This window comes from Lemur catta, chromosome 9, assembly GCF_020740605.2.
Source record: "Lemur catta isolate mLemCat1 chromosome 9, mLemCat1.pri, whole genome shotgun sequence".
NCBI classification, from domain to species: Eukaryota; Metazoa; Chordata; class Mammalia; order Primates; family Lemuridae; genus Lemur; species Lemur catta.
The window spans coordinates 50225751-50347646 of NC_059136.1; the positions used below are offsets into that span (position 1 = coordinate 50225751).

General features: G+C 38.5%; 2 protein-coding genes across 11 annotated transcripts; one reads left to right on the forward strand and one right to left on the reverse strand.

The window, feature by feature from the left end:
- The first annotated feature begins 16921 nt into the window (after positions 1–16921).
- Positions 16922–82892, forward strand: SYBU (syntabulin). 8 transcript variants are annotated; one of them, XM_045560421.1, is made up of 7 exons: positions 16922–17126; positions 18837–19038; positions 39305–39502; positions 71455–71557; positions 77103–77306; positions 79046–79195; positions 81069–82892. In XM_045560421.1, the coding sequence occupies exons 1-7, from the start codon at positions 17103–17105 to the stop codon at positions 82168–82170; spliced, it is 1983 nt and encodes a 660-aa protein (XP_045416377.1). In that variant the 5' UTR covers positions 16922–17102; the 3' UTR covers positions 82171–82892. The 8 variants fall into 8 exon arrangements, with proteins under 8 accessions (XP_045416377.1, XP_045416376.1, XP_045416380.1 ...); XM_045560420.1 differs by having other exon boundaries at positions 16940–17126; positions 18834–19038; XM_045560422.1 differs by having other exon boundaries at positions 17014–17126; positions 18840–19038.
- A 9529-nt stretch (positions 82893–92421) lies between these two features.
- On the reverse strand, positions 92422–115918 carry EBAG9 (estrogen receptor binding site associated antigen 9). Of its 3 annotated transcripts, none has more exons than XM_045560835.1 (7): positions 115641–115918; positions 106240–106337; positions 103386–103464; positions 102455–102613; positions 100686–100793; positions 96697–96788; positions 92422–93153 (listed from the first exon to the last, which is right to left on the reverse strand). In XM_045560835.1, the coding sequence occupies exons 1-7, from the start codon at positions 115773–115775 to the stop codon at positions 93033–93035; spliced, it is 792 nt and encodes a 263-aa protein (XP_045416791.1). In that variant the 5' UTR covers positions 115776–115918; the 3' UTR covers positions 92422–93032. The 3 variants fall into 3 exon arrangements, with proteins under 3 accessions (XP_045416791.1, XP_045416793.1, XP_045416792.1); XM_045560837.1 differs by lacking the exon at positions 115641–115918 and adding an exon at positions 114822–114998; XM_045560836.1 differs by lacking the exon at positions 115641–115918 and adding an exon at positions 106939–106955.
- Positions 115919–121896: the final 5978 nt, after the last annotated feature.

A 121896-nucleotide genomic window follows, 5' to 3' on the forward strand; every position in this document is an offset into this window, starting at 1 on the left:
GTGAGATGGTCAAAAATGACCCTACAGTTTTGAGCACAAATAAAAAAATAATAATAGCTACTGATTTTGAGCATTTGCTCTGTGCCAAACAGTGTTTTGTGCACTTTTACTGGATTTTCCCAAGTTTCATGATATGTTTATTGATATAAGTACTAAGAATTGCCCCACTTTATAAATGAGAAAACTGACCTTCATAGGGGAAATGTACGCTGTCCCACATCACAGCTGAGCAGAAATTTTAGTTCAGGCAGCCTAGAGCCAATGTTCTTAACTTCTATGCTATATTCTGTGTCACTGCCTAAACAAATGATGGTGACATTGATAAATTTGGGATGAGGAACTAATTGGGGAAAAATAAGAAATAATGGCCTATATTTGAAATATAGTTTAAGTTTGGGACAACAGTATTTTCAAGTGGACATATCCAGGTGCTGTTTGGAGATAAAAGACCTCAGCTTGGACAAGCTCAAGATTTAAATGGCACGGTAAGCATCAGAGAGAAATGAAAAGTGCTCAAGAAAAGAGAACACAGCAGAGATATCAAAGATCACAGTTTTTCAATAGATATCACTTCTTGGAGGTAATAAACTTAGTAAGCATACAGATTGATAGTTCATGTTGTGTGACCCTATTCCAGTGCTCTACAAACTTCTTTAATAACACATCTCTATTATAACAGAATTGTTGAGCATATACCCTTAGTATATGTAATTTGTTCTCCATTGTTTTCACTTGATAATGCAGCCAATGAGGAGTTCATAGTGGGAGAAAAGGCAGTGCTACCACTTTCTGGTTTGTTTCTCTTTGCACTGTTAGCATTAACTTCAATCTGCATTTTCTTTGCAGAGCACTTTTTAAAGCCATTTCTCTATTTTGTTGAGTTAAAACTATTCTGTGTTATCCAAGCACTTGAAAACTGCACTGTTACAATACCCTGTAAATGCAAGGACGCCACTGTCTAAGCCTGCATCATGGATCTCTCATTCTCATTGCATTTACATAGATGGCACCAGACATCCAATTTAGGAGCTAAATGAGGGTACTGGTATCTTCCATATGTTAAGTATCATTTTTTTTTTTTTTACTTACGAATTGCCACTCTAGGATTTCCTTTTCACACCCAATAGTTTTTTTAGCTGCCCCCCATCCTGACAGGGGGCTTCTCTGCACTTTGGAGACCACTGACTTTGTCTTAATCTTCTCAAGGGTCAGAAGGCGCTTCCTCAGACTCAAAGCCCAGCATTTGCTGGTGGGCAGGTCTGGGATCACGGTATCTACGCACTGTGTAGCGTGCACACTTCAATCTAAAATCCACTCAGCCTTTCCCCCTCTAGATTCAAATCCTTATAGTTTTGGTCTTCTCGGGCAACATCCTCACTCTTTTTTCACCATTTTAGTTTCCCTATTTTAAACGAAATCTTCTATTTTCATTTTTATTCTCCCAAAATTATTTTTATCTGGCTCAATTTTTTTTCTAGGTAAATTGTACAATTATAATTGGATTCATCTAGAAGTTTTTCTGGTTCCTATCAAATTCTTTACTTTTAATTTTAATTTTTAATTATTATGGTGCATAATAGTTGTATATATTTATGGGGTACATGCGATGTTTTGATAAGGCAGACAGTGTGTAATAATCAAATCAGGGTAATTGGGGTATCCATCACCTGAAGTATTTATTTTTTCTTTGCATTAGGAACATTCCAATTCCACTCTTTTAGTTTTGCTTTTAATCAGTGTAGCCTCAGGCTTCTCCTGTTGCATCTTATAATTCTTGGACGCGATATTGAGAATTTTATAGTTTGTCCAGAGTAAGCCATTACAGATTTGTGGGGGAACAGATCCATGCTCTCTGTGTGTTTCCAGAATCTTCTTGATAATACTCAGCAATTCAGGTCTTTTCTTGCTCCGCTCACTGTGGAATACAGACCTCCCTTTTATTTGTCGTAAGTAAAAGTAGTACCAGACTCAGAATAAATACTCAATAAACATTTGCTTAGTGAGAAATAACGTGGACATTAATGTCAAATAGTAATGTCAAAAATATTTGTTAATCCTGTCAAGTGAGTAGAAAACATTATTAGTTAATAGATGTGTTTGTTTTTATTTACATATTGCTTTTTAACTTATTTTTAGTTTCTGTATTTTCTTGTTAATCACTTTGTTGTTTGCTTTAGATTTAAATTTAATATTTTCCTATATGTGAATAGATAATAATCTTATAAATAGTTAGACAGGCTACTCACACTATACTTGGAAATATATCCTCCTGTGAGCCATAGAAAATAAACCTTAGCATTAAAAAATGGCCAGTGTGAGTATTAAGATATCAGACAACAACCATGAACCCCAATTGGATTATCTGAGATGACAAAATACTAACATAGTTAAGTACATAGTTCAAAAAGTTTGTGATATACTTACCTCTCCAATATATGTAAATAATGAAATAAATTTTAAAATAACTTGTAACTTCTCAACATAGTACTGATGGAATCCTTTTATTAAAACTGTAAGGCAAAGAATTTAAAGAACTTATAAATAACTGTGGAACAACTTCCTTCGTGGCTAACAAGAAAAAGGGCTTTTACTTTTTGATTTCCAGTCAAAAAATATCGTTCTGGTTTTATTTTAAATTTTAAATTAATGTGGAAAGATGTATTTTTATGGATTTCTTTTTCTTTTTTTTTTTTAATTTCAGCTCTTCATGGGGGTACAAAAGCTCAGGTTATATACATTGTCTGTGTCCCGCCCATTCCCCTGAGTCAGAGCCTCAAGCGTGTCCGTTCCCCAAACAGTGCGCCTGGCACTCACCATGTAGTCATACCTCCATCCCCTCCCCCCCCAACCTCCCCGAGTCAGCATTTCTTATTAAAATAAACCAAGCCAAATGTATACTGTCAGAAGTTGGCTCAGCATTAGGTACAGTTTAGAGTCATTTCATCAGAGCTGTTTAGCTAATTGCTGCTTGAATCATAAACATTAAGGTTGATAAAAACCAAATTTTTTGTCCTTTTCCATGCAATATTTATATTTTCACATGACAAATTTACTTAAGATCTTATCAATATATTTTTTTAAAAAACTGACTTGAGCCATAATTTTATAAAAATACCCAACTCTATTTCTAAAACTAACTAATAATGGTTAAATATATATTTCTTCCCTTCTCATCCTGACAGTTCACTAGATGGCACCTATTTACAGGGAACTGCAAAAGAGCTATTCTATTTGGAAAAAGAAAAAAAAACTTAAGTGGAAAAATAGGAGCAGAAGGGAACAATTGAAGGGTTCTTGGTGTGGGGAGAGTTTTAAATGACAAGCAGAATTGAAGAGCTCCTTTGAATGCGATGATGGGACTGTGGAGAGTAAAATGTTCTCCACGTACAAAAGAAAAAATTCAAATTGGGCCAACATGAAATATAATGCTGCTTTTGTCAATAGCATCACGGGCTCCTCAGTGAAAAGGGACAATGTAAATAGACAGTGAAATGCAACAAAGAGGCATCAGCTTTGAAAAATCTCTAGCCCTGCAACACTGGAGAGCTTCAATTTGGTAATCATAAATAGATTATCAAACTGTAATCTATTGGTAGGTGCTGAGGCAAACAAGAGGCAGCAGATTGTCAAGTTTTTTGTTGTTGCCTACGTAATGGCTAAGTTGGCAACTCCCTTTGCTAATTTTCTCACATTACCACAATAGAAGCCCATCACGGAGTGGATGTGGGGCTAGACTACCTTTCTGAGAATAAATGTAAGCTCAGCCACGTGACTGGAAAAGTCATCACACATGATCTAAGGGTCATTTTTCAGCAAGCCCAGTCCTTTTCTATCCTTGTTGGAAAACCCAAGTGTCTTAAAACACAAGTGCTATCCAAGCAGGTGAATGCAGAAAGTTTTAAGAATATAATTCTTAATATAATCTCAGAGTTTGGGGTGATTGTAAATAACAAACATATTGATTTGATGGGTGAGACCATTGGCTCTAATATCCAAATGCAAAGAGAAATTTTTGACCCACTCAAGCAAAAAATGTCCTCCCTAATTTCAATACCTTGCTTTAATCATCCTTTAGAGAGCTAGACACTATGAAGACATTTAAAGCACTTTGTTGACATTTTTTGCCTCGCTTATTTCTCTTTATAACTTAACTTAAATACCCCCTGCTTATCTTTGTGAATTGAAAACCTTAGAGTTTGCAGAAGAGGCTTTATGAACATAAAAGAAAGCAGATAGCATGCATTCATTGCAGCATAAAAACAGGGCAGGCAAAGCCCTTCTTCATATATTTCCTGAGTTAGTGCCTCAGCTTAAAAGCATGCTCAGTGAGAAAATCATAAAAGGCCTAAATATAAGAATCCAGAGCCACCTGAGGCTGCTAACTAGCCTAAAATTTGTCCTACACATTCTACTCCTCATTAGGACATTAGATCTACTCTCCAAAAGGTATTGTCTTCCAGAACAATAGTGTGACTGGCTTTTAGCCACATCACTTCTTGAGAAGTGCTATAGTACCCTCAAGGGTATCAAAAAAGGGACCTTTCATGGTCCATTCAGTGGTTTACTGGTGAATGAAGAAAGAAATACACAGGAAGCATCTTTCAGTGGATCCAACTAACCAAGGGATAGCATTGTGATAAAGAAATTTAGGGAAAGAGTCTTCATTTATACCAATGCTATTCAAAACTATGTGCATCACATTTGGGGCTCTTCATAAGAAGATGCATCCCAGTGTTTAAAATTATTGGATGTAAATAAATGACGAACAAATAAGCAGCCTTAGAAAAATATGGAGTCAAAGAATTTGAAATGTCTATTAATCCTTTTGAAAGGCTGCTACAATTAAATCCTGTGGCTGCTTCCCAGTTGGCTATTGAAGGGGATTGCTCAAAGGTTTCAGATTGAAAAGCGTCATGCGGCTCTCTAGGCAAGAAGTTTGGCAGTGGTGCTGAAAAACTACAAAGACAAATTCCCAAATATTTATCATATGATTTATATTCTGCAGTCACTTCCAGTTTCAACGGCAACAGTGGAAAGGAAAGGATGAAGTCAGGTTTCAGGAATAGAATGCTTGAGAAATGACTTGAATATCTAATGCACATTTCTACCAAAGGCCCAATGCCAGGAGCATATAACTACAGACCTGCTGTCAGCCTTTTCTTATTACAGCTCTCTAGAACAAACAAATTCCCTTTAGGCAAAAGACCAGCAGAAAACTGTAGTTTTGAAGGAGAACTATATTCTTCCTGGTTTAAAAAAAAATTAGAATTTTCTGTTCAAGCCACCTCTGTAAATTATCTCACTGTAGTTTTAAATTATGGAGAAGTGACTGATCTATAGTAAAGTGTAATAATAGAGCTACTATGGCAAAATTAAGTGAAGAAATGAGTACATTTTCTACCATTAAGGAATTGTTGTATATCCACTTAATTTTTAATGTCTATAAAAATAGCAGTGCTCTGTGGAAAAGGAATTCAAGGGATTTATTTAGCCAAGGGGGCAAAGAGATGCTTAATTTTCATTTGACCACATTTCTTAATTATAAAGAAAAAAATACATTTGTTCTTTATTAATAAATAGGATTCTTTTGTCATGTTTTATGTGTTTTTATGTTTAGTGTATCTTAAAATATAGTTTACACTAGAAAGAGTATGTCTATATTAATATTAAAGTCGTGCACTAATCTTATGTGTTAAAATAATCATATTTTACTTTATTATTTAAAAATTGTCCAGAATGATGCAGTATGGCTTAGTATTTTGATACAGTTTATCATTCTACCTTTATTCTCCATGGCCATTATAAAAATCCAAAAACTGCTTAGTCCAAAATAAGATATCACACCTATCTGTACTACCAAGGCAAACTACTTAAATCTCTCGCAACATTTACTGGAGTGCTGGGGACATAGCAAGGGCTCAATTAATATTTGTTAAATAAATAAAATCACTTATTTATAAGAAGTCTTAAATTCAAGAGATAGGATTTGCAGTCAGTAAAAAGTACAACTCTGTAAACCAATTCTTAGGTGAGCATTAGGGAAACTGACCAATTATTGTTTGCTTCATCTCCATCGTGTTTTGCAATGAATAATCTTCATATCTTAAGATAATATTTTTGAGATATACATTTTGCATAATTAAAAGCCAGAAATGAAGAACAGAAGATTCTTAATTCTATATTTATTCCCCATTGTCAACATTCCATATCCATTCCTATAGAGGTATTTCTGAATTCAGAACTCTGTGGACAAGACTACTGACATTAGTGGAGGTAGAAAAAAAATTAGTAATTTATATGAAAAAATTCCAGGTGTTTGCTACAGGAAATACAAACACATTGGTTTTAACAAACTCATATTTCTATACTTAATATCTCAAGCATTAGGAAATTGGCTGCTCTCAAAGTGGATTTATAGTGTGAGGTTTCCTAATTATTCTCTTGCCCAAGTAACTATTATTTTTCCAAGTTTCCAAACAGATCTACCTAAATCATATATACATTTGAAAATGCTGCATTAGCCTACGTTTATTGTAACAAATAAAAATATAGCAAAAACCCCATGAATATCTAAAAATACAAATGCAAGTGTCTTTTATAAAATAAATCCTGGTCTAGAATTGTTTTCTATTTTAACACTAAAAGTCAAATAAGTGATAGGAAAAAATGAGTAAAAACTATAACAAGGAATCATGGGAATACTTTTTCAAAGAGTATTCTTTGAATTCTGACTCAAGAGAAATGAGTCCGTTAAAATAATGAAGCTAAGATTAATATTTTATAACACATAACGTAAAATGTATGTATTTTCTTTGGCAGAAGCTTTTCAAGTTATACCAATTGGGAAGTCATTATTTCACTTGGTCACTTAAAAATTCTTTTAAATTGCTATTCAAGTCATGGTACAAGCCCAAAAGCAAACAGGACGGCTTCTATGCTCATGTCTTTAATGTGGCTTTATCTTTCCATCCTACTATACACCCATATAGTTCCAGCAGAAAGCATTTCCAAAGCCAGAAATCATTCTCTCCTATTTCACATTCAAGACAGGAGTAAATTCTGTGACCCTAACAAATCAAATTATCCAGTGAATATATCTGAAGGGCAAAAGGAACTGGACAGTTGTGGGAAGTGGTGGCTGGAGATTGGAAGGAGTGCTCTAGGTAGAGAGAATATTTGTGAGAGTCAAAGGTGGAATTCAGGGATTGTATCATGAGGGCTCTTGTAAGCCATATATTAGTGTGTGAACTTTATCTTGAGAACAATGGTGAGAATTGAAAAGTTTCATTTGGGGCTAGGGGAGGTGTGGTGGGGTGGAGATGACCAGATCTGTACTTTTAAGAGATCATCCTGGCTATTTTTTTTAAATGAACTAAAGAGGGAAAGTCTGGAGGCCAGGTTAGAAGTTCAGGCAGGAAGAGGTAGTAGAGAAATGAATACATTTTAAAAATAATTAGGGAGTAGAACACATAGGACTTAGGTTCCAATTCATTGTAAAGGTGAAGGGGACACAGGAGAGTTGAGAATGTCACCCAGGTTCCAAGGTCTGCATGAGGATACCATTTATTAACCTAGGGAACACAAGTAAAATCAGCTTCTAAAGGAAGTATGATGAATTCGATTTGGAATATAGTGAGTTTGTGGATGTAAAAGTCAAAATACCCAGCTGGGTTATGAAATAATCATGGAATAGAGATGTGCATTTATAGAAGATCTGCCTATAATTGAAGCATTTGGAAAGAAAGATATTGCCTAGGGAAGGAAGATAGCAGGAAACATAAAAGGGTTAGGTCTTGAAAGTGAGCAGTACCAGCATTTAAAGAACAGGCTGAAAGGATAACGAGAAGTAGGAGGAAACTAGGAGGATAGTGCTACAGAAAAATGTGGTTTTTAAAATGTGGGAGTGTTGATGCCAAAGGCTGGTGGGAAGTCACAATTAGGATAAACACTGGCCATCAGATTAAACCAAAGGGAGGTAATTCGTGACCTTGGGCAAGAGCTATTTGGTAGAATGGTGGGGACATAAGTGAAGTGGATTGGGTCAAGGGGCAGGGAGGGTGTGAGACATATGATATAGACAACTAACTCTTTTTCAGAAGTTTGGTAATGAACGGGGAGAAACAATCAGGTAGTATTATACTAGAAAGATATGAGAGGATCATTTATTTCATCAGGAAAGATTTTAGCATGTTTGAATGATGTGAAAAGTTCAGTAGAAAGGTAAATTAAAGTTATTTAAAAAAAGAATAATAGCTAATAATAGCAGCTAACGTCCATTGAGCGCTTGGTGTGTACTGGCATTCTTCCATGTTCTTTGTGTGTATTAACTCCTCTGATGCTCTAAATAATCCTGTGAGGTAGGTACCAGGATTATGCCATTTTACGTATAAAAACTAAAAATCTAGAGAGTTAGAAGGACTAACTGATAGGATACCACAGAGGTTGAAAAGGATGCAATCCAAAGTTCAGGTAAAGGAATTACCCTTGCATATGAAAAAACACAACATCCATTTTAAAAGACCAGAAATAGGAAGGATGGGGTTGGTTTCTATGTTTGGAGGCAGGAGATTGAGAGTTCTCTTGATATCTTCTATGTTGTCTGCCAGTCCAGAGATAAGGGCATCTGCACAGCATGAGTGTAGAAATGGCAGACGAGTAGGTTTGAAGTATGGAGAAGGTTTAAGATAGACCCTGTGGAGAATAGGAGAGAACGCTGACTAGAGAGCGTAAAATGATTGCCAGGCAGCACTGAGGCCCACTACAGTGGGAAGGCAAGACCAACCAATGTCATTCATCTGCGGGGTTGTGGGGTTTTCCCTCTGTGCTCAGCTTCACGTCAGAGGCGAGGTAGTGCTGTTAGTACTATCTGGAAAGTTCCAGGTGTCTGGGCATTGAATCCACCACGGAGACACACAAGACCTTAGAGGCAAACCAAACAAGTAGGGGGTATAGGGAAAGGCAGGAAAAATAAGGCGTGTGGATCCATTGGATGGGCACTTATGTGCATCTTCTTCAAAAGTAAAGTATAATTATACCTAATTATTCAAGTAGATGGGGAATGGATTGTGTCTAAAGATTTAAAACAATAGACCTCAGCGAGAGGGTATATGAGTACAGAGTATATCTCTGTACTTTGATTAATTTTTCTGTAAATTCAAAATTGCTCAAAAAATATAGCCTATTAATTTTTAACAAATACAATAGATACTTGGAAAAAGATCATGTAGGGAACATCTGAATATCATTCACCATTATTGTTTTAGGAGGATTTACCTGATCATTCAGCTAAAATTGAGGAAGGACAGGAGAAAGGAGGAGGGAACAAGAAACCTACTGCTGAATCCCATTTGTACGAGGCACTATACCGGGCTTATTAAAAATGTTATAGAATTTAATCCTGGAAATAGGCTTATAAAGTAGAACCACATATGTATTTTACAAATAAGAATACAAAAAATACAAAATGATGTTACCTAACTTGTCTAAAGTGGTTCAGCAGGCGAGCAGAGGAAAAGTTTGGAACCACTGTCTATCGAAGCATCTGCTCATTGTCCCACACCCACTGCATAATGACTCTGTTCATTGACATTAAGTTATGTGTAGCCTTATATTGTTTTAAGTTTTCTGAAATAGTACTGAAAGTTTGAATAAAGGCACTATTAAACTTCGCTATGTTGCAAACCAATGGAGTTTACCTGTCAAAAGAAAAATTCACTAACAAGCCAATAGGTGGCAGTATAACACGGTGTTCTCAAAATTTTAAGTCCTATGGCTAATTAACAATACTGATTGAGGCACCAGGTACTGGGTACTGTGCTTGATGCTGTGTTAGGTGATCAAGAGTTGAGACAACCCTTTCTTCCAGAAGGTTACAGCCAGACAGTAAAGATTCAAAGGGAAACCCAAAGCTGCTTCTCTCTGCACCAATCCACTGGGGCATGTAGGGTGGCAAAACTCTCTCAAAAGCAGAAAGAAAAAGAGGGGGAGAGAAGGAGAGAAAGGGGGAGAGGAGAGAGTTGAAGAAGAAAGAGGATGGGAGGAGAGGGAGGAGGGCAAAGAAGGAGGAAGAGTCGGAGGGAGAGATTAAGAAAAAGGAATTCGTAAGAAGCCAAGATTATAATAGGACATATTCATCCTTTAAAATTCATCTCAAAACTCATGCCTAGAAGCCTCAGGCCTCAGTCTAATTCAGACACCTTCTGGGTATCTATTTGTCATGATGCTAAAACACTGAATAGTGCAACAGCTGATGGTCATGTCCACACCTTTATTAGATTTCGAGACACTTGAGGACAGGAAACTGCTCATCTTTGAACACTCTGGAACCCTGGCAGAGCTGGTGCCTGGCTCAGAATAGAAACAAAATGAAGCTGATGGATGAATGAATAGGATGAATAAATGATAGGTGTCTGGCCTTGCATCATGCCTTCTACTCTAACAATTTTTATCTACCTTTGGGAGGAAAAGTCCTGTGAACATCTTTTCTAGTGAGAAATTCAATTTCCTTCTTTATATGGCACACATAAGTCATCTAGGAGAAATTTATTTCCTTTTAGTAAAATCAAAATAAAAATTTTCAGGATGAGGAGAATATAAAACAAGCAAACAGGAGGTAGCAATGGTGGTTGGAATCGTTTGATCCTGAGGAAGAAAGGATATCTATTAATCTCCATGTGCCAGACATTAATGCTAGGCTTTGTGAGTATTCTTGTCTAATCCTTATAACAGTATCATGAACTAAATACTGTTATTAAGTCCATTTATATGTGTGAAAATGAGGCTCAGAGAAGTTAATTTACCCAAAGACACTGACTAGTACAACCGGTTCTTACTACATGCTAAGTCCTAGAGGGATTAAACTACTTGCCTAAGGTAACACTGCCAAAGGCAAAAAGGACTCAATCTAGGCCTATGAGACTCGAGAATTCATGTCATTTATTAAATTATATTCTCTCAACACAGTCTCTTTGCAGACTTATGACACTCATTTCACTTTTCTGCTCTTCCCTGAGTGAGCATTGCATTTTGGCAAGTCAGTAGCTGGCCTTCTAAATAGAAAGGGACACAGGTGTTTTTCTACCAGCCTCTAACTTGAAGTCATTTCTTTAGCCTTAGCTTTGCTAATTCCCCACCAGAAACTCTTCCTGAAGCTTCAGATTGGTCAAGTTGCCACCAGGACCAGGGATCTGGGAAGCCACCCTGGAGCTTCCAAACTTCCAGCAGTACCTCAGCTGTTTGTCAACAGAGATAAGGAGGCCTGAGATCCCTGAATCTCAGATTAGTGCCCAGTAATCAGAGGAAAGACAGAGGTAACTTTGTGGGAAAACAATGGGCATTGGAGCCTACCATTGTCATCTGGAAATAGCCAGATGTGAGGGCATCAAGGGACCCAAAATGCCATATGTCACTTAGAATTTTATTCTCATTTTAACAGTGCTGTTTTTTATGCACAGTAGATAAGCCTAAAAACAAATACACAAAAATGCTAACAGAAGTAATGTGGATACTTGATGTTAGGGCAATGAGATGAAGAATAATTTTTTTCTCTTATTTTCTAAAATTTTCATGATGTGGTTTTAGTACCTTTAAAAAGAAAATACTAAAGTTATGTTTTTTAAAAAGTTTTTTTCTCTTCAATCAAGCATAAGTAACTAAAGAAGACAATGGACAGATGAAACAACATAGGCCAGATTCCCAAATTCTAGATTTATTTTCCTACAAATTTTTCTGCAGTGGATTAGAGAAGAGCTAGGAGTACACAGCAAGAGCTAAACTTACGAGGTCACAAGATATCAGGTGTAAAGGAAAATGGTTCACAGGAATAACCTAAGGGATGTTAATAAAGCAACAATCAAAACAAACTGTCTTCAGCTCTATAACTGCAGAGGGAACTCAACGTCCACTTACAGCCCTGCTCCTCCCGTGTGCTCCTGTAGCTGCCATCACAGCAGTTGGCCTCTAGGGGCGCTCAGCTTTTGCAATAATATTCTTGTTTTGCGTTGACAATCTCAACATCCTCCTCTTCCCACTCCCTCGCTCATTTTTTAGCAAATATAAAGGCACAATAATTTTTTAAATGATTTTTACTAGGAAGTGGAAGGGAAAACAAGTGTAAAATCGTGGAAATAAATGATGTTATAGTGAACAGATTATTTTGAAAGTAACTCAAATCTAGCCATAGATCTGCTTTCTGGGAACCCAGATTATTAATTTCTTTTCTGAGCCTAGACCACTCTGGATGCTAACGGAATCCCTGAGAGCCTCTGATCCGTGGTGCCTTCTCTGTACTTGCCATGCCTGAGAAGCATCTTGGCCTCCACTCCTCACATTCTCTCTACAGAGCCCCCCTACAGGGTTCAGGCAACTTTCAACTGCTTTTCTCACACCTGGTCTGTTGGGGAAGTAAGGTGCTTCTCTATGGGGCCCAGAATTCAAATCTGGATTTAGGCCTTCCTGTGCCTACCTTATAGATAACTTCCTTTGCCCTTTCTGTAACTCTGTGAGAGCAACAGATTGTCCCATCTCGTGAAACATGTCATTAGGTAAATGTAAGTTTCTTCTACTGGATGGCAACCTTTATGTTTATACTTTCCAGAGCATTTTAATTTCAGTGATTCTAATTCATTGTCCCAATAAGTATATACCTACTTGTCCAACCGTGTGTCCCCATTTTGCTTAATATAATCACTGTACCTATGTTTTTGACTAGTATCTTACCCTATCCTCACAGATGGACAAAAGGCCACTAACAGCAGACAGCATTTTTCGGGGAGACTATCTTATGTCTGTTCCATCACCAGGCAAGCAGAGGACTATATCTTTACCATCCTTCAAAGCTCCCAGACTCCAACCTCTGCCTCTTCACCTGGGCTTGGCCTTAATTCCTGTTCTTCACTGAGAGATGCCTCTGACAAATATTCATTTGCTGAGGAGAGATAATTGACATACTCTGAACCCAGGGAATGTTTGAGCTGGCCCTGCCTCAGGTTACCCACTGCCCTCACTACCCCAAGTACCCTCTGGGCCTCCTCCTCAGGGAGTGATCTTGCATAATCCTAGTCATTACAGTTTTACAACATTAAAATACTTTAACCATATAGCAACAATAACGCACATACGATAAGAGGAGGGTTGATCACTCTCTCACAGGCTTTTATGGGAAAACAGGCAGCTTTCTCCCTGATAAGAAAAATATGGGTCTCCACCCCCCCACAAAAAAAAAAATCCCAGGATGCCCCAGAATGCAGTTTCTTTTCCACATGACGTGTTCTGAAGCACGTCAGCTGCTCCTTGTTGCTGTGCAGATCACCCAACATCGGGTCACTGAGAGAGACAGCAGCGCTTGCTCGCACAGCTGATAGGATTAGGAGATGGTGCTTTGTCAGCCCTGATTGAGTCCAAGAAAGCAAACACAGGTGAGGTGTCAGGAAGAGTGGATGTGGGGACCGTGATGTGTCTTGGCTGGATGGTGCAGATGTTTTCTCTTCGGCAGTGTATTTATATTGTCGTTTCTGTGAAGTTTGCAGTCTGGGGGTGGTGGGGGGAGGTTCCTATCAATAAAAACCTGTCCTTTATCACTTATCTGATTTCAAGGATTGGCCACATAAACCTCACAGGATTTTTGTGAGGTTTGAATAAGATTATATATGTGAAAGAGCTCTGAAAATATAAAGTTTTGTGCATAGGGGAGGAATGAATTATTTAATTACAAATTTAACATAAACAACCAAATAATTTATCCCAGCTTTGGGGCATATTTATATAAAGACATTCCTTTCCCCCCATCTCCTCTGTTTCTTGCCAGACCTAGACAAGTATATTATTTATAATCTTTAAGCATTCAATCCTAAAGCTGTTGATGTTTTCTAAAAGCCAGCAATACATTCATTTTTAAGGGAAAAGCTACAAAAGTACAAAACAAGGCAATAAAATAAGTATTTAAGTAGAAAAATGAAAATAATGCATAAGAATATTTTAAAGCAGATGAAAGATGACTATTTTATGCTGTATTAGGTTATATGTCTTTGATGGTATAATCCAAATGTTATGAGACATTTCTCCTAATGACATGAGAAACAATTGAATGAAATTAAAGGCAGCATAGATATCATTTGTAAAACTTGCCTTTTAGAACAGCAGAAAAACAGGCTTGGGTTCCAAAAGTACAGAGCTAAGAGGCATCTGAACACTAAATCATCAGCCTTTCCCGTGGCAAGGTTGCTATGGTGACAACAAGGCTACTGCACAAGCCTCACAGTGCCTGCTCTTCTGCAGTAAAAGCTGTCACTGAACATACGTTGGATTTTTTAGGCACACACCCCATCATCAAATACAAAGACATATTAGAGGCAGCTTTGTCTGAGTCATTTACAAAACAAGTTTTATCTATGTTCTTGATCCTGTACTGATGACTCCCTTACGAGGTTATAGAACTCATTCGTTAATGCATTCATTCATTTGTATTGGTGCCTACTGTGTGACAGGAGTTGTACTAGGCTCTGCCTACAATCCTTGGTGAACACAAACAAGTAAATGGGGAATTCTGACATGATCATAACAGCTCTCCTGGGGGTAAATACAAGTGTCCTGGAAGTATCAGGGGAGGTTTACTGGAGGAAGCTTTTTTAAAATGAAACTTAATATATCTTTAGGAGTTGAGGAAGATGGGTGAATGGGGAATAAGACATGCTGTAGGCAGAGGGACCAGCATGTGCAATAGTTTAGAGGAAAAAGAGAACAGGAAACCTCCAGAGACCTGTAAGTGCTACAGTTTGAGAAGTATTCATGTGTATGTGGGGGAGGGTGGCAGGTGAAGGGGGGGTTAGGGAGAGAAGGGAGTATCTATGGAAGAGGAGTAGCAAGAAATAAGACTGGAGAGGTAAACAAGGCAGCCAGATCAGGGAAGCTTTTGTGCATGAAGGAGTTTGAATATTACCTGGAGAACAACTGGGAAGTCATTAGCGAGTTTTAATGGAGAAGCGTGACTTGATTTAACCTTTCAGAAAGGCCTTGTGGAAAAATTGGAAAAACTAGTGAGAAAGGAATATGATGCAAGATTAGAAGACAACTTTAGTCAGACCACTATTGCAATAATCTAGGGTGACTGTGGTTTACACTCTAAATGAAGATAATGGAGATGAACAGTGGACAGAAGTAATCAGAGTAAAGACATTTATTAGCAAGGGAGCATGGACATCACTTGGTGGTTTATGCCATGGATGTGGTCAGGTGAGCGAGAGGAAGTCAAGAATGACTCTGAGGTTCTAACTTGGATAATTCAGTAGAGGGTGTTCTGTTAGTAGGTCCCATTCTTAGTTCTCAGTAGGAAACTCAGAAGCATATTTTGACTTTAATAGTTTGTTTCTATTTCACAGTATGTGGCCCCAGGCTTATAATTTTAGACATAATAGGTTGTAAGAATCCTCCCGGGCTATTACTTTCCTGAGGTCCACATTTGAGACAGCTGTGGGTGTAGAAAGTATGATTTAACCATCTCTTCTTCCCAAATAAAGAATCCTGAGATTACCAACCCCCCTGCTTAAAAGAGCTAAGTAGATGGAAAAGATTTATGGAGTAAGATCTCTTTTGGGGTTACAGGAAGAAGGCAAATTGATTCCACTAATCCTCTGACTTCAGGCTCTCTCTAGACTCACAACATACATTCCTAAACTTGAAAATTGAGCAGTCAGAGAATTGCTGTTTGGAGGGCAGGCAAATTGGGATGGTGGAGGTTCAAATCCAATTTTCAAGGATCACAGTCCTGCCATGTGGGAAAGTAGGGCATAAGGATCAGACTGTTCACCAGCCACACTGCTATTTAGGATATTCTCCAGTTCTGAACAGAGGGTATGTAAGTCATTATACATGCTGAAGTCCATCACCAGGTAAGATTAGCATGTGTAATAAATCAATGCCCCTGGCCCAGGGGATGATCCCTATTTTACATCCTCAGTTGGACAGGTTTTCGAGCTTTGTAAAACAGATTTGTCTGCATCACGAAAGCTTTTTCAGCCTGTCGTGTAAAATGCATCAGTAAATATTGAAAGGACCTCCTGGATCTGATTTAACTGCCCTTTGGAAAGTACTGTTCAATCAGCTGGTACAGCTGTTTTCTTTTCCTCATCTAATCCTCACAGCTGTCCTTGAGGTAGGTATTATTATCATCCCTCAATTTAACAAGGATAAACTTGACGTTCAGAAGGGACAAGAACTTTAGGCATAAAGGCACTCAGCTTGAAGGGACTGCAGTGCTGGCTGGAACTCGGTTTTCTGAGTTCAAGTGCGGCGCCCTTCCCCTCGCAGCGTGCCTGGGCTGATCCGGGCGCCCGGGCGGCTGCGGGGCAGAGCTGGGGGCAAGGCTGCTGTCGCCCCGCAGCGCCCGGCTTCCCGAGGGCGGAGAGCGCTCCTCCCCGTTCTTTCCTGCGGCGTGGCGCTGCGCTGCCAGCTGAAGGCCCTTCTGATGCAAACCGCCCAAGCAGAATCGGTTGCAGCCTGTGAGATCCCAGAACCAGTACGCTGTCAGTCCTGCAGCATTGGCTTGGCTGCGGGCCGGGAGGAGGGTGACCGCTCGCCACTGTCAGACGAGGTGACTATGGAGCGCCGTGTGTTGACTTAAAACCGACCGGCCAAGGAGGAGCCGCGAAGGGAAAACTTTCCTTCTTTCTCCATTTTGACTTTCAGAGATGTCGCAGCTTTTCTAAGTCTCTCCACCCAGCGCGCACCCCCTGCAAACCCTAGACCAAGTGTTATAAAAAGAGGGTGGGGGCGCCCCTGGGCTGCAAATGCCGCCAATGCCCGCCTGCCCCCGGCGGGTCGCGCAGGTGAGGGAGGTCGTGGGGAGGCGCCCCGGGAGCGGCCGCGGGGGTGGACACGGGCCGCCGGGGCACCACGTGTCCGGCCGGGGCGGGGCGGGGCGGGGCCGGGCGCGCCCCGGGAGTCGAGCGCGAACGGCGGCCGCGGCGGCGGCGCGTGGGACCCGCAGCAGCCGCCGCCCGCAGCCCGCAGCCCGCGCCGGCTCAGCGCAGTGTCCTCGCCCCTGCCCGCAGGTGCCTCCCCCTGGACGGCGGCCGCGGCGGCGCGAGGAGCCGGCGGGCAGCGGCGTGATGGGGCCCCTCCGCGAGAACAAGGTAAGGAGGGCTCGTCCTGCGGGCGCCGGAGGGAGAGGGCAGGGGGCCGGACGCGGGCCAGGTGCGGGCCGGAGGGCTGACGTTTGGAGTCGGGCGAAGAGGGAGAAGGAGGCAGTGGGGACGCGGGGAAGGCAGAGAGGCAGCGTGCTTCGGCGACGAGATCCAGGAGATGGGAAAGTGGTACCGGGGGAAAGAAGAGATTTCGGAGATTGACATAAGGATTAAAAAGATTGACTTTGGAGGGTTAATCCAATCTCCTGAAACTGGGGGGTTGGAGTGTAGATTGCAGTCGCTTCCCTGTGTGATGTGAATAAAAGGAATTTGATGTATTCGTGACCGAGACATAAGGACTCCAGCGTGTCAGTGACCCCGCGTTGGCTCGGGGCTGCAGTGTGTCCAGCGGAGGGGCTGACGTGTGCTGCCTGCTGGGGGACAGATGTGCGGGACAGATGCAGAGCCCGGGTGTGGTTTGCGGACCCTGGATAGGGCGGATGCCTGAGGGACCTCAGAAGTTCCCTAGGGCTGGGGTTTTCTTCTCAATTCCTGCTGTGTGTGAGCTGCCCAGAGGTGTTTACTTTGGCCGTGACCCCTCCTGGTAAGTCAGTGGTAATGAGCAGGAGGTCATGTTGTGAAATGGTGTCTGTTACCTAAGCAAGCCCAAGCCCTTTTTCAATTGCAGAGGTTAGAGCACTGGGATTTTTGCAAAAAGCTCCTCCTAGGAATCCATTTTAAGGCAGGCTAGTGGTGATGCTGAAAAGCACTCGATTTCCAGCTCGTTCTATTTCTAGATGACATGCAGTCTTGCCTAAGCATCTTTGCCTCTTTTAGCCTTAGTTTCCTCATCTGTAAATAGGGACATGAATGAATGTCCTCTCTGTGTTACAAGCTAACGTGTAAAGACCAAATGAGATAATGGTTGCAAAAACACTGTATACTTTGAAAAACATTGTCAAAATATTATTTTGTGTGCATTTTTAAAAAGGCATTTAATGCTGTATTTTTAAGGAGAAACAGAAAAATCTCTTCTCATGGGTGTCCTGTAAGGAAAACAAAAGCTAAACCTGATATAAAAGGTGGAGCCATCTTCCCGAGTATTGGATTTGTGTTTGCTTTTCTGTTGGCAACAAGCCTTGTGTACCAGGATATTAATGAATAATTAAGATCCTGTTCGGAAGAGGAGGGATTCTAAAGAGAAGTGTGTGTGATCTATCAGGAAAGAATTGCCCCAAGTATAGGGATCTACTTTATGAGGAGACAAGAAAACAGAAGTCAAATTGTCACAGCTAATTCAGGAAAAGCGAATGGAAGTCTAAAAGAAATCAAGTAATAAGCTGGAGGGTGTTGTGAGTAATAAAGAACCTTTGAGAGCTGAAAGCTTGAATGTGATAGAAAAAACCAGAGTGGGAAGGTGAGTCAGGAATCGCGTGGGGGAGTGGGGTGGCCTTCCAGCTAGTGGGTGAAGGAGTGTGTGTGTGTGTGTGTGTGTGTGTGTGTGTGTGTGTGTGTGTGTGTTCAGTAGATTAGAACGGTGAGCTCAGTGGAAGAGTTTTGAAACTCATTTCAGCAACTGCGATAAGAAGGACTATTCTGTGAAGATTGAATATTCAGACATGTGATTTCTTATAAACTGATCCTTGAAGGAGCAGGCAGGAGTTCAGAGGGGGAAACAAGTCTCCTTTTGTTTTCTTTTTGATGTCCAATTTTGAGAAGCAGCAGAGAGTGCAGCATCATGAGAAGGAGATTTCCCGAAGCCGAATTCCGCGATTGATTCTTCGGCCCCATCTGCCCCAGCAACAGCACAAAGTGTCCCCAGCCTCTGAGTCTCCCTTCTCTGAGGAAGAGAGCAGAGAATTCAACCCCAGCAGCTCTGGGCGCTCAGCGAGGACCATTAGCAGCAACAGCTTCTGCTCAGGTACAGTACCCCCCGGGAAGCCACCAGAGACATGCAATGTGTGCACTGTAAGCGCATTGTTAAGGGGCCTGGACTGGGCCCCCTATAGCCTAGAACTAGACTTCTACTATTAGGATGAGTTGTATAAAGTTGTACCTTTTTGGCCTACAAATACAGCAGTTTCATATGGTTCGACCCAGTGGAATTTCATACCTGTTTTCATATGTTATTCTGTTTTATAATTTAGAATGTAAAATCTAACTTTTTATTTTTATGATTGTTTAAATATGTGTTTGTCAAATCTAGAAAAAAATATTAGATTGAGTTTTGTACTAGCAACCTCTATAAGCTTGTGTACTTCTGATTGTGGGATTCCCCAAAGATGAAGGAACTCCTAACAAATGAGGCCAAAGTCAAGGAGAGTTCTATCCCAAGGCTGTCCTGGCCTTATAGTTTAGTAGGGAAGAACACAGGCTTTGTGACCTGCCAGGCCTAATCACAGGAAGGGCTAGAATCCCTGGCCCTTGCACCACTTACATACTGCATGACCTTGGGCTAGTTGCTTAACCTCCTTAAGCTTCAGTTGTTACTTCCATAAAATGGGATGTTAACACCTACCTTGTAGAGTTGCTGTGGAGTTAAATGAGCCCATGTCACCAAATGTACTCTTAGCACAGTGCCTGTCTTATAGAGAGGTGCTTAATAAAGAATGGTTCTTCATATGATTAACTATGGATGTCAGTTTTGGCACATGATTAAGGAAGTTTCCTTAAAGTTGTGAGTGTATTTGGTAAGGGCACACATTACTTCATAGCTCCTTGAAGGTGCCACCATTGTTTCTTCACAGATCCTGTTAATCCTACTGAAGCACATGACTTAGAAGGACTTGTATTCTTTGAGAAGTATTAGGAATTTGGGTAAAGTTTAAGTGAGTTACCATCTTATGATTAGTCACAAATGTTTCATAGTAGATATTTTTTTTAAGAACTTATTTAGGGACCATGTAATTTGAAGATGAACACATGTACGAGAAGGGACACATGAATCAAGATGCTATGATCTAATTTAGCAGGATGCAACATTCCATTTCATTTAGTGTTGACAACTACATTTTTCCAGGATTTTATAAATGCAGCTTTGGATTTATCACATATTTTCATAAAATAATTCCACCCTATACATAAGTTGTATGTTAGAAATACTGTGCTGCCTATTTTTCTGTTTCTTCCCTAGAAAACCTCAAATTCTCTGCTTGGTTCTGAAAAAAAAATTCTATGAAAATATTATGTTTTAAAACTTATTTCTTGCCATTTGAATGATATGAATCTAGTTTAAAATGGAAACCCACTGATGGTTTGCTTAATACTTTCCCAAGAAGAAAACAAAAGGATAACTGAGAAGCCAGAGTAGTTAAGATTCCTAGAACCTAGGGTCGTGTTGCAGAATGTAATGGTGTTCACTTTAACTCCATTTTGCAGCTCAGGGCTCACTCTGGTGAGTGTGGATGAGCTCTGGGGACATCATTTCAAACTGACACGGCTTTGTTTACATGACTCAATTCCGCATGTGTTCCTGATATTTTCTCCACGTAATCAGTTTCTCCATGACTGACTTTGGAGTGAGTAGTGTTATCAGAAAAAAAAAAAAAAAAAAAGAAGTTGGTCAAAAGAAAAACCCCAGATATGTTTTAGAAGATCTGAAGGCAAACCCATACAATTATTAATTTTGGTCATGAATCATCCCTCCTTCCCAAGAGACCTGTCTCCCACTAAGGCCATAATGCTGTACATGAAAATCGAAAGTAGATATTGATCCTTTTGCCGTTAACTAGCTGAAAATTGAGTGGCAGAAGCAGATAATTATGGGTGTCTCTAAACAACCTTTCAATCTTTCCAGCCCTGTCTCCAGATAGGATTTCCTCCATTCTGGGGCCTCTCCCTCATCTCTCTTTCATCTTCCTGTCTTGGCGATTCCCCAAGGTTTGGGTCTGATGCCTTTCCCTTCCTTGCATTCCTTTCCTACAGGACTCTGATAAACCCTATGAAGGCTTTCAAGAGTGTTGTTTTGACTAAAATTGACAGCAGCAAGGCCTTTGGGGGCATGTTAATGATGCTTTAGGAGGTCAGTTGGTGGGTGGAAAATAAATGGGTTTGGTACTATAGGGAGCGTTACTGCTGCAGGCAGTGAGGTAGAGAATGTCAAACATGTCCAACCAGCAGGGGAAGAGCTGGTTTTAATCTACCCACTGTTAACACTGAGGCCAGAATATGTGTTTGTTGCTTAATCTTGGCAGTTAAGTCAAAGAACAAGGTACCTACAAACATTAAAAATGGCCATCCTTTGCCAGGAAGAAATTAAAACAATTTAGAGGTTTCTGTTGTCACCACAGCTTTATAACCTTACAGTAATCATTCTGCATTAACTTAGTCTTCATTAGAAGTCATCACATTCACTAATGTGAAAGGGGATATGCCTAGTTAGGGGAATTCTTACAATCTGGTAATGAAATTATAGAGGAAAATATTACCTCAAACATAAGGAAATTTAATTGGAAAATTACATTTTCAGAACTGCAAACTAGAGACTCTTTCACCAAATCTGTGTCAATGACATTAAATGTGAAGAGCATCATATGTTCTAAAATATTCATTTTTTTAAAAGAACAGTAATGTAGTGAACTTACATAAATTTACTTAATATAGATCCTTTATTTTGAGAGTCTGGCTTGTCTATAATTTGTATTAAAACAGAAATCCATGTTAGTAGATAGTGGTTATACTTTGGCAAAATAAATGACAGCTCAACATTGATGTTTCCTCTACCCCCACCCCCATGTTTTTCTTAGAATTTTACTGATCTGTGCAATTAAAAGACTGGAAATATTTCCAAAGTGACCTGTCCATTGTTACCCATTTTCCCTTTTCCCTCCCCATTCTACTGCCTCCCTTCTGTCCTCCCGTGGGAGCCTTGGCAAGGAACATTTAATGACTTGATATTCTATATGCTAATTTGTATGTTGTGTCTACCTCATTTCAGAGGGAAGGAGTTGTGTGTGACCTTTTGCAATTCATTTGGGGTGTGTCCCCAAAGAGCCCTTCTTTTAATAGCTTTTTATTCGCAGAATATCTTTGAAGATCTGCATGTGTTTTGTGCATTTCAGCACATGAGTGTTTTTGTACTTGGATATCATTCTAGTGTTAAAACGGCCTATTCCTTCCAGTTTGTAATCAGTCTTGGTTGCTGTGACCTTAGTTGGAGATAGGTTTATACTGGAGGATAAGCCCCATTTTGTGTGTACAGCAAGTAGAACATTGTACGTTCTTAGTAAAAATTAATGCTTTATTTAAAGAATACATAAGGAAATACAGCTAAGATAAGTTAATAGAAACCAGATGTCTTCTTTCATGTCCCCTCTTTTTTTTAAGTCAGTGTTTTTTTTTTTGTTTAAACCAGTGTTTTGGGGATAAAGTCACCCTATTTTTCTTCCATGTTTCTTATTTTTAACATGCCCATGAGAAGTGGTAACCACATTTTCAGTTTGTATTCTAGGTATGGCCCATCGAATCTAGGCCTCTGTCCATTTTTCTTCCCATTTGCTGTTAGTAGTGAATCATGTTCATCCTAGTATCATGACTCTAGCCACTATTAGAAAAGCTGATGGCCTGGGTAAATATGTCAGGCACATACGTCAGTCACCTGACATGGTTAGTAGCACGCTGTGCATTCCTGTTTGCTTAGTTGAGACAATAATTACCCCCTTAGAACTGGGAGGCAGATGGATTGCTGGGATTTAAGCTTAGTTCTCCTTGGGTGCCTTGTAAACATGGCAGGTGGAACAAATTATGCATATAGAACACTGGTTGTTTTATAGACCAGTAATTTCTCTGAGTTATTTCCATGTTTCTAATGTGCACACACAAATACATGGACAACTTTGTGAATTAACACACTAAAAAAACAAGTCCAGATCAATTTAAAGAAAAATGGTCAGAATCTGAGATTCTTTGCAGTGTAATCCCAAGTAAGGATTTTGCTGAAAATATCTTGCTATTTACAGTGTCTGGGAAGAAATCTTTCTTTGAATGCCAGTGACCTAGAGGTAATCATTGTTGCTGTTTGTGGGAAGAACAATTAAGGCAAATTATAACCTGACTAGAGTGCCCTGCCGAGGCATGACAATGCCTCCAAAAATTTGCCAGCCTTGCCAAACAGAAATATTTCTGCTATGCTTTTGTGCAGTTGAGGAAACTTGGCATCTGGATACAGTAAACCTTTGAACATAATGATTAGAATTGAGATGAACTGCTTAAAGTGAAGTGAGCTGCAGTACCAAATTATACTATAATTGAATGACTGCCAGCCTGCTGTGAATTAAAAAACAAATACCCTAAGAATTTAGTATCACTTTAATGAGTATGGGACCTAGGCACTGTTGTACAATAAATGTTTCAAATGCTTAGCTGCCTCAGCCTCAGAAATATGTACCTAATGAAATAAGTTACAAATAAAGGGTATATAGGCAGCATTTATTTTTGAGAATGTGGTAACTGCAGTTAGGACAAGAGTAAAATTTTTGCCATTTGATTAAAAAAATTCTTAGCAGTGGGGACTGTGAAAAGTAATCATGATGGAATTGGACCTTGACTGAAAGCAAATTAAGGTACTTAAACTAAAAATCTTTTATGTTCTAAACCACTCATCTTTATGACAGTGCTTCCCAATTTCAGAGCATGGCGTTTGCCTACTTTAGAATCCTCAGTAAAACTTGTTTAAACGGTAGATAAGTTGGCCACACCCCAAACCTATCACCTTGGGATGGGAGAGCTAAAGAATCTGTATTTTGCAGGCTTTCCAGGTGATTCTTACGCATACCAAAGGCTAAGCCTCACTGCCTTGTGGTCTGTGTGTGTTTGGGTTATTTTCTATGTGCAGTTTAAGGGGCATGCCCAAAGTGGCATCCCAAGATGAGCAAGAATCAAAGATGGTAAAAGTGATGGCCAGCCAGGCTGTTTAAACCAGTGGCTGTGGGGCAAGGTGGATGTGGCATCACCTGGAAATTATAGCTTCTGACTGCATATTTACAAGTCCGATGTCATTAGTCTTAGCAGTAATATTATTTATCTCTACATAATGGGTTTAACTTGTGTTCAAATGGTAGAACAGTAAGGGAAAGGAGAAAGCATTTCCTTTCTTTATTTTCCTGTATAATCCTCTCTCTGAATTTACTACCTCTATCCATAATTTTTATTATTTTGCATTTTCTTTCTTTGGTATTGGATGATTTGGAGTATACTGAAAGTGTGTATACTGACTGCACTAAGAAAGTACTGTGAACACCCAGTGGATACAGTAAAAGAGGCAGAAAAAAAGAGAAACTGAGGTCCAGGAGTAGCAGGACATTCAGCTTTTTGAAAGCTTCCACCAAAATATATTTATCCAATAAGCATCTAGTAAATGCCTGTTAAGGATCAGAAATTGTACTCAGGCTACAAAGATGAATAAAACACAGAGATTGGAAAAATCAATTGTTTTACTGCCTCAACCCTGACAATGAAATAAATGGGATAACAAGTAATCCCATCTGGATGTGATTCCCACACTGCTATCTTCACTCACTTGTTTTGTGTCCCTATCTCCTTTACTGACACCCACTCCACACACACCCCTGCATTGTAATTTGAGTTCCTTGCTCATTTTTTTTTTTTATCTACGTTGGCCTCTCACATTTCATAAGGCCAAGGATGCAAACAAGTAATGTTAATTAGCGTGATGTAGTAGATAAACATGAGCCTTGGGAACAGCGGACCTGAGTTAAAAGCATGAAATGAGATAGAAAAGCAGGTGGGGCCAGAACATGAAAGGCTTTCTATGCCATGCTCGGAACTCGGAACTCGATCCATGAGATCAAGGGTTCATACGGGGACTAGGCCAGTAATGTGAAGGGTGAAGCCAGCTGGATGGAAGACAAGAGCGGGAACTCTAGAACTGGGCGGTGTGTGCCACTGCTTAAAGGTACTCAGAATTTTAAAAATTCAGCTTTTTACCTAACTCTGGACCAAATAACATGCAAACATAGCTGAATATGGCTCATGGACTGCCATTTTGCAATTTCTAAAGATCTTTCAGAGCCAATGAAGGCTTTTCAGCAAGGAAGAGTTATGGCTAGATTTACACTTTAGAAAGATTTTTCTGTTTATGTGTTGAACAGTGGGTCGGGGATGGCAGGAATGATGGTGAGGAGCCTGCCTGGTTTGAAGGCCACGGGGACGATCTACATGAAGTTTGATGAAACCCGTGTGAAGTTTGGGGCTGGAACAGATGATCCTAATCACCAGTTGCACATAGAAGGTGAAGGAAGAGACTGTGTCTAGATTTCCACTGGATGAACATGAGTGGAATAGCAAGACCGGGGAGAGTAAGTCAACTTAATTAATTAGTTCAGTTTAGGTTTTGTTGCATTTGAGACAAAAGTCTGGAGCCCCCAAGAAAATTCCAAGGTGATGGCCACTGAAGTCAAGGGAGTGGATAACATCATGAGAGGGGTGTGCATGGAGGAGAAAGAGGACCAAGGAGAGAGCTTGGGGTATAACAGGACTAGGCAGAAAAAGGAAGCTAAGACACCTGAGAATGAGCATTAGAGAAGAAGGGAGAGCACCAGGTGTGACAATGTCTCCAATCCCAAACGAAGAGAGAATTTTGAAATGAAAGTAGCCAAGAGACTCAGATGTCACAGCAAGATTAAGTAAAATGTGCACTAAATAGGGTTCAAGGATCAGGCCACTCATTAGGTTATCAGTGATCTTGGGCAAAAACAATTGGAGAAAATTGGTGGTGGGGTGGGGTGGATGGGATCCAAATTGCATCGGGCTGGGATATGAGTGAGAGGTGACCAATAGAGAAGGTGTAGACAATTTTTTAAAAAAGCTTAACTGCAATGGGCAAAGGAAAATAAAATGAAAACACATGTTGCATTTACAGTGAAAATTAGGTGTTTATCAAACAATAGGTATTTGATAAAGTTTTTAGACTGAGGGGAAACAGACAATAAAGGAAAAACAGGAAGACTGAGACAGAAATTAAAAATAGTGGAGAAGTGATAACTGTAACAAGATGGGGTAGAACAAAAGAGACACACAAATTAAAAGAAACAAAATAAGGCTGGATGTGAATATAAATAAGTATATTTATAGGTCAGAGTAGGAAGTTGAAAGATACATTTCAAAGTCCAGATTATGGGCCCCTTCTTCATGCTTCCTCTGTCATACCACATGACCTGGTTTTAAAATTTCTTATTTAGGTACCTGACTCCCCAGTAGACTGAAAGCCTTCTGAAGGCAGGAACAATAGAGTCCCTTGCACTACACCTGACTCATAGCAGTTGCTTAGTGAGTATTTATTGGAATTTGGTGGAAGGCATCATGAGAACAGGACAAGTGAAGAATTCATTCATTGAATAAAATATATTGAGAGCAGGGGACTATCTTCATAAAACAACTATTAATAGAAATGTACTTAGTACTCAACAGCTTTGTTAAATGAAGGAAACATTCCTCTCCTGAGGAGTTCAGCATCTTTTAGTGTCAAAAAGAATAAGCTCCATCGTAGAACCATGACCCCAGAGTTGCGGATAGCTAGAAGAGAGATCTCTTGCTAAGAAAAACAGAAAATTCTCCATTCAATAGTTGGCACATATGCAGGGTTTTAAAGGCTGTATAGGAGTTTGAGAAGCAGAGCAAGATATGGCAGACAGATTGAGTATAAAACCATACAGTTCTAAAAGTGCAGGGCATATTTAGGGAACAGTGAGGAGGACAGTCTTCCTTAATTGTCATTTCTCAGTCATGCAAGCCATCAGAAAAAACAGCAGTCCATATTACAATCAAGAAGGTATTAGCACAGGCCACATACTCATCTTTCCCAAGAGTTTGACTTGACACTGGCTGCCACCCCACCCTCCAGGTGGTTCTTATTCTGAGAAAGTCCCTATCTCCTTGGTACCCTTCAGGTATACAAGGCTGTTGGGCGTTCTTGCCTTGCAAGGTGACTTTTCTGACTCCTGGGCCCAGTGACAGACCTCCCGTGCTGCTTGACTTGCCTGTCTCCTGCCTTGAAGACACAATCCAACCAACCGCTCCTCTGTCAGAGCAGAGAGCAACTCCTGACCCTGTACTTCTTCCACTGTTGGATATAGTCTTCATGCGCCAAAGCCTCCCTGCCTGATATTAGGCTCCTCTGGCTCCAGAAGGAGGCCTGTTATTTCATGTTGACTACTCTGTCTTTTCAGGGAAACCAAACCAAGTTTCCAAATGCACACCTGTGCCATCATTGAGATCATTAACAGCATTTCCCTCCATCCTACTAGAAACCCACATCCTTCAGCATTTCTCTGCTCACTGTGGATTTTCTCTGGGCTTTTCCCCTTCACTAGCTGCCTCTGACTTTATTCTCTCTGTTTTTTGTGTGAGCCCATGGGCCCACGCTGATAGGATCTCTACTGGAGATTGACCTGACTCTCAGAATTCTTGAGACCCAGTGAATCCTAACCTACCCTTCTATTTATAATGGAATGTTTAAGGGGATTATATTTTCTTTAATGCTAATTATTACATTTTGATTTTTTAATTCAAAAGTTGTAAAAACTTGTTTATTATAAAATGTGCAAACACATAAGTCAGAGTGGATATAATCACATTTATAGGATTTATTTTGCTTGTTGCCACAGTAAGATCATGTTACATTGATCTGTGATCCTCTCTATTCATTAAGTAGGTATTTATTGAACACCTATTGTGTGCAAGGCACTATTCTGGGAGCTGAGTGAGAGCAGTGAACAATACTGACATGGCTCCTGTCCTCAAGGGATGTATGTTCCAGGGAGTACCTGCACTTGTCATTGCTTGTCAGCACAAAGAAATCCCCCTTACTCACCATGATGACAGCACGGTATTCCATTGTACAGAGGACCCTCATTTACTCACCCATTCTTCTGTGGATAGACATTTTATCTGCAAGGCTGACTTTCAAAATTCAGAATTTTGTTTTAAGACTGTCACAGGAATTAGACTATTTATGAGCGTATTTTTTTGCTCTATTTTCTTTCTGTGTTCCTTTTTTAAAAAAAGTAAAAACCGTGTTACAAATACATTATCTAAAATAGTTCTTTTTTTCTAAATAGAAAAAACTCAAATATAGCAATTGTATAAAGTGTGTAATGAGCATTGCTTTTTCCTTAATTTCTTCCATTTTTATTTCTTAATCTGTCTTGATCATCACTATCTTCTGTAAGTGGGAAAACATAGAAGGAAGGGGAAAAATACATACATTGCTACAAGAAAGCCAACTATAATTCAGGTGTCCTTGGAGTGGTTTGGAGTTTCCTTATCATAAGGTTTTCAACAGATTAAGAAATGGCTTCTTGCCCTCTGTCTCTCTCTTCTTCCCTTCCTATCCTTCTAGTTCTTTCCCTCCCTCCTCCATCTTCTCCTACCAGGGAAAGTTAAAAAAAAAATAAAATAAAATAACTGAGCCTTTAAAAAGGCATGGCCTAGAAACTGCAAATAAACCCGTAATACTAAGGAGAGGGAAGGTCAGAAAGATTTGTAACACACTTATTTTAGAAAGATCATAACCCTACAAAAGAAAGAATGGGAAAAATAAAAAGCTTTCTGGACAGAATTCACCACCCCCATGGCAGGGCTCACCTGTCTGCTGGTGGTGAGAGGGGCACCTCCTGTTTCCCAATTGCAGCATCAACTCCTCCCTCACCAAAATGTCTAGATAGATTGATTACTCACACTACAGTAAAAATTTGGAACAAGGTATTTTCTCCTCCAAATTCCTCCTCCAGGGGCTGCTAACACAAATCAAACAACTTGACACTTGCTGGAAAAGCAAGTACTAGGCCCTTGTTTCGCAGGGAGCACCACGTCCTCAGGAGAAGTGGAGCTTACCTCACCTGGCCCCACGTCTTCCTCTACTGCCAAGGGCTTCACCAGAGTGACTTTTATGGGAGCACTCGAGGCTCCAAAATAGCTCAGAAATCCGGGGAATGTTTATATGTGAGATGATTATTTTGTCTCCAAGAAACAAGGAAAGGACTCACTAAATAATTACTCCACTCTCCGCTTCCTTTTTATAGATGTAGGTTACATGTCTTAGTGAGAGGTGCTCCTTTGAGTTACTGACAAGCTCACTTCCATCAGCGCACATACGCTCCACATCTTTACAAGAAAAAGGAGCTGCTCCCCACCACTTATCTCTTTGCACCTGCCATCCCATTTCTCTGCTCCCCTTCACAGAAGGACTGCCAAGATCCTGTCTCCATAATTTGCTGTTGCAAGCACGTGAGGGACCACATTGGCAAGTCTAACTTTCCCCTTGTCTGCCCTCATTTTCCTTCACTTCTCTGCGGGAGTCAACACAATTGAACAAGCCCCTCTCCTAAGACACACTTTACTTCTTCTTGGCTTCTGTGATCCTACCCCCTGAGCATTCCTCCTGCCTCCCAAGTCACAGCTCAGTCACCTTAGTTGGCCCCTTTCTCTTCCCGCCCTCTGCAAGGGCTGGCGTCCAGGCGTCCAGGTATCTTTAATCCTTTACCTGTTAGGGTGGTGATGTTCCAGACCTCTCCCCTGGGCTTCGGCCTTGCTTATCCAAGTGCCTACTTGATATCTCCAATGTCATGTTTAATTTATGACTCAAATTTAGCATATCAAATCAGAATTCTTGATTTCATTTCCTACGTGCTCATAGACCCATTTTTCTCCAACTCAGAAATGCCTACCATATACTCACTTGTTTAAGAAAAAAACCTAGAAGACGTCCTGGATCCCGTCCTATTTTACATTATTGTACATAAGTGCTTTCAATGATTTTTCCAAATATGTCTCAAATCCATCCACTTTTCTCAATTTTCATTACTACCACCCGAGTCAAACCACTATTACTTCTACTATGGTGGTGGCCTCCAGATGGGTTTGTTTACCTCTACTCTTTCATTCCTGAAAGGACCATGCAGCATGGTAGTTAAGAAGGAGGCTCTGGAGTTAGCCTGTCTGAATTCATACTACAGCTCTACGCCTTATAAGCTTGGGCAGGCGGCTTAAACATCAGTGCTAGTTTTGTATGCCCCCTGCAAACCAGGATGGCAATAGTGCCTATCTCAAAGGGATATTAGATTAATTAAGACTTGTGTTAAGTAAAGTGCTTAGAACAGTGCTTGATAAATTAGTAGGCACTCAATAAATATTAGTTAGATATATTATCACTAATTCAATCTGTTCTCCTTTATAAGCACAAACCAAATTTTGTCATCTCATGCTTCATGCATGCTATGGCTTCCATAGCACGTAAAATAACTTAATGGTTATGACTCCTGGCTACAATCCTGCACCACTTGGGACTACTTCAACCTAATCACCAATCATTCTCTCCCCATCAGCTTTCCTAGCCTCCTTTCAGTTTCCTCAATGCACCATATTCCTAGCTCAGAACTTTTTGCACTTGTTCCCTCTGCCTGGAATTCTTTACCCTGCCTTTTCTATGATAAGTTTCTTTTCATTTTTTGGTCTCAGTTCAAATTACCTCTTCAGGAACTTTCAATGACAATGTATCTAGCAAAGTAGCTTCCCACCTCCTACCTAGTCTGCATAATATCACTCAATTTATTTCATTAACAGTACATCACAATCCAAAATGTTTTTTAATGCATTTTTAGCTTGTTATAACTGTTTCTTTTCATCACTAGAATGTGAACTTGTGGACAAGGATCTTAGAGTCTTTCTCATCATTATATCCTTAATGTTTAGAACAATAGCTGACACACAGTAGGAAATCAGTAATTATTTGTGGAAGAAATAAATGGATGGGTGGATGGATGGATGGATGAGATTCTTACACTTCAACACTGGCCACTGTTAGTGACATACTGAAGCAGCCTTGTAGATTCGTGAGTTCTCACTACAGAAAGATGCTAAAATTAGCTAAAGGAGTAGAAGTTCAGATTTTGTTATTGAAAATCTAGAATTCAAAATTAATATGTGAATGGCATACTTTTTTATGGCTACATATGTTGAGACAGGAATACTGGAAACAACTAGAAAGAGTTTCTTGCCTCAAATGTTTGTGGTGTGCTTATTATGGGATGGCTTCTTTCAAACAGTTTCCTTTGTCTGTTTTTAATTTGGGCATTCCCAGAACTGCTGATGTTTCCTCTTGGAACAAACATAAGTAGAAAATTTTAGAAAACAGCTAACTTATGGTGGTGAGTAAAACAGGCACATTGTCAGACAAAAGTGAGTTTGAATCCTGAGTCAATTACTTAGTAGCTGTGTAATCGTGAAATTCTTAACCTCTCTGAGCCTCAGTTTTCTCAACTATAACCTATTATTAAAATTATGTGATAAAAATTAGTGTGCTTGCCACGTGACAGGTACTTAATAAATGTTAGTTACCTATACCCTTTCTGTGCATGTGAATGTACTGAATGGTGTGTGGTAAGAATTTCACATAGCTCAGATTAACGATGAGTTTAAGCTTTGACATTTTATCTGTCGCCATTAAACTATCTTCAGAAATGCCAGTACCTGGAGTAATAAAGATAATAAAAGCTACAGCAGTCTGGTTCATAAATAGATACACAGTAAATATTTGTTGAGTGCATGAATAAGTTGTCAGTAAATGCTTTTGCTGTTCATGAGAATCAACTAGATTTCCATATAGTTTAAAATGTTTCCTTAATAGCAATGATTTTTCCCCAAAATTATGCAACTGAACATTAAACAACATCAAACCATAGCTGACTGTTTCGAGATACTACTGCACAAAACCATGTTTCTTCCACCTGATACTATTTTTAAGTATGTCTTCTGGAATTGTTTTTGAAAACCAGTGTACTCTGAGATGTAAATTCAAAAGGGAACCCAGAAGTTTTAGAGATGCTTTTTGGACTTTAAAGAAATATTTTAATTGTAATCTTTAGAACTTGGTGTCTTATTCTTACATGTAATTGGTACAAGATTTTAAGTAGGAACTTAGACATCAAATGTGTTTGATGGCACTAGTTTTTAGGCACTTTGTTAAATATGAGAAAATTTTATAATAACACATATGCATGCTTTGGGCAATCCTAATAATTTAAAATGTATAAATGAATTACACAGAAAGTATTCATTGTTTTCAAATTTTCATCATAAAAGCATTGCAAAGTAACATGGAAAGAATAGATTTCTTTAAAATTCCAATAATAATAACAAAGCTAACAACTAATCTTCACAAAACATTTTCAAATGAATTCCAGGTGAGTTTAATTTTAAATGAAAAGTGAAACTATAAATATCTGGTAGAAAGTATAGGTAAATATTTAGTTGATCTTTCAATAAAAAGGACATTCTAAGCATAAAAGCACTGGAAGAAATCACAAAGGAACATACGGAGAGATTTGACAAAACAAGGTTTGAATGTCAAAAATATTATAAAGTCAACATCAAACAACAAATTGAGTGAAACATGACAAAGGATAAATGCCTTTCACACATAAGGATTTTTTATAAATCAATAAGAAAGCCTGAACTCCCAAATAGAGAAATTATCAAAGGACATGAACAATTCGTAGAAAAAGTAAAAAAGGCCAATGAATATATGAAGATATTAAACTTCACTAATAATTAAATACATGTAAATTAAGACATCAAAGATTCATTTTTAATTATTAACTTGAAAAATGTAGGTAATATAATACTTAAAACTGGTAGAAATTTAATAAGTGGGATACTCTCATACAGTAATAGGAATATAAGTTGTCTCAGCCTTCTTGCAAGATTTAGAAATCCCATTAACATTTATTCTGTAATCAAAGATTTGACCAAAAATATATCTATAAAATATGTTAATAAAGCAATTTTAATAATAGGAAATGGAAACAACCTAAAATCCCTTACAAGAAAGAATTGATGTTTACAAATGCTATGTTCTGGCTGGCACAGTGTCTCATGCTTGTAATCCTAGCATTTTGGGAGGCTGAGGCAGGAGGATCACTTGAGGCCAGGAATTTAAACCAGCCTAAGCAATAAAGAAACCCTGTTTCTACAAAAAATTGAAAATTAGCCAGGCGTGGTGGCATGCACCTGTAGTCCCAGCTAGTTAGGAGACTGAGGCAGGAAGATTGCTTGAGCCCAGGAGTTTGAGATTGCAGTGAGCTATGATGCCACAACACTCTAGCCCTAGGTGATAGAGTAAGATTCTGTCTCAAAAAAAAAATGCTATGTTCATATCTATTTTAAATAGGTGCTCATTTAAAATAATGTTTTCAGGAAATTAAATGTTTTGAAATTTTTTAAAGCATACTCAAAAACAGACTGGTACAATGAACTCCCATATGCTCATTATCCACCTTATGCAGATTAAATGATAGCAAGACATTGCTGCAGTTGCTATGTCTATTTATTTTCTTCTTATTCTTTTTGTTGTTGTTGTTGTTTTGCTGAAGCACTTTAAAGCAAATCTCCAGACATCATGTCATTTCATGTCTACCCATATACCTCCACATATATTACTAAAAAAATGCACATTCTCTTATATAATCACAGTGCCATTTTAATTATTAACACAACTAACATAATTCCTTGGTATGATAGAGAACACTGAAATACCCCTAATTGTCTCAAAAATGTCTACCTGCTTCCTCATGGTATCATTTAACCCGGAGGTAAATAAACTTTTTCTGTAAAGGGCAGATAGTAAATATTTTCAACTTTCCTGGCCAGATGGCTTCTATTGCAGTTATTCAACTCTGACATTGTAGTTTGAAAGCCACCATAGATAATGTGTAAAGCATTGGGCATGGTTGTGTTCTAATATTTTATTTACAAAAATAGGCAGCAGTTCAAATTTGGCCTTCAGGCTGCAGTTTGCCAATCCCTAATTTAACTCATTACTCTATTCTCTCTATATTTTATAAGGTAGACATTAGCTCTAAAGCCTTGGTTATATATGGGGCAATTTTTTCTGGCAAGAATACTTAATAGGTAGTGCTGTGTGCTTCATCTCACATCATATCAGAAGGTACATAATGTCTGTTGTCCCACTGTTGGTGAACTAAGGATACTCAGTGGGTACATTTGAGTAAGGCCTGGTTCCTCCACTGTAAACTCTCTTCTAGCCTTTTGTCTAATGGTTTCATCCATTATGTTTGTTGCCTAAATCAATTATTTCATTAGAGGTTGCAAAATAATAATTTTCTGTTTCTATTATTTCATCTGCTTTCATTAACCAGAAGGTTCTGTAACAATGAACTTGCCAGTATCAAGGAGGGATTTCAGTTATACTGAAATGCAGTTTGTATAGGAACACTTTTTACTATAAGGATATATACTAATTCTTTCTTTCCTTTTAATTGCCAATTTTCAATATAAAGAATTGATTTCTGGATCACTTCCAGTGATTTCCAGGGAGCTGGGAATTTGGGGGGCGAAAGGGGCCTTTCTCTCTCTCTTTTTAATTTTATTTTTTTGTATGACTGTGAACCCATAGATTCTTTTATATATCCAGTGGTTATAAGTCATTTGCATTTATTATTCTTTTTGATGCTCAAATTATTTCAATGTTGGTCATCAAGGCCCCCCTTTGTGTTGGTTTCTATTAGTCTTTGATAGCATCTTTTTTTCTAGTTAACAAGTTCTGGGGAGAAATTTTCAGTGACAGAGTATGAAACTGTCTATATGTTGAAATTTTGATAACAGTAAGCAGGCAAGTAAACCATATTCATAAAAAAAAACTAATAAAATATGCTAAAGTATTAAATATTTTTTCTGGTAACAATAATAGGAAAATATTAATCCTTTTTTTTCTTTACTTCTTTGTAACTCTTCTGTACTTCAGATTTCTGACGAGAATTATTAGTTTTATAATTAAAAAATTATGTTAAATTTTTAACAACCTCGACAGAAGATTTTAATTTAGCGAGTTCCTTTAGTATACTTAAAATAGCATTTAAATTATTTTTAAACATACTTAGATACATATTTTCCAGAATTGTAAATGGAGTAATTGTACAATTATTAACTACATTCCATGTCTCAAAGAAGTTGTAAAGAGAGAGGAAAAAATAGATAAAGAAAATCGAATTTTTAAGAACATCCAGGCTACAAAATTATAGTAGCTACCTATTAATATTTTGCCTGTATGTCTTTTTTTCTTTCATTTTTTTTTTTTGAGACAGGACCTCACTCTGTCATCCACATTGTAGTACAGTGATGAGATCAGAGCTCACAGCAGCCTCAAACTCCTAGGCTCAAGCAGTCCTCCTGCCTCAGCCTCCTCAGTTCCCTAGTAGCTAGGACTTTAGGCTACAGGCACTTGCCACTACTCCCAGCTAATGTTTTTAGAGATGGGGTCTCTCTATGTTGCCCAGGCTAGTCTTGAACTCCATGCCTCAATTGATCCTCCTGCTTCAGCCTCTCAGAGTGCCAGTATTATAGGCATGAGCCACTGTACTGGCCCTATCTGTCTTTGTAGTCCTTAGCATCTTTTTTTTTTTTCCTTAACGACAATTTGGAAACTATTCCATAGGTAGATGGAGTAGTTTTTTACAGCACTTTAGATAGGCCACAACTTCTGAAGTTTCCCGGATCTGTGAGTGTTCTTTCTATTATCCTTAATTCTGTGTTGACAGATTCTAAGCAAATGAACTAGAACAACCACAAAAGAACCTATTTCTTAATATAAATCGAGGAGAAAATGTAAATTAATCTCCTTCACTGTAGAAGGTGATCATTTAGATGTGGCCTTGATGAGGATAACTTTTACCTGAGTTCTACCAAGAGCCATCTTGGACCTGTCTAAATGGACTTTAAAATAGTGGGCCTCAGAAGGAAATTATCCCATATTTTCAAAATCGATCACACTGTAAAAAACATGTAATGTCCTTTTTTTTAAAAAAATAAAATTTATACTTTGTAAGAGGTGTGTATGTTTATGTGTGTGTGTGTGTATGTGTGTATGTGTTTCAGATTCCTCTCTCCAGTAGACCAACAATCTTACTTTTGTCAGGGATTCTGGATATTTGAAACATCCCACACTTTTTGGGAAAATCATTCCAGAACTCTGCCATTTCCTGCCCAGAAACAGTTTACTCATGGTGTCATATTAGAAATCTTTGTCAATGATAATTTATTTAAATTAAAATAACTCATAAAGTCTAGAATTATAAATATTGTGTTTATAAATCTATAAATTCTACAGAGCAAATTTAGCAGTCAGAGTAGCAGCAAGAAACAGAAGGCAACCTCGAATAGTTTAACTGAAGCAGGTTTAATAAACAAATTTCTTCAATAAGTGCTTGTTCCACATGTAGTTTAGCGCAGGTAAGATTAAATGTGAAGTCAAAAAACATCAGCTTGGCTTTACTATTCTTAGAATCTCAGAGTAGGGAAGGGGGAGAAGAGAAGGAAAAAAAAGAATCTCAGAGTAAATGTGAACTAAGCATATTTTACCATAGAATTTTGAAAAGGAGTATTATCTTCATTTGAACTAGTGGTCAGCTTCCATCTGTGGCTATGAAGAGGCCCCCTCACCCTCTTTAGGGGGAGATAGAGAAGAGAAGGAGCCCTAAATAAGATTTACTAATAAGATAACCACTTCTTCAGTCCTGCACAAAGGAAAATACCTCAGGTGCCATGGGTGACCAGATGACTCTGTGACACTTTGTTCCATGCCTTTGCTGGGGTCTTACTTTGAGCAACCTAAAGTGTGCCGTTTGTAGTGGGAAAATTAATTGCCCTGCCCTTTCTGAAGCTAGATTCCTTTGTTAATGTTGGTCTCATTAGACAAAACAGGCAAATGTCCCAGGCTTCTCTGATAATGCACCGATTTTCTTGGGTATGGATTTACTTGAACAGACTTGCCAGTTTATAAGAACTATGCATTCTAAGTGATATATAGCCAGCTCTTTTTAGCTTATTTATAATCTCCATCAGGATGGGGCCTGGGTGCACAGCCTGGGGCTGCTGCAGTGCCAGGACGTGATACATATTTATCTAACCAATGAAAGACTGTGTCTTGCATTCCCATTGTTTCCCCCCTCAGTATGAAGCACAATAGTAGACAGTTAAGAACTGTTTATGTAGTGATTTAAATGCTGTAAGACATCCCCAAAGTTCAAGATTTATTTAGGTATTAACCTTCTCAATCCCTGCTCCTGGAGATCCCAGCTGTAAATATAGATGACAGGTGAGGCCCCGCACTCTAGGCGGAAGCCCGCAGAATCCACGCTGCCACCACTCTAAGTAATTTCAGTTCCCAATTTTTAACCAGACCCCAGCACTTAATCCTTAAAACTGCTAGTACTGAAAACGTGATGTGTACATATTCATTATTATTTAACTCCAGAAAAATGGTAATAGAACCAAAAGTGTCATTTTGACAACATTTTCCAGTACTGGAAATTGTTTCATTTTATCCTTTGAGTCTGAGAGCTTTCGAGAAAAATGATTTTTTTAAGGTGGACATTCTGAAGCATGGATTTTTATTTATTTGGGACATCTCTCTCTCACAAGAAGTAACTCATGGATGTGACTCAGAAGGAAATAATTTTAAAGGCAACAGCCAACTTTGAATGATTAGACCTCATTTATTTTGAGTTTATCTGCTTTGGGATAGAAATCAAGAAAGGGGGGCTCTCCTGCGGCAATGTACAAACCTGTTGAGCCTTGTAAAATTGCTGCAATCTGTCTGAGTAATTAGCAGCTTCCCACCTTTAAAAAGGAGCTCAGATTTCTTTGGGTTGAAGCATAGGGCCTGAAAACGTAAGGAAAAGGCGAGGACAGTGAGCAATGACACAGCTGGACAATAGCAGCCAAGATGGGTTCTCAGCACTTGGGTAATTCAGGGGCAGGGTTTCTCAGGAGTTCACGTTTGAAAAAGCCCAAAGACTGCATGCAGGCATGAACAGTACACTAAAAACCATTTACTTCTAAAAACAGACCCTTGGAGGTACTATATACACTAATACATCCAAAAGTCAAGAACGGATTATCAAGAGAAATAAGTCCTATTATTAGTGCCAAGTACACTTTGTTCCAGGAACTGGGATATTTCATAATAAAAAATGAAATAAAGGCCAAAAATGAAGCAATTCTTTTCAGTATATTTTATTCAGGCCTTATTCTTTTTCTATCTTTATTCAAGCTATGGAGTTTTAAAATAGGCTTTGATAGATGGAAAATTATTTTAGTTTCCTTAATATTCTTAAAAATGTAATAGCCTTAAACGTTAAATGTCTTTATTCATTCTTTTGTCTAATTAGTTACTAAAGTATCTCTGGCATCAAAATATTTCCATATAATAAAGAATTAGTAATGAAAATTTACCACTAACCAATCAGTTTGAGTAAGCATACTTTTAAGTAATATATTGATTTGGCTTTAAATTACAATACAGTTCTTCTCATGAAAGTATAAATGAATTAAACAACCATCGTAAATACTTTAATAAATATGGAAAGCATTTCTAGGATTCAGCAGTATGACTTTCCTGTTGGCTTAGTGTAAGCATCTACAGGTCACTTTATATCATGCATGTTAACTTACAATAATGACCTTGGTAATAATCTGTACTTTGAAAGTTAAGGGAATGTTTCTAATCTGAATATCACTTTTATTTTACCAGTTTACTCCACTCTGCAAGATACCTGATTGATGTATTTTTGGTTGCAAATATGTGGTAAAACAGGATCACTTCTTTCTGCTTCCCTGAACTCCTAAAGCTTATCTCTCAGTCTATTAACCAATTGATGGGCCAATTGAGCAAAAACTGGGTGTGGTCAATAATATTCAAGTAACTTTGTTTTTCTAACATAACTAACTCTAAAGAGATCACACTAATGATCCTAAGTTGTTCTCGTGACCTTATTACTAATTCCATCCAAAAATCTATGAACAGATATGACCCAAAATTGTATCATATAAAGTGTTAAAACAGACATATCTTTATGTTTTCACAAGATGAACGTTACAGAAATAGTTGTGGTCAAAAAACTTATGAGGTTTTACCTTAAAATATTGCCTTAAAATAGTTGATATTTTGTTTGGGAACATGAATGGCCAAAATATGGAAAAATAAAAGCAGAGCCACTGAAGGACAGTCATCTTTATCTGTTAACCTGGGGCTTCGTAAGCAGAGTACACGTGTGGGCACATATGTTCATGTGTGTGTGTGGTACACTGCATGGCTTCTCTTTGCCATTGTTGATTTCCTCCTGATCATTAAACACTTACCGATTCCTGTTTTCTAGATGACACAGGCTGTCCTAGTAGCCAGTCAGTATCTCCTGTGAAGACGCCTTCAGATGCTGGAAACAGCCCCATTGGCTTTTGTCCTGGAAGTGATGAAGATTTTACCAGAAAGAAGTGCACAGTTGGAATGGTTGGTGAGGGAAGCATTCAGTCAGCTCGACATAAGAAGGAATCAAAGTCAGGCCTTGTGAAGCCAGGTCAGTAGACTTACTCCTCATGTTTTGTCAGAGCAATATGACTGGAGAGATTTCATATTTGAAACAAAACACCTGTATATTGAGTCAGGGATCACTAATACTAATATTCAATAATTACAAAATACTAGAAACTATGAGGTGATATGGAGGTAATTATTGCAATGAATGAAATGCCATGAGCATCAGAAAAAGTCAATTCTTAGAATCTGTACTATGTAAATATTTTGTATCTCAGAAATATATATATATATAATTATTTACACAAATATAGTTTTAGAAAAACTAAAGCGATAACTTTCAAATAAAAGGCTATGTGCATTAGCATTGGGAGACATCCTCTATATTGCATTTTTTTAACATCTGTAGTTATACTATACATATTTATGAGCCTGGAAAGACAGATTAATGGCTTCTTTGAGTCCTAATTCCTTACATTTGTCTTCTAGTTTTTGTTTGGCAATGATGTTATTGTGCAAGGAGTTACAGACAGTTTTATTTTGATGGGGCCAAGGCTTGGTCTTGTGTCCTCTTCCATTGAATGCTGGCATCTCTGTCTGCTTTTGTTCTTCCTGAATCATCTGTGTGCACAACATATCCTAATGGATTATTCTTCAGGTCTTGCTTTGGTCAAGCAAAGAGAATGTTATTTTGTTGCAGAGCAAAACTTAAACTATGTGAAAAAGAAATCCTGTATCTCCTAATGGCATCTGATAATCATTAGTCAGGATGAATTTGTTAATAGTCTCTCACTTTGGAATAATATGAAAAAGAAAAGGAATGATACACAATGGGGAAGTAATGACAGCCTATCAAAGAGAAAGATGAGGATTGTACAAAGGTTGTTGAGTACCCTCAATATTTAAGAAAGAGACAATGAGTTAAAGAATGTCATGAAATTATAGCCAAGAAATAAAAAAAAACCATTACCTTGTATACCCAAGAACCAGGACTGCACTCTTCCCTTCCTTAGCTCTATTATATTTTTCTAAAAATTGAGATATAATTTACATACCATAAAATTCACCCTTTTAAAGTGTACAATTCAGTAGTTTTTAGTCTATTCAAACTGTTGTGCAAACATCACCATTTTTAAATTTTATCACCCCCAAAAGAAATCTCATACCCATTAGCAATCATTCTTTTTTCTTTCTTTCCCCCAATCCCTGGCAAATATTAATTTTCTCTGTCTCTATAGATTTTCCCATTCTAGACATCTCAAAAAAATGGAATTATATAATATGTGGCCTTTTGTGTATGGCTTCTTTAAGTTAGAATAATGTTTTCAGGGTTTACCAATGTAGCATGTATCAGAAATTTATTCCTTTTTATGGCTGAATAATATTCCATCATGTGGCTATATCACATTTTAAAATAGACTATTTTTTGAGCAATTTTAGATTTATAGAAAAATTAAGCAGAGAGTGTAGAAAGTTCCCATATACCTCCTCACTGCCACTCCCTCCAGCTTCCCCTATTATTAACATCTTACCTTAGTATGGTAATACACTACATTTTATTTATCCAATCATCAGTTAATGAACATTTGGGTCATTTCCACTTCTTGGCTATTATGGATAATGGCATTATGAATGTTGACGTACAAGCTTTTGTGTGAACACTTTTTCATTGAGTATATGCCTAGGAATGAAATTGCTGGGTCGTGTGATAACTTCTATGTTGAACTTTTTGAGGAACTGCCAGACTGTTTTTCAAAATGACTGCTCCATTTTACATTCCTACCAGCAATGTATAAGGGTTCCAATTTCCCCACATCCTTGTTAACAGTTGCTGTTATCTGTATTTTTGATTATAGCCATTCTAGTGATGTGAAGTGGTATCTCATTGTACTTTTCGGTTTATATTTCCCTAATGGCTAATGATGGTGAGCATCTTTTCATGTACTTATTGAGCATTTGTGTATCTTCTTTGGAGAAATGTTCTCAATTTCCTTTTGACCTGGGAGTAAATAACCAGTAGACTCTGCTTCTCCAACATGTGAGGCGTGATTTGAAGAGCAAGAGCCCTGTCATCCTCCTTTTGTATTCCCAGCACACATGCTCCAGTGCATATTAGGGTTGCAATCAACATTTGTTGGTCTCAACAGAAAGGTAGGGTATAAGATTAAGAAGATAAAATAGTACAGGGAAGAATGTCAGTTTCATGGATTGCAAAGAAAAAGTAGGTTTCACAATGAAAGTATGTAGGATTCAAATGCAACCTGAAATGATTTTATTTTTGTCTCCCCTCACCCCCACCACCTCATTCTAAAGCCACTTTATGGGGTTGGCAGTACAAGGAAACAGTAAGACAAGTGTGGTACAGCCAGAACAAACTAAGTTTAAATGAATTAAGACTATAATTGCCCTTCCTTATTTTAATAATCATAGTAAGAGTAATCACATGTTAAAATAATACTTAAAACTCTCTCTATATATGTACAGAATTCACGCTGACAAAGTCCCTAATCTTGCAGAAGGGACTCATTTGCTAAACATCAGCTACTCATCTTGCTGAGAATCATTATGGCCTTAGGTCTGCATGAAGAAATTGCAGGGGGAAAAAAGGAAGGATAGAAGGATGGATGGAAGGAAGGAAGGAAAGATAAAACCAGATTCATGGATCTTTGGGAATCATTAAGGCTATGGACCCATACTCCAGAAGATTGCCCATATACATAAAATATCACATACTATTCCAGAGGTTTCATGGGTCTCCTTTATTAGGATTTAGAAATCCTAGTTTAATGACCCTTGCCCAAAGGCAGAGCCTGAAGCAATAACTTTGTTAGCTGCTTCTGATTTAATTGCTCTTAGGCATAAATATCACCTAAGCAGTCTTTACCCACTGATTTTTTTGGTGTTTTTTTTTTTTTTTTTTGTATTCAACCAAGGTAAAGGGATTCTTAAAGTTTATTTTTTAAGTTGCCTAAAATTTCCAACGCCATCACTGAAAAAGTTGGTGCTGCTTTTGAATGAGACCCAATTCTGTACGGTAAGCTCTTTGTATTTGAGAGAAATCTGCATCGTGACCTATAGTTCTCTGAACTTTTAGCAGAATAAACCCGTCAGTCTCATAAACATGAAGAGAGGAAATCCTGGAAGCGAGGCCCCTGGATGACTCCAAAATTTATAAAATGTGGAGACAAAAATCTGTTAAAACACAAGAAGATACTTCTCTCAGGTTAAAATGTTCTGCCTCCTCCATAGCTCCAAGCCGCCGTCTCCGCTTCAGTTCTTGATGTGCGCTCTACTTTTTTAAAATAAATCGACTCATTAAAACCAATACCAGCTTATTAAAATAGCAAGCAATTAGGGGCTCTTTAAGTAACCTAAGCCCGTTTAATTTTAGGTCCGTTGTTCTAGATTCTGGAACACTGCTGTTCACCTCAGAAAGAAGTTTTTGAAATGTCTCTTTGGTCATTAAATAAAGAGCTAACGATGTTCTCTGAGTATAGGATGCAGAAGGAGAAGAGAAATATGTCACAGAATGCTGGGAAGGGCTTGGAAAGGTGAGCGGAGCAGACCTGCATCTTGCCAACAGGGCCCTGTGGCACACGCAGCAGGAAAGCCCTTTCTGCATCCAGGCAGGATCTCATTCTGGAAACTTCTTGGGGGCAGTGCGCCTTCTGTCATTTTGGCTTCTATCACTTGATTCCTATGCAGGTTTAATTAAAAATGGCCACCAAGGTGCAAAAGAAAACATGCCTACAATCCAGTTGGATAGTAGCTCTGTTTTTTTCATGTTTCCCTTTTATCTGCAACTCGGCAAGCCATGCAAGGCTGAATCTCTGGAGCCTAATATTGTGTGTCATAAAGTATTAAAGGTGTCCAGTGAATACTTAAATGAGAAATAGAGCGTATCCTTTGTGCAAGGGATTATGTCTAGTGTGGGAGGAGAGTGGGGCAAAAATGACCTTGGTGGCATCCCTGCTTTTAGGGAGCTTATAATTAAAGGCAGAATACTGTACAATAAATCTGGACAATAGCACAGATTGGAGGAAAGTAATGAAGGCATTTCGACTGGGAACTTTTTGAGGAATCTGGGGTGGTAATGTTTGTTCTCTGAGGTGCTCCTCCTATATTTAGTTGCAGTCGGTTTCCTGATGAGATTGTTTTTTACTGAGAAATTAAAGGCCTAATTGGGTTACTGCACTAGTACATTAAACGACATTCCTGGGCCTCCTTTAATGCTCAGTTTCCTACTTGGGGAGTATCTTAACCCCAGGAAGAAAAAGCCCCAGTGTCATTGTTTCACAAATAGAAGTACTAAATCCTTTTGCCACAGTTAAGGATGTGGGCAAAGAGCTAATGGTTAGGGTCACTATGCTTTAAAAGAAATCCACATTTAGCAACTGAAATGCTGAAATCTGCATTTGAAAGATGTCACCGTATCTCATTAGCATTCAAACTAAGTTAGTATTCCCTTGTCTTCAGACACCATGCAGGCGTTGAAATGGGAGACCTGGCCAAGCTGAACTATAATAACCCCACTACAATAGCAGAGGATTGGTTACTTAAAAAAACAACAACACTATTTCCCACATTCAGAAGCTTTTGCTAGAAAACTCAGAAGGCACCAGCTAGGTTAGTGATGAATCAGCACTGGTTGCCTTAATAGAGGCCCTTTCACACGCAGTGATACCGACAGAGGTTTGTGTTCTTATCGTAAGCATCACCTTCACTTCAAAGTTAGTTCTGTGAAATAAAATAACAGCTGAACTGACCTGTAGTAGGCCATTCTTGTAATAACTTGAGCTACCTGGAGGAGAGTTGAGAGCTTCTCCCAGGTTATCCATCTTGTCTTAGGGAAAGTGTGTGTGTGTGGAGAGGGGGACACTTTCTAACCACTGGATTCAGGAGTCCAGCATACTAGGCTGAAATCTTTATTATCACCATTTCGTAACTGTGTGATCTTTAGCTACTTGGTTTTTTTTCTTGAAACTTCTGTAAAGTGTGTTGTTGAAAAGATTAAGTAGTCATCCCTAGACTGTATTAGTTCCAGGACCCCCGTGTGTACCAAAACCTCCGTGTCCTCAAGTCCCTCAGTCAGCCCTGCAGAACCCGCCCATGTGAAAAGTTGGCCCTCCATATTCGCATTTGGTTGAAAAAAATCTCTAAAGGGGACCTTCGTAGTTCCAGCCCATGTTGTTCAAAGATCAACTGTAGATTAAATTAATGAATATGAAGTACTCAGTGTAGGACCTGGCTGAAAGTAATTCTTCACTAAATGTTACGGATGGTCATTTGTAGCTCTTAAAGTAGATGTCACAAATTCCATGCACTTCGCTCACAGGAAAACTCCTAAAACTCTCACACAGAACTTATGTTTATATCCAACAAAATTCTAGGAGGTCATGGTATCCCAGTTCACATAAAACGAGAGGAGTGCTTGCTATAGGAGGGACACACTGACCAGAGTATGAATTCACAGCTGGTGGCTGACCATGAGCAGAGAGATGGGAAAATACGAAAGAGCAGACAGAGACCCCTAAAAAGCCTGGTGGCCTTTTAAGTGTATCAGGCCATTACCAGCTCTAAATACTTCATAGCACTTAGTGCAGTAATTGATGGGAAAACAAACCAAGTCATTGTGATGGTGGAGTTGGCAGAAAATTGTGTGTAGAAAGGCAGAAAAATGTCTTAAGCGTTTTAGAAAGATTTCCATAGAGTGGAAAGAAATTAAAATTTTAGTGCTAAAAGGGAAGATTTTGGTTGTACGGAAACTTTTTACATTCTTTGGCAAGGCATTATTTTTCTAATAGCTCACCAATTATAAGCAAAGGGCTTCCAGCAGCAAAGCTCAGCCTCAAATATAGGCTGGAATCTACTTCAGATACAGAAAGCCTTATGAAAATATTTGGAAGGACATAATTGTGGGCTTGAATAACACTCTGAAATTTGATTTTTTTTTTTTTTTTTTAGTTAATGGTTATTGAGCACTGACTGTCTCAAGCAAAATTCCAAGTACCTAACTCGTTTAATCCTAACATCAGTGTGAGAAAGGGATATCATTATCTTCTATTTCACAAGTAGGAACCCTGAGGCATAGAGAAGTGAAGTAACTCATCCAAGGTCACACAGCTTAGAAATGGATTTTAAACAGGCTAGCCTTGCTCCTAACTCTTAACCACTGTGATAGTTGTAAGGTCCACCTTCAAAGGAGTAATTTTAATTGCAGTATGAACTGTGACAATTAAGGAAGATGCATTGATATAAAACATGAATTATTTTTCTTTAATGTTTGTACAGCCCTAAAAATTCTTATCAATTCTAATAAATTAGCTAATATAGTCCATACATAGATGATGCTGGCAGTTGCTAATGATGGAATCCGTGATCCTCAATGTAATTTCAGTGAAGTACAGAAAGTTGAACACTCAAGGCTATTTGGATGCAGATCAGTAAAATAAACCATAAGGATGTGAACATCAAAGGAATGTTAAGATAGTCAATGTTTTCCACTTAATCATGAACTAGTCCTTTCTTTATATGTCAAAATGTTTTATGTGCTGTCCTGCGTATCAGGAATACTTTCTTAGACTTTGTCAGCTTAAACAAGAGCTTTCGCATTTATACTGAAATGGATCTCTGAAGCTTTCTTCCACCCTGAGGGAAAGAACATTCACCCAGGGTACAGCAGATAATATTTTGTGGTAGACTAGTTCATAGTTTATAACTTCTCCCACACCAGTAAAATAAAGCTTAAATATGACAAGTGGACTTAAGTGTTTATCTTTGTGGCAGGGTTACGTATTTTTTGTCACGTCTTCCTCCCATCAGTGTTTCTGATGATGCCCCCAATCAATGTAATGGTGCCAAATGGTCCTTTAATGGTTTTTCACTAAGAATTAGTGAACTCTAATCCTCTTCTCCCCAAAGGTAACTGCCATCCAAATCCTGGGTCTATTAGGATTTATTGCATACACAGTGTTCTTAGCCACTGATTTGGGGGCCTGCCAAATGCTTACTAACTACTCTAATGTGGTGAGAAGGAAGCATTATAGATCTCTCAGAAGTAGAGGAAGCTCCAGCAGACCAGACATCCGCCATTGAACATAGTTATCAATTGTCAGCGTAACAGAAATAAACCCGGGAACTTCTTTTATGCGCAGACTTCTAACCCAGAGTTGTAAATCATGCAGATATATGCGTTAGGCTGGGCTTTTTAGTTTTTTTCTAATTGAGGAGAGATTATTGAACAGACTGTCTGCCAAGGGATGTACGTGGTTGAGGGGACCCAACAAGGACTGGTGAAATACTGGGTGCTGGAGGCAGCTTGGAGCCATTCCCACATCCTGAAGGAGCAAGAGGAGGATGGAGTTATCCAGAACCCAGGGGGAAAGAGCTCTGAGGCTGCCTGTGAAGGAACTGTGGACTTTGGCAGAGGAATGCAGCCACTGGCAGGGAAGGAGCCAGAGGGATAAATACCAGGACCTCACTGTCATCGTTGCTGGTACAATTTGTTGTGTCCTGTTCTGGTGGACTGCAGGGTTATTTACAAAAAGTTATGTGTTATACAACTTAGTGTATTCACTCGGGTAATTCAGTAAGTTAAATTTTCTACCCCCTTAGCCTGTATCTGATAGCAGCTAAGGGGCATCCATAAGCTACACAAAGGCTGGCCATGAGTAAGTGGGGTAGTAGCACGGCTGTGATGGGCTTACATTCCAAGATGTGTACACCAGAATGTTTGTAGCATTGCAAGAAGGGGACCACTACGTAAGAGTCTAAAAAAAGGGAACCCTCACTTCGCTGTGTAATCAAGAAGAGGTTTCTGCTAAACGTAGATCTGAATTCTGGCTGTACATTTACTAGCTTTCATTCATTCATTCAACAAATATTTATTAAGCGTTTACTCTGTGCTGACACAGTTGTTCTGAGCATTAAGGATAGAGGAGTGAAAAAACAAACAAGATGCCTACCATTAAGTGGGGAGATGGCTGATGCAAAAGTAAACAAGCAACATAAATTCAGATAGTGACAAGTAAAACAAGGTAATGTAATAGAGAGGGACAGGGGACGGGCAGAGGAGTGTCTGGGGAGATGACATTTGAGCTGAGAATTCCGCATATTCCTTCACAGCTTGGGGAAGGTTGAGGGGGAGCGCAAGCAGTGGGCAAATAGGTGAGGAAGGGAAAGAGTGGTAGCAGATGAAGTCTGTGTTACAGTCATGGGAAACCACTGGAGGCTTTTAAGAAGAGAAAAGATTAGATTTATGTGTTTGGGATCTCTGTGGCTGCTTGGTGGAGCCTGGATTATTAAGAGGTGAAATTGAACACTAAATTTAGGTGGCTTAGCCTAGGATAGAGGCAGTGGAAACAGAAAAGTATAAGGATACAGTATATATGACAAAATATAAGGTCCCCTTATTTTCCTAATGACGTTAAAAAAAGTTTTCTTTGCTAACTGCAGTAAATCTTTAGAGATGGGATGCATTAGTCAATGTTCAATGGCTTTTTAATTTATTATTTTAGTTAAGCATGCTTATTATATTCTATTATTAATTTTGAAACATTACTTTTTAATTCATATTTCATTTAAAATTTTTATTTGGTCTTTCTCATCTCTGGAGCTACTTTTTAACTCATCTGATTTTTCCAGAGCAGATCACCTTCGCTTCCACACCCTTTGTGGGAGATAAAGCAATTTTGAATTCATGTCTGGTGCTCTCATTGGACACTTTTTCAAGGCTATAAATACTGTGAGGCTATGGGTTAAGTTACTGTAACAAAGAGACGCCAAAATGCAGAGGTTAAAACTAGACACATGTTTATTTGTCTATTGCAAAGTAGCACCTGGGTATTTTGGTGATCCGAGCTGATAGGCAGCTATACCACTGAATCCTTGGCTTCCCCTGATGGAACCAAGTTGGCTGTCATCTGCCAGGCAGAAGGAAGAGGAAAGGGATGGGGAGAGGGCACTCAGTCATTTTAGGGTCAGGATGGAGAAGTGGCATATGTCATTTCTAATTATATTTTAGGGTATCTAAGTCAAATAGGCATTTGTTATTACGGGAAAAGGGGAGAATGGAAGTGAACATTAGTGAAAAACTATCAGGCTGTCACAACATCCACTGTATAGCATGGGGAGAGCTGGTTTTTCTGTTGTCCTGCAGATGTATATGAATGTCCTTCACTATCCAAAGCTATTCAGTTCCTAAGTTCAGATAGCAAGGAATATAGGTTTTTGATCACTACAACTTAGCCACTGACTGTATTACAATTTAATGTGATCAATACAAGGCTGGAGGGGTCATACCATAGGAATAATTGTAAAATCTGTTTTTGAATTTCTTTGTCTCCTTCTTTTTAAACAATCCCATCAGTTGACCTCTGAAGGCAGCCAAAATGACTACTGATTGAGGCCAATTCAGATGGATGTGTCTTTCTCAAATGGCACTTTTGGTTCAAAGAAGGTTATTACGAGAGAGCCCTATAATAACAGGCTCTGGAAAGACTCTAGTGTAAGGGGGTTTCTTCTTTTCTGAGAGGTAATTGCAGCAGGAGAGGTACCTCATGTTGTATTTAGACACTGAGCTAGTGTGGACCAGGTCACCTGCAGAGCAGCAGGGGGAAGGGGAGTCAGTGGAGGAGGAGTTTATTTGGTGATGTAAGGAAATGTTCTCTCTTTTTCTTTAACTGTGATATGGGGAAATAATTAATACTTAGCCTTTTCATGTTGCTGTGAGAATCAAAAGATGTTAGGTATATAGCAGAATCGACACTGAGAGGTAATCATGCACATCCTCTGTCTTTGCAAAAATCAGTGTCAGCATTTGGCAGGAGGATATGTTCATAGTGACAACATTTGCCTGGCATACAGGATGTGCTTAATAAATGATCACTTTCATTATTGTTATAAAATGGGAAATGAAGAAAGTTTACAAATAGCACAACTTCAAGGCATTTTAATGTCTATACACCATCTCATCCACATTAGTCCTATTTTATTATGGATGTCTCCTTAGTAATAATAATTCTGATATAATGGGGAGCTTTGATGGAAGCTTAATAAACATATTTTCTCTGAGCAGGCTCCTATTTGGAAGGAATATGCCTACAGCTGTCCCAGAGAGCCCTAGAGTCCATTTTCTCCCCTCAAAACAACCAATCTCTCCTGTTCCTCTCTCCCAGGCAGTGCAGTGAAGTGTCTTGCATATTTAAATAGCTGGAATCCATGGAATACACCAAGCATTTTCCTCAAAATGTCACATATTTGCTATTAAATTTAGGGCTGTGTGGGGCTTTAATGTGAATTCTTGCTTGCCCATTGGGATCATATAATCAACGTGGAAAGATTCTGCATGTTTTGTCCCAATATTGTCAAAGGATTAGCCTCGACTGTTGTGTAGGCATTTACTTCTATTTGACAATTTGGTATTTCTTCAAATGCTTTGTGTCCATTCATGAAGGCGATGGTTTCATTTGAAATGCTGCAGTCACCAGGGAGAAGGCCTTGAGCTCTTCCCTGATAGGCTGGCCTTCCCTCTGCCTCCTGTTGCTATGGTGCCCAGCAGAGTAACTTCCTTGCCCTGCACAATGCAGGAGGCTCGGTCTCCATGGATACCCCACCCTGAGACTGTACTCTACTGAGAGATGAGCTGCACACACTGTATTTCTGCAAAAGACATACCCCAGCCTGTGGTGGGAAGCTGTTTGCAGAGGCAGTGTTTGCCATGAAAGTCTACGAAGCTTACCTTCTAAGTAAGTAGTATTAGTCACAGTAAGTAAATGATTATATTGGATCACATAGTCTATGCTGTGTGTGTGTGTGTGTGTGTGTGTGTGTGTGTGTGTGTGTGTTATAAGTTGTAAAAGGCCAAAAATGTAGCCAAGAAACAAGTTTTCATCTCCACTTCTCAGATATTCTGGTTGCAAGGTCTAAAACCAAACTTTAAAAAATACACACATGTATTGTGTTCAGTACTCCTTGTCATTTGTGAGTCTGTGAAATTCCAATGCCAAAATGAGAAAGATTGCAAATGAATTGTTACATTTTAGAATGCTCTTCTAACTCTGAGCATTGCACGTTGCATTTGTTGATGCAAAGCCTGGCCTTACCAGTGGCGTGCTGTGGGAATAGACGAGCACAGCCACAATTAATGCTAATTGGCACTGCACGTAGTTTGCAATGGGCCTCTGTGTAGGCTGAGACGCAGTGTATTTATTATCAAGAGAGAGCCTGCTCATGTGATTAGGAAAGAGAATACCCATGTCTGCCTGCTCACCATGAAAATTATTCAAAGCACATCTCTCTGACCAGTTTTCATTTAATTTTCTCACATGGCATCTGGTAGAAATTCTGTAACTCTTCATGTCCATGGAATTGGAATATGTATTTATTTTTTATTTTTTTAGAGAGGGTCTTTTTCTGTTGCCTGGGCTAGAGTGCAGTGGCATCATCATAGCTCACTGCAACCTCAAACCCCTAGGCTCCAGCAATCCTCCTGCTTCAGCCTCCCAAGTAGCTGGGACTACAGGCATGTACCATCCCACTTGGCTAATTTTTTTATTTTTTAAGGAGACAGGCTCTTGCTATTTCCCAGGCTGGTCTTGAACTCCTGGCCTCAAATGATCCTCATGCTTCAGCTCCCAAAATGCTAAGCATGAGCCACCGGGCCCAGCCTGGAATATTTTTTATTAACTGATTTGACCTAACACTTCCTCTTTACTGTACATTCCAAGAGCATAAGGGTTGGGTTGCAGTGTTGTAAAACATATGAGTCATCTGAAAGCTCTTTTCCTCTGCTAGGCAAATGATTAATGCCTATGGTGTTAAAATTAATTAGTAGAAACAAAAGACTATGCATATGATAATTCCAACTCTAGTTCAATAACTTTAAAATTATATAAAATTAAGATTTTTAGGCTTAGAATCTTGTAGAAAGCTGGCATCTAGCAACTATAACCAAAAATCAAAATACTCTATTGATATAAGAGAGATTCATTTTTAATCATATGAAAGAGTGAGCACAGAGTGTTATGCTAGATTGTAAATTTATTTTCTGTATTCACGACTATTCAGGCAAAGGACAAACTGTTTTGATGTCATCTTTTCCAATGGTTAGTCATGGTCAATTTTAATTGCCCCAAATGGTGAAAAGGTACCACCTTTTGTGTGTGGGAACATACTGAGCACTACTCTGTCCTTGACTTTGTCACTGGGTTCAAGCTTTAGGTCATTGCCTTAATATTTTATAAATATAATTTCTGTCAGTAGATGGAGCAGCAGACAAAAATGGGTGTGTGATAAATTCTGTAGAGATCATAATCTTGGTGACCTGAAAACTATGCCGATGACACTTTCCCCTAAATTTTTTATTGTATTTAATAGTACAAGCCCCCATATCTCTTCCTCAATGTGTCTGCGATGAATTCCTCTGCCTATTTCTGAAAACCCATCATAGTGTGGGATTTTTTGGTCAACCTCAAAATATCCAAATCTCCGCTGTCAAACCATTCTCTCATCTGTATGGTGGCTGTAATAGGAGTACCTATCATGTAAGGCTGCTTTGAAAATGCAATGACAAAATCAATAGCACGTGGCATACAAGAAATACTAGCTGCTATTATGATTACTGTAAGTATCATCGTCATCATTTTTAATACCCAGTAGTCAGGACAGGCATTAGCTAGCAGCTTGAGCAATTCTTTGGTTCGATTCCATTCAGTCTATCAAATTTCTTGTCAAATACTTACTAAGAACCTACCATGTGCTTGGCATTTTGGTAGGAATTATGGGATTTTTTTTTTGTTTTTGGAATTATGGGATTTAATGTACATGAGAATGTAGCTAACAAGGAGTGAAATATGTAGTAGGTTTTTTTTCTTTTCAAACGTGTGGTTTTATGTTTTGCTAAATGGCTATATACATATACATAATAAAATGTTTGCCAATTAATTTTGTTGCTACTAACACAATGGATATATATGATAAAAAATGCTAGGCCATAGCATAAGTCTAGTTAGTACTTAGAACTTGAATTTAAAATGTGACAATGAAAATCTGGATTCAAATATTAAGTTCACTTCCTTTCCCAAAAGGATTTCCATTCAGAGTGCGGTAAATGACTTACTTTGAAAAAAGAACAATTTTCATTAAGTTGAAAGTTTGGGGAATGATGGGAAAGGAGGAGATGGGAAATGATTGATTAATCTGTATAAAAATAGGCCCCATGCTGGGAATTTTCCTTTTGCACTAATCCTGTATGACATCTGAGCCAAAAAAAATTATATAAAACCAATGCCATATGTGCAGGGCCTACTGGTGCTTATTTTAAAATGCATGAAGAGTTGACCCAGATTATGTTTTGCAGCTTTATTTTTATTTTAATGTCACTTTAATTTCCACTTCTTTTTGGCACATTCTCTTCTTTCCATCTGTTTTCCCTGGAAAGAAGGTGGCATGTGCAACAAGGATGATACCAACTCACTTGAATGGGAAAAGGGGGACATTTGTAGGATGTGGTTTTAAAAACCTCGAGAGGTTGGGAACTTGGAATCAATGTATGTCCATACATGCTGAATTTATTTTGCTAAACATAATTTGAGATGTAGTTTCACTCAAATGACCTAGCTAGAATAAGCCTTCTATTGTAAGGTTTCAGGGCAAAAATTAGATCCTGAGCAACGTCCCCACCAGCATGGGTGACCTTTTACTTATATTCTTCTAGGCTGTGACCAAAATAATGCCCTACTTTCTTTCCCATTGCCATTGGTCATGCATGTGCATGCTGTGATGGTGCACAATTTGTCAAGTATTTGTTAGGTACTTGGTGCTGCTGTCATGATTTGTGGGTCATATCTGGGGAGCTTTTTGAGATCTCAGTTGACAGTTCTATTTGTTGCAGCCTTTTTCATTAGGGGAGTTTGTGGGGCCATTTCAGAGGAGGGGATACTTGCTTGTCTTGTGTAGTAGCAACATTATTCGGGGAAACTGGATCTTCCTGCATCTTTGGCTTCTTGTACTCACCTCTGAGGCTGAGATAGGCAGGCTCTGCAAACCTCTGCCAAGAAGATCTGATTTCTTACTGAGACTACTGGCGGGCTTGACTGTTCTCGAGAGATGGAGGCTATGCCTGAACCTGATACTGGCGTACTGCCTGACATCCCATGCTTTCCCCTCAAAGTTAGTGGAAGAAGTGAAAGATCCAAGCCACAGACGTAGAAGCACTAGTGCAAACAGAGCGATGGTTTAGGATCTGCAGATTGCGCCTCTTGTACTGCCAAGCCCAGAGAACCAGGGACAGTAAAGAGGTTTTGCCCATGCAAAACTGGGTCATTCTTGAATTTTGGATAGGATTCTCCAATTTAGCATTTCCACCCTTCCTTTTCTCATCAGTCTCAGCCACCATTTAACAGAACAGAACCCAGTAATGCTACTCATTTGTTTTTTCAACAAATGTTTATTGATATGCTAAGCAGTGACAGGTAGTGGGATACAACTGTAAGTTAGGGGATCCCCACATATTGTAATATGTTTCTGGGGAAAGTACAGGGTCTCATAATAGCCCAGAGGACCATGTAAATAAATGTAACTCAGACCGGGAGGAGACTTGAATGTTACATGCAACTGTTATTAACTTAAGTACTACGTATGGCCTTAGAGATGTTTTCTTAAAAAAAAAATTTTTATAATTATGGTCACCATGTTATATTTAATAATTATTTTTTAGATGGCTCTTTGCTAGGGTATGGACCTCCCTAGGACTAGGACCATATTTTCTTTCTTCCTCTCTTTCTTTCTTATAATCATTTTATTATCTTTTGTTTTAAATTTTTTTGCCACTTCCCTTATTTCTTTTTAAATATTACATATAATGTAATGCATAAGAAGAATGTATATGACGTATATGCAAGCTAGGTAGCATAATAAAGCCAACATTGTGATCGCACCTCGCACTTTAAGAATTACCACTGAAGCTGCCTGCGTGCTCCTCCCAGATCCCATTCTCTGCCTCCCCTGGGGTACACTGTACTGAAATGTGTGTTTTATCATTTCCTTGCACTTTAAAAGTAATTTTACCACCTTAGATATGTGTCCCTTAAAATATATTGAAACACAAGGGTAAATTTTTAAAGTCCTGCAGCCATGTTTTCTTTGCCTTTGTGTTCTTCATCATTAGCACAGTACCTGGAACTTAGTAGGGCCTCAATAGATATTTGTGACAGAGCCCGGAAGACATTTTTGTGGTTCTACATGGCAAGGTGGTATTGAAACTCAACTTTATCAAGCTTGTTCCTTTTGAGCCTTGTTAGTTTTGTCAGGGTGCTTGTAAATGTAGGGTACAGAAATTAGCTACATAGGATTTCATTCTTTGGGGGCATTTTTAAACTGCCCTTTCCAAAGCCTGCTTATTCTCTTCTCTTTACTGCCATGCAGACACTCCTGAGTGGTCCTCAGGAGAGTGGCCTTGATTTTTTTGTAATGCTGTTTTGCTTTTCCATTCCATTTTGGTTTTTCAGAGAACATTGTGGGAGTGTGGGGAGAGGGGTGTAGAAAGTAGAGAACATTGAGTACACTTGAATTTAAAAGTTAAATTGTGTGGAGGGGTGGGGCAAAGTAGCTGGGCAAGTGAAGGGTTGGCCTGGGAACACACACTTTGTGCCAGATGTCACTGAGGGTGAGATCCTGGGGACAGTTCCATTAAATGAGCCCACAGAAATGCAGAGCGTAATTTGTGTGCGGAGCACAGTCTAATCGTGAGTATGCTGCATTTTTTTTTAAGTGTTATAAAGCACACCAGGACTAGTAGAAAACTTTTTTGGAAGGAAGGAGGAGGGGGTGGCATTCAAAAACATTTTGTTCAGAAGCTTGAGAGTTGGAACAATTTTCAGCTGACAGACCATGGCGTGAGTAAAATGCCGGGGCTTGCTGCTGGGGATGAACACCTTGCCTCTCCTCACTTGCACCCCAGCTCTACAAGGAAGCTGGAAGTGGGAGTGAGGCGTCCCAGGTGCGTGCCTCCTCCCGGGGCAGGTGCTGGGCTCCCAGGACAGGAGTGCAGGCGCTGGTCCACCTGCTTTCCTCTGAGCCCATCCTCTGATCCAGAAACTTCTCTGTGGTGCTGCCAGGACTTCTGGAAATATTTCCATGTGACTCCATTATATTGTCTTTCCCTTTCTCACTTTAGTTCCTTGAACATGTGGCAGAATGAAAACAAACTCCACTAGGCCATTTGCTTTTGTTCTCATACTCTGTACAGATGCCAGACATTGCCAGAATTTATACAACTTGTTTGTTTTATTTTATTAACATTTGTGCTTATAAAAAATTTTGTATTAAAGATTACACAGGGGTAAATCTAGCGTGGATCTTAAAGCTTAGATCTCAATCCATTCTAATCAGGTTATTCAATATTCCACAAATTCTTCAGGCAATATGAAAGACATTTTTTTCTTTTCATTTGGTTGAGATAATTCTCTTTTGTTTGCTTTTCTGCTCTTTGGTTGTGCAGAAAACATCCATATCTCCATTTGATTGTTCTTTTACGTGGGTAGCAGCGCAGTCAAGTGTGAAGCATAAGATAAAGGTGTTTCTTAATATTTAACTTACTTTGTGCTTTACTTGTTTTAAATCCTTTTGTTGCCCTGGAGCTTTAACCGATTTGGAACCTATACAGTTAATTTTTGAACCTAAGAGCTATACGGAAAGGGACTTCTCCTTCAGAGCTCTTTCCCCCTTACCATGTAACCCATCTCTAAATCATGATAGTCACTTGAATTGCCCTCCAGTCTCTCCTCCAGAAATTGCTATCACAGTGTCTTCATAAAACATCATTCTGTTCCTGTTACCACCCCATTCAAACCTTGTCACAGCTCCCTCTTGCCTTCAAAATATCATGGTTCCCTCCTGCCCGTAGAATAGCTTTCATGTTTTTCAACTCTTTGGCTGCAACTCACCTTCTTTGGCAACATTTTCTCATCTGATTGCTATACTCCAAACAAGGGATTCAGTATATAGTAGACCTGCCTTGTGTTTTTCTTCCTCCATGTATTAGTTCATCTGTGCTTTTTGCCTAAGGTCAGGTCCCTTCCGCACCCCCAACACGTGTTCATAGCCTCCCTGATGTTCCAGGGCCATCTCAAGTGGCATCTCTTCCATGACATATTTCCCTGCCCTCTTACCCTCACCCAACTAAGAGGATTCCATCCTCCTCTGTGTTGCCTGAGTGCCCTTCGTGATGTTCTGTCTGCCTTGTGTCCTCCTCCTCTTGGAAGGGTCTTAAACAATGAAACCATTTCTCCATGTCTCCCCCACCCCCATCCAGTGCCTTAGGAGGTGAAAAACTCAACACATATTTGAAATGGTCTAAATTAAATGCTGTCATCTTGGTTTCTGGTTCTTAGATCTTTGTGAATTCTGATCATGAGCTATCAAGCAGGGTAGAGTCAGACTAGCCAGCTCTGCTCTTTGCTAGCTCTGTGACTCGGGGCAAACCTCATCACCACTCAGACCTTCAGTTTCCTTGTCTTTATCCTGTATGTCTTTGGGAGGAAGGATTAAAGGAAATAGCAGATGGAGAGTTCTTGACAGAGTAGGCTCTGAGTACACAGTGGCTAGTGGCATTATTATCTGACTCTGTCATTTGTTTGTATTAGTTATCCCTTCAAGGTTTGTGTAATCAGGAGTCTGCCATCAACACCCTGCAGTCCAGGTTTTCATTCATGTCATTAATAAAGCATGTTAAATAGGATAAGGGTGAGGACAGAGCCAGGTGACGGGTTACTAGAGATTCCCTGGAGGGTGACAGGCAGTCCATTTGTCAACATCCCTGGGGTACTGAACTATGCTATCACCCAGTGCACACATGTCAACCTTGTTCATAAGAGTATCCTAAATGTTTACACTAAATGTCTGCTGAACTCCAGATATGTGAATTATGTGGCAATCGTAACTGTCAGAAAAGGAAGTGAGAATTGTTTTTCATATCTGGTTCTCAGTGAACTCTTTCTGGCTCCTTCTCGCCTTATTTTTAAGGAACCTTTTCTATAATTTTACTGGAGATCAACACAAACTTAGCAGTTTGTGCTTTTCAGAATTACCTTTTCTCCGCATTAATGATGTGCATACTCTTTGCCCATTTTCAACCTGCTACCTCTCTTCCTTTGTAATTTCTCAAAAATTAGTGATACTGTTTCTACAATTGTATCTGTAAGTTCTTTCAATAACTTTCTTCTCTCATTCATTAAATATTCTTCTGCGTCTACCATATACCAGCCACTGTGCTTGGCTCTGGGGATACAGTGATGAACAAGGCAGAGATCTTCCCAGTCTGCATGGTTTTTGGGTGCTAGTATCTGGAGCTGAAATTGTGAGTTTTAAGAAATTTGGGCATGTGGGATGGAAGTAAGACTGGAGGGAATATTTTGGTTCTAGTTGTAAATAACACCAACCTGTCAATCCAACCTAAAGGGCAAAGTAGGAGAAAGAGGAAGGTAACTTGGTCCAGACCCCTTCCAGGAGCCATAGCTGAATGCCAAGGGTGGAGGAACCTTTAATGCTGTGAAATCTTTCAAGGCAACACCACCTACTATGTGTTCAATCCTGCACTAGACACTGTATACAATGATGAACACACCCTTAAGGAGCTGATAAGCTCACTGGAAAATATGTTAAAGCAAACAGGCAATTTCATTGCAATGTAATAAATGCTTGTTAAATTCTGGGTGGGGTGAGACTATAAAAGAGGGCCACCTAACCCTTTGCTGCAGGAAGTCAAGGTTAAAGGTCAAGGCCAAACTGAGACCTGAAGAACAGGTAGTTAGCCAGGCCAGAGGACAGGAAAATAATCCAGGTAGAAGGGTCAGCATGAGTGAAAACTGTGAGTCTAGTGTCTATGGTGCCACCTTCAGGAAATAGTGAGTGGTTCCACTGTGGGGGGCGGGCATGGCAGGGGGCGGGCTGGAGAGATTAGGAAGGGCTTGTAAATCGTGCTAAGGAGTTTGGACTTTATCTTATGGGCCCAGGATGTCATTGAAGGGTTTCAACAAAGGAATCACCTAATGAGATTTATGCTCCGGAGCAGTGTGAAGGCACAGTGCTCAGGGCCACAGCGAGCAGCTGAGCACAGTGTGAGGCTGTTTCGGTAATTCCTGGCGAGAAACGATGACGGCCTCAGGTGGAGCATTCAGGATGGGAAAGAATAGACAGATCACGGAGTTACTAAACAGATTTGAAAATAGGAACCATTTATTTTATTGTAGTGGTTTCACAACTTTACATAAAAGATCACCTGGGCAATTTGTAAAAATATGGATTATGGGACTGACTTCAAGAAATTTTATTCAGTAGATCTGGAGTCTGAGTCAAGAATCTGTATTTTTAACAAATAGTCCAGGTATACTGGACTATTGGTGCAGTATGGTCCTCAGACCACACTGTGAAAAAACCCTATCAATTTGATGTTTACAATGGCAATACTTCTTTTAAGTACATTTATGTTAACTTCTTGCTTAAGAATGAAGATTCAGTCCTTTATCTTTGTTGAAAGTAGGTGAATGGCGCAGCCTCCAGGGTTACTGTGCAGGAGCAGCCTCTCCTTGCTGGCGTGGCCTGTGCTCACTAATTGCTCTCCGGTGAGGGACACAGAGCAGAGTGGTGATGATCCTGCTAAGACCCCCTGCTGCAGATTGTTTACAAATGTATTTTCAAGGGTTTCAGCATGCCCTTTGCAAGGTCAAGCAAACACACACGTCTAGGGGAAAATAAAAAAATTTCCCCAACTCTTCAAGTTCCATGCAGGTGTGCTTTCTTAGTGTTTAAGGCCTATTTTGACTGATTTATTATTGAGGTATTTCAGAGCCCAGCTTTACCATTTACTATGTGACCTTGAGCAAGTTACCTGTTGTCTAATCATCTGTGAAATGGAATAATAATTGTACCTTTCATAGGCTCGATGTGTGAGGATTAAATGAGAACCCACGTGAAGCACTCTGAACAGCGTGTGAACATAGCGCCTCTGTAATAAACATCACTTGTGTCACAGTTTTTAGTCATTTAATGAACACTTTTCCTTCTTATTTAAGTCACACTACTTTAAAAAAATAGTCTGTGGGCCCATATGCAAAAATTCTAAGAGAAACTTAGCGTTTAGCAGCATACATACAAAACACTTGGATAAGTATGCAAATAATGAGTATTTATTGTACACTTGTAGTCTACATTATGACATTGAATTTACACAACAGTTCTGGGCAATAGGCATTCTTTTTATCCCTTCTTAGAGTAAGGAAACTGAGGCATAAAGAGGGTAAGCGCTGGCCTGAGGTCACACTGTCATTGATTGAAAGAACAGATATTTGAACCCTGGACCAGCTGATGCTAGAAACTGCTCTTAACTACAGGTGTTAAATACGTATTGTCAATTACATGAAGCGTGGTTAGTACCACTCAGTATTATGACAGTTAAGCAGTTTACTTATTTTTGATGTGAAATATGGAAAAATGGTTCCCAAAACACATACTACAGTGTATATCTGTATTTTACATTGCAGTCAAGCAGGCTGCTCTCACTGTCTCAGGTGCAGCCATTCAGGTAGCTGCTGTGTGGGATGTCAGGCACAGGTGTCTCAGGGCAGTGGTTCTCAAGCTTTAGCGTTCATATACCTGGAAGGCTTATTAAAACCCACATTACTGGGTCGTGCCCCTACCTGTGTAAGTTAGTTAACCTTAGAAAATGTCCTCTCTGTTCCTGAAGTCAGTATTCATCTCTCATTCCTCTAAGAGAGTGGTTCTCAAAGTGTGCTCCCAAACTGGCACCGTCAGCATCAGCTGGGGACATGTTTTTTATTCACTGAGGATGGTTTAAAATCTATCCCAGAATTATCTGGCCTGCTGCACAAACCAAGTTATTTAACTTCACAAGGACATTTCAAAGTGACAAATTATAACCTATAACATGTAGACATTTAGATGAAACTCAAAAGACAGAAATCTTTACTTTGGCTTTGACATTTCTAAAGCAGGGCAGTTGCTTTCTAATATAAAGACTTTTACACAGAAGTGGCTTCTCCTTCTCCAAAACAGTGGAGGCTGGTTTAGAAGATATTTTTCTCACTTGTGACTCAAACACGGTGTTTGGCCTTGGAACTAGGGACAAGTTGTGAGCTGCATTAAATATCAGCACATACTTTCAAGGAAGCCTCCACCTATCTCTCTTCTTCCCTATGCTGAGATAAGTGTTTTCTCCTTCCGTGAGGGTGTATACTTAATCTAGTAACCCTGGGTCAGCTTCTCATGTTCATGGGCTCATCTCCTTGTCAGGGTTAAGGGACAGCGTCATGGAGTGACCTAAGCCAAGCCCAAGTGGGCATCAGGTAATTCCTGATCTTTTAGGGCTACTCAGGGTCAGAACTACAGTAAGACAAAGAAAGGGTCACCTTAGGCATGTTGGACCCTAAAATTTGGATAAGGTAAAGCAGAGATTCTAGTTTTACTTTTAACTCTTGGTTCCCGGTAATGAGAGGGAAAGGGGTATACAAACAAATCTGTAAGGACACATGATCCACAGGGCATTTATTTTTGTCTGTGAAATATATTACTATTTTTCTCTTGATTTTTTTCCTTAGGGATACTTGTGCCTCTTGAAATGCAAATAAATGTTTAACAGAATGTAAAATCTAGCTAAATAAGTAACTGGAATAAATTCAATTCATTTTCTTATCATTAGAATAAAGAAATAAATTATGGTATAAATTACACACTGGAATATTTCATAGCAGCCAAATGAATGCACTACACCATATGGAGAATTTTAGTAATATAATGTAGAGTGAAAATTGTCCCAAAAGCTTATATATATCATGATAACCTATTTATTCTAAAAAGGTAAATAAAACAGAAAATCAAAAATTCTGCTTTTTAGGAAATTTTTGGAAAGCCAAACATTCTGCTTTGTTCACCATACAGATGTGATAAAAGCAAGGAAATGGTGAACAAAGGATTAGAAGAGGAAGGACCACAGAGGTAGATGTAAGTTAGTGTCAGCATTCTCATTTTTGTCATGGGCAGTGGTTTCTTCATTAATTATAATACTAAACATAAATAAACAAAAGGTATATCACACTAAATAGAGCAGTCAATAAAGAAATACATATAGTCTTGCATAGATCAATGAGGAGAGTACCTCAAGAACCAAGAATTATATTAATCCATTTCTATGCATCTGAGACTCAATTTAAAAAAAGAAAAAAAGGAAATTGAGAAAATAGCTTTCTGGGTCACTGGAAAAATAATGAAATGTCATTCTTCTACAGAAAAATAGTTCCCATGCTTAGTTTTCATACAGCACTCTCTGCCTGCCACTTTCTGCCCTCTCTCATGTCAGTTGGTCCAGCTTATAAATGGACACCACCAAGGGAGGGTGTCAGGAGACCATTAGGGGTTGTCAGAGGAGTCACTTCAGACAGAATTGTGGCTGTAGTCTCACAGGGGTAGGAAAAACGTGTGTTTCCTTTTCTTTGATATCCACCTCTCTGAGAAAGGTAATATGTTTACATAGCAAGCTAGGAATTTAAGAAAATAAAAAAGACCTATATGTCCAGTATGAGCAACTCTTAACTTTACCAGTCACAAATGTTGGGGCCTGTGCCTTAGAAGGGTTTTAAACTCACCTGCCTCCAAGGTGGCTTTGTAGCCTCATTCCCTGGCATTGCGTCTAATTCCTCCAGTGGTACTGTGTCCACACGCTGTTTCCTTCACCCCAGATGCCTCTCTCCACAGCCCTGCATGCTACAGTCCTAAACAGTCGTGAATGGTTTCAAAAGCTAGCCAGTCTCCCCCTGCCTCCTCCAGGAGGTCTTAATCCTTCCAGCAGGAAATAATCTTCCCCTTTGTTGACCTTTTTTAACGCCTAACTGATGTCCCTCCTAAGACATGTGCCTCTTTCTGAAGGCAGGATCAGGGTCTCAACCTGACATTTTCTAGGTGTGCATAGAGCTGTGGATCACACAAATAGGACCTAATGTGGAGGTACTGGCTCCCACTGGGTGTTATTCGTGATCCACAGGCCCTACAAAAAGGGTCTGATAATTGGCTCCTTGGTTTTTAGTGTGCTGTCAGCCTTCTTGTGAAATTGGAGAGTTCAGTCAATACAGCCAAAGTCTGAGGATTTACTCATTGATTTGTAATCAAAAGGGAGTAGGAAGGATCTTTGCCACCCTCTGCCAGAACCGTCTTCTGTGTGTTTTGAATCCTCTCTCATACCCCATATGACAGCTTCATCTCATCCCTAGTCCCTACTCCAAGTTCTTCTCCCTGATTTTGGCTTTTAATGTATTGGGTCCCGGGTGTAATTCTAAAAGGGTGACCATAAGAAGAAGAAAAATAAAAATAATAGTGACATTTTAAAGTATGTAGAGTGCTTGCACTATATTTATATGTTTTATATATATTACATACTCCTTACCACAGCTCTATGAAATATATATTATTATTCCCCTTCCATAGAAGAAAGTGAGGCACAGAGAAGTTAAGTTCCTTTCCCAAGTTCGCTCAGCTAGTAACTGAGGCTACTAAACCATATCACCTCAGAGAAAGCAAAGAGAAACAACTTCATGGAGATCGAAATTGCAAGTGAGAGAGAGGAGGTCCTTCATTAATGGACCAGGTAAAGGGACATCAGGACATTGGATGTGGAGCATGGCCGAGTCCAGTGACAGAACTCTGCTCTGTTTAAATGGAGTGAAGGTGGAGGAACGTGCTGCCGAGAAGGTCAAGGGAGTGAGCCAGCTGGGAGAGGACACGTGACTTCATGTGGCTTATGGGCTGTGAGGCTCCCAGTGCTGCTGCCCAGGCCGGGCAGGGACCTGTGAGTCACAGCAGATGATGGTGCGCCTTGGAGGCTGTCTCACGGTTTGGACAAAGGTTGAGGAGGCAGTCAAGGCTGTTAAGTTTTAAAGCCAATTAACACATCAACTGCCCTGTGAGTTGTATTTAACTCACACTAGGTTTGAGCCCGGGGCCTTTACCTTGGGAGCCCCGTGGTGCATAGGCAACTCAGCTGCCATGCTGTGGCATACATGTTACGTGCTGGGCAGCCCCCTGGGCAAAACCCTGCAGTTGGTTCATGAAAATCTTACTTGTTGAAGTTCTTATTGTTACAATTAATATTGACAATTTAATTCTAAAAACGTGGATTAAATGAATAGAAGTCAATAACAGATTTTTCATTAAATTAGAAAGGATTGTTTTGTTTTTGAAGATTTTTTTTTCTATTTTTGTAATAAAACACTGTGGCCCCAAGGGGGAAAAAGTTTTTTTCTAGCGTGGCTGTCAATGTGTTAAGAAATGCCATATTTAAATGTTAATATAAAAGTGAAGTTTTAAAGAAGACACATTATTTTAGAGCCTTATGGGATGACATGGCAGTGAGGTGTAAATTATGTCATCTCTTTCCCAGCGAGGGGATGCTTTGTTCCATTCATGGTCTAGAATTGCAAGAAGACAGCGCCACCTCACTGAGGTAAAGAAGATTGGAGAATGAGGTAACTCACAAAAATTCCTACCTTTCCTTCTCCCTTATATTCTGGACCTAAAGTCACAGACGTAAATCCTCGCTCTGCCCTGACTTTCCAGCGTTCCTGGAGTCTCAGTCTCCAGGCTTGTCTCCTACCCCTTCAACACCTCTGTCCTCCCTCGGGAACTTCCCCCACAATGACACCCCTGCTCCATCCCCATGGCCACCAGTTGTGCTGCTTTTTCCTGAGTTAGGTTTTCCTGCCAGACAGGAGGGCGGGCGTCTCCTTTTGGTTAACACGAGATAAACACTTCTCCTTCAGTAGAAGCAGCAGGCGTTCCAGCTAGCTTTTTAAAAGGGGGAGAAATCCAGTTCAGTAAATTTGATAAGAAATTAAAGGTAAAGAATGTGTATGAGTCTGGAAAATACTTAAGGGAGGATCTGCTGTTATTACGGGGCCTCCAAGATAATCACTTAGGATGAAGTTTGTGACCACTCTGGGTGCAGTCCTTCCCAGATCTGTTTGGTGAAAGGCAGTGGGGGAGAAGGCTCCTCCCGGAACCCACCACCTGCCAAAGGGCTTTCCCCGAGGCGGTTCAGTGTGGGAGGTGATGGGCGCCTGTGCGTGTTTCCTTTGACACCGTTCAGCATGTCTGTCATGGACAAATGGACCACACCAAAGATGGCTGGTTAGGGCCAAAGGAATAACCCAAGTGTAGTATATGCTGGACCTCACAGCTCAGAGATATTCTCTGAGCTCACAGAGATATTCTTCTCTGCTGAATGGTGTTTGGCACCCCCATCTGCACACTGGATGGCCCCTCCTCTTTTAAAACAGGATTACAAGGACTTCAACCCTACTAAGTCTCCTACTAGCTTTGCAAACCAACATTTGTTTACATGAGTTTGGCTGGAACTGGCCCAGTTTCAAACAGTCTGTGTGCCTTGTGTACATCCCCATCTTCTCCTCCAATTCTCTGAAAATGTATTTATGCCTGGAAAGTGTTCTGGAGAGCTGTGAGGTACAGGCCACCCTGTAAGTTAATTTTTCTCTCCTGTGTGCTCTGCCTTTGAATTAATTCTTCTTCTTCTTGGTGGCTTGTCTCCCTTAGCTTCTGTTCAGTCACCGTCCACTTCACACTGAAGAAAGCTCTTGGAATTTGATAGGACTTGGAGAGAAATTCCAGGTGCTTTTTATCTTTGGCGTTCTCTTCCTCACAACATGGTTCCTGGACCACCTGCTGCACAATCAGCTACTATAATTATTAAAAATGCAAGCTGGGCTTTGTAGCTCATGTCTATAATCCTCGTATTTTGGAAGGCCGAGGTGGGAGGATTGCTTGAGCCCAGGAATTTAAGACCAGTCTGAGCAACATAGTGAGACTCTGTCTCTACAAAAAATTAAAAATTTAGCTGGACGTTGTGGTGTGCACCTGTGGTCCCAGCTACTTGGGAGGCTGAGGCAGGAGGATTGCTTGAGCCCAGGCATTGGAGGCTGCAGTGAGCTATGATGACAGCGATGCACTCTAGCCTGGGCAACAAATTCAAACCCAGGTATCTCGACTCCACAACCCTCTTGATACTACATTATGTGGCATGATTACTTTTATTATAAAAACATCATTCTTAAAAAATATTTAAATTTTTAAAAGAAAAAAATGAATTGTCCATAAGTCACTGCAGCCCTCTATATGTATATATTTAATAAGGTAATATGCCCATAGTTAGAAAAGCTAAATGGATCAGAGAGATAACAAAATGCAATTGAGTCTCTTTACATTCCCACTTTCCCATTCCAAAGAGAAATCACTATTAACAGATATTTTTTATTCCTCAAGAAAAAGGTTCTGTGCATATAGCAGGTTACATACTATTTAAAGATATATTTGCACAAAAGCAGATTTGCCACACCCACTGTTCTTCTTCTTGTTTTTTTCTTCTAATAACAAGTCTTTGAGATCTTTTCACTTCTGCACACCCAGATTCATGTCATCCTTTTCATGATTGCAGAGTATTCTCTACTTAGGCTGCTGTATCACCTGATTTACCCAGTCACTACTGATGGACAATTAGGTTGTCTCTTTGGATGCTTATGTGCAGGATAAATTTCTAGCAGTATAGTTTTTTTTATGCATGTAGCATCAGTTCACTATTAACTCTGACTAGCTCTATTCACGTACTGGTTTTCACAAACCCATAACAGAACCCATATTATCAAACTTTTTTGCCAGTCTAATAGATGAAAAAAAATCTCCTTGCTTTCATTTACAGTTTTAATAAGTGAGATTATGTGGCTTTTAATGTATTATTAGCCATTTGTTTTCTTCCTCTAGCTGTCGTTTGCTTGTATATGTCCTCAGCTCATTTTTCTGTTAACATTATTTTTCTAATTTATATGAGTTTTTGGTAAATTAAGGAGATTAGCTTTTTATCAAATGTCCTAAATATTTTTAGTGTGTCCTTTGAGTTTGCTATTTTTCCATAAGCAGTTTTATTTTTATGTAGTTATATTAATCAATACAAATTATTTACTTCTAAATATATTTTTCTTTTCTTTTCCAAATATTTTAAATTTAAACTTCTCATTTGCTTTTAGATGTTTATATATATGTTTTTAGGTATATGGCAGCTCCTTCAATTGAATAGCAATCAGAATGAACATAACTCTTCTCTGAAATTATTGTATAAGTAGAAATTTTATTTAGAATTTTTCAAGAAGACTTCTGTCCTGAAATGCAAGAAAACCTATATGGATATGTGTCTTTTATCAATTTATTTATCTTTTGATCAAATATTCCCTTTCTGAGAGAAGCACCTACTGGGACTTCAGGGAAGTAATTTGCAAAAACTAAAACAAAACCCCTGTTTAGACTGTGAAGCGTTTCTTAGATTCTTGGCTAGGCCCCCCAAACCTTTGCAGCTAAGAGTCAATTCTACTGAATCTACTTTAGAGTAGCTTCTTTTAATAGTGTCTTCTATAATTGCATGTGTCCACTGCTCCAGCTGCTCCTTAATAACACAGCTTGGCTTCAGCCATGTGAAAATGACTCCTTTCTCCTCCCTTGAGACCTTTAAATAAAAGATCTGTATATCTATGGGGGGCTGTTGAGAGATGAACGGGTGGGGAATCATTTTTTTTCCTTTTTTTTAATTTGCTCCCTTTATTTGAGGTAAGGATATAGGTGGCCAACCTGAATTAATTTGATAGCTTTACAGAGATAAAGGATAAAGGAGGGTTTGGAATTACTTAAATCAGTGGTTTAGAATGGCTTAATGCAGCTTAGTAGATGGCAGGATTGTTCTGTTCTCAGAGGTCTGTGATGTTCTGATGTATGAGGACTCCACAGTAACCTGAAAGCAGGCAAAAATAATAACGTCCTAAGAGACCAGATTGCAGGCAGTGTTTTAAAAATAAGTGTAGTTATCAGTTTTGGCACAAATACTTTTTGTTTCCATCCTTCCTTCTTTAATTCCCCAGCCTTAGCATGCATGCACAGAATGCTTATTACCACAATGTCATAAATAAAAGTAACACCTCTCAAAAGAGTTCGGCAATACTAACAAACAAAAATCCACCAGAACTTCTGGAGGCCACTGGGCGTAGCTTCTTGATAGTTGATAGTGGCTATGCATCCTTCTGCTGCAGGATGCATAGCCACCAAGAGTTTGGCATCACAGGGTATCTTAAAGGTCATCAAATTCATCCTCTCTGTTCAGTGCTGGAATCCCACTTCTCCAACCAGGGCAGCCAATTGAAGACAATATTGATGAGGAACAAAGGCAATGTTGATGAGGATGACTTGGATATGTGTATTTTTTAATTCCCTTCAGCTTTTTAAGCATAGCTTTTCATGGCCAAATAGTTTCCCACGCTTTGTCAGAATATTCCCGGTGACATCAGAGATTTGCTAATTGGGTATCTACACCCAGGCAGATGAGGGCAAACACTTTCTTGGCCACAAAAAACTACCTTAGGTTAGTGCCATCCCCAAGTTTTTACAGAATATGTCTTAAAATTGAGCATATTTTTTGGCTTAAAAATTTTACTTTTAGGAATGTATCCTACTTTTAGGAGATCAGTAGATTAGGATATAAATTTGTATGCCCAAGGATATCCATTGAACGTTAAGCTTGAGTTTAAGAGCATGGACCCTGAGGGCAAATGGCCTGGGTTCCAGTCTTGCTTCCAATTAGTTGTGAATGTCAGTTACCTTCTCTCTGCATCATCCATAAAAGAGACTGATAATTGTCCCTACCTTATAGGATCTATATTGTCATGAGGAATATTTAATATATGAGTTTCTATGTAAAAGATGCTTAGCAGGCTTTGTTTCTAATAATAGAAAAGTTGAAAATAGCCTACATATTCATTGATTTAATAAAACAAAATGTGGTATGTTTAAGATACTCCTATATTAAGAGAAAAACTAAGTAGGTTTTATAATAATGTATTAAGTATGAATGCTGAGTAGTTGTATATCAAAAGATTAACTGTATTTCTTTTTTGGTGACAGAATCGTAGACTATATTTTTCCTTCTTTATCACTGCTATTCTCTAAATTATCTATAAAGGAAATGTAGAGTACATTTATTGAGAGCTTACGATGAGTCAAGTGATTTTTCTAAGTGTTTGCTTGCTTGCTTTCTGTCTTTCTCTCTCCATATATATACACACACACACTCATTGCTTACAATAACCTTATGAGACATGTGCTATGATTATCATCTTCATTTAACTGACTGGGAAACTGAGGCACTGAGAGATGAAGCAACTTGCCTGAAGTTCTCCGTTTATTTAATAGTAAGCAGTAGAGGTAGGTTTTGAATCTACCATCTGACTCAGGTTCTGTTTTTTAGGTTAAGTACTCTCTGGTGTGATTTTAGTAACCCAACAGAACATTGAACTACAGTACCTACAACAATACCTTAGTTGCACACACTGTTGAAAGGAAATGAATAAAGAGTGCCTCTCCTTCTTTATATCTTTGTTGCCAACTAATTGATAAATGGGGGTGGGGGTTCAGGTCTCCAATCTTTGTCATAGTTATTTTGCTTAGTAAATGAAGAGAATGTATCAGATAATGTATTGAAATTAGCTTTCCTGTGTATCCCTTAAAAAGACTATTTATTTTATACTGCATTAACTAAATTGAAAATAGTTTGTAGTTTTTAAAATCATAAACTGAAATAGTTGTGAAGTAGCACATGCGTTTTTCACTATCATATTATTCAAATAGCCCTGAATATAGCTGCAGGGTCCCCTGGATGTGTCTTCTACTCTCTTTCAGATGTGTAGAAGATGAGATAGAAAAGCACTGGAACAAAGTGACCTTAGTCCCTACAAATATGTTGAGTCAATTTCCAGTAGCAATAAAATATAGAACAAAGTTGCCCTTTTAGTTTAGAGAACATAATTACCACAGATCAAAAGCATCATGAGATAACAATGGATTTTCAGCAAGTATCTGTTCCTGTTCTAGAATTTCTGGTTTTATGCAGGCAGTTAAATTATAATTGATTGGTTTTTGTGTGTCTTTTAAGGAATGAAAACTGAGTGTTTCAGAGTAATAATTTCACATTAGAAAATAATATCTTAAACCTAGTGGCTGTAACCACAGGATCTGTTTATGAAAGTTGCCCACCTTTACATTTAATAACCAACCTGGCAAGTTACTAACAGACAAGGCTGGTTGAATTAGGCTGTCAGGAACAGCATGTTGCTGGATTCCACTACCAGTCATGAATCCTTGAGATTGTAAAATACTACTATTTAGCCGGTGCATTACTCAGAGGCAACTAATTAAGTTTCGGGACCTTCTAGGAGCTCATTACATCATTAAACAAAGTCTCTTCAGTGCAGAAGGAATAGCTGGTCTCAGTCCTGATAAATTGCCACCCTAATCTTCCCAGAATTCTGCTGGGAGCTGGGAGTCACTGCTGTCATCTGGCTAATGGGTCATTCTTGATCTCTTTCCGAGACGAGGCTGGACTTCCTAAGAGGTCCTGGAAGCCGGGGAAGGGATTTTTCTCATTCTGCCTTGCCATTGCCTACCTTCCCCTGTGGCAAAACTAATTAAACCCATCAGAAAGAGGACTCTGTTCACCAGTGGGCCAAAGTCTGGCTGTATCTTGTACCTATGGTTCATCCCAGTCTGTTGGGGGGATGGTAATATATAGTTAGTTTATTCAGGAACCTGTCCTGTTCCCCAGCTTCTTCCCATTGCCTGAGGACAAAGCCTGGCATGGGAAAAGTAGCACGAGGATTTGGTCCTGAACAGGATTCATCACCTACAAGTCTTGTGCAAAACAGTTTCAGTTCCCTCAATAGCAGAATAGTGAGATTAATGTCTGTTTTACAAAGTTGTCAAGATTAAATGACATAGAGAATAGAAAGCATCTCATACAGGGCCTGGAACCTAGTAGGCATTCAATAAATAGTTGTTATCATGATACTTATTGTTCATTGCTTGTTAAAAACTCAAGGATTTAGATCATTCATATTTTCCTCAGCTCAGAAATGTGGGCTGGCTCTGGGTTATAGACCAGAAGAGTCACAAATTGTGTTGTAGGAGTTGAGTAACAAGGTCAAATGAAGTTGTATACCTAGATTTGTTTTCTAGAAGTTCATTGAAATCTCATCTATTAGAAAAAATTCCTCTTTTCCTCCTTTCTGTTATTCTATCTTTCCTCTTCCACCTCCCCTCATTCCCCAGGCAATCTATGGGACTGTTTCCATTGTTACTATTTCAGAATTATGCATTTTTGTTAGAATGAATTTATATGAATTATTCTACCACACAGCATGTTTCTATTATAATTAAACACCCAACTCTAGTCCGTACTCATAATGTGATCTTTGTGAACTAACGAACAACCTCAGCCCCAGCCCCACGCCAAAGCTAAAATTCCAGATTTCAGTATAATTCACAGGTTCCATCACTGTCATTATGTTTGGAAATGTTAAATTCCTACTTTTGGGTTAAGGCTCTGTTCTTTGTAGAAAAACTGAAGCTGCAAAAGTCAGAGAAAGTCAGTAATCAGATAGACTGCTTCTAACTCGCTGTCTCTGGACTTAACGTGCCAAATTCAGGTATGACTACCTGACTACAAAAGCCCAAAGATAAACTCTCTTGGAAAAACTACACTTGGACTGCTAAGTATGCTAGTGCATTTGCCCCAAGTTTGGGCTGGCACACAGGAGAGCCGTGCGTTTCTCGGCCCGCTTGGGTCACTGTTGGTCGCCTGCTCGAAGACCGGCCTCTTTATGAAACCAGCCTTTCTGGGCTTCTGAGCTGTATTTATGAAATGATATCCTTGTGCTGTGCCTTCTCCCGTCTGCTTTGAGGAAAACGCGGAGAGCCTGGAAGCTCTGGAATCTTGGCACGCGCCGAGCCGGCGTGTGCAGACACAGAGCCAGGGACCTGCACGGCAGAGACCGGCCAGCATGTTCTCGGTCTCCCTTCCCTCACGCTTCTCTCTCCCCTGTTGTTTTTCAGGTAGCGAAGCTGATTTTAGCTCCTCGAGCAGCACGGGCAGCATTTCCGCTCCTGAGGTCCACATGTCTACTGCGGGAAACAAGCGGTCATCTTTTCCACGCAAGTAGGCACTGTCTCCTGCGCTGTCATTAAGACTCTTTACACAGGGACTTACCTGTACCTTATGCATCCGTAGAACCACCCGGATTGCTGTGCGTTCATATTTTATTATTATTCAGTGAGGGTTTTTGGTGATTTAAAGTTGGGACCTTTCCCTACCTTACCTGCTGTGGTCACGGGGCTCGCCTGTGTGTGTCCCCCCGGGGCTGTCTCCCGTCCAGCCTTTGGCTGTGTCCGCTCCTCCGCTCCTCCTCCTCTCCCTCCTCTCTTTCCCTCACTCACCTGTGTACCCTCCGGGGTATTAAGCCCTTCCCACCCCGCCTCCCCTTGATGAATCTGTTGTCTCTTGGCTGTGAAGCCTCTGGCTTCACCCTTTCCTCTGGCCGGGCTTCCATTATTTATCTTTGTGAAGGAAGCAGTTACCCGGTAACCACTCCCAGGATGTACCTGGGGAAGGAGTGAAGACAGTGCGAAGTCCATAGGCGTGGGCGGCCACCACTGGGAGAGGCCCCAGAGCACGCTGCTTGCTACATGCGTGGGCTCTGACTCCCAGCTGCCCTGGTTCCAATGTCAGCTCCACCCTCTGCAGGCTCTATGGCTCTGAGTAAGCTGTTTGGCTTCTCTGTGCCTCAGTTTCCTCATCTGTACAATAGAGCTGTCCACCTATAAAGTCTAGGTCAGTGCTTGGAGATAGTAAGCGTCAACAAATGTTCACCATGGATGCTATTTGAATTGAGGGAGAGGAGGACTGTGGGAAAATGGGAGCCACCGTTCACATTTAATGGGAAGGGTTGTAAGCCCCAGGATTCTCTGCATGCCACCACTGGCTTTATTCATTCATTCGTTCAGCAAGTATTTACTGAGCAGCTGCTATGAGAAAACAAAGCTCTATGAAAATTATATTGATTCTAGTAGGGCAAGAAAGACAATAAATAGCTAAATAATGCAATTATTTTAACAAACATGCAGGGAAAGGATATAGAGAGTAATGGGGTGTGTGGTATATCTTAGATTGGCTGGTCCCAGGAGGCTGCAGTGATGAGGGGCGCTCTGAGCAGGACTCGAAGGAGTGAGCCCCAACACCTGGGGATGTCTCATTCCCTGACTTTATCAAGTCACGTGATTGTCTTGGGACACAGTGTCCAAATTTGTAAAAAGGGGGTTGGACTAAATGATTTTTTAAGGTCCCTTTCTGGAGAAAAACCATTTAGATTCTAAAAGCTTGCATTTCTAGGACTTGGCAAGCAAATATTTCCTATTTCTCTTGGGTAAGCAGAAGATCTAGCCAATGTTTATAAAGGGACCCGAGACGCCCAGGGTCCCTTTTTTGTTAAAAATAAAGCTGAAGCCAGACAAACCTGTAACAAAAGAGCAAAGTCCACAATAAAAAAATTGCAATTGTTCTATCCTCAAAGCCCCTCTATTTTGCCAATAATATGCCTCTGGGATTACAGGGCATGGATATATTAATAAATATTTTCTGTATAAATCAGATGTGGTTTGCTCTGAGAATAAACCATTTATCTAACCCATTCAAGAAATTAGCACATGCCCATGGTACAAGTTATCAAATAACATAGGCCAAAAAAAGAAAAAAATAAAGGAAAAAGGAAAACCTCTAGAGGAAGCCAACTTTATTAAATATTTCAAAGCAATTTGTGTTTGTGATTAAATTTCAAGGTCTTGTCAATAATACAGAGTGACTTAGGGAAAAATTATAGTCTGGACTTTATGGTATCTTTAAATGATCAAAAATTAATGTACAATAGATAAAAATAATTATATGCAAATCAATTATATGCTTATCCTAGAATGTACTGTAGCCAAGCACTAATAGACTTCAAAGGTTTAACAAAACTTAATAGATGGAAAAATTGAAATTGGCAATGTGCTATTATCCTAACTTTTTTTTTTAAATCTATGCCAAACTCTGCAGTAGCTTGAGATCCTTTTAATTGGCTGATGCCTCCTGTGGTAAATGACCTTTCTCCTGGGAGAATTAGCTCCTGGGAGGGAGGCTGGGTGGGAGACATGAGGAACAGGTAGAGTGGGTGAGAATATTTTGATAGGTGATTTTATAAACAAAACTTTAAAGACTTACAAATTATTTCATCTAATAGAAAGCTACCTCTGCCAATATTTCTAAGGAATTCTCTTTCATAAACTAAAACCATAATCTGATGAGAAGCAGATAGAAGGGATAGGGAGAACAACAACAAAAAAAAGCTTGGGCTTTAGAGTCATACTGGGTTTGAGGTCAGTTTGTTATGCTTATGACCCCAAGCCTCAGTTTCCTCTTCTGGAAAATGGGGTAATAATAGCACCTGCTTCACTGAGTTAAATGAGCTGATATATGTGAGTGCTTGGCATGGTGCCCAGAATTTAGTAAAAGGGTCCATAAATGGTTGTTTTTGTCAGTGGTGGTAAAAGTAATACTCGTAGACACAGTGGTGGTGCTGCTGACTATAGCGGCATTAATGGTGGTGATTATATTCGTCTGCTAGGGCTTCATAACCAAGTACCACAGACTGGGGGGCCTAAATAACAGAAATTTATTCACTTATAATTCTGGAGGCTGGAAGTCCGAGGTCAAGGTGTCTGCAGGGTTGATGTCTTCTGAGACCTCTCTCCTCAGCTGGTGGATGGCTGTCTTCATATTGTCTTCCCTCTGTTCATGTCTGTGTTCAAATCCTCTCTTCTTATAAGGACACCAGTTAAACTGCACTAGGGCCCACCCTAACTTCTTCATTTTAACTTATTTTTCTCTTTTGAAAGCCCTATCTCCAAATACAGTCACATTCTGAGGTACTGGGAGTTAGGGCTTCAGTATATGAGTTTGGGGTGGGGACACAGTTCAGTGCTCACAATGATCATGGTGATGATGGTGGTGACAGTAATAGTAAGCACTCACCTGGGTCACCCACGGGGTCTCCTTCTTCACTGCTTTCCTCTCACTTTCCAGTTACTGTATTCAGGTATGCAGAAGGGTGCAGGGTCAGCAGAATTTCCTGTCCTGTCTGTGGACTGCTTTCTTCTTGTCTACCAGACCGAGGGATTTAGGGTGGGCTGAGGAGGGTGGCATCGACAAACATGGAATCCCAGCTGCTTCTTTGAAAATGTTTTTTTTATCATCATCCATGAAGAGTTTGTACCTGCACATGTTGGCATTTGAACTAAACTAAATGAAAGGAACAGAACTGATATTTTAAGGGTGTTTCTTTTTGAAAGTTAGCTCTTACAAAGAGTCTAATAATTTATTTTCTAAACAATGTTTGTGAAGCAGCTGGAACAGCCCTAGGGGCACAGAAGATTCCCAGTGAAGGTTAACTTGGACTAGAACTCCCCAGGTAAACACAAGGGACAGCTCTTCACATTCTGTCCTAACTTGTAGTGGTTAATCCTCCATATTTCTCAGAGTCACATTAAGAATGTTGGTCTGGTTGGTGTCAGACTTGGGAGTGAAGCATGGAAAAGAAAATCCAAGCCAGGGTCCATGTTCCTTTCAGCGCCTCATGAAGTTCTTCCTACCCTGCACTGCTGAAGTTGATTTATCACAAAGCTGTCAGCCCATCTGTTCCATATAAAGTGTCCCCTTCTCAGGAAAAGGAAAGAAAGTTCATTTGAATGATTTCAAAAGCAAAGAACTTTTAACTCTAGAACTTGGTGATGTTTTACTTATGTGTGATTTGCTAGGTTGACAGCCAGTTGAAATTATATTTGATTTTAAATAAGTAATTATGGTTTTGAAGCCAAGGATACCTGCATGCACTCTCACATTTCCATTTATACACGTATCTCATTGAGATGTGTCAGTTGCATACAGCTGTAATTAAAATTACAAAGAGGGGATTGTTAAAAAGAAGTACTGCTATATGAAAGGTATCTTGTCCTCTTTTATTTTTTGTAATGCCACCAAGTAATAATCCTGACACAGAACTCTGTTATCCTATTTTAGTAATTTCAGCATTCTCAAGATACTTCCTTACACTATGGGTGTCAGATCTCTGGAACTAGATTAAGAGTGAAGTTAGAACAAGTTTATCCTGTAATAATAGCCTACAGTTGAGTTGCACTTAACAGTTTATGGAATGCACCCACATGCATTCTTTGATTTGATTTTTCAGATCAACTTTGTAAGAAAGGCAGGAAAAGTGTGTGTGTGTGTGTGTGTGTGTGTGTGTGTGTGTAATCTCCATCCCCATATGTTAAGTGCCTTCCTTGCCCAAGTTCCTAGTAAATGGCAGGTGCCAGGGACTCAAGCCTCATTTGTTTATTCATCAATCATTTAGGGAGCACCTACCATGTGCCAGGAAGTAATGGGGATGTAAGTAACAGGCTGTGTTCCTGTCCTCAAGGATGCCCCCATCTGGCAGGAAGGACAAGCAGGTGTACAATTGAAATGCCATGGGATAAGTTCCGTGGTGAAAGTTTGCACAGAGTTTTAGGGAGCAGCACCAAAGAGTGGCACCTCCACTGGCCTAGGGCAAGAAAAGTTCAGAGAAGGCTTTTTAGAGTGGGTTCCCATCGAACTCGAAGTAGGAGGTATACTGGAATTATCCAGGGGCTTAGCAAAGGGAGCACAAGAACATTCTAGGCAGAGGATATTATAAGTTCAAAAACCTGGTGGAAAGCATGGATCCCTCAGGAAACTGTAAGCCCTTTGGAATGCTGGACTTCAGGGGGAGGCAGGAGGAGGGGTGGAGGATGGGGTTGGATGGGATGGTAGGATTGGACCTTGTGAGCCATGCAAGGAGTCTGGACTTCATTCTGAAGGCAGCGGGGAGCCATTGAAGGGCTTTGAGGAGGGCAGTGCTATTCAAAATTCATATTAGAAAGGCAAGGGCAGCCACAGGTCAGCCTCCTGCTGATGAGGGCAAGGCAAGAGGCAGGGGGACCAGGCGGGGCTGTTACAACTATTTAACTGTACTTAAATGATAAAGGCTGTGTTAAGTCATTGAGGATCAAAAGGAAAGAAAAGTTAAGTGGTCAAAATTATAGACTTGATACATTTATGTGGGCTGTTTATCTGCCCTGTTTTCTCCTCCTCCTTTATGGGCAACTCCCATACCCCATCCTCCATATGAACCTCCTTAATTTTCTTAACCCGGCGTGAACCAAACCCAAATATTTCTAAGCTGAAACAGGTGTACTGGAATAAAAACTACATCTTCAAAACAGCCTCCAAAATAAACCTAAGCCAAGTCAACATTTCACATTGTGTATGTTCTTAGCACGCAATTGGGTTTAATCCAAAACAAGCTCTGTGATCAGAAACTATTTGAAAGGACAACAGAGGGAGAGGTTGCTTGTGCTAATGATACAAGGGGAGAAAATACTGGGCAGGTGGGAAGAAGGCTGAATGTGAGGACAGTGCACTAATAATTATAATAATAATAATAATATATTAGACAGTTTGCACTAATATATTACCCCTTTCTACTCCATAAGTTGAATTTCCTTAGTAGTAACTAGCTTTAAGAAATAAGACATTGGCACTCGGGCATCTCTATGCCCGAAGCATTTTAACATTTTTCATGCTTTACTCCCAGTCGAGGTCCTCATGGGCGAAGTAATGGAGCTTCATCCTACAAGGCTGGCAGCAGCCCTCCATCCCCACGGGAAAAGGACCTTCTCTCCATGCTGTGCAGGAATCAGCTGGGCACCGTTAACATCCATCCCGGTTATGCCCCTTCTTCCCCAAGTAGTAGCAACTCGGGCTCCTACAAAGGAAGTGACTGCAGCCCAATCATGAGGTGAGTCCTGTTCACCTCCTAATCCATGTGTCTCAGTTTTTCCTACTTGTTAAGCTTTTCTTTAAAAAAGAAAAAAAGTGTATACAACTCTTGATCCCCTGCCTTATTTTGCCTCTAGACACTTGTCTTTCCTTTCCCACGCTCAGCTAATCCTTCAAGGGCTGGTACAGGAAGGGTACAAGCCACAATTTCTAACAAGGTGCAGAGTCCAGGCAGTTCCTGGGCAGTGAGAGAAAACGGCACAGTTGGCAGTAGGAGGGACCTACTAATTCCCCTCAGAACAGGGAAGAATCTTATCTGTGTTCAGTCATCCATGCCAGCGCCAAAGGTTTATTGAGCCCCAGGTACTGTAACCACTGGGAGGAGAGCAGTGAACAACAGAGAAGGCCCCCGTGCTTACTGCTCAGAGGAGAAGAAAGATATTAGCCATCTAATGACAAAAACAAATTAAAATTACCCTGCAAGCACTTGTTGCTTTATGAGTTTGTGAAAGGTGGGGAGGGGCCCAGCTCAGTCTGGAGGGATGGGGGAGGCCTCCCTGAGGAAGTGAGAGGGGAAGGGCAAGCAAGGAGTTAATAGTATGGGGTGGGTGCAGATCAGAAAGAAGAAATTGTACTTCCAAAGGGGCCACGACAGGGGTGGGAACTGGACACTGGACACCTCAGGAGCCAGCTGCACAGTGGCCAGGATTGTGCTAGAGTCAGGAAGGAGCTGGCAGCCCTCCTCTTTTGGGCTTCTTCCTTCTGGGTGTCCCTGCAGCTCTCTTACAGCATGGGTGCCCAGCTCCTAGCCGGGCCTGAGTGGGGCCAACATTCCAGAGAGGGCTGTTTTGTAGAACACTGAGCGCCTCTCTTGCAAAATACACTGGTGAGAGTGGAGTAGAGGAAGGAACTTGTTCCCTTCAGAAAAAGGAATTTTCCATTTCCACCAAATCAGCACACTCACATCAGGGATGGGTATCAGAACAGTTTGATTTCACCTAACAACAATCAGGACCTTCAGACAGTAGCATATTGTGTGGGAAGTTAGGTCATCTTGCTCCCTTCCTTCCCTCCCACCTTTCCCACTCTTTGTCCTGCATATTACTTTGAACTGACAGCTCAGGCCTGTAGACAATTGTGCATTATTTTGTATGAGAACATTCCTAAGCCATAGAAAATCTTCCTTCTCTACCGTCCCAATCCCCTCCAGCACTCCACAGACACATCCCTCAGTCTTCCAAGTAATGAACAGTCATAGGATTGGCAGGTATGTTACCGTTTACCTTCTGAAGGGAGGTCACCAATTGTTGCGGTTTAAGACCCCAGCACACAGCTGCCATTCCTTCTCAAGTTGTTAGCTGTGTATCTTAGTTCATGTGGCTACAACAAAGTACCATATACTTTGGTCCAAATCTTTAGAGCACCATAGACTAAGCGCCGTAGACTTAGGTCCAAGATCAGGGTGCCCACATGGTCTGGTTCTGGGAAAGGCTTTCTTCTGGGATGCAGACTGCCAACTTCTTATTGTGTCCTCACGAGGTGGAAGGAGAGAGCTGGAAAGCTCACTAGGGCACGAATCCATTGGTCTCCACACTCACGACATAATCACCTCCCAAAGGCCCCACCTTCTTGGGAATTAGGATCCTCACATAGGAATTTTGAGAGGACACAAACATTGAGTCCATAACGTGGTGTATTACTTTTTATAGAAAAGGAAACAGGGTCAAAAGTAACATTTCATTACTGGGATTGTTTCAGGCGTTCAGGAAGGTACCTGTCTTGTGGTGAAAATCACGGTGTCAGACCCCCGAATCCAGAGCAGTACTTGACTCCCCTGCAGCAGAAAGAGGTTACGGTGAGACACCTCAAGACCAAGCTGAAGGAGTCCGAGCGCCGACTTCACGAGAGGTGAACCTGCATTCCTTGCTCAGTGTGGTTTAGGACAGTTTCTTTTTCCGTAAAATGAAATGTGAACCCAAACTATAGGAAAATAGAAAAGGAAAATATGATTTTATTTCAACTTCTGTCAAACTTTTAAAATCTGTCTTTGAAAAGACAGCCATTTCATAATTCTATGTGATTTAGCTGTTTCAGGAGTTCACAGGGTCAGAGGGGATCCTCTGCTTTTTCTGGATATATACAGCTTTGATGTGAAGAACTGGGTGTGTGCATGACTATTTTTAAATGGCAGAAACACTTGCAGGAACAGTCCTGTATTTCCAGCAGAAGGGGTCACACACAATGGGCCAATTAAGCCCTGTTTATCTCTGTGCAAGAGTGGATATCTGCTTGCATTGTGATTCCTGCAAGCTATTTCTGGACTTAAGGGAGGGGTTCGTTATTCTTGGCCAAGTGTTAAGGTTGAAAACAAACAAACAAACAAAAAAGCCCGTGTTTAAGAGATCTTATCTCAGAGAGAAGACCTTTGGCACCTTGGGAGCAGGCCAGTTTTTCTGCTTGATGGTTTTCCCCTGGAACATTGAGGCACAGCCTAGAAGAGCTCTGATCAGGGTAGCTGTGTGCTCAGGGTGAGGTGGCATTTGTGTTCTGTGGGAGCCTGAGGTCTGATTCAGCACATGGCTGCCTAATCAGCCCAAACCCCCTATGCTGCTTCACGGATATGGAGAAGACCCAAGGACTTTGGTTGATAAACCCGTGGGCAGACTGGGGTGCAGGCTGTGGGGAGGGAGATTTTCCATCTTCTAGGTTGATTTGGTTCCTCATCTCAGTAGACATGAGACCCAAACGCACCTCTAAGATGAGCCAGACTCTACTTTCTGGAATGTTTAGTTTATGATTTGAAGAATCCATGGGAGGATTTGAGCTTTCAAGGCAGAGAGGAATGGGAAAGCAGCAAAACTTGAGAAAATATCCAAGCCCAAACTTAAAGAAGCAATACTAACATCTCTTTATATATATGAGGATCCTGACTGCCTGGTCTTCATATCCTCTAGGAATTTAAGGACATATATTTACATTGACTGAGAAGAAATTATATGTAAGAACAAGTTTCTTAACAAAGATCTTAAAATAGTTTCTTTTGAAGGATCTAAAAAATAGGATAGATTCTCCTCAGCATAGGATGAATTCAATATCATCCTGCCTGAAAGGAATTAGAATAAGCAACTTTTCACAAAGTCCTTGCAATAAGTAGCATTATATAATATAATGTGATTATATTATATATGCATATATAATATAATACTATATATGCATTATATAACAATAATGTTCAATTATCATTGCAATAAAATCAGAACAGTTTGCAAGGGTAACACTTTTCAGTCCACATTCTGTCTTTAATAAGTAATTAAAAGTAAACTGGCCTTTTTTCCCACAAACTGTTTGTAGACATTATGAACAGGTAGGCTATGAAGATAAAAGCAACTCTAAAATATGTCTAAAATAAAAATAAAATATCTCTAAAAGACAAAAGAGGCTCTAAAGTGTTTTAATAATGAAATTTCAAATATTATGTATTGAGTAGAAGATAAACTTATAATGTACTTAGTGCAATGCCTGACTCATACTGAGTACTCAGAAAAGGAAATGATGGTAGCTATTATGATTCAGAATCTGATTACTATTACTGCTTTAGCCATTTTACAATTATGGGGGGAAGTTCATGGTTAATACCTGCCAAAGAAAAAATTTTCAAAACTGCTTTAACGTCTATCCTTCAAGTGGAAAAGTATGGCCTCTTTCTTGGCTGTGTGTCAGAATTGCTTGCTGCCTGATTCAAAGTTGACCTTTGTTTTTAACCGTGCTTATCTTGGCGTAGGGAAACTGAAATTGTGGAGCTTAAGTCCCAGCTGGCCCGTATGCGAGAAGACTGGATTGAGGAAGAATGCCACCGGGTGGAGGCCCAGTTGGCACTCAAGGAAGCCAGGAAAGAGATTAAACAGCTCAAACAGGTCATTGAAACCATGAGAAGCAGCTTGGCTGATAAAGATAAAGGCATTCAGAAATACTTTGTGGACATCAACATCCAAAACAAGAAGTTGGAGTCTCTGCTTCAGAGCATGGAGATGGCACACAATGGCTCTCTGAGGGATGAACTGTGCCTCGACTTTCCATGCGACTCCCCCGAGAAAAGCTTCACCCTAAACCCCCCTCTTGGCAAGGTAGCAGATGGCTTATCTCTGGAAGAGCAGGTCACCGAGGAAGGGGCTGAGAGAGAGCTGCTGGTGGCAGATAGCACGGCCGACTGTGCAGATCTGTTTGATGAGATGGTGACAGCCACCACCGCAGAATCTGGTGACCTGGAGATTGTTCATTCCAGCCCCAGGGCCGAAGCCCCTGAGCCGCCCCCCGCGGAGGGTGTGGGGGCGCGCGGCGCGGCGGTGGAGCGGGCCGTGCAGACCGACTTGGTGCCCTACAGCCCCGCCGTCTCGGAGCTCGTTCGGAACGTGCTGCAGCTCCGGGACCTCTGTCCCTCGAGCTCGGCATCCCCCGATGAGTCTGGGCCTGACTCCACCGAGAGCTTCCCGGAGTCCCTCTCTGCCTTAGTGGTGGATTTGACGCCGAGAAATCCGAACTCGGCCATCCTTTTGTCTCCCGTGGAGACCGCGTACACCGCGGCGGAGGTGGCAGCGCGCGCCAGCAGCCTCATGAGAGAGCTGGATTTTGCAGCCTGCTCGGAAGAAAAGTTGGATGGCATCACCCCGCTCTCTCGCGGGGGCGTCGGGAAGCAGTACTGGAGCCGCAGTTTCCTGGTGGATCTCCTGGCCGTGGCTGCCCCCGTGGTCCCCACCGTCCTGTGGGCATTCAGTACTCAGAGGGGGGGGACAGATCCTGTCTATAACATTGGAGCCTTGCTCCGGGGCTGCTGTGTGGTCGCCCTGCATTCGCTCCGCCGCACCGCCTTCCACATCAAAACTTAGAAGTTGCTGTGACCGTGTGCCAATGTGTCCCGTGTGGGTTGTGCCAGGTGGGAGGTCGATCTACGGCGGTCTCTCTTCTGTCGTTTTGCTCCTCAGTATTTGATTTGCACTACATTTCGTTGAAGCCTGTTCACCGTTTAAAACTGGAGGTATCTTCAAAGGCATGGAGACCCGGTTCCAGTAAATGTCCCACCAGTATGGTATAGAAAGCATGCTCATGACCCTGCCGTGTCGTCCGAGGTACCCGTTCTTATCCTAGTGGTTCAGGAAGAGAAAATGCAAAGTTTGCACTTTCAAGACAGCTTCTCTAAGGCTGGCATGTTATCTCCTTGCTTTGCTTTGTGCCGTTTTAAAATGTGTAATTGTTCCAGCATTCCAATGGTCTTGTGCATAGCAGGGGACTGTAACCAAAAATAAAAATGTATTTGTGTAATTGGTTTGAAGAAGTCTTGAATAGCTCTTTAGTGTCTTACTTGGGGTTGATAAGGTTTGAGTGTTTGCAATTTTTTACTAAATGTAGCTCCGAAGTCTTAAATGGCTTGTTTGTTCTTAAACCTGTTAATTGATGAAACTGTATGTAAGTTTACATTGTACTAACTTATTTTTTGCTTATTATATATAGTGTTTTATTGGAAATTGTTTGTAACCACACACATCAGCATGATAAAAATAAAGATTAGTGTTTCCATCTAAATAAATGTTTTATCCTCCTATAAGATAATGTCTGTGAGTTTACTTCTTTATGTAAGAAAGATTAAATGAATAGCAGATCTTCCATATTTATTAATAATGGTCTATAAAAATGGAATTAAGAAATGAGAAAGAGGGAAAAATAATTAAGGAAAGATGAGGATTTCCTACCCTGATAAAAAAGTATCATTTCTAAATAAAATGGCTTTGTTTGCTTTTAAATTACTGATCCACTTGTTTGTCCACATATTTATTCAGTAAGCATGTATAGAATGTTTTTAGGAAAGTTGGGCTAATTTTTAAGCATGCTAGTTGTACTGGAGAGGGAGAAATTGGTAGTGCCATATGCCCTCCTTCCCTTGGAATGATAGGGTGAGGGTGGGTGGCTGGGAAGGGATAAGATGATATTTGATCTGTATTCATTCACTCCTTACACCAACCTTATGAGGTGAGTATTCTATTTTATAGATAAGGGAGCTAAACTTCAAAGAGGAAAGTTGCTCAGGATCTCCAAGTTCATCTCCACGAGCTAGGATTTCAAGTGTCTGCAAAGCAAATGCCTTTTCTACTTTACCACATAAAGGGAAGAGACCTGGAGAATATCCTAAGTTCTCATTCAGAGGCTCTTCTTCCATAGCACTGTTTTACTTACTATGTCTTGGTTATTACCCATCTTCCCTGCTGAAATAACTCTGTGAGGGCTGGGATCAGTTTTCTGTTTTACTCACAGATATATGTCAGGAACTAAATAGTACCTGACACAGAGTAGGAGGTTTAAAAACAGCGGTTGAATGAGTAGCTTATTAGGTACTCACATGCTAGCTAGGCACTTTACTGGATGGATTAGTGAAGAAAACAGACAAGGTTTCTGCTCTCAAGGAGCTTACATACATGCCAACACATAAACAAGATAGTTTTAGATAGTGGTAAGTGCTTTGAAGGAAATAAACAAGGTGTTTTGACCAAGAGTGATGGGGTAAAGGTAAGGAAACACATCTCTGAAGAAGTAACATTGGTGCCAATGGATGAAAAAGAGTCAATCATGAAGATAAAGGGTAAAATGTTACAAAAAGAACAACTGCCAAGGCCCTGAGGCAGAAGAGGGCTCAGCATGTGATAGGAGCATGAAAGATGCCAGTGTGCCTACAGCAGAGTAAGGGGCAGGGGGAAGACAGCAGAAGTAGACAGAAAGCTGGTTCGTATGGGGCCATGTAAACCAGCAGTCCCCAACCTTGTTGGCACCAGGGACCAATTTCATAGAAGACAATTTTTCCACAGACTGGCGGGGGGTGGGGAGGGATGGTGTCAGGATGACTTAAGTGCATTACATTTATTGTGTACTTTATTGTTATTATTATTACATTGTAATATATAATGAAATAATCCTACAACTCACCATAATGCAGAATCTAATGCCGCTACTGATCTGACAGGAGATGGAGCTCAGGCAGTGATGTGAGTGATGGGGAGCGGATTGAAAGACAGATGAAGCTTCGCTCGCTCAGCCACTGCTCACCTCCTGCTGTGTGGCCCAGTTCCTAGCAGGCCACGGACCAGTACAGGTCCACGGCCTAGGGGTTGGAGACTGCAGGTGAAAACCATGGTAGGAGTTTGAATTTATCCCCAGTATAATGAGAACATATTGATGAACTTTATGACTTTAAACAGATATAGGCCGGGCGCGGTGGCTCACGCCTGTAATCCTAGCACTCTGGGAGGCCGAGGCGGGTGGATCGCTCGAGGTCAGGAGTTCGAGACCAGCCTGAGCAAGAGTGAGACCCCGTCTCTACTAAAAATAGAAAGAAATTAGCTGAACAACTAAAAATATATATAGAAAAAATTAGCCAGGCATGGTGGCACATGCCTGTAGTCCCAGCTACTCGGGAGGCTGAGGCAGGAGGATCGCTTGAGCCCAGGAGTTTGAGGTTGCTGTGAGCTAGGCTGACGGCACGGCACTCACTCTAGCCCGGGCAACAGAGCAAGACTCTGTCTCAAAAAAAAACAAAAAAACAGATATAATCTGTTTTTCTCTCTTTTTCTAACTCTAGCTGCTAGGTGTAGAGTGCATTGTAGGTGGGCAGGAAGGAAAACGGGGACACCATTGAGGGCTCTCCTGTAATCATCCAGATGAGAGATTATGACAATTTGGAGGAGGAAGTAGATACAAAGGTTAAGTTGAATAATTAAAGATATAGCTTGAAATAGAACTGATGTGATTTCTTATGGATTAGATGTGGGGCAGGATGTAAGGAAAAGAGAAAAAGTAAGGACGACTCTGGTGTTTGACTTGAGCAACTGAATCAGTGGTGCTGCCATTTGCTGAGAAGGGAAAGAATTCAAGAGAAACAAGTTTGGGAAAATAAAATTGAGATGTCTATTAAAATATCTATGTGGAGATGTCAAGAGTAGCTACATATATGAATGTGAAATCTAGGGACCTGTCAGGGCTAGAGTTATAAAGTTGAGGCTCCCTGGCATTCACATAGTATTTAAAACCATGGGAACAGGTGAGATCATCCCAGAAGAGTGTAAAGAAAGTCCAGAAACTAAGTCCTGTGGTACTGCCCCATTTGGAGGGGTGGAGGATGAAGAACCAGCAAAACAGCTGGAGAAGAGGCAGCCCAAAATGTAGGAGGAAAACTAAGTGAATGTAACATTATGAAAAGCAAGAGAGAAGAGTGATTCAAGTCAACTGTGTTGAAATCCTATTAAAAAAATTGAGTAACATGAGAACAGTTACATATCCATTGGCTTTGGCATCAAAGTCTTAATAGCATTGTCAAGGTCATTTTCTTTGGAGAAATGAGGATGGAAGAGAGAAAGTAGAAATAAATGTGTGCAGCTAATTTGTTTTCTTAAGTTTTTGTGTGAAGGAGAAAGTAGGGAAGTGGTTGGTAGTTGCACAGAGATATGAGGTCAAGGGTTTGTTTTATTTTTTAATATCGAGAGGAGATAGAACACATTTGCTTTTGTGATTGAGCCAATGAAAAGAAATAAATTGATGACATAGGAAAGAAGGGTTAATTGAAGAAGAGCAGCCCTTGAGAAGGGAGAGGATCTAGGGCACAAGGATACATGTATAGAGAGAGGTGGTTTGTCTCCGAAAGGACATTTCTATTGGAATACACACGTGCCTTGGGCACACACATTTATACTTAACACAGCACACAGCTTGCAGCTCTACTTAGCAGTAGGGGGATTTGGCTAAAATGGAAAGGAAACTATTTCTAGAGGTGAATAATGGGAACTGTCCCAAAATAATAGGCCATGCTGACTCAAGTCCCTTCCTGTAGTACAGCCCAGACCAATACCTGGATGCTGGTATCTTCCTTAAAGTCCCTCCTTGTGTTTATTTTTAGTCACTGCTAAAAGCACTTTTACTTTAAGAAAATTATAAGCCTGTTTTTGGTATCTGCTTGTTGCTACAGAAACAAATACAACCATACAACTGAACATTGTTCTTCATCAATTCAAGATGAACAGAAATGGGCTCTGGTTAGAATGGATTCTCCAGGAACCACAAATATTTATGTAGATTATCAAATTGGAGGCAGCTGATCACCAACTGCAAACTGCTTCATTGTCTTAATGTCGTGTATCCTTTACATACACCAAAAGATTCAAAGTAACTCATTTAAGACACTGGACACTGCATATCCTATCTACACTGGAACAAATTTGCACAAAGGTTAACAACAGCAACAACAACAACAACAACAAAAAACCCAGGAGATCCTGGAGTAGTTATTCTTTTTCTTTTCCTCCTTTTCCCCCTCCCCCTCCTTCTTCGGGGTTTCAGCATGGACAGTCTGTGGAAAATTACTGCTTTTATTCAGAACAAAGTCTCTTACAAATGAGTCCCTTGGAGTAAATAAAAGATGGAACATGCTTGCCTTTCGGAAGCCCAAGGCGTTGGCTGGTTTTGTGGACAGGATGATCTGATCCCATAGAAATAATTGCCTCAAAGTTGCTTTCAGTAATTTGGGGCCTGTGATATACAAACAGGCAGGAAAATGGAAAAAAAAAAAAAAGAACAATTCTATTCTATTGAACAAATTGCTGTTCCATCAAAGCAAATGTTAAACATTTCCTACAGTTATGTGTGCAAACATTCCAATTTATAAGAAAAGATTTTTCCCAAAGGGATATGTTGACCTTTCCAAGTTGAGCTGTTCAGAAAAGGGGGAAAAAATGCAATGCACTCAGATGCCAAGCGTTTCTGACATTTGTGGCAGAAGAAAAAGGAAGTCTGTGATTTGCATTTATCATTGGCCCTAAGTAGTCATTGGGTCTGACATGTTTTTCTCTTGAGGGTTTTTCATATTAAAAGGTTTGGGGTAGTTTCCCACTTCCATTTGGGGTCAGTGAGCACTTTTATAAAATTTTATTTATTCCCAGTCTTGCCAGGTAAAATGTGCAAAATGAGACAGTAATCTAGGAAATGAAAACTAACTGTTTATTGCACTCAGATCTTGAAAGAAGATCACAAACTCCCAATTGTCCTGAACAAAAACAAATGTCCAAATAGAATAAAAGAGGTTTATATCAAGTAATTATTTTTAAACCACTAGAAGACATGCTCTGCTGTGACCACTGATTTTCTCACAATCATAATGATCTTTATAACTAATGGTTATAACAATAATTCCAAAGAATTTTAAAATGCAAAAAAGGTTTAAGTGCTACTCAGCATAGCTTTGTTAAAAGATTGGAATATGTTAGTAGCATTCAAGTTTGTTAAAAGGTTTACCTCTTTAAAAAGTATTTTAAACATAAAAAAAAAAAAACAATATATAAAACACATACAAGTCAAGTGTTTGAAACAGAGACACCAGGCCCTGCCATTCCCCCCAACCCTCCCATGGTGGTCCTGGTATCAACTCTGAGAACAGCTTGCAAATAATTTCATTATATATCAGATTCTTTGAAAATTGCCAGTTCAGGTAAGATCTCATGTACAAAAGCTATCAATTGGAATAGTAATCTGGTTAATGCTGAAAATTCGGTTCTCTATTGCCCTAAACAAATGAATACTTAATGGAATTGTTTTTTAACCTTTCTCACAAAATTTAGTTTGCTCTGTTGGTTTAACTGTGAAGAGGACACATTATCTCTTACTCAGAGTAAAGAAGCCATGTAAGCATCTGGGAGTATGGTGATATAAAACAACAATTAAAACCAACAGTCTGGACTCCTTCTGTGAATATTAAAGGTAGGCATCATAGCTTTTCTAATTTGATGGTGCAGTAAGAAACCTCCCTCCTCTTCCTTGCAATCAAAGTACTCACAGTGTTTGAAATGGTTTAGCACTCTCACTTTCTACAGTAAACAATAGGTGCTTGCATTTTAAACTGACCTTTAATTCTCCTGAACCAGCACATTATTTCTAGCTTGTTGGCTATATACAGAAAATGAAAACTGAGAAGTCTTAATAATTTTCACATCTCTGACTGAAAGCAGTACATGGAAAAGTTAAAAATGATCACCCATGTACTACCTAACCCCATAAGGGCTCTTTCTAATCAAGACAGATTAGGCAATTATGAGGTTCAGATGCACTGCAGAGCCTCATGAAGTAAAAAAAGCACTTTAAACTTAAGTATCCAAGTTAAATATAGCTATATCCTTATGCACGTCTTACTTCACTTAGCACTGCGATAAAATGTTGCGTTTATTTCAGAGGCCAATATATCTAATGATGGTGTTACTTTTCTCTGTAAAATAGAGAAGTACTACTTTTATTCAGGACTTGCCAACAGGTTTGGAAACGACATTGCTGTATAAGGATTCAAATTATTTTGAGCATTTTACCACATGAAACTAACTTTGGGCAATAGTTCTCTTATAATCAGCCAAAATTGGCCTAAGAATGACTCAGAGTATGTTCCTTTGAATTTTCTATGGAAGGAGATGAGCTTTTTTCTGTGCCATTCACTCTCAACCTAATCCTAAAGACATGCATTGATAACTAGACAAAGTTAGGGACAGTTCATAGCAGGATAGTCTCGAGGTATAATATTCACGCATGAAACCTGTGGTCTTGACCTCATTAGCATTATGACCCAACCAAATGAGTTAATTAGCCTGTTTTTACAAATGTGTGACTATAAATGACACTTCATTTTGCCTTGATTATATCTGGCTCAAATAAACTGCAAGTGCCTAATTATATGGCATTGGCATTCAATTACAGTTGTCATTTATATGAAGATACAAACCAGATTAATTTTCTTCATATTTATTAGACAAGTTCTTAGCACACACAAATGGATATTATCTACTATAATTTGAAACACCATTTTCATTAAGAACTAGAGAGGAATTTATAAAGGCTTTTTGGCAATAGTTTTCATCAAGAGAGGGCTTAGAAATCATAGTCCACATAGAACATTGATTAACCATGAATACAACCTGCTCTCAAAGCTTGCTAATTTCCTATTAACCAAACACACAATTGACTTTCTAAGCTTTGGTTTCCTTATATGTGAAATGGGGATAATATCTACCTCACAGGATTGCTAGGAGTCATTGATATAATTAGTCAAAGAGTCAGACAGTGCTGAGCACGTAATAAATGTTGATTCTTTTTCTTAGTAATTTACAGTTCAATTTAAAGGTGTATAAAATGTTGCAAGCTCAGTCAACTTCTCTCACTCTTTGAAGGGAAGGGGCTGCCAGTATCACGGCATGGCAAGATGTGGGAAGTGTATAGGGCCTCATAACAACTATCATTTGTTCAGTGCTTATACTGAACACTTAAGAGTCTCAATTAATCCTTACAACCATCTCCATCTTAAAGACTTGCAAATTCAGGAAATTCGTTTATTGCTGCACCATGTCTCCAGCAGCTCTGAGAACTCTGAGCAGCTCTCAAAGTTGGTGTGATCTGATTTATATATAAGGAAATCACCTACACAAATAGCCATGGAACTCCCCTGAAAGGGAAAGCTGAGATTGTCTTGGACTGGCCACAGACTTTCCGTGCGTTTCTCTGCAAAAGCTTCTACTGGTGAATTAGCAGTGTCAGCAGCAGGTATGCAAGGGTAAAAATAAAGAAATCTGTTGCAGGAGGGTGAAGGGGTGGTGAGGGGCATTTCTTGGAACAGTTTTCTCTTTCTAGCCCTAGAAAATTGAAGGCTTCTGGTGAAAAACATCTTACTAGCCCTCAAAGCTTACTCTGGTTACTGAGCATGCCCAACAGCCATGACTAAGGGGCACCAAAGATAAAAAGTAGGAAGCAAAGTAAAAAAGTGAAACAAAAAGGAAACAGTTGAGTACAAAAGGCATTCCTAGCCGTTGCTGTACTCTTTTGACAGCCTTGGTTATGTTAAACAAAGTGGAAGAAATCACACAAAGAAAAAAAGAAGTGTCTTGATACTGTATTAGGACAGAGCAACCCAAATTAAAAAAATAATGTAAATGGCAAAAACAAGTTTATTAGCTAGTCAAATATGCTGTTCAAGAAACTTCCATCTTCTTTAGCCCTCCAATGTAGCTGAAAGAGAGGGTAGAAGCTCCTTCCCTGGAACAATCTATAGGGCCCAACCGACTCCCAAGCTCCCAACTGGAGCTTCAGTCAGAACCGCTCAACTTGTAACTTTATTGCTCACACATCTAATGAAAGATTTCCTTTGAACAAGAGGCTAAAGAATGTGAAAATAATTGTAGTAAATTATCCCAAATCTGAATTACCTAGGATTAAAGAAAATGAGTATGTTTAACTATATCTGTCCAAGACCATCCCTTTAGTAAACCCACCATTATTGACACAATTCAGGCTTTTTGGAACATTGGCTATGGTTAGGTTTACATTATGATGGTAGCTTGTACAGTGATGTTGGAAACTTGACCCAGATACCAGTTGCTACAGCTGTCTTCTTCCCAACTACCAATATCCATCTAGGAATAATCATTGCCCTGGCCAGAGGTGAATGCATGTCAAAACTGAGGAATTCACATGCAGAATTTTAAATTTTCAGTTCTAAAATGTTGACTCAATTAAATATGCTTCCACAAAAGAGCCAAGAGAGCATATCCTTAGCTAAAAAGGAAAGGTTGGAAACCATGAAATGTCTACATAAAAAACATGAAGTAAGTTTCATGTCTTTGATGACTTATTATCTCAGAACATGAAATGCACAATTCAGATAATGGGTAGAACTTCTCTAATTCTACCTAAGCCTGCCCATACTTCTTTACTTTTAGTAAGCTTCTAAAACTGACAATTGTTTATTAAAATTAAGAAAACAAAAACAGAAGTCATAAATTTAGTAGCTAAAGGAGACTATTTGCTAAGATGAAGTATTTATCATATCTATTTAACTTAGTGACTACTTATGGGACAACAATATACCCAATTTAATACAGAAATTTAGTTTACACAACAGCGGCAAAAAAATTCCAGAATTGTTGTCTATTCTTCCTATGAGAAAAATCTGTTTCTTCCTAATTTGTCATACAAACTACAATTTCTAACCAGTTTTTATTTCCAAATAAAACCAAAGAGCCAAACAAAAAAACAAAACCTTATACACATGAAAATCATGACCAAGCAGACTTAAATATTTTTAGCTATTGGGGAAAAGCAGTATAAATAATTTACTCAACAAAATTATCCTTTGTGAACCACAAATTTAGAGAAATCATGTCGTATTCCCATAATAGAACCAAAAATAAATACAAAAGTGGAAGAGAATACATTGTTAAAAATTTGAGTCCAATCCTATTTAATTGGGAGTTTATTGGCAGAAACTCTAATAAACATGATAACTGAAAATGCGGTTTGGGGCTCTAACAAGCTCTCTATCAAAATTAAATTTCAGCTTACTCTATAATCACATTTAGTCTAGAAGCTTAAGCTAAGGACCTAGTGAGCTCTCATTGTAGAGTTTTAAGATTTTTCTATGAAATATTACTTTAATTAAAATATATTAGCAACATTTGGCCTGTATATTGTCTATGACATTTTAAAACCCCACAAAATGTTAATTTTGGGCAATAACTTAGTCTTTAAAAATTCTAAAACCATAGAAAATCAGGCCAGATGTATTTTAATTGTGGAGAAAAAGTTAACAGGATTTTAAACTATCAAATCTGTGATTTTTTTTTTACCCTTTGAATATAGTATGTAACTATTTCTTTAAGACTATTTTGGAGCCAATCAACACCATAAATAAGAGATTATTGGTCCTATCCTGGTTTATAATTTAATGAATCAACATTATCTTAGCCAACAACACAGGTAACCTGCATAATGTCAGATATATAAAACTGATACAGATATCATTTAAAAATTTTAAAATATTAAAAATGAAGTCTTTCTGCATTTGTAAATTAATGGCTTTGGAGGTAAGAACTAAGGTACTTAAAGATACCATAACATCTTAAAATCTATAATGAAAGGGAAAAACTACTAATACTAGTTCTTAAAACTCACAAGTCATAATAATATAAAGCAAATTTTTCATTTTGATTTTCAATGTTTATACATGCAATATAAATTACAAATATGTATAACATTACAACAGTATCCAAAAGAAAACAATGATTTACAAAATCTTTATAAATAAAATTATTGCATTTAATGTCATTTTCATGAAAACCAAAATCATCAAATTCCTTAATGTTGTATCAAACATAAATAATACCAATTCAAATTAGAGGAAATGTATGCCAACACCAGCTTCTGACAACAAAAATAAGCAAGTTAAAGCCCTACGATTTGTCTAATTTAAGTCAGATAACCATGGAAACAAAAGAATATTAAAATTATTTATTTTATTATTACACACATTGAAGGAAATCATAACAGAGAGCAGAATTCTTTTCTACCATAAAATTATTTTTACCCATTTATGTAGCTAGAAACATCAGCTTCAGAGGTACTGTTATATTCCATTTGTGATAATTTCTGTACAGCAAACAATTGTCTTATATTTGGAGCATGTTGAAGAAAATATTGTCTCATAAGTCTTTTTGTTTTTTTTGAGTCTCAATCCCTAAGAATTCAAGGTATTTTGGGAGAATCCTGGTGTCCCGGATGGCCTGATGAATGCATTAAAATCAAGCAGTGTGTTTGCATTCTGAAAATACTCTTAAATCCATACAAATGTTTTTTGGGTTGTGGAGCTCAGATTTCTCCCACTGGCACTATAATATCTGTAGAACATTTGTTATGAAAGTTTCACACCAATTTTGTTTTGTTCCTTCTTCATTAACCGCTGTGCTTCCTTTTCCATTTTCTTCCTTTGTTGTTCTGCAGCTCTCTTTTCTCTGTCTGCTATTTTCTGCTGCCTGAAAAGACACATAATCAAATTGTTACATTTACAGAGTATCACATAGGTAAAATGGCAAATAAATTCCAGAAAGAAATAACAGTGCCTTTTTACTCTCATCAAATAAAGATTTCAAGTCTTGAATCTTCTCGTTGTTTTGAAAATTTCAAATATTTTCAAAAATAGTATTTCTTTTAATCCTTAGAATATGCCTTGCAAAATAGAATAGGTATTATTTTCTATTTTACAAATAGTTAAAATGAGGCACAAAGGCTAAGTGACTTGCCCAAAGTCATAGGATTAAGTGCAGGGATAAAGAACCCATAATCTTTTGATGCCTCTTCTTCGGATTATTTCTACTAAAGCACTACTTCCATTGAGCCACACCTTTTTGGGGGGATACCATTCAGAAAAGCTTGATAGTGAGGATTAACTCTTCTGTTATTATAATAGTTAAAAACAGGATGAACATGGTTGTGCAGAACACACTCCAAAAAGAAAATGGAAACTTAAGACACATCTTCCACCTAGAAGCTAGAAACTTGATTTCAGGATTAACATTTGACCAGCTCTGCTAAGGGGCAGAGTGGTGAGTATTTCTCAATTACACATTATGAAATACATACTTTCTCCTATCCCCTCTATAACTCCACTAAACCTCTGTCTTTATTGATTGATTTGTGTGGGGAAGTGGAGGTAGGAATGGGTGATTAAACAGGAGAGAAGACGGAACATATGTTGATCCTGGATCTGAAGGGTTAGGATGTGAGAAAATAATTCAAGAAGTATGCAAGGTTGAGGAGGGAAGCTATAGGTTACAACTGGGCATGGGACGGGCAACACTAAGTTATATGCAGAAAAATCCAGAGTGGATTAACTATATATAGGACTGTTCAAAGTTGACCATAATGAGTGAAATGTGTAGACAATTTTCAATCACAATTATAAATGGGAGTAGGCAGAGTTATGAATGACCAAGATTCAAGAAAGTAGAGAAACTTATTTTTGGCAACATTTTGACTTTCACCATCCATTAAGTTTCTAAAGAATAGTTAAAGAAAATCTATTTTTTACTACTCTGTTTACTTTCAAGAAAAACTGACAGTATGCACTAAAAAGTAACAATACCAGAAGCAGAAAGGGAGAAAGGACAAGAACTATAAAGGGCTGGATAGATTATAAACAAATATGATAATCAAGCTTTAATCTGGTTATTAGCTGTAACGTAAAAATACAGATTGAGCATCCCAAATCTAAAAATCTGAAATCCAAAGTACTCCAAAATCTAACACTTTTTGAGCATCTATATGATGCTCCAGTAAGCATTTTGGATTTTCAGATTTGGATGTTCAACCACTAAGTATAATGCAAACACTGTAGTTTAAAAAAATCCAAAATCTGCAACACTTCTGGTCCTCCCAAGTATTTCAGAAAAGTATACTCAACCTGTATCAAAAACTAATGTTCCTGGCACAAGAGACAATTTAGAGATCACTGCAGACAAAAATATATTTTACCTGTTTAGATTCATGTCCAGAATTATTAAAGTACTAGAATTTTCCTCCTTAACAATATTAATCATAGTATTGGGAGTATTTTAAGGTGGCAATAGGAAAAAGGCTCAAAGTTAGAAGATATGGAATGTGGGTACACTTCTAAAATGCTCAGTGTTCTTTGGGGGCAGTAATGATGTATGGAAGCCTCCATTACCCTTTAGCTCTTCTTATGCAACTTGTAGCATAAAGCATGCCTATTACTAATACGCTAACTTTCCCAATCTATCATTATAATGTAAAACATTAGGTTTTTTTTTTTTATTTGCTTTGTTTTCTTTAGGGAGGAAGAAGATAGGATGTAACAGAGGTTTTTGTGTAGTCAATGTTAAGATACTTGTAAACTCATGGCATAAACTCTACAGGGCTGTCATTAAAATTACTGGATTCAAAATAAACAGACCCTTCCTTTATCACTGTGGTTAATGACACTAATAATCACTAGAATCCCCAAAGTGTTTTGAAATATTCATACTTCTGTATCTATGATTTGTTTTAAGAAATGAACAGAATAAAAAAAGACATCTTTTTTGATGATCCAAATCTTAAAAATATTTCCTTTATAAAAGATGAGTTATACTGGCAAAATAGGAACCAAATGTTAAAAAGTCTGTCAGTTGGCCAGGCGCGGTGACTCACGCCTGTAATCCTAACACTCTGGGAAGCCAAGACAGGTGGATCGCTCGAGGTCAGGAGTTCAAGACCAGCCTGAGCGAGACCCCGTCTCTACTAAAAATAGAAATAAATTATCTGGACAACTAAAAATACATAGACAAAAAAAAATTAGCCGGGCATGGTGGTGCATGCCTGTAGTCCCAGCTACTTGGGAGGCTGAGGCAGTAGGATCGCTTAAACCCAGGAGTTTAAGGTTGCTGTGAGCTAGGCTGACGCCACGGCACTCACTCTAGCCTGGACAACAGAGCAGGACTCTGTCTCAAAAAGAAAAAAAAAAACAAAAAAAACCTCTGTCAGTAAAGTCAACTTTACTGACTGAATTATAAAATGTGACATCCCTACTCCCGTGTCAAAAAAAGACTTGCTGAAAACAGAAAAGACAAGATTTAAAAAAAAAAAAAAAAAAAAAAAAAAAAAATTAGCCATAACTTCCAGTTATTTAACTGCACCCTCTGCTGGTTGTTCAGGTGATTGTAATTCACTGACACAGACAAGAAAGGAAAATACAAAAAGTTGTTTTGTTATGATAAAGGGTAATTAATTCATTTTCTATCCCTGTGGTAAAAATGATCTTAATTTTAAAATTAAAAAAAAAGCTATATTATACTATATTATTTTTTAAAATGCATAAGTAATTTAGATACATTTAAATATCTGAGTTTTCATCAGTGATCAAATTCACAAGCTCTCCTTTAAGATAAATTTTCTCTTTACTCTCTGGCCTAATGTAGCAGTAGAAAGAACTAAGTTTATGGCTCACAAAAACAAAGAAAGAAGAATGTAACAACCAATAAAAATGAACTTTAAAATCTCCAGAACAGTATTTTCTGTAGAATGGGCAGTTCATGACTTATATTATCTACCTCACAGGGCTTTTACAGACATCATTTAAGATATATGTGCAAAGGTGGAGTGCTACATAAGTTATTTGTATTCAGATGTACAGTGCTGTGCACTATGCTAGACCATGAGGAAATAAAAATAATTATCTTCTGACCTAGAAGAATATACAGTGGTGGCTCACCTTTCATAGTAGGCTGTATTAAGATTGCAATATGGTATATATATGTAAAAGATTTCACTTGTCATTAATAAAATTATTATTCTTATGTTCCTATAGTGCTTAAAAGTCTTGGTTTCTGTGAGGTATTTATCATATAAAACAGCATATGCAGTCTGAAATACAAAAAAAGTCCTTATTATCTAAGGACCAACTGAGGAAGAATGAAGAAAAATATAATTATCTGGCAGCATAGGCTTCCTTGACTTTAAACACAACAGGGAACAAATCTAGTTCTTCTACTCAGGTTGCAATGTAAATATCACTCAAGTACCTCAGAACTTCTTCTGCTTGCCAGGCTGCATCTTCTTCTTCTTCCCATGCATTGGTGTTTTCCTGCCAGGTATCTAAGTCACCCAATTCAGACTACAATGAAAAACAAAACTAAAATATTAAAGAGCCATCCTTTCTCCTCACAGCAGTCAATAAGAGTATCTTTTAAAATATTACTCAGAACTTGTCACTCTCCAGTGGCTTCTCAAATTCCTATAAAAAGACACAAATGATATGGCCCCTGGTTTGGCTATAACTGAGGGGTTTCCTATAATGCATGACATTCAGTGCTAAACAGTTCTAGGCAAGTCTAGCTTTCTTCCAATATTTTAGGTTTTATGGGATACTCTTTTATGTTAAATTTTCTTCTTTTGCTGACTTTAGTTTGGAATGGACAAGAATAGAATATTTCTTCTTTCTGTTTTTTTTCTCTCTCTTTAGTAAGATGAAGGGGTTAGGGATAGAGAGAGGAGATTGATCCCAGACTGAATCAGAAATGCTTGACTGGACTAATCTATGCTGAGTAGAACTGCAAGAAGCTGAAGTTTAGAAACTAGCACAATCATCTTCATTTAAGCATATGTAATTTATACAAGATTTGTCAATGGCACTCACTGTCTCAATCCTTGGCAGAAATAACAAATCAGGAAAATTTTATCTTTATTGGAATATTTCTTCTGCATCATGCTTCCTTTTCCCTGTCCTACTCACTTGGTATCATCAGGCTTCTCACTACCTTCCACTATAACCCAGGTAAGATCTCTAAAAGTTCATTTTTTTCTTCCAAGAACCAATGCAAATTGTCATTTCAGGACATTTAGTTAGGTGTGGATGTGATTATGTATGTAAAATAACTGGTACCAATCTGTGAACAGATTTATCATATTCTGTTCTGAGTACTTACCCCTAGAAATGAAATAAAATGTTTTGAGTTTTCTTCCCCTGAGCATAAATTTAATACCATCCTCTGTTAAAATTCTTAAAATATTTCTGATTATCTGTTTAAGTTTCTCAAAGTAAAATAGCTAAATCAGTGAAAAGGAGCATTTTAAAGCTACTGAAATAAAGGGCAAATAAATGAGTCTTGAAATATTGTGCCAGCTTATCCTCTTGACTGCGGTAGGTAGACTTGTTTCCTTGTACCTTTGTCAATACTGATAACGGCCTTCTTTTCTATCTTTGCTAATTTGATAAGATTTAAAAATGGTATCTTGTTATTTTACTTTGAATCTCCTCAAGAACTAGTAAGATCAAATTTTTCTTCATGATATTAGGTTATGTCTATTTCTTGTTTGTAAATTTTCCACTCATAATATTTATCCATTTTCCACTGAGGTATTTGACTGTTGTTAGTGTACATAAAACATTTAGATATAAAAAAGTGAAACTATTAAGATCATTAAAAAGGGTGATATCTGATCCTTTAGTAGAGATGGCCTTCTAAGTAAAAGATGAAAAAGTTGTAAAGGATAAGACTGATAGACTGGCCTACATAAAAACTAAATACATCTGCTCATCGAAAACATCAAAACCAAATTATAAAGCCTACAACAAACTGAAAAAGTGAAAAAGATGACAGTAAAAAGTTAATTATCTTTAGTATAAAAAGAGCTCTTGTAACAACAATGAATTCTAGAAGGAAAAACAGAATGTGCAGGGGAGGCTGAGGCAGGAGGATTACTTAAGGCCAGGAGCTTGAGATGAGCTTGGGCAACATAAAGAGACCCCATCATTAAAGACATTTTTAAAAAAATTAGCTGGGTGTGGTGGTGTGTGCCTGTAGTCCCAGCTACCCTGAAGGCTGAGGTGGGAGGATCACTTGAGCCCAGGAGTTTGAGGCTGCAGTGAGCTATGATTTTGCCATTTCACTCCAGCCTGGGTAATAGAACGAGATATCATCTCTTAAAAAAAAATAATAATAACAATAGGTTACCATTTTCTCCTATATAATAACCCTTTATTTTGTCTGCTTGGGAGGAAAATATGTGAAATAGCACTGGAGATATTCTCCATCTACCCTATTTACCCCTTTCCATCTCTGTAAGTGACTATACATTTACAACTTTACAATGAGCTATATTACTATTAGAATAACATAATTACACTTAGGTGGCAAATGTTGCTAATTCCATGGGTAGGCTGAACTACCTTACCATTATGGATCAAACATATATGAGATAAAGGTTAAAACTGAGAAATATAAAAAATTAAACATTGTGATGCTATGTTATTCAAAAAAAAATCTATGGTGTTATGCTCTCAGAATATCATGTAACTGCATAGGAGTTATCAAAGTTTATAATTATATTTATGAATGTGATCATTTATTTAATATTATGCCTCCCCCACTAGACTGCATTCTTCTGAGGAAAAGACTTTGTCTGTTCTGCTTACTTACCACTGTTATTACCAGCACCTAGCACAGGATCTGGCATTAGTAAAAACAGTTGTTGATAATGAATTAAAAACATAAATAAACATGGGGTCCCCTGGGGAGAGGGGCCTCAGAAGCACCCGTGCAGTTTAAACAAATAAATAAAATATGTAGATTGACAGACAGACGTGGTAGGTTAAAAAGATGTCCACAAAATCTTTGACACTCCTTTCTTCAAGAGGTGGAGGCTTGCATGTGGGCTGGATTTAGTAACTGGTTTCTCATGAATAAAATAACGTGGAGGTGACAGGGTATCACTTATAAAACCATGTCATAAAAAGGCACTGTAACGTCACCCTTACCCATGAGCATGTGCTCTCTCTCTCTCATCACTGATTTGGGGAAAGTCAGCAGTTTGAGGAAATTCAAGCAGCCCCAGGGAGAAGTCCATGGCAAGGTACTGAGGCTTTATGTAAATGACCAGCATTAATTTGCCAGGCATGTAAGTGAGCCACTTTCAAAATGAATCCTTCAACCTCAGTCAAGCCTTCAGATAACTGCAGCCCCAGCCCAGCGACCAGTCTGCAAGCTCATTAGAAACCCTGAGTCAGAATCACCTATTTTAGTCACCTGGATTCCTGATCCACAGAAACTGTATAAGATAATAAATGTTTATGATTGTTTCAAGTCACTAAATTTGGGGTTGTTACACAGCAATAGATAACTAATATAGTCAATCAATCAAAGCTTACTTAAGCTTAGGTGGGGAGGGGTCTGGACATTTGTGTTTTTAAAAAACTCCAAAGCTGATTCTGATTTGCTCCCAAGGTTAAGAAGCTCAGTTGTCTACTTTCTTCACTACTTTTTCCCTTTAAAAAGTTTCCTTTAGGCCGGGCGTGGTGGCTCATGCCTGTAATCCTAGCACTCTGGGAGGCCGAGGCGGGTGGATCGCTCGAGGTCAGGCGTTCAAGACCAGCCTGAATGAGACCCCATCTCTACTAAAAATAGAAATAAAAATTATCTGGCAAACTAAAAATTTATATAGAAAAAATTAGCCGGGCATGGTGGCGCATGCCTGTAGTTCCAGCTACTCGGGAGGCTAAGGCAGTAGGATCGCTTAAGCCCAGGAGTTTGAGGTTGCTGTGAGCTAGGCTGACACCAGGGCACTCACTCTAGCCCAGGCAACAAAGTGAGACTCTGTCTCAAAAAAAAAAAAAAAAAAGTTTCCTTTAAGTCAAATCCATTTTAAATCAAATCACACTTTAAATATAAATAAACTCTATGAGGAAAACAATCCATAACTCACTTAAAAATAAGCTACTATTAAGATTAATCTCCAATTTTAGTGGTAATCTCTTTGAAGTTCTTAAATAACATCTTTTCTCTACCTTTCATGTGTACAATGGGACCCTGATCTTAATATCTGATGTAATTTACAATCTCATAAAAGGTTAGGATTGGTAAAACTCCAGATTAACTTCTCTCAAAATGCTAAGCCTGTTTCAAAGTCACAGAAATATAAATACTATGTTCAATTAACTTAGAGTTTTTTTCCTCTTCTTTAAAGAAAACAGAAACAAAGCTAAGTCTTTCCCTAGATCCATTAACATACTTACAGATTGATGAATGAAAGGCATATCTTGTGTAGCTGCTAATCTACTAGAGAAACCTGTGCTACCATCTGGGATGCCAAAATTTAATGGTTCTCTCTTCTTAATAATGATCTGAAAGATTAATTGAAATGTTATTAAGGGTATATTTTACATATCACTATATAAAAGTAGACAAATTATCAACCAAAGTATTTATAATTACTTAAAACATGCTGTATCTTTCTTTTTTTTTTAAATTTACAATGTAAACACTAAAATAAAAAGAGTCTGTAAAGAGTATCAAAATTCCCAGGCAATTGTCACACAAATCAGTTATATACTAAAAAAAGCTGTTTTTTACTTTTTTAAAAAAATAAATTCCCATCTTCTTTACTTCTCCACTTTCCCCAGATGCCCAAAATATAGTCAGTTTTTGTTACTGTATTAAATAAGAACATGTATCATATCCTGCCAAAAGTATAACCAGCTCTCTCAGCATGTGGGATATCTATGAATATGTTAACTCTTTCTGGCCAGTAGTATTAGAATACATTTATTTGATAATTTGTAACTTTTATTAAAAGTATTTCCATTCTAATTAATAAGGCATTATTGTAATACACTATGTTCCTACTGAGAGTAGCAATATACTTCCACGATAGGTATTCATCTACTAAGAAATTTGGATTCTTGAAAAATACATAATTTAATGCTTTTTTCATCACTGAGATATCTGAACATCTCAAGAAAAAAAGAATGTAAATGTTATCAACCTAAACAATATAAAAATAAATGTACAGCTGAAACCAGCTGGGAGGTAGAAGAGGGTGAGGAACTGTATTAGGAAGTATGGAATAAATAATTTCCTTATTTTATAAAGTATATACATAAGAAATATTTTCTATGTTTCAACAGGAAATGGAGCTGTGTGTTTTTCTGAAATAAGAGAGTGACTGGTGAGGTAAACTGGAATAACAACATTACAATATTTGAAGGAGTGGGAAGAGAGGGAAGGGCAGTATGACATAAATCTTCATTTACCATAGTATGACGTCAATGGACAATGTCAGTGATTGCTAAATTAAGAAATAACAATATAAGCATATTATTGATAGATAATGATGACAAACACTAGAAGAAGCCCAAACAGCAAAGGTTATTGAGTGGCTGCTTCTGGGCAGTAGAACTGGCCAAGAAGAATGATGGGATAAAAGTCTGTCACTTTACATTACAGACCCTTCTACATTTTTTGATTTAAAAAAGAAGTACATGTACTACTTTGATAAAAAGAAAGAAAATGCTCAGCCATTGTTCTTTTTCCAATAATTCCCTAAATCTCTAAGTGATCTTCCATATGCAACTCAAAAGGGATTTAAATAACGTGTGGATGACTAACACAAACTCACAACAATTATTCCTAAATTCTTAGGGTATCAGTTTTATAATGGTTACAAACCATGGAAACCACTTATCAGTTTGCAAATATTACTGAACTGTAAACTTGTTAGAACTGTTACCTTATTCAAGCTTAGTCTTCATAGCATAGACTGAAGTGACATATAGTAGGATTTCAATAAATACATAGACATAATTTTAAGATACCTCAGGTACAACTTAATAGATCTATATCGAGGTCACGTAAATACATAAAACTCTTATTTAATATGACAGAAAACACAAAATATTGATAATCAGAAATAGGCTTTCTAATAAATACTAATTATATTGTCTAATTTTAACTACAGGAATCTGAAAAGTAGTTTAATCTTCAAAAGCACAAATCTTTAACATACCTTCTGAGTTTTCCTAATAGTTGGTGTCATGTCCTTAAAATAGTCAGGTTCCAGTTGTTCCAAAGCATTTTGTTGTGTTGCCACATTCCCATTCCCTCCTTCAATCTTTACACTTGTAGGTGCATCTTCATCCCAGGAAGTCCACTCTTCGACATCTGTCTAAATTAAATTATTGCCATTGTCAGCCACAAAGGAGAAACCTAATGAACATCTCATTAATCATTTATTAGAAAACTGGGCTTTCTAAATACTGGCTTTCAAGCTTTTTTTACTCACAAGAAAATATACATTTTATATCACATACCAAAACTAGATCAAAAGTTTAAAAATACTTTTAATTGTGAGCTAGACATTCTGATATCCTCTGTTGTATTCTATTCTGTCCATTAAAAAAAAAAAGTAAAACAAAAGCAAATGCTTTGAACACTGAACTAATACTAGAACTACAGCCCACAGAAGGAGGACCAAAACTTTGCATCTAAGCCTCTTCATATTGATTACCTGCTAAAACAAGAAATATCAACATTCTCCACAGGATTTAAGTAAGACAAAATCTCAAAACACTCATGAAATAATCCAGAATTATTCAGCAAAGAATCAACAAATCTCAATTCACATGGAAAGTTAATCAACAGATAGATGTCAACCCCAAATGATACAAATGTTGGAATTATTTAAGACTTTAAAATAGCTATTATAAAAATGCTCCAACAAGCAATGGCAAACACTTGACACCAATGAACATAAAATAGAAAATATTAGTAAAGAAATAGAAGATAAAATGAAGAACCAAATAGAAATTTTAGAATTGAAAAATATAACAGCAACAAAACTCCTATCAAATGATTTTATGATCTACTAATGATCTGCAATCTAGCCTGAAAATACTATTCTGAAATATTTATTCAATCCCTCAAAAGAAAAAAATTACCTGCTTAGGAACTGATGAATAATCAACTGTAGTTGGCAAAGTTATTTGGTCTCCACTTAATTTCCGTCCTCTGCCAGATCTGAAACAAAAATGAAGTAATTTATTTGAAGAACTATCAAAATAAATATGGGAAAAAGTACTATAGACAGTAATTTTAGGCTTATAAAACAAGATCTTTCTCAATTTTATAATTATTGATTTTTAATAATTAACAGTTGCTCATTAAGATACAGTAAAAAGAAAAATCATGGATCAGATACACTGTGAATGCTTTTAAAATCTTGGCCAGGACGACATAACTGCTTTCTGGCTTAGGACTCAATTATAGACAAACTTAGGAGGAATGTAAACCCAAAAACAAAAATGCAAGCTCCTCAGAGTGCTGTGGGTTCTTAGGTGAAGTTCTGGGCCACCTACACTGTTTTAACAGTGGCTTGACTTTTATGTTTTACATATTGTGTTTCTTGGTAAGATTAACTATTAAACTATTAAAAAATTTGAAAATCACTGGTTTGAACCAAACTGTAACTGAGTTTTGAGGATTAGTAGGAAGAGTACTACATTAAACAGGACATACTGTGACTGAGTTGTTAAGAACGTGGGCTGCGGAATCTGTATAAACCATAGTTTTCAATACTACTTCTATGATGTCTAGTTAGAATTACCTAACCTCTCAGACTCAGTAGTATGATCTGTAAAATGCAGGTATTCAAATCCACTTCTGCAAGGTTGTTGTGAGGATTTAATTAAGTGGCATATTTAAAGCACCTAGACAGTCCCTGCTACATAGCAAAACATTAAAAAAGACAGCCATTTGCTTCATGTCAAATAATCTATAAAGCATCTACCAAGAGCTAATTGATAAAGTCAGCTATTTTTATTACAAGATTGGAAGTTATACTTTGTTTAAAGGATGAACATAAAAGTAATATAGTCTCTTAATGAAATTTATGACATAAGCCTGGCATTTTTGAACATATGATCTAGGTTCCTTCTGACACCTAAGAGAAACTTACCCAACATATGGTCTGTTTTCTTTAAAACTGAACTTATAATCAATCCTAAATAATTTGCATTGACAACAGAAATTTATAGTGACAACAGAAATATCATTAATATTTTTAAAATCAATGTGTAACTTCTTATTCTAAAAGCAATGTATACTCAATAATAATTGTAGAAAATACAGGTGCAAAAAGAAAACACTTATAATTTATCACCACTGTTGTTAACACAATGCTTCTTTTAACTTTATGCCTTCTGGTAATTAATACCCATTTTTATCCTGCTTTACCTAGTGAATTTCTGGCAATTCCTCATCATTCCCTGATGATTTAAACACTTACTTCACTATTTTTTCTACATCCCAAATCCTGCCCTCTTGGGTGATTTCAACAGTCAACCACCTAAATTTTCCATTTTTCTTGATTTCTCCTTCTCCAGTGATCATCTCTACTCTATTTTATCCACTTGTTTCCACTGCAATACCCTGGACTTTTTAATTTTTTTAAATCCCAGACCACCCTACTTCTAGCAATAAATTCAATGGCACTTAATCCTCAGAGTTTTAGCAGCCATCAAAAGGCCATTTCCTAGCCTTCCTTGAGGTGGGGCGGGGGGCATGACTAAGCTCTGGACAACAGGCTGTGAACAGAATTCTTGTGTACAACTTTTAAATCATGTCTATTAAAAAGAGAGCTGATTGCTGTCCACGTCCTCTTTCGCTATACTCTACTCTTGGTGCGTCAGTAATTTTATCACAGTACCCTTAGGCCAAAACGAATACCTAACAGTTCCACTGAACAGTTAAAGACCAAACAACTTAATACTTAGGTATATCCTAACTGCTTAGTAGCTATTTAAAAAATACACACAAATTTAAAGAAAAAATAGTATTTGTATTTCATTCTTAACTAACCACAATGATTATACTTACTAATGAAACGTATAGCCTGTTGGACACTGCACAGCTTCTCAAGCCTTGGAATCAGATTGGAGACCGTCACTCCCGTTTTCTGTTCTACATTAATTTTGGTGCAGTACTTGCTTTTAATTACAACCTAAAATCCCAGCTTTGCAGATGTCACCAAAAATGCAAGTAAATAAAAACTTATCTCAAATATTCAAGAACATCATCATAAAAAATGCTGCAGGATTTAATGTTGCAAATATGAACTACCTTGAGTTAGGAGTCTATGCAGTGTTCAACAGATGTTGACTATCAATATCGCTATGTTTCAATGAAAATCTAAAATACCGTATGGTAGACCCATGTACTTCATGTGAAGCCCTGAGGTGCCTCAGCACATAGTTTAGGGTGTGGTCCTGTGATGAAATAGCAGGAACTGGAGTCTACAGAAGAGCTACTAAAGCAAAATGATTTTTCTGCCCTGGACTACCTGCATATTCTAGAGTGTCATTTAAGAGACAAATCTATTTTGTTTAGAATTTCTATTAAAGTTATTTTTAATATAAAAATAATGTTCATATTGTTGTATAAACAGAAATACCTATGCCTAATTTCACCTACCATTTTAAAACATTCCAATAATGAAACAATTATGTACATGAAAGCTCTGTGATGATATAATAAAGTTGGTTTGCTTATTTTTTAAATTTTATAGTATTATGCATGTTATTTTAATGGAAGATGTAAGAATTTGAGAGAAAAACAACTGAACCTCTACTTTCTAGATCTGAAGTAGAGAAAAAAATATTTAAAAACTACTAGGGATTAATAAATAAATCAAGATATTTAACTTAAACATACTCTATCCTACCCATTTGAAGTTATGAAGATATCCAAAACCAGCGAGGAGATAAACGGGTAAGTCTAAACATAAAACTTATTTACCTGCATATTAATCTCTTTAGGAACGAGAATACTGTTGCTAGGCACGTACAAACTTTAAATAACCGAAACTGTGTGATGGCCATGGTGGGAATCAAAACCTGTGGAAAAGGCACACACACAAAAGTAAATGCATTAAATTGACTTCACAAGCCATACTCCTAAAGTCAAGGTGAAAAGTCCTATTATGCACTGAGAAAAATCTGACATATTTTTACTTTTCTCTAGAACCTACAAATATAGTAAATTTTAAAATAGTAATGTAAATCAGATTAACAATTCAAGAAACTAGGTTTTTAAAAATTTTCAATAGTTGCAGGGAAAATAAACCTTTTCATTCTGAGTGCTTTTTGAAAATAATTTTACTTATTAACAAATTATCTATTGAATAGAAAATTTATTTACAATTAAAAATCAAAAAGTATAAAATAGTATACACTGAATCTTTTTTAACTTTTGAAGTTTGAACCATATAAACACAGTACTACTCAAAATATTTTAAATATTTTTAACTTTTAGATAGATACATGTTCTTATGTCCATTTTATAGGTGAGGAAATTGAATTGAGAGAGGTCAAATAACTTGCCCAAAGGCATATAACTAATAAGTTGGAAGTAACCATAGAGCTCATCTAGTCCGGTGGTTCACAAATGTGGGGGTCTGTTAAATAAGGATACTTGGGCCTACCCTTAGTAACTCACCAAAATCACATTCTTTGAGGGGTAAGGTCTGGTCATAACATTGCAATAAGCCAACAAGGGAGATTAAAAACTGTTAAAAAGACAGCAGAAAACAAAAGAGGACAAATAAAAGATGAAACAAGCCAAAAACAAACTGCAAGGTGACAGACTTAAGCCTAATCATATCAATAATACATTAAATGCAAATTGTCTAAAATCTCAATTCAAAGGCAGAGATTGTTAGATTGGAGAAAAACGGAAGAGCCTACTATATGCTGCCTAAAAGAAATGCATTTTAAATATAAAGATACAAATAAGTTAAAAGTAAAAAGATGGGAAAAAAATATACCATACTATACTAACACTAATCAAAAGAAAGCTGAATTAACTATTTCAATGTCTGACAGATTTTAGATAAAATAATATGACCAGGTATAAAAGTGGTGACTTCACAATGGTAAAGGGGTCAAAAGTACATAATAATCCAATATATGTCCTTTATAACAATTTTGCCAATATCATAAATGAGAGAGGTAATATTAGAGTCTGCAGATATTAAAAAGTTATTGAAGAAATATTACAAACAACTTTATGCGTATATTTGACAAGTGAAATGCAATGGACAAATTCCCTAAAAGACACAAACTACCAAAGCACAACAAAAAGAAACAGCTAACCTGAAAATCTGTTATCTATTAAAGAAATTAAATTTTAGTTAAAAATCTTCCAGGCACAGATAGCCTCACTGTAAATTCTCCCAAACACAGAGAAAGGAGTGATACCAATTCTACACGAACTGCCAAAAAACTGGAGAAGGAGGAATATTTCCCAACTCATTATTTGAAGTCAGCATTATACTGACCCTAATCCAAAGACAATTCTAGAAAAGAAAACTACAGGCTATAATATCTTAGGAATATAGACACAAAACTCCTTAGCAAAATATCAGTAAAGGGAAACAAACAATATATAAATGGATAAAACATCATGACTAAGTAGGGATTATCCCAGGAATGTAGGACGGTTTAACACTTGAAAATAAAATGTAATTTACCATATTAACAGACTAAAAAAGAAAAAACATATAATCATCTCAATAGAGACAGAAAAAGCATTTAACAAGCCTTGAACAATATAAATCAACATATATTCCTGATGAAAATTTGCAGGAAACTAGGTATAGAAGGGAATATTCTCAACTTGATCAAGGACATCTACAAAAAAACCTACGTAATATGAGACTTAATGATTAAAAAATTGGGTACTTTGTCCCTGAGATCATGAACAACACAAGCATGTCTGCTTTTATCATTTCTATTCAACATTGTAGTAGAGGTTCTAGCCAGTGCAATCAAGCAAAATAAAGGAAATAAAAGGCATCTAGATTAGAAAGGAAGAAGTAAAACTGTGTTTGTGAAAAAAATTCAATGGACTCCACCATTAATTCTATTTTTATACATTAACAACAAACAATCAGAAATTGAAAGTTAAAAAAACATTTATATGAGCATAAAAATATGATACTTAGGGACAAATCTTAAAAAAAGACTTGTACACTGAAAACTATCAAATATTGCTGAGAGAAATTGAAAAGACCTGTATTAATTTTAAAGGCCATTTTCAGGGCTAGCAGACTCTTGTTAAGATATCAAATCCCCTCAAATTGAGCTAAAGATTCAATGCAATCCTAATCAAAATCTCAGAAGCTTATTCTGCAAAACTGGACAAGCTAACTCTAAAATTCATATGGACATGCAAAGAGCCTATAATAGCCAAAACACCACTGAAAAAGAACAAAGTAGAACAGCTAGTACTACCTGATTTAAAGACTTGTTATAAAGCCACAGTGATCAAAACTGTGTAGTATTGGAGTCAAGATACACAAATAGATCAATAGAACTAGTACAGAAACAGACCCTCATACATATGAACAACTAAAATTTGACAAGGATGCAAAGTAGTTCAGAGGAAAAATGGTAGTCTTTTCAAAAATCAGTGCTGGAAAAACTGGATATCCATATGCAAACTCAAAACAAAACCCCAAAAAACCTTCAATACATATCTGGCACCATTTACAAAAAGTAACTCAAAATGGATCACAGACCTAAATGTAAAATCTAAAACTACAAACCTTCTAGGGAAAAAACAGAAAAAAATCTTTAGGACTCTGGGTTAGGCAAAAATTTTTTAGATAGTACACCAAAAGCACAATCCATAAAAGATTGATGAATTGGACTTCATCAAAATTAAAAACTTATACAATTCAGAAACACTATTAATAGAATGAAAAGACAAGTCACAGACTAGGAGAAAAATCTTCACAAAGCATATGTCTGGAAAAGGACTTGAATCCAGAATATGTAAGAACTTGTCAGAACTCAATTACAAACAACACAATTTAAAAAAGCACAAAAGGTCTAACTAGACACATCATCAAAGAATAAATACAATGGTAAATAAGTACATAAAATGATGGCCAACATCATCACTCATCAGGGAAATGCAAATTAAAAAAAAAACAGTTAAAAACCATTACATATCTATTAGAATGACTCAGACTGAAAATAATGACCATACCAAATACTAGTGAGAATGTGGAGCAACTACTGGAACTCTCCTATCAGTAGTTGGAAGGTAAAATTTTGAAAAACAGTACAGCAGTTTCTTACAAAGTTAAACAAACATCTACCTTATGAACCAGCCATTCTACTTGTAGGAATTTATCCAAAATAAATGAAAGTGTATACCCACACAAAGACTTGTACTTGAATAGCTGCTTTATTTTTAATATCTCCAAACTGGAAACAACACAAATGTACATCAACAGTGGAATAAACAAATTGTAGTATATACAACAGATTACTACTCAGCAATAAAAAGGAATGAACTGTTGTTATTATACAAGTAATAACATGGATATATATATCAAAATAATTATGCTGAATGAAAGAAGCCAGACCAAAAAAAAGTATATGCTGCATGATTCCATATATAGTATTTTAAAAATTCTAGAAAATGTAAGGAAATATATAGTGACAGAAAGCAGATCAGTGGTGCCTTGGGATGGGGCAGGAAAGGGTGGGAAGGATGGATTACTAAGGGGCGCTAGGAAACTTTTGGAGGTAATGTATACACTTACTCTTTCGATTGTGGTGATGGTTTCATAGGTATGTATATATATTCATCTCATCAAAACCAATCAAATGGTACACTTTAAATATGTGGTGCTTAATGTGTCTCAAATACAGCTCAAAAAGCTATTAAACTACACAAGTAAGACATTTTTGAATAATATAATGTCACTTAAATTTTTAAATTTTTCAGATTCTAGTTAGAATATTAAAAGAAGTCATTAAGACCACTATTATCTTGTATTCATTATTTGTTACTCTTTCTGGAGAGCCAACTTCCATTAGAAAAATAGAGGAATTAGTGATAAGATACATTTCAGAATTTCTCGAGAAGAGAACTCTGATTACCCAACAGCATTTCAATATACTCTAATAGCTAACTCTTACTACGTAACAAGCACTCTTCTTAACGCTTTATCTGTAATAACTCATTAATGCTCACCAGAACCCTGTGAAGGACTTGAAGCAAGTACTATTTGTCCCTATTTTAGATAGAGAAACCGAGGCACAGAGGGGTTAAGTAGCCTGCCCAAACTCACAGAGCTGTTAAGTTATAGAGGTGGGATTTGAACCCAGGGAGTCTGGTCCCAGTGTTCGAGTCCTTAAAGATCCCACAAATATTGCCTCCCTATGATTAAACAATGAGATATATTTCTATATATTAATAAAAGAAATGCTACAGGAATTGAAAACTAATGATAGGAATAAAACTAATTCCTAATTAAACTAATGTTAGGAATAAAAAATTCTCAAAAATGATAAAACAGGTATTATTTAGCAAGAATTTTAAACATAGCCATTATTTCTGAATTTTTCTTTACATATTTTAGTCACCTGTACCATATATGTATTGCATGTATTACCCTATTATTATTTTATTTAAAAATCTCCCAAAATGAGTTTTTATAGAAGTTAAAGTTAAATATATTAAGTAACTATAAATGTGCCCACCCCATTAAGAGTCTCAAAATAAATACAAAAGAGGGAAAAGGAAAATAAAATCTGTTAATCCATGAGATATGATCATTTTTCTGAGCTGAGAGGTAAAACAGATCACATGTGAAATCAAGCCACAAGAAATACACAGGCATACGCGCATGTGCACACACACTTGCTCACAAGAATGATGTTTCTGATAAGAGAATTTAGTATTTTAGCTTTTCTTTGCCTTTTTTTGGCCAAAGGTGGAAAATTACTAAGTATTTACAATCATATGACTCCTGTGTTAGAGTAACTTGGTAATATATGTCATCCAACTTCTTAATTTTCTAAATGAGGAAACTAAGATAACTGAAGTTAACAGCTCTGCTCAAGGTGAAGCAACCAGCTAACAACGAAGTCATAACTAAGACACATTGGCCTCTCCGCACATGAGTAGTAACACCTTTAGAAGTAATCACTACAGTTGGTTAATACCAACTTCTTAAAACAAAAAGGGAAAACATATAATAACTTGATACTTTTCTCTAAAATAAAGAAAAAAACAGTATAATTGTACTTCAGTTCTATACATATTCGCTTAAAAGGGAATGAAACCTAACTTAATAATTATCATGTAACCACATTAAAGGGCTAGCTATATATTCCTTCTTCTTAAAATTGAAATTCGAACTAGTTTTTTTTAAATTACCTTATAAAAGCATAAGATCAGCAATAACATTTACAAATATAAGCATCAAAATCATCCTAGATAAATACAGAATCCCTCTACTATAATAACATGCTGTTTTAAAATGCATTTCATGGTGATTAAAGCAGAGAGCACTCAGTTTTGTTTTTAATTACTAGATATAAGCCATAACATCCTAAAGTCTTGAAAAAAGCATGTAATACAGTTTTCCAACTAATGAACTATTATACTGAATGGGTTGAAAATTACATAGTAAAAAATAGTGGTAATCTCTGATCAGGGTATGGAAGCATTAGGGAGCTAAGATCTAGTCTCTTAATCTGGGTGGTACAAGCACCATATACTTGACTGCATACACTGTATGTTCTATCTCAATGTAAAAGTTCAAAACAAAACAAAACCAGAAGGCAAGTAAAATGGACTTAACTGTCATGGTACCTGATCCTGATTGCTCTGTAGAGCCACAACTGCCAGTTCCTCCTAAAGACAAAACACACAGCTAGTCCTTTCTATTTCTTGAGTTAGAAAAGGCTTGTAGACTATTAAAGGTACAATTACAGAGTTCCGAAAGGTTCCCTTAGTAATGCCCATATACTTTTGTACATATGGAGGTTGTCTTTCCACATGAGCTGAACATACTGAATACCTACACCTGGAAGTGGCCTACTAATTGAGACAATGGAAAGACCAGTGACTTTTAACTAAAATGAACCAGGAGAATATTAAGAATTTCACTGTTCCAGTCACTTAAATACTTCTGTCAAAAACATTCCCAATCAAAAATGCAATAATGTTATCTCCTCCTTTCTCTCTTATCCTCTTACAAATTGCCAAAAAACCTTATTTGATTTCCCAATATTGCCCATATTCTTTCCTATTTCTACTGTAATCTCCCTAGCATAAGCCTTTATTCCTTCTTGCTGGATAATTGTAAAGTCTTATTAATTCTAGTATTTTTCTCTTACTGAGAAATTCACACTTTCTGTTTTATAATACAGTTATTTCTATATATTTTATCTGCCCTGCATAATCTTTCTCTAGAGGATTTTATTCACTGGTACCTTCAGTTACACTTGCAAAGTTAAGACATGAAAGGTTTGATTGCTTCACTATGAGAATGATCTGAACAATTAAGATGTTGAATAAGAGCTTCATTTAAAGCTGATTCGTCAAGAATGAAACTCTCTACCCCATAAGAAAAGCAAACTTTCCTAAATGAAAATTTGGCAAAAAATTTTCTGAAAAATTGTAAGAAAAAAGTTGGAAAAGGGACTGTATAGCATGTGGCACCCGGGGACAAAGGGAAGATTATCTCAGTAGGAGATACTCTTACTAGGATGTTTTGAAGAAAGAAGATGACATTTACTATTAGGATTGGGAAAAAGGTTCGGTTTCAGGGATCTACATGAATGAAGAGTTCAGAATAAATTTCCTATGGAGTCTTGGAAGCCATCACCTTCCCACAAATATTGTTGGTGTCGCTGTTCAATAAGTATTTGTCAACTTGAATGACTTCAAAGGTAACTAACAGGAAATAAAATTTAAAGTTTTTTCCAATAGAAAAAAGAAAGTGAGACTATTACAGATTACGGAATAGAATTCCCTCCCTAGCAATTAAGAATATCCTCATTCTGCGGAAAATTTATTTTTGTGATTAATGAAAGAGGAGAACTAATATTCATTGACTGTCTGATATGTACCAAGCACTATCTAAATATTAGCTCACTTAACCCACAAAGCCATCTTATGAAATAGATATTGTCTTCGTTTCATAGAATTAAACAGAGTAAGAGGTGTTCTCATGTTCCTACACCCAATGACTTGATTCAAACCTAGATCTATTTAATTCAAAAGCCAAGAATACCTCATTAACAATGAGCCTACTTAGTAATTCAGTGACATTATAATTTCCAAGATAAATCTTCCAACCAGTTGCACTGCAATGGAGAATATGCAACCAAGCAATACTTTTGATTTTTATCAATTATACTCATTTACAAGCAAGAATATCCTTTGGGGCCTGTATTACTTAACGTTTCGATTCAATTAAATTAATATATATTAGCACCTACTACATAACAGTCACTTCCTTAGTGCTGGAAAATACTACCAACCCAGTACAGTGAAACTCAGTGCTCATTCTCAATTGTCATGACCTTGAACATGCACTTACTCCTGTGGAATGCAAGGGACTAAGAAAGCAGGACCCTCATCAGTCTTGCAGAGTTTGGTATTTCTAGGTCTTAGCCAATGCTAGGTACCTGGTAGGTACTCAAATATTTGTTGAATGGAAGAAAATTAGCATTCCTTGAGCACTTAATTTGTTCCAGACATAGTTTCAGAGAATGCATGTTTTATCACCTCGCTGGAATCCTAAGGAACACCAACAGAGGTAGGTTTTCACTATTCCCATTCAACATATGAGGTTGACAGTGAGGCTCAGATTCACTCACCCAGGATTTAAAGAGACTGACCCTAACCAGAGCCCCGGCTTTCCCCATATCATATCCCACTTAAGAAACCTTTTAATTATATGCACACTGCTTCAGTGTGATTTTTGAAATGCCCTCTCCATCACCAATTTGGTAAGTATGTATCTTAGGCTACTTTGCACTTTGGTTGCTTTAAAATACTTTCTAGAACTGAGAAATATTAATATCCAATTTTAAAATTAAAATTTCCTTAACAATTACTAAGAAAATACAAAAATGAGATGCAGCAGAATAAAATTCAAAATTATGAAGCAACCTATTCTCACTCAAGGACTTCTGAAGAAAGGAAATCAATAGGAATGAGAGCTCTGCTATGTCAATTGAAAAAGATTTTCTCACAATTTAAAAAATGCTGCATTAGAAACTGATAGATCGAATGTATTTTTTCTAATTGTAATTCTGGATAAGCTACTAGAGATCTTTTCAGTAGATTCAATTAATCACAATTCATAAAACAAGGCAAAGTCTGTTAGTACACATTAGAGTAAACAAGTCTTAAGTGCTTCAAAGTATTTTTAAGACTATATTTCTCAATCTTTTCATAACAAAATTTGAAAAACCATTTTATCTAGTACAGAATATCCTCAAATTAAGTCTGTAACTCTCTGAAGTATGTTAAAAAATATCACAAAGTCCAAAAATAAAATTTACCTGGACTCAAATTTGAAAAACACAAGGTTCGGCAGTGGCAAGTAAGATAAGAGGAAACAGAAGTGGAGTGTGAGAGCAGGTAGTAAAATCGAACATTCTGTACTATCTCTGGCAAATGAAAGTCAGGCCCTCCAATATGTGACACCACTGGGACTGTCACAAAGGCGGAGCAAGGTCTCCTGCATGAATCAAAAGGAAAGAGTTTCATAACTAAAGTGGTTTAATTTCAGATTACCCACATAAAACTGGTTGGTAAAAAAAAAAATCACACCCACTGCACAGATGAGAAAAACAACACGAGCGTTTTCAGGTTACACAGGCGGACGCCTTGCGCACCGCGTCACGTGAAATGCTCTAAGTTGCCAGAGGTGGGTGCCAGGTGGGCTGGCATTTGGATTTTGTTAAAATCTGCCTTGAGAGATCCCAGGCCTGTAAAGGGAGGGCAGGAAGGAAGGGCAAATTTCCCTGCGAGAGGGGGACTTGGAGACTGGATGTTTTCCGGGCCAGTGACCCGCAGGCCGGTCCGCCACGCGTGAGCGCGGCATGGCGAAGGCTGCACGCCGGGGTCCGGCTCCCAGTCACAGTTTCCACACCCCACAGGTCACCCTGACCCGGAAACAGTACCAATAGAGTAGCGGTCAAGCGTCGGGGGAGGCCGCGTGGAGGGGCGAAAAGGAAGGTGGGAGGGCGGGAAGTGCAGGCTTAGGCGGAGGGCTGACCGGGAAGGGCAGATGATGCCCCTGAGGCTGGGGCTGGGGTCGGGGTGGGGGTAGGGAGAAGAAAGCCCCTCGCGGGCGCGCGCGAACCGCACACACTCACCTGCCCCTCCCCCTCCCCGCCCGCCCGGCGGAGGCTCCTAGCTGCCGCGGGCCGCGCGCGCACGCAAGGCGCGCGCGCGCTGCCAGTCGCTTCCTCGAGCTCGCGCTCCGCCCGTTCAGTCCCAGCCCCGCTCATTCAAAGCCGGGCGCGCGCTCCGTCTCAGCCGCGGCTGCCGCCGCCGCCGCGCAGCTGCCATAACCGCCCCCGACTCGAGAAACCCTCCCCCTGCCCCTCCCCCTTCGCCCTCTTTGAAGGCAGTGCTCGGTTGTCTCCGGGCTCTCACTTCCGCACCCCGCCCCAAGGTCCTGTCTGGCCCAATAAGCGAGAGGCTACGGGTCTAGCGTCAGGGCTGGGAGCCAATGAGCGCCTGTGGGCGGGGCGAGCGGCGGCAGGCTCAAAGAGGTTTGGTCCGCGTAGCTTTTTGTGACAGTTGCTAGCTGTGTGGACTTTTTCCGTCCAGAGTGCCTGGGCGTGTGCCAGGTTGCCCCGTTTTCCTTCTGTGCAGTATGCCCCCCCTGCAGCCTATCCCCTTTCTCTTTTGCCCACAGAAGCCCTCTGCCAGATGGGACCAAGGAGAAACTGTTAGATTGCAAAAACAGGGATCCCCTTCTGTCTGAGGATGATTTGGATATGGCTAGACAGATCCCAATCATTCCGCCACCTGAGGGATGCGAAAATGCTGAGTTTAATTCAGGACTTAGCCTGCTCCAAGTAGTTTTTGAATGAATTTCTTTTAAACTGGAAGTTTAAAAATGGCACTCGCCGCGTCCCTGTATTTGTTCCTCGCATGCAGCCTGGGTTAGCCATTCTTTCAACCTGAGGTGTTCTTTCTTTCAATGCTTCTCTCTTTGAAGCCAGATTCTTTTATTTTTTATGCTGTTAAAAGGCTAGAGTCCTTTGCTATTGTAGGATAGAGACCCTCAGAAAACTATTCTGCACTGTTGAAAAGTGACTGGCATAAGAGGATAGAAGTGAATACAGTCAAAAGCTGAAAACAGTTTATGCAAATTGTTCCTCAGATGGCCTTTATGCCTCTTTTTTTTTTTTTACTATAGCTGCCTTTGTTTTCTCACTCTAACCCAACACCCGCCTACCAGCTTAACTTTGTAGTAATCTACCACCACCCTCCCCACTCCAATCTGCACCGCATTCCTATTAATAATTTAATATGTCTGTGCCCAAGAGGGGAAGAATGTGTTTGTGACTTTTGCTCTAGAATGATTCTATGTAACCTTGGATAAATTATTTAATCTTTTAACCTCTGTTTCCTCATCAGGAAAATGGCTATGAAGTGTAGAATGGTAATGCTTGCAAAGCTCTTAGGGCAGAGCCTGGCACATAGCAAACATTCATAGATAATAGCTGTTACTGCAGCTACTACTACTATGTCATCATTCCCAGTAACTACATTTCCCAAAGTTCATGAAACCCCCTGCAGTCCCTTAAACACCTGCTCTAACTTTCATCTCCTCTAATGCCTAAATTCCAACAATCTAAGATTTCCTTTTTTTTGGATTTCCAAAATCCAATAATCCAAATAGCCTACATCCTGAGATAAACATGTGTTCAAATTTTTTTCCTTAAAGACTTATATGTTTGCTCCAAATGATTTATCATGCCTCATGATACTTTCTTCTTTTTCATGATTCTTCAGTTTTCTTTACTAAATTTGTCATTTCCAAACGAAATAAAAAAAGGATACATACCTTTCCACCAACAACTAGTTACTGAATACTTGTTTCCCAATACAATAGCAAAACAAACAGAAAACAACAAAGTTGCTAAAGATTGCAAATTTAAAACTTACTTTAGAAATACCTACAAAAGAATATTTTAAAATCATCTTTACTTGTTGAATAGTAACCCCACAACTGGTGATCATAGGTGTCATTTGGGAGTTTGCTTTTGGGTACGTGCAATTTTAAGTACTGTCCTCTCCCAAACCTTTTGTGGGGTGAGGGCAGTTGAAAACCAAATGTCAAATGGAAGGAACATAAGGTATACAACCTGGTATATGAAAGATTTATTTTTGATTTCCCTTTACTCCATGGAATATAATTAATTCTCCCTGCTCTGTGTCCAAACCATTTTGCCCACTTTAAAGCTATGGATCAGCCTCTGCCTAATCACCAGCTTGATTTATTCACACTATCAGCTTCCAACCCACCACTTACTCGCCTCATTTAAAGACTATCTGGGCTTTGTTGTTCTGAGTTCTCCAGCTGGGCCTGAGTCCTGTCTTGTCAACTGACCTGGCCCAGGGGGTGGGAGCAGACTGCAAACATAGCCCTCCCTGTATATCCAGATCTCCCCCAACCCAGTTCCTTGGCTTTTCACCAAAGGGTGTTTTTTTCCCCCTCAAACACAATTTTAGACCTGCTGTTCTGACTTGGACTTTAATGGCTTTTTATTAATGAGCAGCTGTTCACGGTTGAATACAGATCATAAAGTCACATTCATTTCTTGAAAAAGCTTTGCAGCTCATAGAATGACAACTTTGGAAAGATACATTTGAAAGCACAGGGATTTCTGATGATAATTTTAATGTTTTATTAATCTTTCTACTAGAGAATTTTACTTGCTTTCAAATTAATAAACCTTAATATTCTGGAAAATTATAACTTACTTTTTAATCTTCAAAATCACCATATGATAGTTAGGATCAATTGCTTAATAGAGAAACCAAACAGTCTGAAGCAGGTTTTTATTTTTATTTCTTTTCTATTAAATGAAAATTAACTTTCCATGAAACATTTAAATAAATTTTTCCATAATTATTACCACAATTCACAGAAATTTTTATTGCCAAATACAGGAAGACCTAAGATTTAAGAACAAGTTAGAGTTAACCAAGTTCCTTCAGAAGGGGGACTGGATAGGAATGGAAAAAAGTAATGCACTTCTTTTACTAGAACTTGAGTGAAATGAAAAGAAGAGATGAATTCTCATTTTATGTCCAGTAGCGAGGTTCAGTGACATAAAACCTCTTGGCTAATGTCCACATTGTTACTAGAGCTATAATATAGTTCAACCATATTATGAATTAAGTAGAATTGATATGAGCAAGATCTAGCAATCTAAGGCCTTTTATTATTTCTAAGGGTAAATGTGTTGAAATTCATACAGCCAACATAAAACAATGGTTTGTAGAATGATCTGTCTTGCATGTAAGTTGAAAAAATAAAACAATACTGAACTAACAATGGAAGACTCTTTCATTGAACTACAGTATGATGGACATTTTGGCTTTGACCTTGAACAAGTTTGAGTCTCAGATTTCTCCTGCAAAATTAGCTTAATAATTCCTGCCTTATAGATTTATTTTGCAAATTAAATGTCATAATGTATGTGGAAATGTGTTGGAAACACAGTAATAGAATCAGCGAATGCTTTTAGGCATACAAGTTCATCTTATCATCTTCAAGTCCAATAGAATCTTCTTTAGCTCACAACTGGGAGTAGAGCTTCCAAGGAAAATAAAGGTGAATTTTCTGTCATTAGCAACCAGAAATAGAAATGTTTACTAGTAACACACTTAAAAATAGAAAAAGGGAAGCTTGAAGATATAGCCAGCCTGAAATCAACCCGTCACCGCCCACCCCACCTCCTTTGCTCCTTTTGCTGTAAGGACATAGGGTGAAAGAGCAGCTGTCAGAACTAAAGCACCTGCAACACTTCGCCCTCTCTGTAGGCATTTTCTCACTACTCATGGGATATTTTTCTCATAACAGTATCTGTTGCCAAGTTTCATCCATTCTTTCTTCTCAGTGTCCATCACTTAAGCACATCTAGATTACCAAAATGATCTCCTAACTAGTCTTTTGTATTTCAGTTTTTCATTTCTCTAAGTCAGCTCAGTTCTTTGCTGTCTAATTAATTTTCTGGATCTCTCTCTGACTACCTCTGGCTCTTTAAAATATCAGACCTATCAGAAATTCTTGTCAAAGGAGTTTGTCTATATATACTGTATATTTCATATGGTGAAAATTAGTCACCTCCTCACACACAGTATATATTTCTTGCTGTAGTTCTTATTCGAAATGAAATCCTTTATAAGTGAGAATTAAATCTATGTTATAATCATACTAAAAATTTTTGGTGTGAAAAACTTAATATATTTATTTTCCTTTTTTCCAGGGAGAATTTATATATGTTATATATATATACTATATAAGATCATCTATATTTATCCTATATATATCTCTATATATCATATATATATACATATATATGGGATCATCTTTCTAAATACATAAATTACTCTAAAGAAAAACCAAAGAACAATACTCTTGCCATGTATCCAGGCACACTCATAAATATCTTGCCCAAAAGAAATTATTTTTTCTGCTCACAGGCACAGAGCCCATTACCACAGCAACCATAATTACTTGGTCTATAACTGGGTGTGAATTTTATACACTGTTATTTGAAACATTAAGGCTGTAAGTCAGGATAAAGTGCAGTTTCTGTAATATTTTGAAAAGATCTCTTTATTTCAAAAATCTTGTAGGGGAAAAGTTTCATCATGCTGCCTATTCATTGGTTTATTTAAACAGTTTATTTAACACTTACCATGGGCACAGCGTGCGCTAAGCACTTTAAAGAAGTCAAAAGAACACATAACCTTTAACCCAAAGGAATTTCTCTAATAAGTCAGTATTCATGGGGAAATAGCATTCTTGGAAGAACAGTTTTTCCATGCAGAGCTTTCTAATTTTAGAATGATGGGATTGTAATAACCGCAGTATTGTATTAGGACTTGCAATAAGGTGACAAGAGGTTTGTACCTAACTATAACCCTGATGACAGGCCCTTCCCATTTGGTCTTACATGTTGTATCTGTAGCTACTCTCTGGGGAGGGGAAGTTGGGGGAATAAATGTTAATGTTTCTTTTACTGGAGATTGGACACTCCTTGCCAGCTGCTGCTAGCACGAAGAAGCTGAAAATACCCACTGATTAGCATAGAAGAAAGGTGTAACCCTCCAACTGTTTTAGGAGGTTCCCCAAACCAAACATATAATGGATTCAGATCACGGTTTAAGCATTTCCATTTTGGAGGGTATAGGTAATAACTTCAAAGATGTATGTAGTTTTTTAGGCTCCTTTCTTGCCCTGGCATCGTCCCTGCCCACCTCTCCCAGCAGGAAGGATTAATTTCCTGTTCTCTCGTTCCTTTCAAATTGTGCCATCTCAGACATCTGATGAAAGCAGGAGATGTATCGGTTAGAATTAGGATTGCCACCAAGTAACAATGAAACCCTAAAAGATCAAGAGCTAGTATAGGGCACCACAATGTCAGGGCCCTGAACTCCTTTCAGGTGAGCTCTCTACACAACTCCTCATCTCCCCAGGTATCAGTCCTTGTCCTGTTGATCTAAGGAAGCATCTTGCTTCATACATCAGGAAAAACAGGGAGAGATGAAACAAGGGCAAAGGGATGTATAATAGCCATGTTTTAAAGAAAGTTTCTAGAATATGCCACAAGATTATTTCTGTTTTCATAACCCACTGCACAAAAGTTGGTCACTCCTCACTGCAAGGGAAGCTGGGAAACAGTCTTTGTTCTGGGAGGCTCGGTGCCCAGCCAATGATTCTAATCTCACATAGTGCTTATTACACACTCACATAGTGCTTATTACACGCTAGGCACTGTTCCAGTGTAATAGAAGCTTAATGGTTTACTGGGCCAGGGATTGACATGATATGCGCAACATTATGGTAATAAAAATGACAGGAGTGCCTATCATTTACTGAAAGCCTACCACCTGTTGGGCACCGTGTTAGGTGCCATATATATGATACTACTGGTCCTCAAATATCTACTACAGGTAGATATTTTCCTTGTTATCGGCGAAGAAACTAAGAAAAAGAGAAACTAAGAACTTGCCTGAAAACGTAGAGGTGGTAAAATATAAACCTAGAATTTGAACAGGAATTTGGACTAAAAACTCTCTTCATAATGAAACACTCTGCCATGCTCAAGGAAAAGTGAGAGGCAATTAAATGCTGGAACTTGGGCTCTGGAGTTAGATTGTCTGGGTTTCAACCCCAGCTTTACCATTAGTAGCTCTGTGAACTTGGGCATTTTACCCAATATTTTTACGTTTCAAGTTTCCTCCTCTGCAAAAAGGGATATAATAAGGTTGTCTTCCTAGAGTTATTGTAAAGAGTCCATGTAGAACATTCAGCACAGTGTCTAGCATGTAGTAAGTATTTATTTCATTAATTATTGTTATTATTAGTAGTAGGGGTAT

Coding starts and splice junctions, on each gene's coding strand:
- SYBU (XM_045560420.1), top strand. CDS start 17,103: ATGGGGCCCCTCCGCGAGAACAAG. Junction 77,307..79,045: donor GACTGCAGCCCAATCATGAG/GTGAGTCCTGTT, acceptor GGATTGTTTCAG/GCGTTCAGGAAGGTACCTGT. Junction 79,196..81,068: donor GAGCGCCGACTTCACGAGAG/GTGAACCTGCAT, acceptor ATCTTGGCGTAG/GGAAACTGAAATTGTGGAGC.
- EBAG9 (XM_045560835.1), bottom strand. CDS start 115,775: ATGAGCGGGGCTGGGACTGAACGGGCGGAGCGCGAGCTCGAGGAAGCG. Junction 103,465..106,239: donor CTAAAGAGATTAATATGCAG/GTAAATAAGTTT, acceptor TTTTTGTTTCAG/ATCTGGCAGAGGACGGAAAT. Junction 102,614..103,385: donor ATTCATCAGTTCCTAAGCAG/GTAATTTTTTTC, acceptor AATTTAATTTAG/ACAGATGTCGAAGAGTGGAC.